The sequence below is a fragment of the Cinclus cinclus genome, chromosome 5, assembly GCF_963662255.1.
Source record: "Cinclus cinclus chromosome 5, bCinCin1.1, whole genome shotgun sequence".
Lineage (NCBI taxonomy): Eukaryota > Metazoa > Chordata > Aves > Passeriformes > Cinclidae > Cinclus > Cinclus cinclus.
The window spans coordinates 2,204,978-2,348,074 of NC_085050.1; the positions used below are offsets into that span (position 1 = coordinate 2,204,978).

General features: G+C 44.4%; 1 protein-coding gene across 1 annotated transcript; it reads left to right on the forward strand.

Annotated features, from left to right (window-relative positions):
• Positions 1-7,216: 7,216 nt before the first annotated feature.
• DNAAF9 (dynein axonemal assembly factor 9) lies at positions 7,217-68,335 on the forward strand. The gene is made up of 37 exons (XM_062493947.1): positions 7,217-7,299; positions 16,629-16,708; positions 21,917-22,036; positions 22,847-22,971; positions 26,258-26,354; positions 27,439-27,545; positions 29,969-30,046; positions 31,160-31,258; positions 32,818-32,873; positions 33,813-33,948; positions 35,440-35,521; positions 36,143-36,179; positions 38,837-38,924; positions 39,346-39,422; positions 39,689-39,733; positions 40,185-40,230; positions 40,553-40,664; positions 41,118-41,188; positions 41,865-41,915; positions 42,724-42,811; positions 44,841-44,944; positions 47,472-47,618; positions 50,266-50,354; positions 50,575-50,673; positions 50,930-51,047; positions 51,846-51,934; positions 52,937-53,095; positions 54,964-55,089; positions 57,034-57,071; positions 61,416-61,551; positions 61,893-61,979; positions 63,436-63,542; positions 64,258-64,332; positions 64,488-64,690; positions 66,310-66,375; positions 66,696-66,789; positions 68,223-68,335. Exons 1-37 carry the CDS (start codon positions 7,217-7,219, stop codon positions 68,333-68,335), a joined length of 3,528 nt encoding a protein of 1,175 aa, XP_062349931.1.
• The last annotated feature ends 74,762 nt before the right edge of the window (positions 68,336-143,097 follow it).

Here is a 143,097-nt window from a genome sequence, read left to right on the forward strand (position 1 = left end):
CATTTCCCTTTCCAGCTGTCCTAGACAGGGGAGAGAAGATTTTATTACTAAGCCCAGATTCATGGCTCGTCGTGCCTGTGTGCTTTCCCAAGCTGTGTATTTCACAAGAATAATTGGGAAGGGGGAAGCTCTCCACAGCTTTCCTTCCCAAGGCTTCATTAAACGAGCAGCTCTGTTTTTCTCGCCTGCAACTTCAGAAGAGGCAGCAAATTGACCAAATGCAATGATTTTCCTCGTGCATTCCCTCCCAAATCTCTTTAACTGCATATTTGATCTGCAGAGGATCCTTTTGTGGTGGCCTCCAGTCTGACCTGCTCGGAGCAAGCCATAAAATGAGCCGTGCTCCTCTAATTTGTCTTGGTAGAGGAGGGATGGGACGGCCCGCGAGCCCGGAATGCTGCCACGCAGAGAGGCCTTGCTCAGCACATCCCAGTCTGCCTCTGGTACAGCTCCAGGATCCATGCTGAGCATCAAATCCATGATTAAATGGCTCCAGGGGAACACAATGCGTTCGTCTCCATCCATCACCGAACAAAACCTGGGAGCTGAGACCGGCACGGTGCTCCGGCTGCTGGCTTTGTCCCATTTTTGTCCCTGCTGGTTCCCACAGCCCCTCCACCAAACTGTGAGCTCAGCCTTCCTCCCTCTGGAACGAGGCAGGATGGAAGAGGAGGATGGACTGCTGCTGGTTGTAATTATCATCGCCTTTGTTTTCATGGATGAGTGAAAATGAGTTTAATTTCAATTTCCGCAGAGGGTGAAGGGAATCTCTGCTCGCTGTTTGTTGATCACACTCCTGGATTTCCACTGGGCAAGCCAAATGTGAAGGAAAGAAAAAAAAACAAAACAACATCTTTCCAAGTGATCTCGTTGTTTCCTTCCCCTGGAGCCAACAAAGAGAGTGCACAGTGAAATGGTCAGCGAGGTATTGCTCCACGGATATCCAGGAAATGCTGCAGGAAAGCTGCTCAGGAGCTGCATTTTGGAGATTGGGAGGCAGTGGTGACTCTGCAGAATGGAAATCAGTGATGGAGCCTGAGGACACCAATGTTCTTCTTTGGAGAAAAAGGAGGGATTCAGAGGATTTAGGTCCCTGATCCCACTGCGGCGCTGGTGGTTCCCTCCCCTTGCAAAGGATGTGGGAAGCCCTGGAATGAAACATGGAGGTGGGTGGGAAGCTCTTGGAGATGAATCAGCAGCACGAAAATCCTACTTAAATGAAATGCTGACAAAAGGAGATGAAAAGCTTAGATGGATTTTCCCTTCCTGACATCCCTGGCATTCTCAGCTCACATTTCTGAGACAGAAACCACTGCAAGCTGAAAACGGGGAGTCTGGGAATGCAAAATTCCTGCTCAGGAGAAATTCTGGCTGATTTCTGGGAAAAACGGTGGGTGAAAGTTGAAGGGAAATGGTCTTAGAGAGAAAGAGCTTCTGTGGGACAGTTTGGAAGAGGAAAACCAGGAGAAATTTTCATGGCTTGTTCATTACAAGGGCCTCGAGTGTCAGGACAAGGGCAGTGGCTTCACACTGACAGAGGGGACTTTTAGATGGAATATTGGGAAAAATATTCTTTTCTGGGAGTGTGGTGAGGCCCTGGCACAGTGTTCCCAGAGAAGCTGTGGCTCTGCTCATAGCAGGGAGGTGGAACAAAATAATCTTTAAGGTGTCTTCCAACCCAAACCGTTCTGGAATTCTGTGATCCATATCTTCACAGAAACCCTAACAGTTTTGCAGTATGATGCAATGGAGTTACAGTGAACAGAAGCATCCTGGCCAATTTAATTTCTTAATCATCTCCTGTGGATGCCTTAGGAGGAGCCCAGAGCTCTCTCCAGGACCACCAGCTGAGGAGCTCTGCCCAGCATGGAGAAGCTTGGAGATGCTCTTCCCTTGCACCTCCAGCCTTTGAAGATGCTGCACTGCCTGAAATCACAGCCTCACCCCAGGCCAACAGGCAGAGACTTGAGAGTGAGCTGGGGAGCTGCAAAATCAGATGGGGCTGGCTTAAATCTGGTTTTAAGCAGTGTATCCTCAGGCAGTGGTGAGAGGAGGCTCCTGGAAGGGCGAAGCACAATGAAGGGAGGGATTTGAGCTCCAGAGGAAGCGGGATGGGAGAGGTGGGAAGTTGTTCCTGGAGATAACGAGATTCAGGAGAGGCCACACAGCAAACACTGTGGGGCTTCCTCTGTTCATCTGAGGCTCAGAAATTGGGGAAAAGAGAAGAGTGTGGGGCTGGTTGGTTCCAGGAGGTGGTGGCCAAACGCTTGGAATGCTGAGGGTGGGTAGGTAGGTGCAGGCTGTGGGAAAGGAGCAGATCCCAGGGATATCTTTGAGGTTTGGGGTACCAGGGAGGTTTCAGTGTCTCCACCCTTGGATGTGATGTTTTCAGGAGTAAACTGAAGGCAGCCCAGAACAACCTGGTCTGACCTCATGGGTGACCCTGCTTTGAGCAGGAGGTTGGACTAGAGATGTCCCAAGGTCCCTTCCAACCTAAATTTCCCTCGGATCCTAAGCCATACCCAGACTTCTGTTCCTTCTTTTGAAGAACCTTTCCAGAGCATCCAGGGAAGAGACATCAGCACGCCACTCCAGACAGCAATTTCCTGATTTTTTTTGCAGACCAATTCCCACGCTGGTAGATCTGATATGGCCAAACAAGAGAATCTTCAAGTCCCTTCCAACCCAAGTTATTCCATGATCCTATAGCACCTGGAGATGTCCCAAAACACGTTGAAATGAAGAAGCCATGACATTAAATTATTCTCAGGGACAGTGGTTCGTTCCCCCATCTGGCAGCAAACATCTCTCTGCTCCATCCACTGCTGGAAAAGCCAAAAGGAGCTTCAGCAGTGACCACCACCAGCACCAAATCCACTCCTTGCATGGAGCCAGTTTGAAAACAGAACATCTAAAAAATCCTTTTAATTTCCTGGTCACCCTCAGCCCCCTCTATTTCTTAGCCAAATTTTTCATTTACAAAGAGCAGTGGCTGTAACAAAACAAGTCTGGGTAACTCGGGGTCAGCACTGCTATTTTCTGACACGTTTCCTGTGCTTGCAGGATCTTGGTGTGTTGTGTCTCCATCACCTCCTGCATCTCCACCCTGTGTTTGATGGCTATGTGGTGCCAGGTTCAGGGTGGTATAAACAAGCAGATCACAGCTCGTTGAAGTAATTCACTCTTTTATTTGCTTTGACCTGGGGGCTGGTTTTTTTGCACTAAAAAGAAAACAGTAATTTCAGGGCAGAGGAAATTTTAATATCTCTCCTCCCAAAATAGCACTAGCAAAGAATGAAGATCTTCTAGCCTGAAGAACTTGGACAGATGGAGTAGGAGGCTTTTTATAGCCATCAGCATTTACTACTTAATTTTCTCTCCCCAGGTAAAAGTGGGAAACTTTTCAAACAGTCTCCTTTTATCCCTTTCTCATGCTATTCATAAATTTTTCAATAAAAGTTCTGTAGTCAGCAAGTTCATTCTCTGTATGAACATCCATTGCCTGGAGGGTGGACTCCTCTGAAATATTAATGGGATCCCAAAAATACAACAGGATCCCATAAATCTGAGCAAAAAGAAAGAAAAACAATTCTTATGAAACACAGCAAGGAACTACCTTGTTTGTTTACCATGCAAGCACAGCAGAACTCATATTTTCTCTCCAAGAAATCAGAATTATTTCTTTAAAAGTGCTGTTACAGTAGGAATATAGCTCCTTAGTGCCACAAAGGGATAAGGAAAAAGCAAACTGAAAGCCCTAAAGGACGGATCCTTGGCTCTTAGGATGCTCAAAGTGGGATTTGTGAGTCATAGAGCTTTTCTGTTTAGTTTTATTTAGAGCTGCTGACTCTGGGTTTATTTCTGGGGTTGCCTTTGCCCAGTTGAACATCAGGGATGGAGACAGGGATGGAGGTGCTCCTGGGGTTCCACCACCCTGGGAAGTCCTGCAGGATGGCTCATGGATGGTTCCTTGGTGCGCACCAGGATGTCAAAGTCATCCCACAGCCCACATTCCCAGCAGCCAACATTTTCCATGGGGAAGGGTTGTGCAGGTCCCAGTACCACGGGATATATCCATCAATTTTTAAATAAAATTCAGCCTCCAGCCTCACTGAGCAGCCATCAGCCCAGGGTGGGAAGTTAAGGCATTCCTCATGGATGGGGGAATACAGGACCTCTCCAGGTGCATATCTCAGGGTGAACAACTAATTTTGGCCTCTCTGTGTGTACAGCCTTGTTTTCTCCAGCAGGGATTTGCTAAAAATAAGCAGGTATCCAGGGAAGAGGGTGTGAAAGCAGCTGTTTCCACGGGCAGATGCCAATGCTGAGGCACCCAAGCTGAAAACACAGCGAGGAACAGCCCTACCAGGTCACACGAGCAGACTCAACCCAGGTCTGGTGTTTGCTTTTGGACAAGGTTTAGGTCAGGAGGACCCACCAAGGAACATCAGCAGCAGCTTTCCCCCCTCTTTCCAAACCACTCTGCTCCCCTCTTCCTTGCTTTGGGAGTTGTTGTGGATTTCATTCAGCTTTTGCAGCTCTCAAAACATGCAACAATAGTGGGATAGCGAAGCTCAGGAAGCTGGAGAGCAGGAACGAAAGCTGATGTCATGTTCTTTCCCCTTCCACATCACTCCTTCTCCAGGAAGCCTGACCTCTCTGTTGGGTGTTTTCCAGGCTGTTGACCTCAGTTTTCATCCCAAGGGAAATACAGGCTGCGGGTCACAGCTTGGTGCAATGCACCAGTGGGGTGAAATGTCTCCCCTTGTTGGCTGAAAGAGTCTTGGGGGCAAAATGTCCCTAAATCCCATCCTGGGAAGATCCATTTTTTTTCCTTCTCCTCTCCCACCATAGCCTTGCTGTGTTCCTGGGGCTTTGGAGTCCCTGGGCAGGCTCATGGAGATGAAGAGGAGATGGAAGAGAGGAGATGGAAGGAGCCAACGCATCACCCAGATGTTGAGGATGGCGCATTTTGCAGGGAAAGGATGCTCTGTCAGTGTGTCTCCATCCTTGTGTGAGTGTTGGATGTAGAGGGGGTTTGGGAAAGCCTTTTGGAAGCTGGTGATTCATGGACTGGGATGAGACAACCAGCAGGAGCTCTGCAGGAGACTGTCACACCCAGCAAATAACAAGAGAAGCAGGAGGGATGTGTTTCGGGAGCCTTCTACAGGGAAGCCAAAAGTTTTTTGCAATGGTATCCACTTTTCCTTCCAGGCCTTCAGCTCTCATTGCTGATGCTGCCTTAGCAAGCTCCAAGTGTGTCCAGGGGCTCAGAAAACAAGCAGAGTTTAGGACTGGGATGGGGCCAACTCCTTGTCAGCACAACCCATGCCATGGGGATGTGTCCATTCATGGAATCATCAGAACTTTACCAAGGCCAGCTAAAATGCTTCCCAGTGGCTGCAGGGCAGCATATTTATTTATCTTGTCTGCTCTTTGGCAGCGAGCAAAGTCCGATCTGGTTTTTGGGGAAAAAAGGAAAGAACACTTTGGAACGTGTTCTCACCTGTACCAGGTTTAAAGTGAGGTGGCAGTGAGAGCCCCTGAGGGTCCTTTGGGAAAGGAAAAGGAATTTGCTCCGAGTAGCCCCATGTCTCCAGCACACCCCAAAGCTGCAGGTTTTGGGCTTTACGCTGCTCTTGGCAAACACCAATATAATTAAAATAAGATGCAGACAAGGGGTCTTATCCCACTCTCCACCAGGGATGAGGAGCTGGGGTGATTAATGGGGATGGACACGATGCAGGGAGCTCGTCACAGATTAGCACTTGGGGATGGGGATTAATGTTCTGGAGGGGGCAGAATGAGAGCCTCCACAGCAAATTCAGTTTTCCTTAATGCTTGCTCAACCCTTTGTCATGCCATGGGGCAGGTCTTCCTTCCCCCGGGGTTGGATGATGAGGATGGTGAGGAGGATGCAGGAGGAGCAGGATGTGAGGGATGTTGAGGAGTTGAGGGATGTGTGATTAACAGGATTCCAGCCCCTCACGGTTCATTAAAGCCTGGCTCCAGATCCTTCCCTGCATTGTGATGAGCTCAGTCCTTCACAGGTCCTTGGAGGTTTTCTGTGTAGGACCCAAAATCCCTGCTCCCGCTCCCTGCAAGCTGGGGGTACTGGCTTAGGTTTTTTTGGCAATGGTGACACATCAGTAAAATGGGAAAAGACTGGGGAAAGGTTGTCAGAGGCCAGACAAGGCTGGAATCTCCCAGCTGAGCAGGAGAAGGCAGAGGAGGCAAAACTCCCTGAATTTCTGGTGTGAAGAGAATAAAAGGGTGCCTGTAAAGATGGTTGTGCTGGTTCTAGGACACAACAGCACAGCTGGTTGCAAAGAGAGGGGGTGTATTTTTGGGGGATAACAAGAAAAGGACCATATGGGGTGCTGGTGACATTCAGAGGGGTGCCTAGATGGGGCTGTGGTGGTTTTGGGGCAAGTGGGGTAGGGAATGACAACTGGGGACAGTTCCCATGGGGGTGCAATGCTGGGGGGAAATGGGGAGCCAGGACATGTCTGCATGCTGTAGGGTGTTGGGGGGGAACAATACTTTGGGGAGACCAGGGTACATCACTCCGTGGAGCTTCAGGACACATCACCCCTCGGGGTTCTGGAAGGGATACCGGGGGTCTCCGTGTCACCCCTCCCCGGAGGGATTTGTGTCACCCCTTCTCGTGGGGCTCCGTGTCACCCCTTCCGAGGGTATCAGGGGGTTCTAGGGGACTCCGTGCCACCCCTGCCCGGGAGTTCAAGGGGGTTCCAGGGTGTCCCAGGGTGTCCCTTGTCCCCCTCCCCGAGGACTCCCTGCCATCGGACGAGCCCACGCCCCGTCGTGGTGGGGGGGGAACATCAGCACTGGTGGGGGCCGGACGCGCCCACGGGCGAGTCGTGGGGGGGGGGGGGGTGTCGTGAGGGGTGTGTGAGCAGGGGGCTGGACTTGGACGAACCCATTCCTATCAGAGGGGTGACCATCCACCTCCCAGCTATGTTTACTCCGAACTAGGGCGGCCACCCAAGAATTCCCGACCTCACTTCTTGCGATACGCTAAAAAAATCGGGATAAATGCTGTGCGGACAGAAAGGCTGGGAGCAGAGGGAGCGATGCGGGTGTGCCGTATTTTTCTCCCCCTCCCCCTCCAGGCCGAGTGGTGCGCGCGGCGCGGGGCGGGGCTCAGGGCCGCAGTGGCGGAGCCGCCCCGTTCCTCCGGCGCATCGCGGTCGCCATGGCGCTGTGCGGCCGCTCCGCGCTCCTTCCGCCGCTCCCCCGGCACCGGCCCCGGCCCCGAGCCCCGGGGCCATTCGTCAGGTACCGGAGGGGGCAGCGGGGAAGGCGAGGAGGGGGGTGACAGCGAGCGGCAGGGCTGCGCTGAAGGGGCTGTGGTGGGGTATGCGGGGTGGGGGTCTGTTAGAGGGGCGCTGAGGGGAGGGTGTGGAGGGTTTTGATGAATTGAGAAGGGGTTTGGTGTGTAAGAAGCTGAGTTTTCACAGCTGTGGCGCTGCTCGTGGAGGAAATGGCGTTAAACTCCGGTTTGGAGGCGTTGGGGTGGGAGGGATGGAGGGCGCAGAGCTGTGGAGGTGCTCAAGTGCGCTGGAATAGAGGGCTTGGAGAGAGGGTTTAAGCGGTAGGATGGGGTATAAAGGGGTTTGATGTGGGGTGCGCACAGAGCTGACGGTGCTGATTTGGGATGAAATAGGGTTTGTGACACCTGATTGAAGGCGTTGGGGTGGGAAGGATGGGGGTTCACGGCTTTGGGGTGGAGCAGAAGGGATGGGGCGTTAGGGAGAGGTTTTCTTGGCACTGAGTTGTGGGGGGTGTTGCGGTCAGGTTTGGGGTCATTAAGGTGGTTTTGAGGGGCTGGGAACAGGAAGGAAAGGATTGATGGGGACATGCACATTTGGCCATGATGGAGACAGGTAGATTGGGCGGGTGGCTACTGGGAGGGAGGTGTTGGTGGCTCTGACAGGAGGGCAGACAGGGGCCTGGTGTGACCTTGTGGATGGAGGGATTGTCCAAGGCGGAATCCTGCTGAGGGAAGGTGTGTGGGAGGCTGCAGTGGATGAGGAGCAGCAGGACATCAAGGGGGGGCTTGGTGTGCACAGAATGGGTTTGGGGTTTGTTTCTATAGGGGATGAGCCTGGGACTGATTTGGGAGAGGGTAAGCGTGGGATATCTTGGCAATAAGGGGGGAAAAAAAAGTCTTGTGAAAGGCAGGAAAAGTGAATGAAAATAGGGCTAGCTGAGGTTTTGGAGGGGCTGAAGGATTATGGAAAGAAGATGCTATATTTATGTGGGCGCCTGCTGGGGGAGGCTTGTGGATACAAAGGTAATAAAATGTCCTGAGCTCTAGAAATATGTTGGGTAGGGCTTGACAGGAGCTGGGGCTTGGGGACATGTGAGATGGTAGCACTGGTTCTGTGGCAGCTCAGGTATCCTTAGGTTACCAGAGCTCTGTTTCCTCTTGGAGATTTAAAGCCTGATGTGTATGAGACTTCAGCCCATTACTTGAATGGTTTGAATAGAGAAAACGGCCTCAAGTTGTGCCAGGAGAGATTTAGGTTGGATATTAGCAAACATTTCTCTGCTGGAGGGATGGTGCAGCACTAGAACAGGCTGGCCAGGCCAGTGGTGGAGTCTCCAGATATTTAAAAGGCATTTAAAAACCATTTTTGTGGTGCTTAGGGACGAGGTTTAATGGTGGCCTTGGCAGTGCTTGGGTAACAGTAGGACTCGATGGTCTTAGAGAGCTTTTTCCAACCAAAATGATTCCATGATTTTGTTTTATGGTACTACAAAGGACAACCCAGGAACTGAAGTGCTTGATTCTTTCAATAGTTACAACACAATACATGGAAGTATTCACCAGTGGGAAGCCAGATAATCAGGGAATGGAGACCTTGCACGTGAATTGCAGACAAACACTTGGCCAAGTCTGTTTGGTGTAGATTTTCAATTAAAAACCAAACAAACACCAAAACCAAACAGCTTTTTATGTTAAGTACAAGGAGGGAACAAAAGCATTTTCACTTTTTGGACAATTTGCCAGTGAAATGAGAAATTCTGCAGTGTGAGAGAGAGAAATGGAGGTTGTTCTGCTTGTTGAAACATGTGAACATGGCTGTTCTGTGCTGGTTATGTTCCCTCTCTGCCTGCAGTTAGAAATTACATTGAAAATAAGACAGAAAGAGAAGTGACCTTTTAAAATATTATTTTTTTCAATGAATGAAGTAATTATTGAGAAAGAACTCAGTATTTCTTTAGAGCCGTAAAGTTCCTAAAAATTCATGGTGGGTAACGAAATGCCAAGATAGTAAAAAAAAAAAAAAATTAAAAAAAATGCTGGAAGAGAAAATGGTTTCCACTCAAGCCTTCCTCTTTCTGAGTGATTTTTGTAATTTGAGCCCCTGTTTTAGGGTTGTCATGAGAACATTCAGACTCTCTGAACATCTGCAAGCTTTTGAGCTCCACTGGGAGATGCAGCCAGCAACTGTAATTTGCTGGAGCCATTTGTAGGAGCCGTGTCATCTGTTACTTTTTTTTTTTTTTCCTCCTTAGCATTCATTCTTGTGCAGTTCTTTTTAAAAATATTTTATTGTCAGGCCAGATGGAGGCCAGCGTTTGCAATAAATTTCACAGGCAGTCAGCAGATAGCAGGCAGTTAATAAAAAGAACTTAAAACAATCAGTTACCATCCTCCCCCTGCCCCCAAGTTCCCAAACAGGAATGGAAAAATTCTTCAGACTATATAAAGACTAGAGAAAGGGCCAGAGAGAATTCTTGGAGTTCTTCCACATACTTGAGAGTTTTGGTCTGCCATGTGGCACTTGGGGAGCTGGCGACCCTCAGCATTGTAAGGAGTAAAGAATAGGTTTGTAAATAGAAAGAAAAAAAATCCCTTAAGTAAGAGAGGAGTGCTGCCCAAAAAAGGGGAAGTCTTTCTGGGAGGTGATGTCATGTTTCATGTGCTTGTGTTTAGTGGTGAATGAGTGTTTTCCTTGTGAATACAGGCATTTCTGAAAAAAAAAAAATCCTGTGAAGTGCTTGTTTTAAATATCTGCATCAGAAAATTTATGCAGATTTGTTCTATTTCAGCACTGCTCTGCACCCACCAAATCTGAATTACCTTTATGTAAAACAGAGGAAGCAAATCCTCATTATTCATTATCCATGGTGGTAACATAAATACAGATGAGTTCTCACCATGTGTCCATGTGGGGAAATGCAAAATGAGTCCTTGGGTTAATTTTTCTGTTGTCTCTTCCTCTCTGCTTAACATTCTCCTTCTCTAAACTGTTCTGTTGTTAATCACATCGTAGTTAAATATGTGGCTTTTTTTCCCTGAATGGGGTATTTGGGAGCACAAGACCAAAGAGTTGTTGTGGTTTCCCAACCAGGTTTTGTAGGGGACTTGACTGTGATGAAAGATTAACAGATTTTTCTGTGCCCCTGTGTTCCTTATGTAATTATGCTGAGGTTTAAGATTTTGTAAGAGCACAGTTTCATTGAGTTTTTTTTTTAGGGAGTGTGCTGTATTTTAGCAGTGCTGATTTCACTTGAAGTGCAGGAGGAAAAAAAGAGAAACAACCCCCATGCCATGAATATGGATGGTTTTCTGTCACCTTAGAGAAATAAGAATGCTTAGGGTCTACTACAGTGAAAATTGAGGGGTGTGGAACCATTTGATTGATGGGAATAAAGAGGCAGAAAGGAAATTTGCCAAGGAGAGGATCTAAGATATGGCATGGACCTTCAGCTGGAATTCTCCCTTTGTGATCATCACATCGTCTGATTTAGAGCTTTGTGGCCACTTGGCTGCAGAGGTGCTGGCCCAGGAATGAGCCCTGAAGGTAAATTCAGTTTTGAGGCACTAAAAATCAACTTCTGATTTCTGTCCAAGTGCCAGACGATGCCCTGTCCCTTTAATCATAGTGAGTGAAGGCAGAATAATCACCCTCCAGCTGCTGGCCTTTGTCACTTTTTCAATTATTGTCCTTTTCCCAGCTGATAATACTTTTGGAAGAGAATAGTTGATGCTCTCCATAATGTGCTGCAACACAAGAAAATGAAAATACAGACGTGTTTTTTTGGTAAATCAGCCTGTTAAGGTGAGAGAACTTCAAGGCTGAGGGTCTGACTGGTGTGTAGGTGATGGGCAATCCATGATTTGATAAATTTCCTCAAAAAGTTTGGTCAGAATGACATCAGACAGTTCCAGATGTTTTAGTAAGGCTTGTTCCTGTGTGCTTAGATGTCTCTGGATTGCAAAATTGAATATTCCTGTCTACTTAAAATTTGATCCTGAAAATGCACGCAGTTAAAATTAATTTATCTATGTCCAGTTCTTTCTCACTATTCCTAAAGAATTACTTGATCTCCTATTTATAATCAAGATCCCTATGTTTACTGTAGAGAAAAAAAATGACATATACTTTAAGGTGGGTGAATGTTGTCTTTTATGAGTGCCATGCAATGAAAAAGTTATTTTTAAAATCAATGAAATTCTGAGAGTTTTTAGCTCGGTCTGACTTCTGGTGTGTTTTCACAGCTACAGTGAGGTGGGGATAATGTCAGACTGTGGGAAATCCAGGAATATCCTGGACTTTTAACACAAGCAGACAACATTTCTGATAGAAATCGTGAGGTCATCAAAAAAACCCCAAGAAATAGAAAATTGATTTTTCGGGGACTTAATTGGAAACAGATATTCACAACAGCGAGTTAACAAGAAATGAGACTTGGGGAAAAAGAAACCCCTGTGATTTATCATTCTATTTAATTCATTTATTTAAGGTAAATATTTCAGGTTTTGGTAAAACCACTGACTTCGGTAGGCAGCAGGAACCTATTCAAATTATTCCCCGCTGATGTGAGGATTCTCCCTGGTTTTTCAAGGGATATCTGTTTGTTTTTTTTTTTTTTTTTCCCCCCCTCATTCTCTGCCATCCATCCGAGCTCAGCCACGTGCGGATTTTTTTAGGGCTGCCGAAGCCTTTTGTGGGGGAGGAGCGAAACATCTGCCAAGATGAGGGGAGAAACACACGGAAAACAGCGAAATCCCAGCCTTTTGTCAGCTAAATTTGGTGTCAGCTACATCTTCAAAGCCCTGCCGGGCTCTGGGACAATCCACCGGGAATTGAGAATCCAGCAGGGATCAGTGCTGATATCAACGCTGCCTCAATTCTGCATTACCACGTTAAGAAAAGGCAGCTTGCAAGCAGGTTAAATCCAACCAGCAATAAAAAAAAAGAAAAAAAAAACCCAAAAACCACCGCATTGTGGGGAAAGAAAGGAGACGGGGTGGAAATTCAAGCACCGCGTGGCTTTCTTGAGGAAATGGATTTGTTCTTTGTGATGGAGAGAGGCACAGTTGTTAATATTCTCTTTATTTGCCAACAGACGTGCCTTGCAGCGCCGTGTCTCTTACCAGGCTGTGACAGGCTGGCTGTTGTAAAGCGAGCTACTTTGCATAATTAGTGTGAAGACGTGAACAGATGAGCACTAATTCTTAGAAGTTAATGATTGTCAATTATCTCCCCCCCCCCCCACGCTTTATTTCTTTTTTTTTTTCTTCCTGGATCTAGTCCAAGATTAGCGGAATATCAAGTACCTCAAGGTACAGTTCCTTAATTGGCCCGAGCACTCTTTATTGCCAGATGTCACCCCAAAACGTGGCTTTGCCTTTTGACCTGCCTTCATCAGCAGTCAGGTCAGCTTGCTGCTGTTTGAAAGCTTTGTTTTCTTTTTAATTCCTGGGTTGGAGGTTGTTTGGATCCATAAAATAATCCGACCTGACACATGGCTTCAAGATCGTTAGTGCAAAGAGAAAGGCTGCAAGAAGGGCAAGACTGTCCCTTACAGCACCGGGAGATTTTATCCTGCCTTAAAACCCAGAGAAATCCCAGCTTCTCCTCAAAAGCGTTGCAAAAATTCCCCCTTTGCCCATTTCAATTTCTTAACCACGTCACAAATTTGTCTCCTATTTGGATAAGTAGCTTCCAGCTCTTGTCTTGCCCCCAGTTTTGTTGATATCCAGCATTTTGGAGCATCCTTAGGACCGTGTTTCCAAACACACCTAATTTTGTTTTTCTCAGCAGCAGGTTACTGTAGGTTTAGCTGTGCTTATGTAGATGGTGGATCCAGAGCCACAAATTCCAGGGAAGCATCTCAAGTCCCCCAGGTTCATGTGGATTTGTTGTTTCCGTTTGAATTTGTGCTGCTGGGGTAAAATGAAAAGGAGTAAAAAAGTCAATGCTTGTTTTGAAGATGGGAAAAGTCGTGGGTTTTTGTTCCCAGGACAGTCTCTTTGTTTTTGTCAGATGACTGTTTAATGTGAAATCTAAGAAAAATGCCTTTATTTCCCCCCCTCTGACTTTATACACAGTTTAGACTGTATTGTTTAAAAGCATGTTGTAAGAATTTTAATTATTCTCTTCCCTATTTCTGAATGGCATCTTTCTTCAGGCACACAAGTCTTCTGTGTTTAGTGTCAGCCTTTGAATGTAATGATTTATCCACACTTGAAATGACGTTGAAAATTTTTCTGTGAAGGAGCTTTTTCAGAGAATTCTCTCATAGAAACCACTTCTTAACTAAGGCAAGGAAAAATATGCTGCTGAAAGTCTGTTTAATATTAAGAATGAAATAAATATATTTGACATGACATCTTATTGTGAAATAATGAACATATAATTTGCTCTGTGCTGTCACGTTTTATATCAGGATACACAGCACTGACATTGAAATTTACCTGGCAGAAATGTTTTAGCAGCTTAATCTGAGATCTTTAGATACTTCTAAGGGCTGCACCAAATTTATAATTTATTTAAAAAATAATGAAAGTAATTCTAGGAGAGTAAAATTCCTAACCTGAAAATATAAAGAAGGAAATAAATAAATAAATAAATAAATACCCAACCTGTGAGGACTCTCCTCTCCCAATTCTTCTTCCCCTTTTCTACCCAGCACTTGAACTGATCAGAAAATACTTTCCAAGAACTCAAAAAGACAAAAACCCCATTTAATTTGCTTTTTTTATGCTCTGGTCTTCTTGCACAGGCTTACAACACTTCTTCTTTTAAATGATAAATGTGTTTTATTGGGTCACTCTTTTGTGGAAGCCTTTGAAATGAAAACTTAAAGATCTTAGGAATATCTTACCTTGTTTCATATGGTAATGTTTTATAATAAATGGAAAAAGTCTTTCCCCATGAATTTCCATACTTGTTCTTTGTCAAATTGAGTTTGAACCATTTTTCTATAAGTGATCAATACGGGAAGGGAAAAAAATGATAGGAAAATCAAGGTGTGTATTCCTGCTGTGTTTATAAGACACAAGAGCTTTAAAAAATGTTAGGCAGTCCTTAAAATCCTGGTTTTGGCTGGAGGATTAAATTTGCCTTCAGATTTGAGTACGAGTAGCAGAGGGATTATTGCATCTTGTTTCTGAGGAGCTGAAGGAAAATCTCCTTCATGTGCCCTCAGCATTTTTTCTGTTGACTGCTTCTTTCCTCACTTTGAGCAGGAGCAGGAACGTGCATCTTCTGATATGGAAAATGTTTAATTAAATGTCACTCTGGGAGCTGTTTGCTGTGTCAGTGCAGAAGTCCTTGGACAATGCTTTTTCTCCCAGTCCTTCCAATTTGTCCTTCAGATCCTCTCAGGAATCGTGGAAACAATTCCTTTGCATTGGGGTCAAGAAGCATTTTGAGAAGAATTTCACTTTTGGGCAGCTTTGTTCAAAAAGTTGCTTTCATGTTCTTGGTTTTTTGGTTTTTTTTGTTTTTTTGTTTTTTTTCCACAGAGGCTCCAACAATTCTGTAGCTGCTCCTCAAATAACTGTGGGCTTGTGCAACTTGTGTTGCTGTTTCCATACCAACGAATGAAATTAGTCCAGTTTGTGCCCACAGTGAAGAGTCTGGGGATTTTTTTCTGCTCTCTATCTTGTGATATGGGAAGTGTCAAAAAATGAGCTCTGAATAGCTTGTAGTGAATCATCTTTCTCCCAGCTGGTTTCGTCTCCTATTTAATGATGGGATGAAAATTTTTCAGAATAAGATACAAAACCTTAATTTTGTATAGCTGTGAGATTCAGGTTTAAGTGAGGTTTGAAAGAATGAATAATTAGTAGTTGTTTAAATGTGCAACATAAAGTTCAGTGTGTTCTTCATGATTTCCTGGCATCACCCACATGGGCAAACATCTGATAATACCTGATGAAGTCTTTGCTGTCATCAGTGACTGTAATTTCTGTTTTCATATCTAAGACTGGATCAAAATATCCTTCCATCCATCCATCATCCATCCATCATCCATCCATCCATCCATCCATCCATCCTTCCATCCATCCTTCCTTCCATCCATCCGTTCATCCATCCATCCTTCCATCCATCCATTCTTCCATCCATCCATCCATCATTGAAATGTACCACGTAAAATAATAATTGAGGGATTCAGAATTGAAACATATGACCTAAAAAGGGGAAAAAAAATTAATTCTGGAGACTGCAGTGACTTTGTGCTTCCCATGAAAGTGTCTCCAAATGAAGTGTTGTCTGTGCTTTATCACTGATGTTTGAATTTCACTGAGGTTCTCCGTAATGGAAACCTTTCATGTTCATTCTTCCTTTCAGAGAAAGTAGAGCACAATAATTGTAATATTGCTGAAAAGACCTATTTGCTTTTTTACTTGGCTAAAGTTATGCTGAAAATAGAAATATTTGACCTTACTTTATTGTTTGAACTGCTCATAAATTTAGCTTTGTTTGAATGTTTCTGTGAGTGACGTTTGTTTCCTGAAGCTGAACAGCTCATAGTTGTATAAACAAGTCTGTAAACTAGATATCCCATTCAGTAATACCAACAGTGAAATTTCATGTCTTTTATCTGTATTTAAACAAACTCACAGAATGTTGCCTGGAAGCACAAATTGTGTTGCTCTCTATGTGGCTGTGGTAGCTGAAAGATGCATATTGGGCAACTGAATTAAAATTTATGTAATAAACTATTCACTTTGATTATTAAAAAAAAAAAATCTGGCTGTTGCAGATGGAATTTTTGCCTGGTTTAAAGATAAATATTGGATAGCTGAATTAAAATTTATATAATAAACTAATCATTTTTATGGTAAAAAAATTCAACAAGACTTGGCATTGTTTAATTTCTCTTTAATGTTTGAATTGATGATTTGGAGGTATTTTCCAACTTTAATGATTCTCCTGGAGGTGCCAAAACTCTTTCCCAAACTCCAGCTGGGATGAAGGTGCTCCTGTGGTTTCTTCTGATGTTACTTTGCTTTTTGGTTCTCTGGTGGAAAAGGGAATTTCTGCTGGCATGGTGAGAGCAAACTTGAGCAGCAATTTTTGCCAGGTTGGAGATGGACAGAGCTCTTGGGAATAGTTGTAAATTCCTGTTTTCTCTCAGCGCTGTGGACTTCATCTTTTAGTGGGCAAAAATAATCAGGAACGGTGTGATTTAAAGTCCATGTCTTAGGAAAAAAATCCCCAAATTGAAGTGTTTCCATTTGCTTTCTGCAATGAAGAAAACAAAGCTGGGTCAGCTCTTCAGCCTCCCAGTTTGACATTTCACTACAGTGACCTTGAGGACAAATTCTCTCTTTTTTTTTTTTTTTTTTTTTTCAGCTGCAGTCGCCTCCGAAACATTCAGAGCATCCTGACACAGAGCAGCAAATCTCAGCCTGATGGAATCCTCTGCATTTTAGGTTAGTGTTACATTTTTTGTTCTCATTATACTGAAAAAGATACCACGAGTTTCAGAAAGAAGAAAATCATCTCCTTCCTGCTCCAAGCCCCAGCCTGGTTTCTCAGGGAATCAACAGTTCATTATTACACTCCCTACTCCTTGCACAGTTTTTCAACCCATTTATTAATATTGGGTAAAGAATTTTAAAGAGTGGCCTAAGAAATCTGGGAAGCAGTTAGGAGTTAAATGTTGGCACATAAACAGCATGAGGTTTCAGTGCTTTATTTCTTCTGGGATTGGGAGAAAAGGGCAGCAGGAAATAAAGGTGCATGTGCAAGTGTGCTGTGGGAAAATAACAGGGGTTTTGTACTGCTTTATTGCTATTTCATTGACTCTTGTTTCCTATTATATAATCAATGTCAAGATATTAAAGGAAAAATGCTGACATTACTATTGAAATCTTGAGTCCTTAGAGAAAAGGACTGGGGAGTGATTGTTTAAATGATGTATTGCAGTTAAAAAGAAGTCCTGTGTAGCCCTAAAGAAGCTCTGTGGAGGAAGTGATAGCACAGTCTGCTTTTTTAGGGTTTAATTCTATTTTTTAATGATGAAGCAGGAGAACTTAAATCTTGTTTACTCGACCACAGAATCAAGTATACCAATATTCAAGTATACCAATATTCAAATATACCAATATTCAAATATACCAATATTCAAATATACCAATATACCTCTAGTATGTATTTATATATAAAAGTAGATATATATATATATATGAAAATTTATAAATTTATATAAACTCACTCTCTTTTATTCAGTGCTAACTGTACAACATGACCCTTCCTCCCCTGCATTTTCTGGGGTAAGAGGTTAATTCTCTGGCTAAGTAGTAACTGTACAGCCAGAAGCTCTGTGAGGTCACTGTGTCAGTCTTCCAGTGAAACTTAATCATACAGGATAAACTCCTGAGGTTTTACCTTTGCTGCTAATTTAATTTCATAAAACATATTGACTGATGACACGGCACTATTTCTTAATTATTGTTAACTCTGAGACTGCAGAAAGTCCCAGGTAAAGAACAGTCCATAAAAATATGGCCCAGCTTTAAGGAAAGCAAAGGAATTGGTTTGTGTAATCCTCAGTGTCGTGTGGAGGATTTAGTTCTTTTCATAAGAACATACCTTTAAATAAATAAGCACTTGTGGTATGGAAATGCAGGAGTTGTGTTTTCTTGGGAGATTTGTGCTTTGCCCTGATCTCTTCAGCACCCACAATGGAGCTCTTGTGTGCTCTGCCCTGGCTCGTGTAGCCTGCAGAATTTCTGGCATAACTTCTATGAAACAGGTATGTCACTGTTAGAAATGCATTAAATCTGTCATCAGACACAAGCTTCAGGTGACAAAAACCATGTAGTTTTACATCCTGAGTCCTCTTGACTCATGTGGGAAGTGGATACTCACAACTATGGATTTTTACAGTCAGTGCATGTTCTGTTTCCCTTGGCTGCTTTTAATGGTCTGGAGTTAATGCAGTTCCCTCACCTCAACTTCACTTTCATACTTGGCTGTGAGATAAAACCAGTATAAACTTCCACAGCTTTCCTTCAAGTTCATTAATATTTGTACTGAAATCAAACTCAGCACTGTGAGATCCCAGAGAGAGAGACAAGAACTGGCCCACTGTTGATACAAGTATTTAAATGTAGTTACAGCTGATTTTTTTAAAAGAATCCTCTAATCTGATGTTGAAGTGGTTGCAGGGTAACATTCCTGCATTCTTCCTGGGAAGAAAAGGCCTCACAACTGATAGGAAAAAGGAATTTGGAGGATGGCATGTCTTTAAAAAGCTGTGGTGTCTCAGCCCAGTGTGTTGCTGTTCAACTGGTCTACTTAAACTATACTGTAAACTGTTTTTTATGGTAGTGGTGTTTCTTGGCATCCTAGCTTTCAGCAGATTTTCAGCTCGTGGTTCAGTTGCTCTGGTTTCTGAGGATGTGCACTCAGTGTGAGTAGGATGTGTCTGTAACTCACTGGAGTTGTAGCTGCTCTGATTGTGGATTAAACTGTTTCACCATTCAGCACACCTGAGCTGAGCTTTTGCAAATATTGATATTTACTTTTTATTCTCCTCGAAGAGTGTGGGGATACTTTCAAGGCTGTTCCAGTGAATCTCTATTTTACCTTGGTTCTGTTCACACATGGCTACTTTTTTAGATTATTTTTTTCTCTGTTATATCCATCCCACACAGAGCTCTCCCACGTTCTGAGAGCATTTCATACATTGCGCTGATTGTTCATCCCATTGCTTTTCCAAGCGGAGACTATTTTAAAGATTATTCTGCCAGCACTTCCAGGATTGTGTATTATTTTTGGGGATCTCTAAAGGTGATGTGTCCATTCCCTCCAGCCTCTCCCTGCTGCCCCCACGTGCATTTTGCATCGCTGCTGGCTCTGTTGAGTATCTTGCACCCACTTTATCTTAGCGAGCAGACAGATTTTTTTTTTTTTCCTTCCCCCCCCCCCCCCCGATTTGGCCAGAATATTTTCTGCCAATTTAGCAAACTGAATGGAGAGCAGGAGCGGCTCGTCGGGGCTCAGCCGGACTCAGTGTGTGCCCACACCCCGCTGAGGAGCTGGGAGCAGGCTGGGGAGAGTTACCAAACTCCCAGCTCAGCTGGAGACAGGCGTCGGGGTTTCCTCATTAATGGCTTTGCCCATTGTTCTGGGGAGGACTCCTGATATGCTCTCGGGGGTATCTTATCTTGGTCATTGTTTCATTTCCTGTTTGTTTTCTGCTAGCTATCTCTTCCTTTAACTCCATATGTTTCTGTTAGAATAGCACTAAAGCCTCGCTGTGAAAGCTCCTGTCTAGACGGGATACTTGAAAGACCCGAGTAAACGATAAATCCCAAATATTCTGCAGAATTCGTGGTTTTATGTTAAACACGTACCTTCCTTGCGTGTCTGTCTGTGCTTTGCAAGTAATAAATTCACCCTCTATTATAAAAGTTAATTTTGTCAGCTGTCTTCCCTTAGCATCCTTTTGTTTTCTCTTCCCTTCCTTCTGTCATTTGCTGTAAAAGCAGGGGTTTAGAGTTTGGCTTGGAAGATTTTCTCTGCTTGAAGCTGCTGTACCCAGATAAAATCTCAAACTCTTCAAGTGATGGTGACATCATAACTGCTTTTTTTTTTTTAAATGAGGGCAGTTTCTCTTTTTATTTTTTTCCTGATCTTTCAGAAATTAGAATCCCAGGATCATAGAAAGGTTTAGATTGGAAGGGACCTTAAAGATGCTGTAGTTCCAACTCTGTGCCACGGGCAGGGAACACCTTCCACTATCCCAGGTAGCTCCAAGCCCCATCCAGCCTGGCCTTGGACACTTCCAGGGATCCAGGGGCAACCACAGCTTCTCTGGGCACCCTGTGCCAGGGCCTCCCCACCCTCACAGGGAACAATTCCTTCCCAATATCCCATCCAGCCCTGTCCTCTGGTACTGGGAAGCCATTCTCCCTTGTCCTGTCACTCCATGCCCTTTCCCCAAATCCCTGTCCAGCTCTCCCAAAGCCCCTTTGGGCACTAGAAGGGGCTCTGAGATCTTTCTGGAGCCTTCTCTTCCCCAGGCTCAGCACCTCCATCTCTCTCAAGCTGTCTGTGCCAGATTACTGCTCCTCTGAGCCATCAGAAGGTGCTTTAGTTAGGCAGGTAATCAGTGAAACAGATTATCTTCAGGACATGTGTGTGCTCACTTTCCAAGGCTGCAGGTGATTCCAAGGAGACTGATTACATTTAAATGGTGTTCCCTTAAACGATGTGACAGTTTCTTCCTGAGAGAAGGGAGTTTCCACTTGTTTGTACCTAAAATCCCACCTAGACACCAGGCTTTGGCAGCAATATTTGTGTGTCGAGTCCCATTGAATTCCAGGTTACATTGGCGTGCCTGCTTTCATGGGGCTGAAAATGTAAAAAAAAATAGAGGGACATGTATGAATGAGAGGTCAGAAATAGCAGGAGAATGAGGATTCAAAGGTTATGGCAGGAAAAATTTTTGAGGGGTGAGAAAGCCTGGACAGATACGAGGCAGCTTTTCACCAAATATCAGATACCTTTGGGAGCTGCTCAAAGTTACTGAGCAAACAGAGTTTATTAAGATGTGGGATTCAGTAACTGGATGCAGACACATCATCTGATTACCTCTTTAAAGCTGAAGCTTAACATGAAAAGGAGCATAAATAGGAGAAGCTGAAGTTTGTTCCAATTTTTGCCAAGTTCAGGTGAGTCTTGACTGGTTTGGTTTCCAATTCAAGTCCTGAGACTGATGTTCAGGCCATGTTATTACATTATCAGTGTCCTGATCTCTCCTTTAGCAGTGGTAACAAACCCTAATTTGTTGGCAGCCATTCCACTGAATCCTAATATATCTTGATAGGAAAACTTGCCATTAGAGGAATTTTTTGGCAGTCAAGACTGGTGACCTCTGTGAAATGTGGATGGCAAAGATGCTGCTTTGTGTGCAGTTGCACTTGTTTCAGAAAACTGGATTATTTATTACAGTAGAATTATGACTGTGACTGTCATCCAGAGAGATGGAGGTTGATGAAAATAGTTTCTAAATCTAAATCTGTGGCCTCATTCCTTTCTTCTTGTATTTATCTTCTGTCTCTTCATGCTCCAGGTCTTCATTTGTTTTCATTTAAATTTCCCAAGGACCAGGAAAGGTTTCCTTGGAAGCTCTTTGTGCCCCACATGTTTTGTCAGAACATCTTTTCACAATTTGTCAGAAATCTGCAGTGGCTCTCTGGTGACTCAGGGATTGCTCTATAACACTGATAAGATAATGTTTAATCATGTATTCTAAAGCAGGAGATTTGGGTCACAGGATTAGTTTGTTAGGAAGCTTCAATCAAGAACATATTAATTAGAATGCATCCTGCATCCAGACAGATGTTTGAATTACTAGAAAAATGGAATTTTGGATGCAGAGCACTGCAGAAAACAAGACATTTAAATTTTTAAAGGAATATTTGTGGATTCAGGTTGAAAGGGGGATGTCAGCAGGGAACAGCGATCTTGCAAAAACTCCTTTTTCCCTACCCTGTTCTCTCAGTGTGTTCAGCTGGGGAGTTGAGGTCATACTCCTGCTTTAAGGTTTAATAAATTGGGGAAGAAAACACACTTTTCAGGTGTGCAGTGTTAGGACACACAACAGTTCTGTGGTTTTGCTTTTGCAGGGATAGACAGTCGATACAATGAGGGATGCAGGGAGCTGGCCAATTATCTGCTCTTTGGTTTGTACAACCAGAACAACAATGACATTGAAAGGACAGGCTTTCCTGAGGAAGTTCTGGATGGTGAGTAAAGTTCTCAACAATTTTACCTGTTCTGGAGAGAAGATGAGCAGAAAAAGGACATGTAAAAAAAAAAAAAAAAAAAAAAGAAAAAAAGGTCATTAAGTCACAAGTTGTCTATATATGCCTGAAAAGATCTTCTTAGAAACACTGCTGAACATAAAAAGATGTATTTTATATGTTTGATGCTCCACAATTTATCTCAAATGTCAGCTTACACAATTGCAGTCCATTAGTTCAGTCTATGTATGCGTGTACACGTTATTAATCATTGTGTGATCACACCTCTGCACTTCTAAAGCACTTGAGCTCTTTTTTATTTCACCACATCAACTCACCTTTGTCATACTTGGAATGGAGCCAGTCCCTTTGATCACATCTTATTATTCCCTTATTTGCATGGAACTTTTGGATATCTCCCCTGTAGGCTTTGGTGTGGATAGTGTTTAGTTGAAGCAGCTCTGATGTAATGTCAGGCAAGAGCAGCTGGAGTTGAGAGTTCTGTGAGTGCTCTGGGAAGACTCCTCCTGACCCTCTTGGCTGCACAAAGCACAGGCTGATGCAAGTCCTGTGCAAGACTTGGGAATGACCCCCCAGTTGTCTGGAACAGTAACAAGTGCTCTTGTACTTGGAACTGTCTGTGGCTGCCAGCTGTTTCTTCAGCTCCTTTAAAAGAAATCAGGAGTTGCACTGCTTTCAGATAGCTGAACAATTTCCTTTTTTAATGAGGTGCATGATAGAAAAAATGTTTTCTGTTCAGTTTCTCTCGTGTATGGAGTCCTGATGCTGGAATATTTGTTCTGCTTGTTGCAGATATAATCATTTTAATAAAACCTGACAGTGTTCATCTGTACTGCAACCCTGTGAATTACAATCATCTTTTGCCCTATGTGGCACACTGGAGGAACTTGCATTTCCACTGTCTGACTGAAAATGAGGTAAGTGAAAAATGAATGCAGACAAGATTTGTTAATGAATGTGTTAATGAACTGATCCTTCAAGTGAAACTTTTGAAAACATTCTTTCCAGAAGCTTTTTTCTCTTTCCTTCTCAGCAGGGGAGTGATATGTGTGTTTATCTGGGTATTAATCATTTGCTAAAGTGTGCAAGAAGAATATGTTGTCAGTAATTTTATTTGCTGGAGTGTGAAGACAAGTTGCTCCTCTCTCCCACTGATTGCTGTTGTTTGACCCGAGTCAGTGATCTTTTAATGAGGAAAAAATGTGAGTTGTGAAAAATGCAAAATGTTACTCAAGTATCACAGTCAACACTGAGATTTCCCACATCAGACTTGTTTGCTGCCAGAACAATGTTTGCATTGGTTGCCAGTAGTTTTAGAATATTAGAAAACATGGGCTTAGTAAGTCCTTAAAAAAAAAATAAATCATGATGTATATTCATTTTAACTATTAATTTTTTCTGTCGGGAGCTATTAACCTCACTTCCACTGCATCACATGACTGCTGTTTCATCTTGAACTTAAAAGTCAAAGTATTCTAGAAAATGTGCACTTACTGTTGTCAAGTATTTTTAGAGGAGTAAAAAATGAAAATACTCTTGATCTGAGTGTAGAATAAGGACTTCTTCATTCCAGTGGAGACTAGAAATGCTGCTTTTTACATTGAGTTCTGTGTAGTTCCTTTTTTAAGTTAGAATTACACTGAATTCTGCAGGGAGTGTGTTTGGAGCCTGTGATGGTGAATGACACCAGTGGAAAAATGAATGGGAAAATCAGGGAGAGAAACCTTTTGTTCTTCTGAATTTCCAGCTTGGAAGTGATGGGGCTTATAATAGACTGATTGTGTTTTTATGTGTCTGGTTGATACCTTAGATTACAGAATTAGGAAATAATTCAGATTACGGGGGACCTCTGGAGCTCATCTGGTCCAACCTCGTGCTTCACTGGTGAGATCAGATCAGGTTACTCAAGGTCTTTTTACAGCTGGGTGTTGAAAGCATCCAGGGATGATGACTGCAGAACCTGGCTGGCTGCTCCATTTCCCCTCTGTCCTTCTAGTGAAAAAACTGTTTCCTTTTGTCAAACCCAAACCTGTCTCGTTTGAAATCATGGCTTGTGTCACCACCAGTGTGGAGAACCTGATTTCACCATGTCAGTAATATTGTGGTGGGTTTGAGGTGCAGATATTGAGCAAGCCTGGATCTCTCCTTCTGGGACAAGTGCTGCATCCCACTGATTGTGGTGGCCTTTCACTAATCTTGCTCCAGTTTATAAATACCTTGTCCATGGATCCCAAAACTCGTTGTGGATACAATTCCAGGAGTGCAGCAGAGAGGGATAATTCTTGTTAGGATAGAACAGCTGAACTCCAGGTTAAAACATGCCACAGCAAAACCTAAAGCCTGGCTTCACAAGGCTTTTCTGCTGCCAGAATCCCTGCTGAAGGGCAAATCTGATGCTGGGAGAGCACGTGCACTTTGGAAACAGGAACAGAGAAGTTCTTAGCACACAGTTGCCAGTGCAACTGCAGTCTCAGCTGTTGAATTTTAAGCTTCATCTGCTTATGGGCTTTGATATGATTTATTGTGGTAAGCAGGAGCCTTAATCACACAGTGTTGCCTTGAAATAATGATGTAACTGGCAAGTTAAACCTTGCTTTTCATGGAAATGAGGGGAAAGGTTTGATTCTGGAGGCTGAAAATACGGTTGTACTTAATTTCTGTTTGGTGTGAGTGAGCTGAGCGCTTCCAGTCACATTCCCCATGTATAAGAATTGCCACTTTGCTAGATTACTGCTGAAAGACAAACAAAACCTTGCTGTGTCAGGCTTTAAATGCATCCTGTTTACAGGAGAATTGCCTGCAGTGGCTTTTAAGTGCTTACTTTAGCAATAGAAATAACTTCATAAAAATGAAACCAAAAAAGTGCAAGAATTTTCGAAATAAATAAAGCAGTGCTGGCAAAACATAGAGCTTCTCCTTCCATTTTTTCCTTCCCTATTTGTTTTAACTAGACCACAGGAATTTAAGAGAATATCCTAGTTACTGGGGAGAAAAATCCCATATTACTAAAAAAATGCCCACATTCAAAGTGGCCAAATAGGATAAAAAAAATGGAAATTTGCTGTAGTAAGTTTTGGGATGTCACAGTTGAACTGGCTATATTTATTCCTGCAATAGTAGATTATGAGCAAGCCTTTAGCACCCTGCCAAACCCAAGTTCTTATTCCAATGACATTTTTAAGTCCTGAGAAACTGGCAGTTATTTGGGGCTTGGCTTTCAACTGCAACTTTGATCTGGCTTCCTGGGATTGAAGAAGGAACACCCCACAGAGGAGCTGGGGCTGCATCTGAAATTCAGACTTGGCTTAAAAGGACTTGTTCTCAAAAGAAATGTGTTGGGTGTACCCTGAAGCTCACAAAAAGTTCAGAATCGTGTCATTTGCCTTGATAGGAAGCTCAGAACACTGCACATAAAGATAAAATAACATAGGTAAAACACCTCTGCCTTCTGATCTTGCTCCAGAAAACAAGTGGCTCTTGAAGAAGCAAGCAGGGCTAAGCCTGTTGGTTCCAGACTTGCTGCTAAACTGCTTTTCAGGTCAAAGTCAGTGTGTTCTCAGGTTTGTTATAAAAATGACTTTGGTGTGATTTGTCTCTTCAGTCTGGTTTTTATGCTTTTTTTGAGTTAGGATATTTGCTCTTCAGTCTACTGAAGTCTTTGGTTCAGACAGTATTGTATGAGGCTTCCTCCTCTTCTTGCCTCCTCCTTTTCCTGCAGTTCACCTCTCCCTTCGACCAGAACTGCTTCTCGTTGCCTAATCTGTGACCTGGGGCTTATTCTGTCATTGATTTTCCTTGCTCAGTGTTGTTTAGCTGGTAATACAATATCTTATTTTATTTTTTTTCCCCTTCAGTGGCACGTTTTTCATGGCACGTCAGTTGGTATCCTCAAAATGACTTTTATCTTTCAAATCCAGATGTCGAAAGGCTTCACTGGAAGTTGAAAACAAATTCTGTAATTATGCATTCATATGTCATGATAAAAAACCTTGCTTTGAAGTTTGATGATTTTTTTTTTTTTTCAATTTCCATTGGCTTGAGTAAATCCCTTCCATGATGGGATTTCCAAAATACAGAAAGAGGTGCTCAAACTTCTGGAGGCTGTAGGTGATATTTTAATGCTTTGCATGCTTCATCTTTTCTTTCCTACCAATCAAATTAGAGCATGCTTAACCCAGTTTGACTTTAAATGCCTTCTTTCAGTACGAAGATGAAGAAGCTGCAGAGGAATTCAAGATTTCCAGCTTTGTGGACATGGTCCGGGATTGCAGCCGCATCGGGATCCCCTACAGCTGCCAAGGTAGGGTGGGTTATGCTCAGAGTGGAAGTGTTTTGCACCCTGCAGCTTCAGGGAATGAAGATTTCCTTGCCTTAGGAGAGAAATAAGGATTAGTCAGTCATTAGTTTCTTTTTAACCTTTTTTTCCTTAAGAGTTGAATTTCTTTCTGAGAACTGGGAGCCCTCAGAGTTAATCTGGGGAGTGAATGCAGAGAAATGATTTGCATTCAGAGCAGTGTCTTGAGCTGCTACAGAAGTTCTCTGTTCCCATGGGAGCTCCAGATAAATCCTTCTTTATGGAAGGGAAGAATAAACATTTCTTTATGCAAGTTTCCTTTTTTAGAACTGGAAAAAAAGCCTGCCCTGCACGGCTTCCTGTTGGGATCTGGAGCCAGCCTTGAGCCTCAGCAATGTAATCCTGCATTCTTTTTTTATTCCTAATTCTTTATTGCTTCCCTTAGGGAAGGCTGATACGCTCTGACTGCCTGGAAAGTCATTAATGGAAGTGCCAGGAGGAAGAGTTTTCCTCTCCCCTAACTTAAAATTTTGATGAAATGGGGATGATGGGAGAAATTCTTCCCTGTGAGGGTGTTGATGCCCTGGCACAGGGTGCCCAGAGAAGCTGTGGCTTCCCCTGGATCCCTGGAAGTGTCCATGGCCAGGTTGGATATTGGGGCTTGGAGCAACCTGGGATAGTGGAAGGTGTCCCTGCCCGTGGCAGGAGTTGGAATGGGATGAACTTTAAGATCCTTTCTCGTCCAAACCCTTCTGGAATTCTCTGATGTTGACATGTTCAAGGCAAAGTATTTGAGCAAATGGTGTAACCAAAGCTTCCTGTTTATTATCTTGAATTTTAATTGCTAGTCAGCTTGTAGTGAAGTTTACAAGGAGATGTGGAATATCCTGAGAAATAAAACCACAAAAATTAGGGCGTAGAGGAGCTTCTAAAATTACCACCTGCACAAAAAAAAAAAAAAAAAATTCTCGCTTCAAGATTTTCAGTTGTACAAAGATGGGATAATTAAGACCCTTTGTGAATCCCAAGAGCTCAGGGAGAGCTGAAGTGCCAGGATTCCTGAGGGGAAGTTGCTGTGCTTGCTTTGCAGGCCACCTGCAGATATTTGACATGTTCATCGTGGAGAAGTGGCCGATCGTGCAGGCCTTCGCGCTCGAGGGCATCGGGGGCGACGGCTTCTTCACCATGAAATACGAAGTGAGTGCTTCCCTTTGTCCTCTCCTTTCTGAAGCAGAGGTTAACTCGTGCAGTGGTTTTGTTTGAAAAGCACTTTTTGAGATGATCTGACTCACTGTTCAAGTGAGAAGCTAAATTGGATGAATTTTGTTTTTTTTTTGGGATCTTGTAAAACTGCGGCAGGATGGAGACTCCGTGGTGTTGCTGAGATTCTGTTCTGGATTACACAGCACTTTTTCCTGGATAAACCATTATTTGAACATTCTCCCCAGGCCTCTGGTGTGATTTAGAACTTCTTTCCTTTCCTTCTAGAGCCACCTCTACCAATAACCAATTTTTTTATCCCTGGATGGATTTTTTTTTTTTTACCCCTAATTTTTTAGATGGGCTCTAGATGTTCAAGAGCAGAGCAGGAGGAGCTGATTAGTGACAAGCACCTTGAGATGAGCTCAGAAAATAAGAAAAGACTATTTCTTGGGTCGCTGGTTTTGGCTGAAGAGATGCATCTCCTTCTCTCACTGACATTGTATATTCATGGATCATCATACCCTGCTGAAAAGGGCAACAGTCAGGAGTTAATTGTTCCTATATTTTATAATGATTTGCTGTTTCACTCTGAGCAACTTGTGTCATTGATTTGCCCATTTATTAATTATGCTCTGAACAGCATTTTCAGATGACAGCTTTGCATTTTTGTGCTTGTTTAAAGCTTCTTTGATTTTATTTTTTGAATCTCTGCCACAGCAGTGCAGATGTCCCATTTTTTTTTAATTGCTCCTTCATTTTTACAGCCACAGTGAGCTTTTGTCTGACTCCTGATAGCTGGAAAACTTCCAGAGAATTAATAGTGCCATTGTTAAAGTCTCAGCATATCTAGAATTGTATATGCTTGCTCAGAAATATGCTTTGTGAGTTCTTATGCCTTTCTCTTTCCACTGGTTCCTTTCTTCAGGTTTTTTTTTTTATTCCAGCACCGGTTCTGTAACACCTTGTGGTGTGAACCTGCCCAAACCATTAAACACAGAGTGCAAACAGATGAGCATCTTTGGGGAAGGCTATAAATCACCCTTCTTGATGTCTGAAATGAGTCAATAAGAATTTGACTGGCAATTCAGGAGTTGTTTGTGTCTTTAATTGCCCTTTAATTACTCCAGTTCATTTCACAAATCCGTAGAGGCTCTGAAAAAAAATATTCAGCCCCGGTGGCACAGACAGAACCTCTCGTGTGATCCAGGGAGAGCTGATGCTGTCTCCAAGCACTCCTGAATGCTGAAAAAGGAGCAGGGAAAATTCTTGGACTCCTTTAAGAGCAATCATGTTGTCTCTGGCAGTCCAGCCAGCTCCAGGTGGAGTTCTTGTTTCCTTCCTCCTTGAAATCATGAGGGGATTTCAAATGGGAAGTGACATTCTTAACTTTTTACGTGTTTGTGTGGTTGTGTGTCAGGCAGCTGCTCTGTGTCACTGGTGGGGGAGGAATCCAGGCTGGAAGTGCATTTGGGATCCCTGTGAATGATCTATAAATTAATCCTTCTGCCATTATTTAAAAGGGGAAGTTTTTTGGTGCATTTTTAGCTTGGATTTTCCCTCTGAGATTTTCCCTCTGCTGCGTGTTCTCTTAGATTTGAATATAATTGAAGGATGGTAATTCAGGATTTTTTTCCCTGTTTTTTTAAAGGCAATTGCTCTTTTTCTGCATAAATCAGAGTTGCTCCAGATGCTGTAATTTAGAATATTTACTGTATTTATAGGAATGGAATGGAAATGAGGTCTGGAACATAATTATTAACATACCTAATTACATGTTTACCTGGAATAATTGTAAAGCAGTGGGTTAAGAAAATTCCAGCCAGTGTTGAATTTTTAACTGAGTGATGGGGAATTGTTCAGATTCAAGTATCCCTTAAGAATATATTTTAAAACATTATTCTCATATGCATCATCCTGCTACTTGGAAGAAAATATTGCAAAGTTAAACTGTCTTAGCCTAAATTTATATCAGCTTGGAGCAAGTATTGGCTGATGCTTAGGGTGAGTAACCCTGGAATTGGCTCTTGGCTGTCCTAACTCAAAAAACTCATCTTGTCCTTTTGTCTGCACCATCTCATGCAGTTTTTTTGCTATTAAATTGAGAAACATTGTGAAATTATTTTTTGGAGGATGCAAAGAAAGCTTTGCACAGAGTTCAGACCCTCACTGGTCAGGTCTTTTGTAACAGAGTAAAAATATTTGTGAAATCAGAGGAAAAAAATATTTGTGAAATCAGAGTAAAAAATATTTGTGAAATCAGAGTAAAAAAATATTTGTGAAATTAGAGTAAAAATATTTGTGAAATCAGAGTTAAGGAGCAGTGTTAGACAGGGCAGTGTTCCCCAATGCTGTCTCAGCTGAATCTGTGGCCTTTTCTGTGGTGCTTTTCACAGAAATGTGTTTAAAATCTCTTTCAGTTAATGGATGTCAGTGCTGACTTGTGGAAAACCTACAGCAAAATGGATCCTGTATCCTTGGAGGATTTGCTTTTTGAGGTAATGCAGGTGAAATGTTCTGCCTCAGCTCCTGCTTGATGCAAGCAGAGTAAAAGTGTTGTGATTTTGTTTGGTTTTAATTAAGTTTATGGGCTTAATCCACAGGCTCTGCCTGCTGTTGCTTGCAGGGTCTTCTCCCATTTCTTGAATCTACCACAAGTTCTGCAAAACACTAAAATAACTTGCCTTGGTTTCCTTGAATTTATTTTGTAGAAAATCTCCTAAAAAATCTTCCTTCATATCATTAAACCACGTGCAAAATACATGAAGTTGCTGTGGTTTTGTGTGTTAATCCTCCTTTTGCAGCAAGGAGGGTAAAAAAAAAAATCCCCTTTAACACACTACCATTCTTCCAGGATTAAAAAAAAAAAAAAAAGCATTTTTCAGATGTTTGGAGCTCCTTTAAGTGGGGAACAGTGACACTCAGTGGCTGCCCTGATGCTTTGGGAAATAAAAATAGTGGGAAGGGATTCTCACATGAATGCCATGCTCTGATCTCAGTGCTAGAGGAGAAAACATTGTATAAATATTAGTATTTATAATAACAATTTATAATTTATCAATATTTATAATTAATAGTATATATGTTTTATCATTATTGATATATATATAATTTTTTATCTGTTTCTAGCTGGACAACAATTTAATATGTACAAAATTTAGCAGTAATTATCCTTTATTAATAAAATATTAGTGGTTCACACCAATTTGGTTGTTCAATCAACTGCTGTAAAAAAAATTAAAATGTCCTTGAGTTTTTACAAGGCTCTCAGTCTAAGTAATCACTCTCTGATATTTCACTTCCTCTCTCTGTGTGGAAGTGAGATTAATGTCTGGGATTTGTCCTACACTCTGAGCAGGTCTATCTATCATAATTTGAAGTTTTCAACCTGAAAGTAGTTGTTAAATTGACTTAAATGTTCTGAAAAAAATAAACATCAACCACACACCCACAAAAAACCACCCTGAAACCCAGCAGAATGTCCTTACCTTCTAAAATATATTTATTTTCCTGAGCTTGTTGTTTTGTGGGAATTTTTTATTCCAGTGAAACGTCACCTTTGCCTTAATTTCTCTTGCCTTGGGAAGTAATGTCAAATATTTTCCTTCTAGGATTTAATGATTTTTGAGCACCAGTGGACCAACTTTTTTGCAAATTTTGACACTGAAATTCCCTTCATTCTGGAACTCTCAGAATCTCAGGCTGGGGAGGTAAGCCTGCTTCAGCAATCCTTGAGAATCCTGCTGGTATCCATGCAGAAGGAATAATTATTCAGCATTATATTGCTTTTTTTTTTTTTTTTTTTTTTTTTTTTTTTTTTTTGTTTTTTTGTTTTTTTGTTTTGTTTTGTTTTGTTTTTTGTTTTTTTTTTTGTTTTTTATTTTTATTTTTTTTTTCTTTCCCTTATTCCATCTCAGTTTTCCTGTTTGAGAAGTCAAAAATGTTTGGTTTGGGTTTTTAAAAGTCACCACCCACCTTAAAAATCCATGGTATGGTGGCTTAGGAGTGCTGGGGTAATTCAGTCCAGTGTTTGCTCACTGATAATTGAATTTCTATCTGCACAGGAGATATTTGTAGGTAGATTAACTTGCATTTGGATGGAATCTGGTATGTGCAGGGCTTAACAAATGGAATTTGCACATCTCAAAGCTCAGACATAACTGAGGGGGTAGCACAGAGCATGGGAGAAAACAGCACAGGATTTCTGGGGGTGGCTGTTGCTTTTGAAGCATTTTGATGCTTTTTTGATGCTTTTTGGTGCATTCTGAAACATTTTGTTGCTTTTTTGGATGCATTCTGAAACATTTTGTTGCTTTTTTGGATGCATTCTGAAACATTTTGTTGCTTTTTTGGATGCATTCTGAAACATTTTGTTGCTTTTTTGGATGCATTTTGAAACCTTTTGATGCTTTTTTGGATGCATTTTAAAGCATTTTGATGCTTTTTTTGGTGCATTTTGAAGTGTTGCTTTTTGGTGCATTTTGAAGCATTTTGATGCTTTTTTGCTGCATTTTGAAACATTTCATTGCTTTTTGCTGCATTTTAAAACATTTTGATGCTTTTTTGATGCATTTTGAAACCTTTTGATGCTTTTTTTGGTGCAATTTGAAACATTTTGTTGCTTTTTTGGTGCATTTTGAAACATTTTGATGCTTTTTGATGCATTTTGAAACATTTTGATGCTTTTTGGTGCATTTTAAAACATTTTGATGCTTTTTGGTGCATTTTGAAACATTTTGATGCTTTTTGGTGCATTTTAAAACATTTTGATGCTTTTTTTGGATGCATTTTAAAACTTTTTGATGCTTTTTTTGTGCATTTTGAAACCTTTTGATGCATTTTGAAACCTTTTGATGCTTTTTGATGCATTTTGAAACCTTTTGATGCTTTTTGATGCATTTTGAAACCTTTTGATGCTTTTTTGATGCATTTTGAAACCTTTTGATGCTCTTTTTGGTGCATTTTGAAACCTTTTGATGCTTTTTTTTAAGCTTTTTGTTGTTTGCTCTGGGGTAGTGGAAGGTGTCCCTACCCATGGCAGGGGTTTGGAGCTAAATGGGCTTTCAGGTCCCTCCCAGCCTAAACAATTCACTGATATAATATTATTAGAGATTTAGTGGTGCTTGTGTTTGTTTGTGGAGGTTGGAAGTATTTTTTGAGGGTTCAGGAATTTTCTCTGAGAAGGATAATTCAGGTTTAATTTAATTAAAGTTGTTTTACACTTCTGTTCATGTAGTTCTTATTAATTTTTGTTTTCAATTCTTCACAGCCCTTCAGAAGTTATTTCAGCCATGGCATGATCTCAAGCCATATAACAGATAACAGGTAACTGATTATTTCCTCTGGTGTCACTACTACCTCAATATTCTATTCCCATATCCCATAATGCTTAAAATTCTTTCTTGGTATCACCTCAGTATATAAAATCTCATACTGAAAATAAACCTGTGCAAAGTTTCTTCCTATCCTGGAAGGATAAGCTGAATTTTCACAGGGTTTGATGTTGTAGTTCTTGCATATACCATGAAATTTTGTGCATTATGATCAGTTCCTTCCTTCTTCAATCCCTGGAAAAGGTTGGATGAGGCTTGGAACAACCTGGGATAGTGGAAGGTGTTGGAATGAGGTAAACCAAACCATCCTGTGATTCTGTGAGAGAGTTTTAACCAAAAGTTGTTGTTTAGCTGAAGGTTCTGTTGCAAAATCCACATTTTGCTGTTTGGAGCTAATCAGGTTTTTTTTTAGCTACTTTAATCTCCACATGCTCCTCTATTTGGAATAAACCAGTGGTGTTCAATGCCTTTTATTGCTGGCAGAATTCTCTGGTGTTTTGCATTGCAATAAAAAAAATAAAATCCTTGACCTCTCCAGCTGGGTTTTGGGCCCAAAGCCAGAACTCAACCCAAAATAGTTCTGTTTGTTTCCAACATGGACATTTCAGGGTTTTTCAAGATGGTAAATTTTAAACTAAGCTGCTTTTTAAAGCAGTTTAAGATAAAAGAATCTCCTAAGAGCATTTGGGAACAGCCTTGAGATGAGTTTATAGTATCTGAAAGAAATTATCATCTTTTTAAAGGCAAGTAGATTTTTTTCTTTAGAAATTTAGCTCCTTTCACTGTGAAGCTTTGTGCAGTTTTAGTAATTTCTTTACTTACAGTGAGAAATTCAAGCAATTGGTCCATCACACTTGAAAGCTTGGATTTCATTTGTTGGTTATAAACTTCCTGCAAGTATTTTGGTGGTGATTCCCTCTCTCCTCCTCAGCCCGAGCCGGCAGCCCTTTGTCCTGTTTGGCAGCCACTCCACAAAGGACAACTTGAACTCTGGCAACTTCAATTTTCCATCTGAAGGACATCTGGTCCGAAACACTGGCCTTGGTGGAAGCACTGCTAAGCATATGGTAAGGGTTTGGAGAAGTTATCTGAGATTTTGAAGTGTTGTATATTGTCTTTTTCTTGGTTTTCTTTTTTTTTTTCATGAGTTAAATACTTAATTCTTCTTAACGTAAGGCACCATAGCAATCCATCAGTTTAAGGAACAAATTTGATTTTTTTCTTGCTCTTTGCAAGTTAAACCATAGTGGATTCTTAAACAGGAACTGCTGAAGGAGTTAAAATCATTTATTCTGTGGAAAAAGACAACTTTTGCTATAAGTGGGTGGGGGAGAAGGAAATGCTGTTTTTGAGGGTATGTATGTCCTGGCCACAAAGTGAGAAACTTCTGTGCCACACAAATTCTATTCTAATCACGTTTATTTAGCCATTTCTTAAAAAAGAAACAAAAATCCACTTTTTTTTGGGGTTTTTTTTTTGTTTGTTTTCTTTTGATAATACCATTGCGAATAAACTGGGCCGCTGCCACGCATCCAAATTCCAGCGTGTGCGCTTCAAAAACCATTGATGAAACTCTTGAAAAGCCTTTCCCAGTTCCAGGACTGTTGTGATGAAGTTGCAAAGATTTAACCTGTTTCCATTTCCAAGTACAAGCTGGGTTTTTAAACATTTGCTGAGCTCCGTGGCTCGGGGGCCGTGCCTGGGCAGGTGACCCCAGGGAGTTGGGATCCCCTGGCTGGAGGACCTGGGTGGCTCCAGAAGGCAACTGGCAGCGAAGGAGGAGAGAGGTAGAGTGTGGAGAGAGTTCCCTGCTGCCTCCAGGGGCTCTGGGAGTGGTGTGAGCCCTGAGCAGGTGGATGTGGCTGAGAGCAGGCAGTGCTTGAGTGAGGCCATGAGTTCATGAGCTTGTCCACGTTTCATGTGCAGCTGTCTCAGGGATGGATGGATGTGAGGCTTCTGGGCACAAATCACGTGTCCAGAGCTTGAGAAAAATTGTGGTTTTGCATCTGGGTGAAATCTCATCCTCCATTTGCTGCTCTAACGTTATTTCTGTAAAAACATTTTCAATTTTGTCTTTCTTTCCCTCGTTTACAATTAGTCCCTTTGAAAATGCAAGTACCGTGTTATTCTGATGTACTTGCTCCATCTGTTGTCCTCAGATTCTGATGCTGTTCTGAAAAAGGTGGTTTATTTACAGGTACAGGTGATACTGTTTTAATAGGGTGTCATGAAAATAGTAACTAAGACCAAGTGCCAGCATAGTTATGGGACCCTGACACACTTTCCTCTTCATGAAAAGAGCAGTTGACATAGGAAATTGAAAGCACAAGTCAGAGCTCATCTCCTTTCCAAAGTCTTTCAACCATTCAGGTCAAGTCAAAAGTGAAATAGACCTTTGAAAACGTAAGTTGCTTTTTCACAATCTGGTTCTGTCTGTGTTGTAAACTTCTGTAGTCTGGCAGTGCTTAGAAGACTTAAGGGGAACGTAGTTAATTGTTAATTAGTGCACCAATTTCTTTTACTGATGTCTTTTGTATCTCATTAATACTGACTGCTAGGTAGTGCAGTGTGTATCTCCAAAGGGACCTCTGGCTTGTTCAAGGACCTATTTTTTTGGAGCTACTCACGTTCCTTTCCTGGGTAAGTGCATTAAATACACCAAGGTTTATTACCTCTGATTCCATGAAAATTTGCAGCAATTAAAAGCTTTGCTTTCTTTGTAAGCATCAGGCCACAGAGTGATAAATTCTGTAGCCAGTGCATGAAATCACAGCAGATTTTGTGGGTAAAATCTGTCAGTTGTCAAGTGTACAGACCCTTTTTAAAGTATTGAACGAATATTTAAGTCCATGTTCCATATGGATTTATTAAAAAACAAACTCCAAAATACAGCAGTTAAAACTGGTAGTTGTCAGGTAACTGAGGATTTTTAGAAGGATGAAAAAAATTCTTTCACTTCTATGTTTTATCCTCTGTAATGAGTTACAGTAGCTGTATTCCCAAATAAAAAAAAAAACCACATAAAATTTTTAAAAACCATTTTCTTACGTATTTTAAATGTCTGGAAGAGTCCATGGATAAAGTCAGGTTTTAGAGTTGGAACTATATTGGGCTAAGAAAAGCTGAAGAGAGGATGGTTGGAGGATTGGAATCACAGCCTGTGGCATAAAATACTGGATAAATTCCATGTAAGATGTGCAGCAGGAATGTTCTCAGAGTGCTTCAACCAAACCCTTTTTTTTTTTTCTTTTTTTAATACAGGAAATGACAATGAGATGCACAAGCCAGCTGAGCAAGTGTAAGCTGCCAATTTTTTATCTTCTTTAACTCTTCTCTCTTTGTACCTTGTGGCAGTAGGTGAAACCTGCTTTTAGTGGCTGTTGGCATTTGCAGAGACATTTTTATTCAGAATAATGTGCATGGGACAGGGTTTCAAAGGCAAAATGCTTGTGGGGAGTTTCAGTGGGTACTTGGGGACTTGTTAAGTGTGACAGCAGCAGAGTAGGAAAGGAAATATTAATAAATTTTGCTCAAATTGTAGTAAAAAAATAATCTTAACAGTTACTTGAATAATTTAAGAAGATATTTCTTGTAAACCAAGGAGAAAACATCTCTCACACTGTAGCATCTTGCACAGATAGAAGAAAAAAGTAATTTTTTGACCAGTTTCATTTGTGTAAGATTTCTGATGCTTAGTGAAAATGCCAACGGGGAACACCCAAAACCTGTGAAGAAATTCACTGTGTTAAAGTTAGATCAAAGTTGTTTTTTTCCCAAAAGTTGGGAAGCTGCAAAGCTTCTGCACTTTTTAACCTTCTCAAAACCACACTTTGTTTATTCATGTTGATGTCCACTTCCTCTGCATGTTGTAGATCCCTGTCCAGCTTGGAGAACTCAGTAGATAATCTGCTTTGGTCCTGCTCTCTCTCTTGATAAACCAGACCTTTGCTTAGGGATTTTGTCCTCCTTGTTAGTTGGGATCATTTTAGGAGCCTGTTTTTGCTTCTGCAGAGCTGCATGACCTGGTAACAAGATATTACAGATATTAAAGATGGGTCAGTACTGTCACACTAAATACTGTTGACTCTTGGTAATTTTGAGACATAAAAATGGAGTTACTGCACTGAGCAGCAGATTTTCCTCTTTTTTTTTTTTTTTTTTTTTTTAGAGAAAACTGAACCCCAACAGGTATTTTTTCTTGCATCTACATTCTACTCAAACATTTTTGTCCTCCTTCAAAAATCCTTTGTACTAAATACATTTTAATCAAGATGAATAGAGCAGCTCTAAACAAAGCAGGGGTTGATAAAGGCAGTAATTAAAAAAACAATTCTTGAAAGCATCTCTGTATTGGTTCAAATAATCCAATTTCAACAATAATACCATAATTGGCTTTCTTAAAAAAATCCTGAACTCATTATTTTTGATTTGATTTGCAGTAAGGTCCTGTAACTGCTTCTTACAGTTGTCAATATTTTATGGAAAGTGAAGTAATAAATATCATATGAACCCTATTCATTCCAAGTTTGGCTGTACTGATTGCCTGGAGTGCATAAACCAACTGTGGAAATTGAAGGATAAACTGGGATAAGTTTTGTGGTTTTATTTTTATTTTAAGAAAATGCTTCAAAAGGAAGACAGCAGAAATCCTGTCTTGTTTTCTTTTTTTTTTTCCCCCACTGCTAGCTTTAAAATATTAAAATGGGAAGAAGAATAAGATAAAGGACACCTACTGAGGTGTTTTCTTGCAAATATATATGTGAATTTGAGGGAAAATAGGAATGGTTATCAAGTCTGGAAGAATTATGATATAAAGTAATTGCATTGCTTTGCTGGGTGCAGAGGAAACATGCTAGGTGCACATGAAAGCACAGGAAATTACAATCCAGAAATTTGAAAAAATAGTGAGAAAGCTGAATTTTATAATGATTTGCTGCTGTTGGGGATGATCAAGGACAAGCTTTGGTGCATTTTGGGGTTCCTCCATGTTTGGGACCTTTGGATGCTTTTTTCCCCATCCTTGAGGAGTGCTTTGCATTTGGCTTTAAATGCTGTATCCTTCTCTTTCCTTCCCCCTCTTCCCTCCCTCAATATTGGCAGTGGAATAATGAGAAAACTTAAAATGTAGGGACTAATTTATTTGATCTGCTCATCTTTTTGTTGTAATTTAGCAAGAAAACAGAGGCTGACGTTCCTTGGTTGAGCACACGTGGGTTTTTGCCAGTGGTTCTGGAGTTGTAAATGTGTCAATAACTGAAAGACACTCCTGGCTTCACCTGACTGTGCTTTATTTCTGTACAATTTTTTCAGTCCCCTTTTAAGAAGGGAATTGGACTAAGCTGGGATGGAGATTCCATGGAACTGTGGAATGGTTTGGGTTGGAAGAGATATTTCAAGATCATCTCATTCCAATCTCCTGCCAGGAGAGGGAGGGACAGCAGGGACACCTTCCACCATTCCAGGCTGCTCCAAGCCCCGTCCAGCCTGGCCCTGGACACTTCCAGGGATGGAGCAGCCACAGATTCTCTGGGAATTCCCTTCCAGGAACAATTCCCTCCCAAAATCCCATCTATCCCTCCCTCCCACCCCCGTCAATGTGAAGCCATTCCCTCTATCACTCCAGGCCCTGCATTTAGGCTGTGATTCTTAAACCTAAGTGCAGCAAAAGTCATCAGTAAAACACATTTTTTTTTTATTCCTGACTAACAAAAACCACCAGACACATTTATGTCAAGAGTTAACTTCCCCAGAATATCCTGTAATTTCAGCAATTTCCTTGCTCTAATTTAATTTTCTTAAAGAGAAAGCTTTACTATAAAAACACTTCTCCACTTCTTTCAATAAGGACTCCTTCCCTGCTGAGGGAGTTGTGCAATGAGAGGAAAAAATCCTTTAAAGAGAGGAGGAGGAAAACTCTACCTGTGCAGTAAATGTTGTGTTTGTATTTCTCTTCAGTACGCTGTTGTCGCAAATATATTCTGCTGTTGTAGAGGCTGTGCTTGCTGGCATTGAGTGCTATGCTAAAACTTCCACTGAATCCAAGGTAAATGAAGCCCCCTGTAATTGTTCTCTCTCTGTAATTGTTGATTTGGATTGCTTGCAGTATGAGATTTACGTGCAAACCAAAATGAAAAGCAAAATAATTCTAATTCTGATGTTTCGCTCTGTGGAGTAGCACAAGGTTCATATTCCTGGCCTCCAACCAAGCTCTGAATTCTGTTAAAAATAATAAATAAGAGAGATTTCAGACTGTGTCTGATTTTACCCATCCCCAGTTGGTTTTCCATCTTTTCATGAATTTTCCTGACGTCATAGTGAGGAAAATGAGATCTGTGAAAGAACAAATTTTAGCCTGGTGCATCAGTGTGTTGATGTTTAGTGTCTCTTGTTGATCTTATGGGTGTTCCTGGGATTTGAAAGGATGGGAAAGGATATTTTATTCTTTATTTCCTTTCTTTTTTCAGGCAAAGGAGGTGGCAGAGCAGGTGCTGCTGTCTGTGTTAGACAGCCTTGGTTTAGCCCAGCTGAAATCTGCTTTACGGTGTGTGTTTCCAGAGTTATTCATTGCTCTCACTGGATTGGCTTTTTTGGGGGAAAAAAAATAAATTATAAACTGAAAAATATTAATTTTAAACTCAACTTGCCTGACTACCAGATCTCAAGACTTTGTAATGCATTCAGCCTTTAATAATCAATATAATTATTCAATTTTCCAGTTTTCTTAATCACTTCTTTTGCTTCTGCTTCTTTTTTTCCATTTAAAAGTATAAACCACATGTTTCACCTGTACAATTTTCTGTTCTACAGCTCCAAAATTGCTTTTCACATTCAGGCTGTGAACAACCATGGCAGGTTTGTATCACTGTCTTACAGCTTCTTGTTATTAATCAGTGCTTTTCATGCATTAATAAATGAATTTTTCTCCTCTTGGAACTCCTGCAAAAAACGTTGTGTTTGATTATTTCATACAAGATGTGCTGAATGCTTTTGTGTATGAGGTAGTTCAGTGATTTCATATCTGTGGAATCTTAAAAACATTAAAGGGAATAGAAAGCAGTTGGGCAGACTAATTTTATTAACTGTTAATGAGTAGAAGCAGCATGAGCTCATTGAGTTTCCTTTAAAAAATGCTTTTAACTTAGTTGATATCACAAACTTGTGCTTATTTAATCTCTACACTAATTGACTGAAATGACCTGTACAAATAAGAGTTTATTTTAAAATAAAACGGCTTTTTTGGCTGATGTGGAGTCACAGAAAGATGATCTAATATTTAAATATTTAATTCTGATTGTTGTTGTAGAATTACTCCATTAGATAACGAGGACAGCCTGAGTTTGATCAAAACGGTAAGAAAGAATAATATTTATTTATTTAATCAGAAAATAGAGCTCAAGTGTCTGTTTTTTCTGGGGCATGCTAAGATTTTTATGTGCATACAAGTGTGAGGGCAGAGATGAGAGGGATTTCTGATGCTGGAACGGGTTTAACAAGAAATCAAAATTCAGAATAAAACATTAACACAGATTTATGATCTCAGGCTTTAACCACAATATAGAAATAGTGGTTTAGGATTTTTGACAAATACAGATTTTTGCAGTTTCAATTAAAGTATTTTAAAGTTCTGCTTTCTCTTCCTTTCCCTTCCCTCCAACTGCTGGATTGCTGCAGGCATCCATGACAGTGTTTGACATTCCAGACCTGCTCACAGGAAGAGGATGCTTGGGATCTGTTGTGTTTTCAGAGTCCTTCCTGACATCACAGATCCAGGTCAAAGAAAAAGGTGAGTGGTTTAAATTCTAACACCACTCTTGTCCTTCTGTTGGCTTTGCTGTGATGGGAAAGCCACAGGAATTCCAGTGGATGTTTTTGCTCTTACCCTGATGGGTTTGGAACGCTGAGAGAGAAGGAAGAAACCATGGAAAGATCAGAAATAAATCAGGATTTTTTTTGTAACTCTGTAGCAGCTCTGTGTATGTGAGAACACAGGAGGACTGGGAGTTAATCTGCTGTGAAAGCTTCCTTTGAACACTCAGAAATCCTTCAGATAATAAAATTTTCTTATTTACTAAAGAAATTTCAATTCTTCAAAGGGCATTCTGGAGTCGATGGGTGGTATTAGTTCGGTGGCCATGGTGATACCAGGTCAGAGGTTTGATTTGGTGACCTAGGAGGTCTTTTCCAACCTTAACAATTCCCTGCTTGCCCTGCTTTATTTGCCGTGGTTTCCCTGCAGATGGCAGCATCCATCCAGATTCCAGGCACGTTATCCTGACCGCAGCCATCCCCAGATTTGCTTCCTGGCTGGTGAGTGAGAGCACCCAACCTCAGCTCAGCTCATCCACAGAGCAGAACTTGGTCTGGGAGTGTGGATGTCTGAGAGAAAAATGGAACTTGAGCATTGAAACAGAGTGCTGTAATGTTAATGTACCCTGAATTTTTTTTTTTTAGACTTGGACAGTTAGCACTGAGTTTGAATTTGTTTCGTTTTCACCTCGTCAGGTTTTTAGCTTAAAGGTTTTTGAAGTGCACCGTTTTACTTTTAGAAATTCTGTTTATTGTGAGGCATTTTAGATCACCCCAAAAGAAAGCATAGTCTTGATTCAAGACCTTTAATGCACTACACTGTGTTAGAGAGAGAATTCCAAAAAATATGACAAAGCTGGGCTTTGCCCTTGAGCAATGTATGCTTGAACAGTAATAAAAAATAAACCTGCATGATTTCTATTTATATAGTATTATTTTAGTCTGTAAAACAATTTAATGGGGGAGAATGTGGTGCAAGAAATTATTTTGGTCCCATGGTAACACAGTGTTAAGAGCACAAAATTGTTTTTGAAACACTCTGGGCTCAGGGCTTTTTCTCTCTGTGGTACCCGAGGTTCTCATTGGCCTCAGAGCTTCTTTAATGCTTATTATTTAATGTTAGATTTGTTTTATTTATATAAATCACAATTCAAATGGAAGCTGTTTCTGGCTGCAGGTTGAAGACAGTGATGTGAAACTGTCTGAAAAGGCACAGCAAGTACTGAAGGTAAAATTAAATATTTTTGTTAAACTAAAGAAGTTAGACTTTGATGAACAGTATTTGAAAAACTTGAGCTACTACCAAACTCTGTTTTTATTATGTGTGCTACTTCTCTTCAAGACTTGCCTGTTCTGCCCTTTTTCAAACTTTGACATGCCAAATAATGAATTTTGTGTAAAAGTTTGAGGGTTTCTTTATTTCAAAGAATCACACAACCCAAGACCAAAAAGAGTCCTAATAAAACTGTGATTTCATGGAAGTCTCACTAAACGTTACTCATGGAGCTCATGTGTTTCCAAAAGTTCCTAAGACCTGATGCAACTTTCTTTTAACTTAATTAGCATGCTAATGCCTAAAGGAAAACCCTCTAAGCACTAGGAAATAAAAAAGAGTTTGGAATCTGGAAACATCTTAAATCACATGAGTTTCACATTTGTGGTGTAATTTGTGGTTCCCAGGAATGTTCATTATAAATAGATTTATTTTCATGTAATATACTTTTAGCTCTGTAGCTTGACAAACTAAAAACAAAAAGCTCAGTCTTGTGGTTGTGACAATAACTTGTAACTTCATAGCTGCTGGCAAAACCAAAATGGGGGGAAGGCTTTTAAAAATTATTTAAAAATTATTCTTGCCTTGCTCTCTTTCTCTGATCATTCTGTATCTATGCAGGATAAAACTCTTCTAAAGTTCTTGACAGATGCTGTTTGAAATGAAAATAGTTGTTCTTGGAGCAAAAGCAGGAGAAAATGTTCCTGCCTGGATTGGTCCTTGATGCAGTCTGTGATGTTGCTGTTTGTTTTTTCCTGTTCAGGAAGACAAATCTTTCTTGGGCACTTTACTCACTGGGGATGATGGAGTTTATATCTGTTCCAGCAATCCACAGGCCATGCCTACAGAAGGTGAGATGTAGTTGTTTTTTGTTTTTTTTTTTGTTTGTTTGTTTTTTCCTTGTTTTGATGGTTTTTGTTTTGTTTTTAAACATGAGAGTGAAGTTCTGGGATTCACACTCTGGTGAGCCAAACTGTGCCATCACCTTAAGCTTTCAATTTGCCTTTACAAGTTCTCTTGAATTGAATTCCATGTGTGGTTCTTTTGTCCTCAATGTCTACCTGCAAGTCCTGCTCCTGGAAGGAGAATTCCTGCTGAGCTTTGGACACTGAAGCTTTGCAGACCTGGGAGGTGGCAGGTGCCTTTTCCCTGTAATTCACATTCACAACATGCACACACACTGGCTCTTCCTGTCCTTACCAGATGAGGTGCCAGATGTTTTCTGCCTTTTTCTGTCTCTTATAAACATGAGGTTGGAGAGATTGGCCATTGCAGCAGTGCTGTGGGCTCCCAGCTCAGGGGGAGAAGGCAAATATTCCTCTCAAAGCCTCTTCCTGGAGCTGTGTTCCAGTTTTCTGCCATTGGTATTTTCTCTCAGGAATTCAGAGTTTGGCAGCACAGGTGCTCAGTGTGATACAGAAAAATGCCTGATTTTTCTCCTTCTCAGATCCCTGACACAAGATCCTTGGCAGCAGTCTTGGATTATTCCTCCTCTTTTGGTGTCTTTTCCTTCAGGAATTTAAATAATGTGAATATTCCAGGAATAAGACAGAAGACAGTTTGATAGAACTGTTAAGATTTCCCTCCCTCCTCATGCCTTGAATTAATAGATGCTTTTAAAGGCATAATGTTTTATATTCTGTGTATCTATTTTATGCAGAGGAGGTGTTGCTATCACAGTGCTGATGTGCAGAAGGTGGTGAATATGACATTAAGTGCTTGGTGCTGACAGTCTTTAGGGGAGAACCTCCAGCTTTCTTGTCTTTGCCCTGGAGTGTCAAGGATAAATAATAATTTGCAAGGCAATTAAACAGCAAGCCTCACATAAGGGAAGCTGCTTTTTGTTCTAATTGATCAGATTTCAAAGGGAAGAGGTTAATGCAGAGTGTGATATTTTGCTATTTTGCAATGCAGTGCTGTAGGCACTTGTTCGCTCAGTAAATAATTGGAGAATGCTGGATTTTTTTTTTTATTTTTTGGGGGCTTTGTTAAAACTGGCTCTTTGTGCCCCAAAGGAGCAATTTACTTTTTCTTTTTTTCTTTTTTTTTTTTTTGGAGGTCTGTGAACTTCAGTATTTTACTAACTCTTGAGCTGGAGAGTTACAAGTAGGTGCTATAAAGACCATTATGAAACACTGCAAGGAGTGTGAGATTTTTTTTTTTTTTAGGTGTCAAGTGACAATGAAGCTGATTTTGTTCCCCATTTTGTTGTGCTCAAATCTGGGTTCTGCTGAGGTTGCAGCCCTGTAATCTGGCATTATGAGATGCAAAAGGTGCATAAAATTCATGGAATAGTTTGGATTGGAAAAGACCTTAAGGAACATTTAGTTCCAACCCCTTGCCATGAGCAGGGGCACCTTCCACTAGCTCAGGCTGCTCCAAAAATTTAATTAATTCAGTTATATTTTAATTGGAAAGGTGCATTTTAAGATAACTTTTTCAAGTTTAAAATAAGCTTAGTGTTTAGATTTTTCCACTTAAACATTTTAACACTGTTTAAATGTTTAAATTTTCAGTTGTTTGAACTTTACTTGCATTGTCAATTTTGTATTTCTGGAAGTTTAAAATTGGACAGGATGGACTTATTTTGCTTTTAATTTTTAAAAAGTGCCTCAGAATATTTATGATAAGTGATTCTGTGGGGTCAGATGAACTCAGATGCAGTTGTATTCAGGGTTCCTGCCCTTGGTAACAAGATCCAGTAAAGACTGAATGGCTGTGCTCACCAAATATTATCCCAAATCAAAATTTACTTCTTGTTAAATACACCAAAATCCTGCAGGAACAGAGATTTCTTCCTCAGGAAGAAGAGACTTGTCATCATGAGAAGCCAGAATGTTGATTTATACCTCATACAATTCTTTTTCCTTCAAATTCTAGGCAAATTGTATTTCTTTTCTGATGGAATTCTGTTCTGTGATCCCCACCACGGCAGCATTTCCATTTCCAAGAACCACATGAGTTCCATTTCTCTCTATGATGGGGTGAGTATTTTGCCTCCTCTTATTGTTGTGAAGTTTACATCAGCTTTTAACAATGATCCTGTTGGGTCCTGGTACAAAGCTTAGATTTCAGCTTCAGTTTTAAGTGTCTGTACAGCTGTAATAACTGAAGCAAATCTCTGCAGTTTTGGTGCTGATTAGCTGAAATGAGTGAGTAAGGAGGAGAACATTTTGTATTGGTGTTAGCAGTGTGGTGTTAATAGTGTGAAAACTGCTTTTTATTAAAAGAAGAATTACAGAGCATGACATTCATCGAACATGTCACAGTTTGAATGGATAGATAGAGTTTGAGGTGTGGTGAAGTCATAGGGTTTTTAGGAGGGTGAAATGCTGCCTTTTATTAAAAATATCTTTGAATCTCTGACCTGCTCACCAGAGCAGTGTTCAAGCTCAGTGGGAATTGAGAGGTTAATGATGGCAATTCAGCTCTGTCCACCTCAAGGCAGAGACACTGGGTTAACCATCACTTCTTCAGGGTGGAAAGGAGATTATTTGTGTTGGTTACTGTTTCCTAAACACTGGAAAAAAAAAATCAGTTTCCTTTAGTTTCCCTTTTGTTCAGGTACAGTATTCCCCATTTGTTCAGTGGCCTCCTGCAGCATTGTGCTGGGTGATTTCATCACACAATACAGGAAACCAGTAAAATACAATAAAAGTATGTGATTCAATTGAGATGAAAACACAGCAGCCCAGAGAGTCTTACCTTAGCTGCCTTTTCTTGGACATCATATTGATATTTATGAAGCTATTTTAACACTGACCTTCCTTTGATTGTTTGTGTCAAGACGCTCACTTTCATAAAAGTTGCTATTTCTGGGACCTGGCCATCATTCTTGAAATGGTGCCAGATTTTTGTGTGAAGCTAAGCCTTGACAGGGAGTGTATTATTGTTCTACTGACTTGGCAGAATATGAGGGTGGAGGGTTTTTAAACTCTTAAGAAGTGACAGGGGAAGCAGGCGAATCGTTGGTTGCTCTTTCCAAAAGTTACTGCAGCAATATGGATGGAAAAGAAAAAGGAGAATTTAATGTTCTGATTAAAATAAAAGATACCAAGCCTTGAAGTGATGCATAATGAAGTTTTTTAGCAGCTTTAGCATGGTGCCTGCGAGATACTCTTCTTTTTAACCTGAAAATATCTGTAATTCTGCTCCAGCACGTGCTGTGAAGAGTTGGGCACTGAGCTGCCCCTGAGCTCCTAAAATCCCTGGAGCTTGTGGACATGGAGTACATGGAGGGCAGGGGAGATTCTGGCCAACAAATACTACCAAGCAATATTTAGATTTCACAATGACATTAACATCTTGTAAAACTTGGAGCTGGCTCCTTTCAGCCTCGTGTCCGTGGGGATTATTGCTGCTGCTGCTGCTTTTCAGCTTTTTTCAATTTGTGGAGCCCAAAATGTTTTCCAGGAGCAGAATTGTTGGGACATTTCTCCTGCTGACAGCAGCGTGGATGAATTGGCCTTGGAGTCACTTCTCTGGAAATCTCCAAGCCATCCTGCAGCATCCAGGATCTGTGGATTCTGTTCCAGAAGCCATTTTCTCTTAAAAGAAATTATTCTCTCTGAGGAGAATATTTTTGTATGTTCTTCAATAACCTCAGTGACTCTGAGAGGATTATTTTTATAATTAATCCCTCAGTCAGCAAAGCAGAGAGATTCTGTTTGCAAATGTCTCTGAGTTGATACCAATTCTTATGTAACAATTCCCCAACTTCAGCTTTTTCTTAACAATGAGTACAGTGAGTTTTTTGCCCATTTCTGTTGAAACTGAAGTGGATGACACTTAAATTCTGATTTGAGCCCGACATACTTGAATTCCCAGAAATGTTTTCATGCTTCTGGATTGTTCTAATTTTCTAAAACTTCCATGTGAAAAGGGTAAGAAGTGTGATCTTGAATATAAAACACTTCAGTATCCTGCAGATTTGTATATAAAATCCTGTCCTGGATTCTAGATCGTGGAATGGTTTGGGTTGGGAGGGACCTTAAAAGCCATCTTGTTCCACCCCTGCCATTTGGTTTCCACACCTTCAACTATCCCAGGTTGCTCCAATCCCCATGTCCAACCTGGCTTTCCAGGCATGGGGAATCTCCCACCACTCTGGGAAAAAAAAACCCAAAAACAAATGAAAAAACAATCTGAGAAAAACAAGTCTGTGTTTTCTTGGAACAAAAATGAAACCTTTTTAGCTGGCATTTAATTCATTTTTCATCTGGTGTCTGTGTTGGAGACGTGGGTATAGGCAAAGAGTTTGTTGTTTGAAGCAGTAGCTGAGGAGGGGTCTAGATTTTGGTGTGGACAAGATAAGATATTAAAATTCAAGCTTTGTTTTTGGGACAAGAGTTTAGTGCTTTGATCAAACTCAGATCCTTTATTTTAAACTTGTGATATCACCAGTAGCTGCAGAGTAGAAACTGAGGTGTGCTCCAGCCCTCCTGCTCCATCCCTGTGCTATGCAAAGTAGAAAATGTTAATTTTACCTTGTCCTGTTTCTTCCTTTTCCAGGATTCCAACAGCATTGTTGCTGCCCTCTTTATAGACTTCAAAAGTTCCCTGCTTCCTCATCTCCCCGTTGAATTCCACACCCAGAACAACTTTCTGATGATTGCACTTTTCCCCAAAAGAAAGATTTATAAAGCTTTTTATTCACAGGTAAAAAAAAAAATCGGTTGGGGTGGGGGAGAAACCACACAACTGTTCTGTGTGTTGAAGATGTGTGAGAAACTTGAATTTCTGTATGAATTTCCAGTGATGGTGCTGCTTGTTGAGTTTAATGCTCCCCATGTGCTTTCACTTTGCCTTCTGAAGGCAGCGAGGGCTCTAAAAACTCCTTTCCTGAGCTGCATTTCCATGTAGCTCTGGTGTCTTAATTTGCTGCAGGGACTGTATGGAGTGGCAGAGGTTCCATTGTGTGTTTTTGTGGTCAGACACATTTGGATCGTGATCCGTGGGGAAGTGGAGTTAAAAGTTTTTAAGTTTCCCATATGGCATTGTATTATTCCCTAAGTAGATTGGCTTCTTGCATTGTGCTGCAGAGGCTTTTAATAAACCCAGCTTTACAACAATAGTGCTTTTGAGGAAATGAGCCTGGAGATTTTAGGACTTTGCACAAGGGTTTTAGGATGTGCTCATCACACTGGGTTGGAAAAGACCACCTAGATCAGTGAGTAGTCCCCACTGGTCATATTAATGGTACCATAAAATGTCTCCTCCTTTTATTTTAAGTGTTTAAATTCCTCCCACTGTTCCACTCTGTGAATGGTTGGCAATCTCTTGTTTGTTTGTATTTGAATTTTCAGCCTATTTTATTAATTCTACTTTTTATATCTGTTTTCTTTTTCTTTTCTCTAGCAGAACACATCCTCAAGATACTCACAAATCTCAGACCTATTCTTTCTGCTTTATTTGGCCTAATAAAACAAAACCAGATTCTTTTTAATCTATGCCTATAAAAAGTTCTTTTTTTTTTTTTATTCTGATATTTGTAATGCTTTCCTTTGGATCTGGCTTTTGGCTGTAGATATCCAAACTGTGTGTAGTATCTGAGATGAGGGTGTTTGTTTCCCCTGGTGCTTTTTCTCAGGGCTATTTAATCCTCTCCTCCTTTTGAGTTAATTTTTATTTATTTATTTTTTTTTTTGCTTAACAGTTCCACACTGAGGTTCAGTTTGGGCAGTTTAAGTTTCTCATCTGGCACCACACCAGTTGCTTTGCTCATGCAGATAAAACAAATCTTTTGTCTTCAGGATATTCTCTCATGAACAAAACTCTTCATCAAATTTACTGTACCTGAGTGTGTAAACCATGGAAATATATTTTTGTGCTTTGTTGGTATTTACCTTCAGGTGTGTATTGATTTCCTCCAAAATTCTTCCTGAAAGTCTCTATGCCTCACAGGTTATAAAAATTCACTACAATTTAGGTGCTTCTTCTGCTCTTCTGTGTTATCTGGCTTGACACCTCACTCACTGCACCTACACTTTGATTATTCCAAGCCTGCTGGAAATAGGGAATTGCAGCTGCCCTGTTACCCAAATGTGGGTTTGTTAAAAACTGAGATGTTGAGCCCACAGAGCTGAAGTGTGCCAGGAGGAGGATGAGGTGATGCCTTTCCCATCCTCACTCTGAAGGGTACAGGAGGAGAATTTGTTCAGGCTTTGGGATGTGTTGATTTCTGTAGTTTTCTTTTTTTTTCTTTGATGCCATAGCAGCTCTTTTTAAAACTTTCCTTGATTTATACAAAAGGGCCTGATATATTTCTGCTTTTTTTTTTTTAATTTCCACTGACCTATGTTTTCACTTTATCCCCAACCCTTTGACTCTTACAGAACACAATTTTCTTCTTGACCATTCCTTTTTTCCATCTCTCCTGGGCATTTCTCTAAGTTCTTTCTGTGTGTTTTGAAGTGGTTGTTTCTTTAGCTGTATGGATCCTTCTGCATGAGCAATATTGCCTTTATTAATATCAAAAGTATATTTTATTTTGATGGTTTTTATCTCCTACCCTTGTGTTTGGGATGCTGAGTTTTTAATGGAAAGCAGTCGTGTCCCCCCCCCCCCCAGTTGTTTTGTTTTGCAGACAGTTATTGTGAAAAATGACAATAGCTCTTGCCTTTACTTATGAAAAGAAGGGAAATTCCAAACACTGACAGGACTTTGTGATTCATCTGAATCTGATTTCTAGGTTCCCAGTGCCATTCAGATTAATATGTCTTGGCTGGAGCAATTGGACCTGAGCCAAAACATTCCCTAGAGAAATGAAGAGTTTCCTTTTCTTTTGGGAGGGAGTGGAGTTTTTTCTTAAATTTCGAGTAGTGATTGCTGCAATCTCACCACATGAAAGTTACAGCAGTGCTTCAAAGAGCAAAATATGAATTCAATTCCTGCTGTACTTGGGCTATGACACCTACATTTTTATCAGGGAAAATGAGGCCATTTCAGTTAATTCCTAAAGCACTTCCAGTCTAGCCAAAGAAAAGGTTGAAAAAGATTGGTGGATTTGAATTCTTGAATATTTTGAGTTGGAAGGGACCTCAAGGCAAATCTCATTCCAACCCCCTGCCATGGGCAGGGAACCTTCCACTCTCCCAGGTTTTTCCAAGCCTCATTCAACACTTGGACACTTCCAGGGGTGGGGCAGCCACAAGTTCTCTTGCAGCAAAACCTTTATTGTTCAATATTTAATGGCTTGTGAAAACGTGTCTTATTTTTTTTCAGGTGAGCAAAACCAATTCCTGAACAAATTCAAGGCAAATTTGGGAAAATAACGACACTCATTCATAGATCTGGTTTATTCCAGGTTTTCTCTTCATGGCAAAACCAGACAAACTCAGGATTATCTTTAAGGGTTGTCCAGGAAGAATTCCTGTCTGAGGAACAAAAGAAAATGTAAGTTCCTACCAGTGCAGTGCAGTTGCCCAGAAGCTGCAATCAGAAAAATGCTGTTATTTATTGATTTTGATAATAATTTAAAAAAGAATTGTTGGCATTCTTAGTGCAACACTCACTTTATTTCTTTTTGGTACCATTTAGTGTGGAGCCATGTGGCTTAAAGAAGAGAAATTTTTAGGTTTCTCCTTTAACTGATTAATTAATTTCCTTGTTTTAGGCATTCCAGTGTTCAGAAGCTCTTCAATGCCTTGTCTTTTTCTTCTGGGGAAAGATGCAGGGAGCTGAAACTGTCTGCTGCCATTCCAGAATTGGAGAGGTGAGAAAATACTTTTGTGTTCAAGGGATTAATTCTGTCAGGAGTGATACAAAAATGTTTTGGTAGATGTGATAGCCATCTAGAAATGTTTCTTAAATATTTCTGTCTTTACACTAGGATGTTTTTATTCTGAGTTGAATTATTTCCTCTCCAGCTTGACCTTTTAATACTTTTGTTTTAGTAATTTCCCAGCTATTTAAATGGATGCAATCTTTTGCTGTCAATTGTAAGGAAGTAAACCTTTTATTTTTGGAAGGTTTGTGCAGCACTTCACAGTCAGCAGTGTCAGTACCAAACCAGTGATGAGAGCACATCTTCCTGTCCTTCTCAAACAGTCAGACACCATTTCTGACAGCAAAGCAGAAGGTGCTAAGGTAAGGAAAAACCCCACAAGAATTCCTAGCCCTCGTGTAGAATATTTGGAATATTTTGTCAGTAGTTCTCTTGTAGTGTCATAAAATACTAATCATGTTCAGCCATGCTCTGCCTTCTCCTCCACTACCACCAGTTTTTGCCTTGTTTTCCTGGTTATTTACTAATTTTTCTTTTTCCATTTAAACAATCTTTTTTGGAAGTGCAAATGTCCTTTCAACCTGATGAAACAGAGGCTGAAAATGAGGTGCAGATCTTTTAAGTCAAGCGTTTTCTCTAATGTCCAGAGAGACTTTGCCCTAAAGCAGCAGCTTGTTTTTATGAATTGCTGAATAATTTAACTGAATTGTTCTCTGGAACATAAAAGTCCTTTAAATAGCATAGAGGTAGCACATGATATTTAACATTTGCTGATACTATCTGTACAACACTCCTTTCTGTATAGGAGCAATAACAATTGTCCAACTTAATGCATGCTTTAAATAACATTTTCAGAGAAAATATTTCCTTGGAGCTTCCCAGCTTTTGAAATCTGCTGAAAGCAAAGCCAAAACAGCAGGAATATAATCTTTCCTTTGCATATTGCTGGAGTCTGGTTCAGAGACCATTCTGACAATTAAAATAAACCCTTAGGAAAGTTTCAAAATCAGATTTTAAGGTTGGTTTAACTGTGAATTTTTTTTAAAAAAGAAAGAAAAATCTATATGAATCGTGGAAAACAGCCTTTTTGGTTTCTGCACCAGTGTTTCTGTGGTTATTTTGTGCTGACACTTCCCTTGTCCCCTGTTCCTGTGTTGCAGGTGATCATCACCATCATCACTGGGCTGCCAGGATGCCGTTCCAGTGACTTGTGTTCTTTCCTTGTCACTTTTACCAAGGAGCACGGGAGGTTAGTGCAGCTCTGCTTGCACTGATCACCAAAAAAACAGCTTGGCATGAAGGGAAAAAAATTATCACTATTTCATTTGGTGGTTTTTAAAACCTGATTTCAGACTGCCAGGTAGATTTGCCCTTAAATTTATACATTTAGACAGAAAATAGCACAGGAGATTTCTTTGTTGCCTAATCCATGTGGTGAAGAGCTTTTCATTTATTGATTTGTAATGGTTGTAAAATGTCTTTTTAGAAAAGACTTGCCCCAGCTTTGTTTTTAATTTAGCCTGATGTGAGGTACATTCCGAGCATCTGTTGTATGGCAGTAAGATAAATCTGCTGTGGGAATTTGCCACTCTGTGTGTTGATAGAGCTTCAGTAAAATAATTAAAAAAAAAAAAAATCTTATCCTTTTAATTCTTACGGCCAAACACCTTAGCATTTAATCTTAGCCATGTTCTGCACTGTTTTTTTTTTACTCTTAACTCAACGTCTTGATTTTATCAAGTTGAATCAGAACAGTTTTGTGGTTCTGTCATAGGGCAAACACGTAAGGTGACTTTTGAAGGTTGTGTAATAACACATCTCCTCGTGTTTTGCTGCAAATGTCATTGTTGCTTTCCATTTTTGCAGTGAAGTATTTTCATGCCCAGAATCTTGAATTGGATTTGTCTAATTTTTGTTTACTGCATCGCTGCCGGCGATCAGAATTGCTCATATGATGTACAGCTTTCAAAAAGCTGGTGAACATTGTTTTGTTGAAAACCAACATAAAATACCCACCAACACCTTTTGGCAGTCATATTAAAAATCTGCTTATGCTGGAAATGATAGAAAGCCAAAGTAAATTGCCCTTTGCCACGTGGCCGAGTGGAACGAGATCACGATGAGATGATGAGAGAAGTGGAATGTTTGGGCTTCTCAAACTTCAGTTTGGTCTGTTGGTTTGAAATAGGAAGGAAACAGAGCTGTTGTGTCACAGCACGTGATGAACTCCTCTCCTTGTTGTGTGGTTCAGGTGGATTGTTTATAGACAGACCATGGACAGTCCTGAGTGTTTCAGTGCCTCCCACTTCCAGCGTTTCCTGGCCGGGCTCCTGGAGGCTCAGCAGAACCTTGGGGTCCGTCAGGCCCCCCACAATGGGAAGAGCAGGAGGCTCCTGGTGGTGCTGCAAGGGTAAGGCTTGAAACTTTTGGAATTGTTGTGTAGAATAAGGGAATTCCGCTTTACATATGGACCAAACTCAGGTGTTTTTTTTTTGGTTTTTTTTTTTTTTTTTTTTTTGTCCCTGTTGATTTTGTTGCTTCTGGAGAAAAGGTGTCCTTAGTCTTCATTCCATGTTCTGGAAGCAATCACAGCCCAGAACCCCCCTGTGCTGGGCTCATCCCCCAGTGTGGGCAGCAGGGGAGGGGGATTCTGCCCCTGTGCCCTGCTCAGGTGAGACCACACCTGCAGAGCTGCCTCCAGCCCTGGGGACAGCAGCAGAGGGATGTGGAGCTGCTGGACAGAGAGCAGAGGAAGCCAAGTGATTGTCCAGGATCTGGAGCCCCTCTGCTCTTGAGCCAGGCTGGGAGAGCTGGGGGTGCTCACCTGGAGAGGAGAAGGCTCCAGGAAGAGCTCAGAGCCCCTTCCAGAGCCTAAAGGGGCTCCAGGAGAGCTGGAGAGGGACTGGGATGGAGGGACAGGACACAGGAATGGCTTAAAATTGAAGAAAGGGGGATTTGGTTGGGATATTGGGAAGCAGTCCCTGGCTGTGAGGGTGGTGAGGCCCTGGCACAGGTTGTCCAGAGAAGCTGGGGCTGCCCCTGCATCCCTGGAAGTGTCCAAGGCCAGGCTGGAGCAGCCTGGGATAGTGGAAGATGTCCCTGGTTGTTGCAGAGGGTTGAACTAAGATGACCTTTAGAGGTCCCTTCCAACCCAAACCACTCTGTGGTTCTGTGATTCTGACTCCAGAATTGCCAGCAGAAATCAGACTGTCAGAAATCTCCTATTGCCTGATAGAGCAGGTGGTACCAGAGTAAGGCTTAGTAACATGTTTTGGATAAATGCTGTTTTCCTTGTGGGAGAAAGGTGAAGACTGAGCCACCTTTGTTTGACATTTCCATGTCCAGTGTAGCATTTGGGAACCAGGATCATCTGCAGGATGTTTTCCCCCTCTGGTTCTGAGTCATTAGAAGGTGACATAAACCAGAGTGAATGAGGCTCTACCCTGACCTGGCTGGAACAATTTCCAGTTTATCCTTTTCACTGAGGATATACAAATGGAGCTTAGCATTTTCTTTGTTGTGGTCCATTCTGATAGTGATGAAAACCATCATTTTTTTCCATGTTGGAGCCAGATTGATATTTTTTTTTTTTTTAATTAGTAGGGATGGTGTAAAGTCCAGTGATGAGCAAAATAGCTGATACTCTGGTAGCAGCAGTGACTTCAGGAGCAGATAATTGGAGGTTTTTTGTTCTTTCTGGATAGTTGGATGTTGATATGGACAGCTTTAGAGTAGCTGGACTTCTCTAAATTTCCCATTCATTTGATAACTGACAGTAAAAGAAAGTTTGTAACTGGCTGAGGAATAAATACCTGAAATTAAAACTCAAGTTCACCGAAGCCTTGATGTCACACAGGGATAAAATACAAAAGTGGTTGAAGTCCTGATAAAAAAATGGATGCATTAATGATAGAAACATGTTTAAATTGGTAAGTGAGAGATGCTGTTATTTTATTCCCTTTTAAACTCAAACTGTGCTTAATTTGCTTGGCATTAGGATAAAATGTTTGTGTTATAGAGTGCTTTTTGTGCTTCCTGCAGGCTGGACTTTCCAGTTGTTCAGTGCAAAGTTGACACTGTTTTTCTCTGGAGTTGTTAATAATTTATTTTTTAATGTAACTTCCAATCAGCTTGATTTGTCTGCATTTGCTTAATTTGTCTGGATTTGCCAAGTTCTGAGTTGCTTTCCATCTCTTTTGGTCTCTCTTTTAGAAATCCAGATTTCCTTCTGTGTCCTTCTGGTTCTCTGAACCCATTTTTCATTTTGGTTTCTTGCAGGTACACTGATGTCATTGATGTCGTGCAAGCTCTGCAGACTCACCCTGACCCAGATGTGAAATCTTCTTTCATCATTGGAGCAGTCAACACCTGTGTGGAACCTCTGAGCTGCTACATGGAACACAGGTGTGCTTGGAAATATTTTTACAAGCTGAAGAACAGATGTGTTTATTTTTGGTATCACTTTCATAATAGTCAGTGGTTTGTGGTGGTTAAAAGCCACTGAACTGACTTAAATCCCAAAAAAACTGCTTAATAATCCATCTTGGAGGATTCTGGAAGTACTGTTTGGTTTATCCAGGATGGCGCTTGGTTTCCACTGAATATATAATTATATAGACTGTCAATAAAAGTTTAGCTCCTAGAAGAATAAACAAAAATTGTTTAAATACAAATCCTCTGCTTAAGGGCTCTGTACCATTTGGACAGTCAGTTGTCCTCTGAATAATTCTGTTTTTTTTTCAATCTTTTTGTAAGTCAGACTAAAAATGGAGACGTGCATCTCAGTTTGGGTTATCGATTCTGCCTCTACTTTTGGATGCTTAAAAAGATACTGCAGGTTTAAAATATGGAATTTAAGGGAAACAACCCCTTAAATGGGGAAGAGAATGACAAAGCACGGAAGCCAAAGCATTGCAAGTGTTAAAATCTGATATCCTGGGTTACTGCAGAGCCAGGGTGGGGAGGAAATGGTCGCAGAGCCAAGTCACTGACCTTTTGCAGTAGTTGGGTTTCATAGTAGATGTGTGTGCTCCAGACTTCAACAAACGTGGAAATCATTTCTCAGACCTATTCTGTAAAATTGTAACACTCCAATTTTTTAATTATGCCTTGCAGCTGATTTGATAAAAGTAAGTTCCAGCAGTTAGAGTTTTCGGAGTTGGTAGCACTGCTTCTGTTTGTGATCCAACTGTGCATCACAGCTTAGAGATGAACTGCCCAAGCAGTTTCTTAAAGTGCATTCCTGACATTTTCTGGCTGTTCTTAAACACTAACCAACGTGCTGCTTGTGCTTTGCAGTAGTCAATAAATAGACCTTACCTTGCTGCTGCTTCTTGTCTCCGTGACAAAGACACAAAATAAATATTAAAGAATACATAAAATATTGGTGAATTGATGCTGGAGTGCTGTTTAAACTTGTTCTTTCCATATTTGTGGGAAAGACAAGTTCCATTTCTGTTGTATTTTTAACTTACTAACGTGTTACTAGTCATGGTACTGCGTAGTGTTATAGCAGCAGCCTGCAGTCCTTTAACACTGTTTGTCTCCTGAAGTGCAGAAGCAATTGAAGGAAGAGGCTCAGCCTGTGCTGTAGATTATTTTTGTTTTGCTTTGGAGTTTGTTCTGATAAGAATTTACCAAGTAGCTACACAGTGCCAATGGCAAACCTTGCAGTTGGGAAGCTTTGGTAATTTCACTGTGAGAATGCAACAGAGTGGATTTCATGTGTGGCTTGGAATTTGCACTCAAGATAATCAAACCCCTTTCCTGCCTCAGAGTTCATGACTGTAGAGATCCAGCTCTTCCCATGAGCAGGGGATGAAACTTTTCCCCATTCTGAATTAGCAGACCAGGGCAGGGAAAAGGGAGTTGAAGGGAACAGGTACAATACTCTTTTGGGGTTTTGTGTCCATGACAAAGCTCATGAAAATAATTGTCACTTGTCTGACACAGCAGCAGAAATTGGCATTCTGTACATCCAGTCTTTCTGTGGGAAGCTCCCACTCTTTGAAAGACACAATTCTTTAGGGCAAACTTTAAATTCCTATTGTTAAAATAAGAATTCAAGTAACATTGAAGCATTTCTGACTCCTTAGAATACAGAATAAGTTTCATGGTGGGAATTAGCCCTTAAATCTGCTGGAGAATTAAAACCATCTACAAAACTGACTTCTGGGGGAAAAGTCCTAAAAGACATAACCTGTGAGGATATTGCAGTTATATGGATTGAGGAAAAGAAGCATGAAAATGGTTTGGTTCGTGAGACCCTATCAGCATCCAAGTGAATGTAAATGTTTTGCTTAAATAATAATATCCATTCCTGATATGTGAACTTTCTGGTTTTTTTAGACTTCTTTTTCCCAAGTTCTTGGACCAGTGTTCACAAGGTATGTGTCACTTTTCCTGACTTGGAGCTCTACAGAACAATAACTGAGCCATGTGGACAAATAAATACCTGTATTTATTGTTCTGTGCTATGAAAACACACAGGCAAAGGGTCATGATAAACTCTTGGAGGTAAGAACAGACAATCTCTGCCTACACTGTCAAACATCATGGGCAGGAAATGAAGAAATTCTGGAGCATGATCCACTTGCAAGTCCTTATTTGCAGGATGGGTTTCCTAAACCCATGAATTAAACTGCTCTCCTTGCACTGTTGTTTCACTGGGAGTGAAATGGATTGGATTTGATTTCCACCCTCCTTTGGGGATGTGTGAGGAAATGGAGCTTTCCTTTCATTTCTGCTCTATTAGAAAGGGAGTAATGAGGGGTGACCTTGTTCCCCAAATCCTCCTCTTGGTGTGGCCTGGACGATCCTTGCAGGGCTCATCTCACACTGCAGCTTATGTTTAGTTTTTTATCCTGAGATGAATCACTTGGCTGCATGGTCTTCCTTGTCAGGCTTGGGAATTAGAGCAGGTGTTGGCATAAATGGGACATCATCTTTCCTCACCTGCCCTCAAATCCCTGCCCCATCCCTGCAAGTGTTCAAGGCTAGGTTGCATTTATTTTATTTGTTTTCATATTTAAATGCAGCTGTAGGAAAATCAGAGTGGCTTCTTGTGGCTGCCTAAACTCTTGATTGCTCTGCTTGGCTGCCAGAGTGGTGCCATCTCTTTTTCATGTGTGAAGAGAACCCTAAATGAAGTTGTGAACAAGCTGGACAGAAAGTAGGTGCTGTTACATAATCAGTATTTTATTTGGAGAAGAATGCTGGTGCTCCAAAGTGGGAAACTATCATGTACAGCCACTGGTAAATTTGAAGAGAACAGGAGAATGTTAAGAATATAGAGAATTATTAATAACTACAGAGAAGTTAAAAGTGCAAAAATGCCTTTTTGTTTTGTGGAAGAATAAATAAAATAAATACTCACAGCTTTTGCTTTCTTAAAATGAATTTTTGCAGACTAGATTGGGTGAAAATTTGTCATTGTTGGAGAACTGCAGGATAAGAGTAGCTAATTTTCTTACAGTGAAAATACTGCAGGAATCACAAATTATGGAAGTTAGAGGAATGTTCTTGTGGCAGGGAATAATTTCTGCATGTTGCAAAGTGTTGTCACCAGTTCTCTGATACAGAATGTCACATCAGATGGCCGAGGGGTGCCTTCCTATAAAGAAATTGTTTCACAAAAATGGGGGCAATTTTTGTGCAGAAGTTTCAGGAGGAAGAGTGTGCTGTGAAGTGAGATGTGGCACACTTAAACTTCCCAGACAGATGCAGAATTGTGTCACGTGTGTAGTAGAGAATTCACATCTGCATAGTTCATAGGATCACAGATTGGTTTGGGGTGGAAAGAACCTCAAAGATCAGCTTGTTCCACCCCCTGCCATGGGCAAGGACACCTTCCACTATCCCAGGGTGCCCCAAGCCCTGTCCAGCCTGGCCCTGGACACTTCCAAGGGCTGTGTTCTCCTGGGCATTGTACAGATCTGAAAACAGAACACTGGGTGTGAGAAAAGCCAATTGCAGCCACAGGCAAGTAGGAGTTAATTACACTTTGGATTTGTACCTTCTCCTCAGCACTATCTTCCAAGTGTGAGGAGGGAGTTGGGTTTGCCTTTTGCTGCCTTTCTCTGTGACAGAGGGGGCCCCGAGCATGGTATCAGTGTGACAGTTTCCAAAATTTCTGTTTGCAAAGTCCCAAGACTCACAGAGGCAGAGACTGGGGAGAGCTGACAAACCCTCACCAGAATGACCAAAATAATTATCCCAAGCATACTTGCCTAAAGTTCTCCAAAAAATCCTGCCGCCATCTGTATGCTGCAATTCCCTTTTTTTTTTTCTTTTTTTTTTTTTTTTTTTTGTGTCTCTCCTTTCTTTCTTTCTTTCTTGCACAGAAGCTGTAAGATGATACCTTCCTAGTCTAAGGGCACCCTGGCATTCCTTGTGAAACAATTTCATATAGAACACAAATTAAGACATCACCATTGTTAAATATTCCCATTGTAAGTTTGGGAGCAAAGAGGAGCCATTATTTTCATACAGCATATGTATTTTTAATCCATCCCTCCTGTTCCTTTCCTGCTTCCATTGAACAAGCTATTCCCCAGGCTGCAAGGGTTCTTTTCTTTAGAGGAATGTATAAATAAAGATTTAAACAAAACTGGGTGGTCTTCAAAATGCATCTCTTAGAAACAGAGATGGCAATGGCAGTTTAAATAGAAAAGGTTAAATTTGTTCATTACTGAAGATGTGGAGGCACCTTCCAGTTCTCAGGAAGTTGTTTTGCTGTTGGATTACACTCCCTGTCCATCAATCCAGGGTCATGAACTGGTGCCTGTGATTCCAACACCTCCAGGATTTATAGCTGGGTGTGAGCAGAGCCAGAGCTCGCAGCTTCCTGGGCTCTGAGCAGACTTCTCCTGCTTCCAGGGTTGTGTGGGAGTTCCCAGTCAGGAGTGGCAGGGAGTGCCCTGGGCCAGGCACACCTGGAGCAGAGATTGATGGAGAAAAGGAGCAGGGGTGGCAAGGAGGAGATGAGGTGCAGAGTTGTGTGATTTGCTAGATTTAATTTCCCTGATTTTTTTTTTTTTTTGTTAATTTAGAGCTTTTCCAGCTTAATCCTTGACAATTCTGGATCCTCTCCAAGGCACGGTGCTGCCACTTGTCACATGGACTGGGTGGCATCTCTGTAGCACAACCACAGGCTGGTGGTGGGGGGTGATTCAGGAATCCCAGAATGGTTTGGGTTGGTAGGGACCTCAAAGCTCATCTCATTCCAACCCCCTGCCCTGGGCAGGGACACCTTCCACTCTCCCATGCTGCTCCAAGCCCCATCCAACCTGGCCTGGAATATTCCAGGGGTGGAGTTATTATCTTATTCATGGCATGATTATCTTATTCATATTTTTATCCTAAATTCATGATTAATATCCCCAAACTTGATATCATTGCAAGCCTGCACGTGGCTTAAATTTCAAAGGGTGCTTGCTGTTTTCCTTTCCTTTTCTCCCTCTTCCAAGAGCAAGTGTGTATTGGAGAAGACATGGCTGTTCCTGCAATTGGAGTGGAAACCTCTGTGCAAGGTTAAAAGAAAAGAGAAATACAGTGATGGAGACGTGTGGTGTTAATAAAAAATTCTGGCTTGGAAGGGTCAGTGATACAAAGAGCAGTGAATGGGAGTGTGTGGTGTAATGGAAGTGCTCCAGGTGCAGGAATTTGTGTGCTAAGCAGCCTTTGCATGGATTAATGTGATTTAAGACTTGTGTGAAGACCAGGACTTACTTCAGGCAGCAGATCAGGTGGGATCAGTTGTTACATCTTTGCTTTCAGTCGTTGGAGGCAGGGGAAATGCATCCTGGCTCAGTTGTTCATGGATCTTGGAGATTGTCTGTTTTTCCTTCCACTCCACTTGTAGTCCCAGGAAGGCGTCAGAGCAGGGCTGCACATTTTGAGCAAAGAAATCACATTTTTTGTAAAATGACAGAGTTGTTTAGGTTGGAAAAGACATCTAAGATCATCAAATCCAATCATCAACCCAGCACCACTGCCCAGTTCCCCACTACCATGTGTCAAGAGCCACATCCACGTGTTCTTCGAACACTTCCAGGGATGGGGACTCCACATTTACAACCCTTTCCACAAAGAAATATTTCCTAAAATCTCATCAAAACCTCCCCTGGCACAACTTGAGGCCGTTTCCTTTCCATTTCCTCTCCATCCCTCACGCATCCTAAGGAGTCACCAAGTGTTACCACCTTGGTTTCTTTGAGGAACTGAGCTGAAACTCAAATCTTGTCTAGTTGGAAAGCAGGAATCCTGTAACTGAAATTAACTGGATGGTTATCTGTTATCTTTTTGATGCCTCGTGGGTTCAGTCTTGTTGAACTTTAATAACCCTAAACCCTTCTCTTGTTTTTGGAAATAAGTGTCCCAAAGATTGATTTTTAGCTTTTTAATCTCTTGCTGCATGTTGAATTCACCAAGAGACTTTACACCTTAGTGTTCTGATTGTTTTTTTTTAATTAGTCCTGCTCAAATAGATTCTTGTATGGATTTATTGTTTTCATTAATTGATTCTATGGATTGAGTCTAAATTGATTCTGTTAGATTCTCTGCTTGTATTTTTTTTTTTTTTTTTAATTGTAGATTGTCTTTTTGTCTTTAATGAAAGAATGCATTGAGAGGGAATGAAAATAAGATTGGCTGGAGTATCACTGAATGGTTTATTAGTCACTGTTTACATGCCTGAGCTGTGTGAATTATCCCTTGATTTCCTTGCACAGGACTGGTGAGTAACGTGGTTTTCACAAGTCATGCCACAGAGCAGAGGCACCCACTCCTTGTGCAGCTGCAGAGCCTGATCCGAGCAGCAAATCCTGGAGTTTCCTTCGTGCTGGCAGAAAATGGAATTGTAACGAGGTAACCTTAATGAGGATTTATTGCCTTTGGCACTCGAGCACTCACAAAGTTCTCCTCTCTTGTTTTTACTCGGGTGATTTATGGGAAGGAAATGCAGATTTTTCTTAATTGCTTCTCGTGCAAAAGGGATTTTCCCTTTACATTTATGGGCATAGAAATACAGGGAGGAGGGAAATGTGTTTTGTTTGCAGAGCGTGATTTATGGTACTGTTACTGCCATGCTAAAGGAATAGTGCTCTTAATTTTACTGTCACTAGCACATTATGTTTTATGTAAGTAGATAGTGGCCACTTTATTTAACTTAGAAAATTAAAAATCTTCATTTTTTTCTCTCTTTGCAGGAATGAGGATATTGAATTAATTCTCTCAGAAAGCAGTTTTTCAAATCCTCAGATGATGAGAGCTCGATATTTAATGTACCCTGGCTGGCAAGTATCTGGACTGAGAAGTATTAAAACTATTTTTCTAATTAACTTGAAGATTAAAATGTTTCACTGACTTCATTTATAATTTTTTTTCTAAGACTACTCATTTGGAACAGGCAGCAGCTTTGTAAATCATTTTTAAGAGAGCTGATGATTATTCTTAGTGGATACAAGATTGCTGCCCTTTTATGGGGGAAAAAGCTCCTTTCTGGCCACCATTTAAATCAATGGCAAGATTACTGTTGCTTTCCAAAAGAATAGGCAAGAACCCTGTGGGAATAAACTGGGAAGGATTGGGATGGGTGAGGTCAATAATGACTGAAGTAATTTCATCCTGACAGCTATTCAGCATTACTGGAATGAACTTGCTCTGTCAGTCTGGCCATTAGCAGAACAATTATTCACAAAAGCCAGGACCTCAGTGACAGCCTTGGCACAGCTGATGCACAAACCCACGTGGCACCAAACTTTCCACTGAACACCGAGGGAGATTTCTCCTGGCTCAGGGCTCTTCTCACATCTTGTTCCAGTTATCTGTGCTGCACCTTTTTGGCAGAAATCTGCAGCTGTCAGCCATCATAACTCCTGGCTGACTGGGCTCTGTGCTGGAAACATCATTTATTTGTCATACCTTGCAGTCCTCTATATCTCTTTATTAATCAATTTGGTTCTGAATTGGATGCAAGTAGCCAAGTAAAGCTACTGGAGTGAACCAGCCCAAGGCTTGGGATGAGGATATTGAATTAATACCATCAGAGCTGCTTGTGGATTGCATGGAGCCAAAGACAGAGAGAGCAGGAAAAGAAAGTATTTCAAACTTTTGGACAGCTGTTAATCTATTTGATGACTTATGCAAGAACTGGGTCTGGGTAGTGTGGAAGAGAAAGAAAGAGCATCGGGAAGAGCATTAAAAGCATCCAGGGATATCTGACTGCAGCCTTGCAGTAACTAAAGAGGGCTCATATAAAAGGAATAGAAGAAGTTTTTACATGGGTAGATGGTGACAGGACAAAAAGAGAAGGGTTTTAAACTGAAAGAAGAGTGATTTAGATTTGATGTTAAGGAAAGTTCTTCCCTGTGAGGGTGGTGAGGCCCTGGCACAGGGTGCCCAGAGAAGCTGGGGCTGCCCCTGGATCCCTGGAAGTGTCCAAGGCCAGGCTGGATGGGGCTTGGAGCAACCTGGGCTAGTGGAAGGTGTCCCTGCCAATGGCAGGGATGGGAATGAGATGAATTTTAAGGTCCATTCCAACTCAAGCCACTTAATGACTATGAAAAGGAGTCCCGAGTGCACTGACCAACCTAATGCTGTTGGCAGCACATTTTCATGGAGGAGAAAGCTCTGTATTTTCCTTGCTCTGAGCAAGGCTCATGTGTGGTGAAAGCACAGTTGTTCTTTGTTGGATGAGAAGCAGAAATCCTGTGATTTGTGTCTGTTGAAGGTGTTTGTTTTTGTCTCCAGGTACGAGGGTAAATACGGGGCTGGGCCTGTGTTCCCTCCCATGGTTCAGATCTGTGTGTGGTTCAGTCGCCCTCTGGAGAAAACACGATTTGTGACCAAATGCAAAGGTACCAATGAACTTTGCCTGACTTGATTGAAATCCAAGTTTGGGATGCTGAGGGATAGAGGGGAAGGAAGGCACTGACGTAAGGCAGTTCTTTAATCACTGCTGAAGTTCACTTTTAATTGAAAACTCAGCTTCCCTTCCTAAAAGTACAGTAAATTCTGTTCCTTAGTGTCTGCTCTGGAAAATTGTCCCATGATTTTTGTTCAGATGGAAATCTAATTGAATTTTTGGTTTCTAGGACTGAGACAACTTCCTATGTTTGCTTTTTATTTTATGTTTCATTGTATTTATTTTATGTTTCATTGTGTTTCAACACAACATTGCAGTGTTGAAATACAGTTTTGTAAGGGACCATCAACTTCTATTTTTTATGCCAAGTAATTCTTTGTAGCTACTAGAAAACAGGCTCAGCTTTAGTATAGATGCATTATCAAGCCTCTCCTTCTCTCCTTATCCAAGTAGTGTTAAAGAGGAAGATTTTACCTCCCACACACATTGTGAGAGTTCCTTATGCCAAACACATATTATTTCCCAAACTCCATGGCAAAGACTGAGAGAATAAACGTTCCACAGTGGGACTCCAAGGGACATGGCAGCTTTTCCTTTGGAAGCACTGGCATGTGGATTAGAGATCAGTTGCACAGGTTTTACCAGAAGCTCCACCAAAGAGAAGAAAAATAAGTTGAGATAATCTGTTTGTCTTCTGTTTCAAACAGCAATTAAGTCGTTGCTCAAGCCAAGTCCTTTTTCTGGAAACATTTATCACATCATGGGCAAAGTGAAGTTTTCAGGTAAGGGCAAATTACTCCTGAGATGTTGTGATCACACTGCATGTCATAGATATTTTAAAAAAAAATATTTTTGTCCTGGATTCTGTCTGCACCAGTGTTGATGTTAGATTAGATTAGCAATTATCAGGCTCTTCCTTCTGTCTTCTCCTTGTTAGATGCTGATAAAATCATTGAAGTCTGTCACAACACAGCAGCAAATTCCCTAAGCCTGGTGCCTGTTCCGGAGGGGCCAACTCCTCCTGATTCCAGAAATGATCCCAGAGATGGCAGCAGTCAGCAGGAATATTTCCTTGTGTTCATTGGCTGCTCCCTGAAGGAAGAGGATATCAAAGATTGGCTCAGAGAAACTGCAAAGCAGGTTTGTGGGCAGGTTTCCTTTTGTTCAGTGCTTGGCATTTCTTAACAACCAAAGGAAAAATCCAAGTGTCTCCATGAAAACATTTGGGTTTCTTAGTTAATGTCTTTTTTTCTTCTACCAAGGTATTGACATTCCAGAGTGCAAATGGATTTCAGGAAGGGGACTAAGAGTTTACAAATGTATGTTGTAATCTCTGCATTGTTTTAGTGCTTGCTACAGCTTATTCATGGATTGATCTGCTCTTGAATGCTTGAGCAAATGGATTATGTCCAGGATAAACACAGGATGATTTAGCTGAGCTGTGATTGCCAAGGGCTGAAGTGTGCTATGAAATAAATCTTCTCCAAATACCTGAATGCTGGCAAAGCTGAAAATTTGTTTTGATTCACTAAATTAAACCTCCTTGGAAGTAATCCACTGAAATGGAGGGGTAGAGTCCTGTTCATCTTGTCGTGCTTAATTAGTCAAGTGTATTTCTGCATGGCTGATGAATCCATGCAATAAGGAGTAGGGAGCAGGGAATGTGGTTCTCTTGGAGGAAGCTCAGAAGGCACAGTTTGCACAGAGGCACTGCCACAGCTGACTGATAGAATCACAGATCCATAAAGTCCTGGAATGGTTTGGGTTGGAAGGGACTTTAAATCCCATCCCCTCTGCCATGGGCACCTTCCACTATCCCAGATTGTTCCAAACCCTGTCCAGCCTGGCCTTGGACACTTCAGGGACGGGGCAGCCACAGCTTCTCTGGCCAAGCTAGAACTTTCTGTGAACATTTGGAATTGAACATGGTGAGCAAGCCAGTGGAATTTTTTGGAACATCTGTAAGTTAAAAATTCTCCATGTTACTTCTGTATGGATTAGGATTTGCACAGTGTCTTCCTCCAAAAAAATTTGTGTAGGAAGGGAATAGTGTTTCCTGCAGAATGTGGCTGGAGCAGTTGCTAAGGTTCTAAGATTTCTGTGGTTTCTGAGTTTTTGAGATGCTCAGGTTCTCGTCTCCTGTTCCCCTGTGTTAATTCAGGGAATTAGTCCATTTTCTGTGCTGATTATCTCATGCTCTCTATAACAGGAGCTGTACATGGAGACAAATGCTTTGCCATGTCAGAAAAAGCTCTTTGTGGAATGCTACTTAAATTTTATGAAAACTTGGAACTTAAATGCTTATCTCAAGTGTGAAGTGTTTCCTCTTTGAGCAATTCAAGACTATAAACACTTTTTGTACAGTCATGGCTAATTGAGGGTTTCAGATAGCTCTAAGAGTTACCACATGCTGCAGGAAAGAAAAGGATTACAGAATTTCTCAGGCTCAAAACTAACTTGTTTTTCAGTTCCTGTGCCAGCTTTCTTACAGTAAAACTGTATTTAAATTGTCTTGTTTAAAATACTTACAGAATTTTTAATTTGAGTGTTTTCTGTAAGATCAGTGAATTTTTACTTTTGTTTTCAGAAGATAGCTGTGAGTGCCTTCATAGAGCTGAATAATTTTAGAAATGAATTTTTGAAATACATGCTTCTGTTTGCTGTTTTTTTTTTTGGTTTGTTTTTTTTTTTTTTAATTAAGCTGTGCTATTACATTGCCACTCTGTAGTCACATAACTGGAATCTCCTTCTTCATACAGAAACCTCAGAGGAAAGCCCTGAAAACCAGAGGAATGTTAACCCTTCAGGAAATCAAAAACATTCATGTGAGTAAAAGCAATAATTTACAAACCCTTCTTCTGGCTGATTTCCCTTAAATATCCATCTGGATGACAGAGCACCTGCCACAACAAGTGTGCTGAGCACTAAATCATTGCAGCACTTTTAGAGGTACTTGGAGCACAACTAGAGCTGTCCAGGAGGGATTTGAGATATAAATCTGATCTCAGAGCTCCAAATTCACTCTGGAAAGTAGGAGAAGGTGTAAAATTTGGTTGCTGTCATGTCCCTTCCATTTTCTTTTATCTATTTGAGTTTGTAAGGACTGTCCCTACAGGTGTTTAATTTAACTTCTTTCCTACTGCAGGTGAAACGCCACTTGGATCCACTTCCAGCTGGTTATTTTTACAATGGGACTCAATTTGTGAATTTTTTTGGTGACAAAATGGATTATCATCCATGTATCCTTTCAAATGGGGAGGTTTTGAGAGAGATTTTAGGTAGGCAATGAACTGTACAGCTCTGAAATGTAAAGTGCCAAAGCAGGTATGGTAAAGAACCAGTTCCATGCCAGGTAAAGCTTAGTGTTCAAGCATTTTCTGAGAGATAAAATCTCAGAAACAGAATAGAACCAACAAAACAAACCTCGAACTGCCCATGAGCTCACACAGGGAATAATTTGTGGACCACAGCTTGTCAAAGAAATACTTTACAAACCAAATAGTGCTGTAATAGCACTGAATGCTTGGGCACGACTGATAAAACTTCCAAACGAATACAATTTCATGTGTGCACACACTCAAGTGAAAACAGTCATATTTTTGTCCTTAGTATTGCCCTGGCATTCATTTGCCAGGTTTCCAGTGTATTCCTGTTGTCCTTGGTCACCACCTGGGGACATGGATCAGTGGTGGCCGTGGCAGTGGCTGGGTTAACAGCTGGACTTGGTCTCAGAGGGTTTTTCCAGCTTTAATGATTCTGTAATTCTCTCATTTTCATAACTCCTTGTTGCTTTTGTCCTTAGTCACTAACTTCCAAATTGGTTTTGTATTCCCAGTTTACTTTAAACTGTAACTTCACCAAACTTGGTAAAAATCCAGGTGGGTTCTTCTGTGATTCTGCTTTGGAATAAGAACAGAGTTATTTTCTCTGCCCTGTGGGACAACTTGAAATTTTTAAACCAGCAGATTTCTGTCTGCAGGGCACAAAAGCCAACAGCAAACTTGGACTTCACTGGAAAATTATTGATGGTCCATCCCTGGAAGTGTCCAAGGCCAGGTTGGATGGGGCTTGGAGCACCCTGGGACAGTGGAAGGTGTCCCTGCCCGTGGCAGGGGGTGGAATGAGATGGACTTTTAGCTCCTTCCAACCCAAACCATTCTGGAATTCTTCACCTCCCCCTTGGTGTCTGACAGTGAAAGCTGCAGGCCTGATTATCCCTTTCTGGGGGATTTGGATTTTGGGCAGTTTCAGAGTTCTGCTTCAGCAGAGCAGCTGTAAATGTGTTCACAGAGTCACAGAATGGTTTGGGTTGGAAGGGACCTTAAAGCTGATCTTGTTCCAGCACCTTCCAGGCATGGAGATTCCAAAACCTTTTTGGGCAACCTGTGCCAGGGCCTCACCACCTTCCCAGGGAAGAATTTCTTCCTAACATCCCATCTACCCCTGCTATGGTTCTGCTTTTCTTAAATACTTCCTCCTGGTTGGGAAATATCCCTTGTGCATCTCCATTATTCCCTGGGAACACTTAGTTGGGGTAGCTCTGACTGTAGGCTTCCAGAAAGTTAATATATTGAATTTCTGCTTTCACTGAATGTTGTTCCTTCAAACCTGGATGTTCTTTTTTACTAAATTCCATTTGCACAAATGTTCTTCCTTCACCTTTCCCAACCAGTAATGGACCAGTTCATGAACGATTACTTGGAGGAAGCCAACAGGGAAATTGAGAAGTACAACAGGGAGCTGGAGGAGCAGGAGTACCACGATCTCTTTGAGCAGAAGACTTAAGCACGTGGGTCCTGGGTTTTTCTGACCTCGTGTCAGGAGCCAAAAATGCTGTTTTGTCCTTCTGGCTCATGAGAAATCGAGTGAAATGTCTGTTTTCAGCACTCCTTCCCAAACTAGGGGATCATTTCCCTGACGTTGGCATTTAACACAGTAACTGCTTAGCTGTTTGTACTGTCAGGTTTGCTTCCACTTCACCTTAATTCCAGACTGTACAAAGTATCACCTGGAATCTCTGGCTTGTGGTGGAAACGGGGGAAAAAAAGAGGAAGAAGAAGGAGGAGAAAAGAAGCAAAACTGGATTTATTTCCTAAAAGGTCAGAATGTAATTGTGGAATTGGGCCGTGGTGCAGATATCAAACGATCCCTGGGCGTCCCTTGGAAATCACAGGAGCCTTGATGAGCAGTGGGGGAATTCAGGATGTGGGATTGGGGTGTTCCCAAAGCGAGAAATGGGGGAACTGACTCAGAATTCTGAGTCCCCAATCCCAGAACCGTTTGGGTGTTCCCAAAGCAAAAAATGGGGGAATAATAAAAAAAAAAATTAGAAGAATCCCTGATCCTACAACTGCTGGGATGTTCCCAGATTGAAAAATGGGGGAACAATGGGAAAAACTCAGAACTGAGTCCCTAATCAACAGTTGTTGGGATGTTCCCAAAGTGACAAGTGGGGGAACAGTGGGAAAAACTCAGAATTGAGTCCCTAATTCCAGAGCTGTTGGTGTGTTCTCAAAATGAGAAATGGGAGAATGATTAAAAACTTAGAATTCCTTACTCTGCAGCTGTTAGGACGTTCCCAAAGTGAGAAATGTGGCAACAGTGGGAAAAACTCTGAAGAATCCCTAATCCCAGAGCTGTTGGGATGTTCCCAAAGCGAGAAATGGGGGAACAGTGGGGAAGAACTCAGAATTGAGTCCCTGATCCCACAGCTCTTGGTGTTTTCCCAAAGCAAGAAATGGGGGAACACTTTCTCAGAGTCCCTGGTCCCGTGGTTGTTATGTATTGCCAAAGTGAAAAATGAGGGAACAGAGGGAAAAACCCAGATGAGCATCTAATCCCACAGCTGCTGGGATGTTCCTAAAGCGAGAAATGGGGGAACAGTGGGAAAAACTCAGAATTGAGTCCCTAATTCCAGAGCTGTTGGGGTGTTCCCAAAGCAAGAAATGGAAGAATGATTGAACACTTAGAATCCCTTACTCTGCAGCTGTTAGGACGTTCCCAAAGTGAGAAATGTGGCAACAGTGGGAAAAACTCTGAAGAATCCCTAATCCCAGAGCTGTTGGGATGTTCCCAAAGCGAGAAATGGGGGAACAGTGGGGAAGAACTCAGAACTGAGTCCCTGATCCCACAGCTGCTGGGATGTTCCTAAAGCGAGAGATGGGGGAACAGTGGGGAAGAATTCGGAATCGAGTCCCTAATTCCAGAGCTGTTGGGGTGTTCCCAGAATGAGAAATGGGGGAACATCTTCTCAGAGTCCCTAATCCCACAGCATTTGGGCTGTTCCCAAAGTGAGAAGTGGGGGAACAGAGTCCCTATTCCCACAGCTCTTGGTGTGTTCCCAAAGCAAGAAATGGGGGAACACTTTCTCAGAGTCCCTGATCCCACAGCATCTGGGTGATGCTCCCAAAACGAGAAATGGGGGAGCAGTGGGGGAAGAGCTCAGAACTGAGTCCCTAATCCCAGAGCTGCTGGGGCATTCCCAAAGTGAAAAACATGGAAATAGTGGGAGCAACTCAGAGAGTCCCTAATCCCAGAGCTGCTAGGATGTTCCCAAAGCGAGAAATGGGGGAACAGTGGGAAAAAACTCAGAATTGAGTCCCTGATCCCACAGCTGCTGCAGTGTTCCCAAAGTGAGAAATAAGGGAACACTTTATCAAAGTCCTTAATGCCACAGCTGCTAGGGCATTCCTAAAGTGAAAATAGTGGGAACAACTGAGAAAAATCCCTAATCCCAGAGTTGTCAGGATGTTCCCAAAGCAAGGAATGAGGGAACACTCCCACCCCCACCTTTGCCAGGCTACAGCCCATCTCAAAAGCTCAGCACAGTTTGAGTCTGCACTCAAAATTCTGACTTTAAAGAAAAGCTATTTATACATTTCAGGGTGAAATCATTGGAGAAATCTTAATTTCTTCCCAGTCCCCTCATTGGGATTCTGGAATATATTTCCTGGCACCTTGCTGTTGCTTAGATAGATTATCCCTGGAGGATTCCTGTTTCAGTCCTGAAAACTAAACAAGGCAAGGCAAGGGGGAGATTCTTCATGAAGAATTCCTTCCTTTTCACAAAGATGAGTGCTTTCCAAAGGTAAAAAATAGCAAAGGGTGTTTCTGAAAGAGGCAGGAACTTGTTTGTGGAGCTTCCAGAAGAGTTTGCACACTGTAACATTTCACTGTGCTGGTGAGAAAGCAGCTTTTAAGTACTTGCAACAGAATTTTTATTGTTCCTGAATGAAAGAACAGGAATGCTGGCAGCCTGTCCTGACTTAATTCAGTATCATTTTAAAGGAGGCTTTATAAATCTCAGACTGAAGGATTATAAAGTACCTTAGCAGCTACTTACAGGTAATTATTGGAGTTATTTTGAATAAGCTGATTATTGTAGCTTGCATGTGTTGAGAATTTAGGTGAGAACAGCCCAGCAGGAATTTTTTTATTTTCGTATTCCTTTGCCTTAGGGACAGCTCAATCTTTTACTGCAACTGCAGCTTTTCTTTATGACCAGATGTTTGTGATACAGCAACAAATGGAATGAAAAATCTCTTGCAGGACACTTAAAATACTTTAAATGTATTTGTACAGCCTCATCCCATGGCAGGAAAATGAGATTTAAGCCCTGCCATCAAACCAGAGGCTAAATTAGAGTTTATGCTTTACTAAAGAGATGTATTTTTTACCTTTGGAATATGAAATGAGTGAAATTTCAGTGATTTGAAGCACATTTTAGGTGGCTTTGGTCTTCATTGCTGGGTGCCTGTCCTGTGAGTGTTCCACAGTGCAGAGGTGGAATTCCAGGTGCTGCAGGCTGGGATAGAAATATTGGTAAGGTTTCCATTACTTGCTTTCCTCCTAGATTTAAAAAGCTGTCTGAATTGAAGACTTTAATATTTTGTTTTATTTTTTATTTGCACACCACGAGACTTTATATAAAAACTACTTGTATCCTGTTAGAGGCCAGTAAAAGCCAGCAATTAGTTTGTGTTTTTAGGCTTTCCTGGGGTATTCCCTGGATCACAAGTGTGGAGCATCCTGATAAAGCTCGTGAGTTTTATCTATGCATGGCTAAATTTTAGTCTTAATATCCTGTAGTGCCTGTAGAGCAAAGGTAGCTAGCAGTGAGTTTGGGGGGGCTGCCAGGGGTTTACAACTAAATCCAGTTGGTTGCATGAAATTATTTCACAGCCCAGAATTTTTAGGAATCCCAGAATTCTGGTGATAGCGCTGCAATAAAAAGGGGCATTAGGAAATTGAAAATCCAATTGGAATTATTTTGCCAATTAACTCAGTGTAAACCCAGCTGTTCCAGTCCCAGTTCTCTCATCTGCAAAGCCATATTTTTAGAGTAGTGGGATGTGATGTGGGAAGAAATTCCAGTGGCTGGGACAGCAGGCACGTGGTGGAGGCTTTGTCTCAACTCGTGAGTGGATACAGAGTAGAATTAAGTGCAATTGATTGAAAATAGATGAAGATGCTGTAGCTGATTTTTGCTCTGCTGAACTCTTTTTAAGAACTCCAATTTGTGCAGCTCTCAAATCAATATGGATGGGGCTGATCCAGCTGGAATTCTAAGCCCTGTGAACAAAAAAAAATAAAAAAAATAAAAATGGAGGTGTAACTGTGCAAATTGAGCTGTTCCTTAAAAACTGGAGCAGAAGAGCTTGGAACAAAGGCCTAGAACCCTCCTGTCCTGTGCTGCATGTGCTCTATGGTCATAGCTGTGTATTACAAAGACCTTTCACCAGACTGGTACTGGCTCAATTCATGTATTTTGGTATTGAAAGAAATTGATTACCTCAATTTTTATCGTTTATTTTTGAACTGTGACTTACAACCAGAACGAAAAAAAAAAAAAAGAAGAAAAAAAAAAAAACCAACCGAAACAGTGAAACTGTGACAATGGTATCCTTTAAAAGTATTAGTGCCTTGCAGATGACACCATTTATTCCCCAAATAAATGGATGTCAGGGGTTGCACCCCCCCTTTTTGTTTTTAAAGGAAAATAACGGTTTTGGTGAAAGGACTTAAAAATTTAACCTAGTGACAAATATTAGCACAAATGGTTAAACTGTTCAAAAGAAAACTCTTTGAGGACTGAAATATGTAAATGCCTGATGCTGCTGCTGTTGAAGAGCAGTTGCTGATTTTTTGGGAGTCGATTCTAACGATCAGCAGCGCTTTTTGAAAAAAATTTTTTTTTCTTTATTTTTTTTTTTTTAGAAGAGTGTAACTTTTGTACTCTGGTCAGAGCTGTTTTTGTACTGTGTGGAATCCCCAGCCCAGGGGATTTGGTGTCCTCACTCTTTGGAAGTCAAGGTGAGGATGGAGCTACTCCGAAGGATTGAGGTTTGAACTTTTTTTGCTACTGTATAATTAAAATAAATAAATAAATAAAAACAACAAAAGCACCATTTCTAACCCACTGATGTTTGGATACAGCAAAAGTGCCATTACACTGTTCCTTTTCTCTTTTACTCTACTTGGAAAAATTTGTGTCCAGGCATTCCTGATCTTGGGAAGTGCTGAAGAGTCCTCAAGGGGTTTCCACGCTTTGCTGACCTTTGTTAGCAGCTTGTGGTGGTGTTTTTTTCTTTCTCCTCACCGAGAATGAGTGTGATCAGAAGTTACTGAAGTTATAGGGATTCAAATGTGACAAACTTAGCAGGGGAACCTTTGCAACTGGAGCTGCTCTGCAGTCTGGGAGTATTTGAATTTTAAGCTGTGCAATTTGGGATTAATCCAGTTTTACACTTTGCAATTAACACACCAGAATGCAGGGAGGAGTTAAGTTGCATGTGAGGGTTCTTCCCTAATAAGTTTATTTTTTTTTTAATTATTGTTATTTTTTAATTGAAACTTGTCTGAATTTGCACAGATTTAAGCTCTGGAATACTTTGGTATTCTTGAAAAGGGAAAAAAAAAATTGTGACTAGTATAGTGAATTGTGAACTGTGAGTTGGTAGAATCACAAGGTTGATCTAATCTTAGGTTGTTAAAAATGTACCTCAGAAATCTCGTGAGAAATTGCTTGATTTTTACACAACAGCCAGATCCTGACGTAACACTTCTCACTTTACAATGTGCCAAAATTCACTTTTATACTAGTTCTCAATGCTTTAATATTTGCAAGTCTAAGTTAAAAATGTGTTATTTACAAACACTACTGTAACTTCAGTTCAGCTGAATGGTGTGATTGAAGCTTTTTGCCTCTCGTATTTATTACACAACTTGGTTCAGTAAATATGAAATTACCTTTCCATTTATTTTTGTATTGTTTTACATGTTTATACCTGCAGTTTGTGTGACTTTTACACCTGTAACTCAGATGTGATGGAAAGAACCAATAAACAGTATCCATCCACTGCCTGGCTTTGACTCCTTTAATAAACTCATGGGTTCCTAAAGTGGAATTTTTAATCTTTGAGTGGTTTTCATTAAAATTTTTAAGCTGGCAGAAAGGTGAGTTGTTTATATTTAAATTAAAATACAGAAATAAAAGGTTTTGTGGGTTTTTTTTAGCTGCTCACAGAAATGAGGATGCAGCTTCAAGATCTGTGGATCTGAAATGTGGCTGCCATGGAGAGGGCAATCCCACCTTACCCTTCTTTCCCTGAGGGGCTGAGCATGAATCAGATTTTTGTTGGTTAAACTGTGCCTGCAGCTGATTTTCTGTCTCTGTTTTACATCACTTTTGCGTTTGTTGGGGGGAGGTTTTGTGCTCAGTTTGGTTTTTATGAATGGTTTATGTGAAACTGGCCTGTTAAATCCAACCTGCTTTGCATATTCCAGGTGTGCACCTAAAACAGCACCTTCTGAGCCACGGACTGAAATCCAGGAGTTTTCTCTTGCTGGGTTTTGGAAAGCAGCTCCCACCTGTAAATCAGGAATTTCTGTGGCGGCACTGGGGTGACAGCAGTGCCAGGGCAGTGCCTGTCCCCTGTGCTGGCACTGCTGGGACACCTCCAGTCCTGGGAGTGGTTTTGGGGTCTCCAGGTACAGGACGGATATTGAGGGGCTGGGGGAAGGGTCTGGAGCAGGTGAGGGAGCTGGGAAAGGGGCTCAGCCTGGAGAAAAGGGGGATCGGGGGGGACCTTGTGGCTCTGCACAACTCCCTGACAGGAGGGGACAGCCAGGGGGGATTTGGGATCTGCTCCCAGGGAACAGGGACAGGAGGAGAGGGAACGGCCTCAGGCTGGGCCAGGGGAGGTTTAGATTGGATATTTGGGAAAATTCCTTCATGGAAAGGAGTTATTGCACATGGCTCAGAAGCTCTCCAAGATTACCAAGTCCAACCATTCCCCCAGCACTGCCAAGGCCATCCCATGTCCCCAGGTGCCACATCCACATGGCTTTTCAACCCCTCCAGGGACGGGGACTCCAGCAGTGTCCTGGGTAGCTGTGCCAGGGCTGGACATCCTTTCCACAAGAAAAAAAAAAAAAGGAAAGTTAAAAATGCTTTGAGAGGGTTTAGATGATGGGGAACTGTCTGAGTTTCATTTCCTAAGAGAGGTGAGGTAGATTTTCCTGAGCATACCTAAAATCAGGGTTTTTAGTCCTGATTCTTGCTCTTAATGATCTCATTTTGGTCACTCTGGTTGTATCTGGAGAGGTTTCCAGCTCTCCTTAGCTTTTCACGAGCTCCTCTTCCTTCCATGTGAACTCATCTGGAATTTCTTTGCCTACGTGTCAAATGGTGCCTCTTTAGCTTCATAAATTAGCAGCCCAATTAAAGTAATGAACTCCCAACAGGAATTGCATGGAAATGGGAGCACTTGTTAATTGAATAACCCTGGGTTAGGCTCCCATTGTACACGTTCCACAAGGTGCTTGTGTGATCCCTCCTATTGAATTGGCTTAAAATAAACCTTCAGGGCAGTTTGATGTCTTGGTAGGAAAGAAAACACCCAATGGGCAAGGCCTGGAGGATTTCAATAGCTTTATTGCTCCAGGAGAGACCAAAAAAACAACAGAAAAAAGCAGGGAAAGTAAAATGTGGGTGACCCATTCATGGCTAGGAAATCAGCAGGCACACAATGCATTGTATAGATGACTGCAAAACCTCCCCACACGAGTGAAACAGGAAATTTCTAATGGTCCAAGTTGAGCCTTCGCTCAACCCCACCAAAAATCTTCCATTTTTCTGTGTTATCAAAGTTAGTTCAATATTTGCTTTATATACATCCTGTTCCGGACTTTGATTCCTCTATACAGCACCTTCCTGCCTTCTAATATCTGATTTATTACAGAGCCCTTTTTCTTCCAGAGGTTTGGCTTTGCCTGCTTTAACTCTTTATCTTGTCAGCCTTGGAGCTGGGTCTGGCCATGGTCTTTCCTTGGGCCTCTGCTTGCTTTGGGAAGCTCTGGAGGGAGGAGAACAGAGAAGCTGGAAAAGAGGGGCTGTGGGGATGAGTCACAGGGTTTTTGGGACCAGGAATGTGGAATATCCAAGGTGCTTGAGTGAATCAAACCAGAAGTTGGGACTTAAGAGCCAAACCAGTTCCACCCCCTGTCTTGGGCAGGGGCACCTTCCATCATCCCACGTGGATCCAGCCTGGCCTTGGACACTTCAGGGATCCAGAGGCAGCCACAGCTGCTCTGGGAAATCCATTCCAGGGCCTCCCTATCCTCACAGGGAACAATTCCTTCCCAATATCCCATCCAGCCCTGCCCTCTGGCAGTGGGAAGCCATTCCCTGTGTCCTGTCCCTCCATCCCTTGTCCCCAGTTCCTCTCCAGCTCTCCTGGGGCTCCTTTAGGCACTGGGAGATGTTTGAAGGTGTCTCCAGAGGCTTCCCACACCGTCCTGGTTGTGGTGCTGGATTGGGATCACTGCCCTCCCTATGCTCTGGGGTTCTTTGCAGCCCTTGCCCATCCCAAGGAACTGAGGAGGAAATTCTCTGCTCTGGGTCAGGAGGGATGTCACCAGCTCTCAGGGAAGGTCCCAGAGGCAGGCTGGATGCTGAAGACTGCTGAGAGATGTGTTTGCTGTGCAACAACAGGGAATTTTGTTGCATTTCCCTGAGGAACCTCTTGAGGTAGGCACTGACGTTCCTCCTGTACCAGCAGACTCATCCCCTCTCCCTTTGCTGACACAAAGAAGAGAACAAAGACAGAATTGCAAATTGTGCTGCCTCCTAAATGCCTTGAGCTGTCAGAGCTGACCTGCCCCGTTCACTGTATTCCATCCTGAAGGGACCGTCGGGATTATGGGGGAAGGGGGAATGGCTTCCCACTGCCAGAGGGGAGGGATTGATGGGATATTGGGCAGGAATCATTCCCTGTGAAGGTGGTGAGGCCCTGGCACAGGGTGCCCAGAGAAGCTGTGGCTGCCCCTGAATCCCTGGAAGTGTCCAAGGCCAGGTTGGACCAGCCTGGGATAATGGGAGCTGTCCCTGCTCTAGGGGTGGAACTGGGAGACCTTTAACAACCTTTCCAACCCATTCCATGATTCCCTGCATTCCTTGCAACTTGCTTGCTGCTGAAGATGGAGTAAAAAAATGTTCTTGAATTATGCAACTTTCCCCCTAAAATCTGAAAGGCCCTGCTGTCCCCTGCCCTATCCCTGGCAGCGAGATGTGGCCATGACAGAGCAGGGCTGATAAGAGATTTCTGAGAGGCAAAGCCTGGGCTCGCTTGGTGTGTGCTGCAGATTGAGATCACTGCTGCAAAGCAAATGAAACACAAATGTTTTGGGCTTGGCTGGGTTTGGGAAGGGTGTCCCTTCCGCTGGCCGCTCTTTGTTTGCTTAGGTGAGGTGGGTGCAAGTTCTAACAATAAACTTTCCTGGCAACGTGATGGCTCTTGGAGAGGTCAGGGAAAAAGGACGAAGCAGCAGCAGGCATGGGATGGGATCCTGGGGGGAATGTGGGAGGATGGAGTGGGCGCAGAGAGAGTTGGGATGTGCTCCTTCCTGTGTGAGACTCATCCACCTCACAGGGAGAGAGGGTCATCACTTTGGGCCTTGTGTCCTTTCAGCCCCTCCGACCAAGGTAAGTCATTCAAGGGATTAAATCAACGTGGAGTGAGAGAAGAAGGGATCCAGGGTGGTTATGGATGCCCATGGATCCCTGGAAGTGTCCAAGGCCAGGTTGGACAGGGCTTGGAGCAGCCTGGGACAGTGGAAGGTGTCTCTGCCCGTGGCAGGGGTGGAACTGGGTGATCTTTGAGGTCCCTTCCAACCATTCCATGATTCCATCATTATAATTTAAGGAAGGAAACTTGCAGTTTGGACCTGGTAGAAACAAGGATAGAAAAATCCCATGGTCAGGTCAGACCAGAGTGCTCCAAGCCCTGTCCCCACCAGGGTGTCACTGCCTTTAGAGCAAAGAGTTTCTTCCTAACACCAGTTCTAGAAGCCAACCCCTCTACCTGGTGCTGAGGGACACGAGGAGGGACAGCTCAGCATCACCCAGGATCTGCTAAACTCCACCCTGCACTCCCTGCTCCCTCTGGGATACAGAATTCAGTTCCTGGGAAGCTCCTGCTGCTGCTGGCTCCCAGACAGTGCTGAGCTCACCCATCTGCTCTGTCTTGGCAGCAGGGGAGGGGAGGAACAACAATCATTTTCAATCCAAGCCTAATGTGTGCACAAAGAGCCCCGAGGATTCCTCTGGCACAGCCTGTGGCAGGGAAGATGGCTGCTGGAGTGGGCCAGGGAGGCATTTTCCCCATCCTGGCTCAGCCTTTTGTTGGAAGTGAATGTTTCTGAGTGTCTGCAGCCAGTCTGCCGTGACCGAGCGTCTCCTCTCTCCGTGGAGGTGTTCTCATCCCTTTTGTGCCTTTGGGAGTCTTGCCCTTCCAACATTTCCAGCACAATTCCTGCACTGTTGCAGAGAGCCTTGAAAGGCTGAGCCATGAAGACCCTGGTTTGGGACTCATGATCTTCTGCCTGCAGTTTTCCCTTTGCTGTCCAGGCCAGCAATCCACATTCCCATCCTACTAACAGGACAGCGAGGAGCAAATCAACATTTTCTTTGTGATCTGGACATTGGAGGGGTTTTGTGATAATTTAAATCCCTGTTTTTGTCCTCTGGGTGTGCAGTTGTCTGTGCAACCTCATCCAGACCTGTTTTCCTTCCTGTTTCCCCCCCAAGTGTGGGCACAGGGTGCCCAGAGAAGCTGTGGCTGCCCCTGGATCCCTGGAAGTGTCCAAAGCCAGGCTTTAGAAGGCTTGGAGCAACCTGGGCTATTGGAAGATGTCCCTGCCCATGGATGGGGTGGGATGAGATGATCCTTAAGGTCTCTCCCAGCCCAACCCATTCAGGTAATTCTATAATTCTAAAGCAGAAGGTGAAGGATGCTCTCAGCTTTTCTTGAGGAACGTGTTGCTTAATGGGTCAGAAATACCCTCAAGGCTGTCAGCCAGCCCTTGAGGAGTTCACTGACACCTGCACAAGGCTGGAGTTTAGGGAAAACCTGTCTCAACCAGGGCATCACACCAGATAAATTATTGTGACTTAATTGAATTGCCTTTTCTTCCTCCTCTTTTTTCCATTTCTTTTGTCTCTAAGTCAGAGGCTTTCAGTATTTGCGTATCATATGAAGCCAGATTTCCTCTCATTTCCAGTGGAAGAGAAGGGAGCAGCTGAGCACTGTCCAGGAAGAAAAGCTGTTGGAGTTTGGGGGAAATGGTGGTTTCTGGTTCAAAGCCCAGCCCTGGTGCTGAGTTGTTTGTGCCTTTGTTTCACCAGCAGCTTTTTGCTGCTGTATCACACCTGGTTTGCATGGAGTGAGCCCTCTGGATTCCTCCTTCCTTGCAGTCTCACCTTTCTTTCCTTGAAGGGGTCATTTGATCCACAGGTGTGGTTTTGGACTTCTCTGTTGTGTTAAAAAATCCATTCTCAGCCTCAGTGCTGTTACAGAGCGGCCTCTTGTAGGAGAAAAGCAAAATAATGGGAAAAAGATGCAGAGTGAATCCACTCTCATGCTTGGGAGGAAAAGCTCAGCTAAAGACTCTGAACATCAAAATCCTCCCATCTGCTCCTGCTTTTTAGTTGACCCTACAGATGAAGTAAAGGAAGGGGAAAGCTTTGATTCAGCTGGTTAAATCCAGGTCAAAATGCTTAAAAGGCTCCAATGTGAAGTTCCTGTGGGGTTGCAGACCCCTGCATGGAGCCCTCGCCCCAAATCAGCAGAGCAAGGAGCAGAAATTCCTCTGTTTTCCCTCCCAAGTGAAGATAAAAAGAGGGTAGGAGAAAGAAAAGCAAGAGCAGAGCTGTTTCCCTGCTCCTGTGTTGCCTCTGCTGATGGTTATTTTGGGATCTGTGTTTTGTTCCCTTTTTGAGATACCTGAAAAGTTCAGTTTGGAATGTCTCAGGGGAAGACTTAGGGAAAAAGAACAGATACAGCACATTTCTAGTAAAGATACTGAAGTAAAACCTGAATTTCAGTGTTAATAACATGACCTGGAAACAGACCCCCAGCCTGGCTGTCCCATCTTGTGGTTCCACCTCAACCACAAGCAACCAAGTTCTCCAAGGAAAGGAGAATTTCTGGAGACAAAACCCCTTAAAACAGCTTAAAAAAAAATCCATTCTGTTGTGTCTATAAAGCACAAGTGAACAAAATTCTGGGTACAGCAGCTGGATGACCCCTCAAGTCCTCTCTCAGCTCTTGGAAAGGGGAAACCAGACACATCTTTGGAGTTTGAGGCTAGAAAGGGTAAAATGAGGAAATCTGTTGGTCTCTGGTTCCCTTGTTGCTGCTCCAGATCTGCAGCCTCTTCTCAGGAGGTTCAGGGGTGCTTGATCCCCACTTGGCTCGTGGTCATTCCCAGACAAAAAGAGTACAACAGCCTCTCCTCCAGCTGGATAATCAGGAATGCCATCAATCCATCATTGCATGTGATGGCTGGCTCAGTTCTTACCCATTCCTTGCAGCAGGATGAAAAACCTACATCAACTACCTCAGTATTTCCCAGCAGGGCTGGACTGAGATCCCTTGGGGCTCTTTTGGGAGCAACCTGTAGTCCACCCCAGGAATTCTTTCTGTGTTGGAAAAGAATTGGAGAACTCCTTCAGGAAGCAGTAAGAGAAGTGGAAAGGTTAATTTGGTGTGTGCCAGGGTGGGGATGCAGGATGCTGGAAACTGGAAGGGTAAGGAGAGGTGAAGCTCTGGTGGTGGAGAGCAGGATTTGGGGAGATCTTCCAGTACCTAAAGGGGGCTTACAGGAAAACTGGAGAGGGACTTTGGGCAAAGAGTGGAATCACAAGACAAGGGTGAATGGGCTTCAGCTGAGGGAGGGCAGGGTTAGGTGGGATTTTGGGAAGGAATTCCTCCCTGTGAGGGTGGGCAGGCCCTGGCACAGGGTGCCCAGAGAAGCTGTGGCTGTCCCTGGATCCCTCGAAGTGTCCAAGGCCAGGCTGGATGGGGCTTGGAGCAGCCTCGGATAGTGGGAGGTGTCCCTGCCCGTGGGGATGGAAGATGCTCTTTAAACCCCTTCCAACCTGAACCATTCCAGGATTCTGTGATTTACTGCCTGCTCTGTTTAGAGGGTGGGACCTGTTCCTGTGCTCAGGGTTTGGCACAGCAGAGCCCTGTTCCATCCCATCAGTGCACCACCAAAAAGAGGGAGGGGGAATTTTGCTTTCCCTGAACCCCAGTAACCTTGGTTACGACATCTCCCTTGTGGTGAGCAGACAGGCTGAGAGGAGAAATGCTGGAACCCAGAAACCTGGGAGTTTTGGGCTTTCTGTGCTTTCTGACGCCCTGGGAGAACTCTGCTTTTGACCTCAGGCCTTGGAGAAGGTTTCCAAATTTGAGTGATGGAGTTAAAGTCACGCGTGTGTGGTTGGAATAGAAATGTGTGAATTCACATGGTGAAGGGTTTGGAATTTGTGGTTTTAGAATATAGTAATAGGTATGGGACAAGTTGGAGGATTTGGGGTGGTGTCTCTGTCTTCTTCACGATTTCATGTAGTAGTTTCTGGTTGGACAGTGCTGCACTGAGGGTCACAGGAGTTTAGTTATTGTGTAAAAAGTGTAAATAATATAGGTGTTAATAGTCTATTGGACTGTTTAGCTTTAAAAGACCTTGTAACTAGCTAGGTTCACCTCCGTCTTGCTCACTTTTAGCTGGTAAGCTAAATCTTTAGATAAGATTTAATAAACAACCAAGCCTGAACACGAGAAATTAATCTCCTTCGTGTTTTTAATCCTGACTCTGAGTGAAGACAGGCACTGAGAATGAAGACAAGCCACTGATTAGGTGGTGCAGTTACCCCTTTTACAGAGAAGTCCTTTCCTTACGGATGCACCGAGCACTCCGTGTACCCACGGAGGGGAAACAGCACAGCAAGGAGGCAAAGGAGGATTTTGGTGAGGCAAGAAAAAGTGTTGTCAGTGTGGTGTCACGGGGTTCTCATCACCCCAGTGCTCTTGGCAAGTCCCTCCTGAGGAATTCCACTCTTTGATACACTGAGAAGTTGTTCCTTCTCCCCTTTGTTCTTGCCCAACTTACGTCCCGTGGAGATTTGTTTTTGTAGCTCCTGGAGATGAAACAATCCCTGATTGAAAATGCTAACGAGGTGTCCACAGTTGGATGGCTTTGTAAAAAAGGGGCTCGTGGTTTAAATCCTTAATCATGGTGGATTTGGGAGCCTCAGCCTACCCAGGACAATACCTGGATTCTGTTATTTGTGTGGCTTTCCCCCCATCCTTTGGCTCTGGAAGGTCTCTCCTGCCTTGTGCAGAAATTCCTGCTCATAATTTCCTCCCTTTTCCCGTTGGAAGAGCTGTGACTTGGGCCGTGTCGCCGTTCTCTTCCTCAGGGAATTTCCAGATTCCTCTTTTCCCATGTTACCAATATTGTGTCTGGTGAGGAGGATGGCACCTCCAGATGTCTGTTTACCTCCAATCCCTCCTGTGCTCCAGGCCCTCTGGAGACACATCCCCAGCCAAGCTTTCTCCTAAAAATATTTTTAACCCTTCCTCCCTCCCACTCGTCTTCCCAAACCAGATCCCCTGGGAACTTGCTGAACAAGATCATTCTCACTCACACGGTCTCTGGTGACTGCACAAAACAGCTCAGCTCTGCTTTCAGAAATAAACTTCTTACACGTATTTTTCTTGTCTGCACCCAGTTTTTTTTCCTTGCATTTTCACACAAAATCCCAGTTGTCAGGCCAACAAGGGGAAGTTTGAAGCCTGTTTGAATTTTAGCTTGAAGTGGGTGATTTTTTTTAATTTTTTTTTTTTTTCATCTTTCTGTATTTTGAAGTCCTTTGGGCAATGTTAGGCTTGTTTTTCCTGGTGCATTCTCTGACCTGATTGACCAAAGTTTTTGTGCTGTTCTCATACTAATTTTGGAACTTTTTTGATGATGTGCAGGCTTTTATTTAGTCTGGTCTCTTAAGGCTGTGGGTCCTACCCCAGTGCAGATATTGTTGCTGTTGTATCCTACACCTGATGATTGGACTGGACGACCTTGGAGCTCTTTTCCAACCTTAAGGGTTCTCTGATTCCATCACCCCCAAGCTGTGGGAGCAGCACAGGGGAGTCTCTCATCCAAGATGGACCACAGAGTGGGGTGAAACCTCCTTATACTGGGTTTGTGAGGCCAGGTTTTGGTAGCCAGAGGCTACAGGATTGGCTTCTGGGAGGCTGCTGGAATAAATTAAATTAAATTAATTCCCCCAGCTGAGTCTGTTTTACCCATGGCAGTAACCGGTGAGTGATTCCTGTTCAGTTCTTGGCCATGCACAGCTCTGTGCCTGCCTGGAGGCCTCCTCCTGACTTTTTGAACTGAGTTTGTTCAGAACAAGGTGTGTTTTACAGCTGCAGGTATGTGCTGTAAACTCTTTCTCCCTGATTTAATCCTGCTGGCCAGAAGGGGCAAGAGAAGCAGAGATGTGTGGGTTTGTTCTCATTGTTGTTTCACGAGTGACGCTCAGCCCAGGGCTGTTATTTTTGGAGAGTTTGGTGCTCATGTTTATTGCAGAGGCTCCTCGAGCTCTGGGGCTTTGAGGTGCGTAAATCTAAATAAGGATGACATTTAAAATAGGTTACATGCTCTCCCCGAGTGTGCAGAGAGGAAATATGAGTAGACTGACTTCAGATCCTTCAAGTAAAAAATCCCCCATGGGAGTGCCATTGAAGTTCTCAGCACCTCCAGGTAATTATATTCTGACATAAGTTGTTTGGACCACAATTCAAGGTAACTCTAATCTGGACCTCATTATGACGGATAAGAATTAATCACTGAGCTGGACGTGGGATTGTTCCCTGGAGGCACGTGGTCGTGACCTGCCTGCAGAAATTTGGGCAAAGATGGGACAGTTTTAGCTAAAATCACGTGTGTAAACACAGATACAGGGAGAGGTTCAAGAGGGTTGGGCAGCAGAGCTTACAAAAGTTAAGGGTAAAGGAAGGATTGGGAAGGAAAAGGACATGGAGAAGGAGATGGAAGTGGGAACTGAGAGTCCTGGATTTGGGTTGGAAGAGACCTCAAAGACCCACGGCAGTTCCACCCCCTGCCATGGGCAGGGACATCTCCCACTGTCCCAGGCTGCTCCAAGCCCCAGTGTCCAACCTGGCCTTGGACACTTCCAGGGATCCAGGGGCAGCCACAGCTGCTCTGGGCACCCTGTGCCAGTCATTTTTCTTCTCCCAGAAAAAAAACTCTTCCACAAAACACAAGAGAAATAAGTTTTTGGGAGCCTGCTGGGTCTGCAGGTACAATTTCCCTTCCAGAGCTGCCTTTGGACAGTGAAGAGCTGGGAAAGGACCCAGGAGCTCTGGACAGTGGAGGAGCAGCATTCCATTTCTCCTTGGAAAGGAAGGCTCGTGCACAGGTATTCAGCTGATGGGGACAGTTCGGAGGACAACAGCCACTTCCAGCAGTTTTCCAGGCTCTTTTAGGGCTGGGGTCTGGATTGTCTGCTCAGCCTTGCAGGGAGCTGAGGTTTTTTTGGTCTAGGTTTATTCCCAGTCCAGGCACAGCTGCCCAGGGCAGTGATGGAGTCCCCATCTCTGGAGGGATTTCAAAGCCATGTGGATGTGGCACTTGGGGACAGGGGTCAGCGGTGGCCTCGGCAGTGCTGGGGGAATGGTTGGACTGGATGATCTGAGTGGGATGATGGAATAAATGATTCTGTGAGTCTGATTCTGAAAGACACACAAGGGATCTCAATTCTCGTGGTAATTCTCTTTCCCTTAATCCCGGGTGGATGGCCTGATATGGAATATCAAGAACATGGCTGAGAAGAGAAAGATCTGGGGATCTTTTCTTCTTTAATTGTTCTCCAGCACCACAGGTGGGAGTTCAGCTGATCCTGACTGATCCAAGCTCTTCCCCTGGTTGAAAGTGATCCTTGTACTTTGCTCTTCAGGGGAATCCTCCAACACACCAGCGTGGCCCTGGCAGATTTCATGTCCAATGTGGATCCTGATATTTTACCTGGCCCAGAAAAGGTTCAAACCTACTTGAGCTTTTGCTACAACTCAAATTTAAACTGCCAGACCTGAAGAAAGCAAACCATGTTCCCCCACTGCCTTTGGTGTAGCATCCAAAAAATAACCCAGTGCTTTTTTCCTTCATGATTGAAACCAGAATCCCTCTTCAAAGCATCAATCCAGGGCAGGTATGGAGCAGTATTTCCTCTGTGCATCTTTTAACCCACAGAAGTAGGAACATGGGGTTGTATTTCTGGAATCTGGGGGTTGTCAGAATTTAAGGGCAGAGTTGCCTGTGCTTGCTATCCAGTGATGAGATGTTCTGTTTCCTTGCTTGTTCCCTCTCTTTGTTTCAATCCTTTTTATATCAGTCCTCAAGATTTACACACCATCCTTGATAACAAAGGCCTGTAAGATATTTTAAAGATAAAAATGATACAATACTGCATCTCTATATTCTTTCCCCTTTCCTCTGCCCAAGCAAGGAGGCTTTACTTGCTTTACTATATATTTACATTTTTAAAATCTTGCTGCCATCTGAAGCTGCTGGCTCCAGTTTGGGGCTTTCTTGGGCGTATTTTTTTTAAAATTAATTTTTTGTTGTTGTTACCCTCTCGAGAGAAAGAAACCACGCGGGTTTCCAAGTTCCTTGAATAAACGTCAAATAAAACATTCCAAACAGTTATTCAGGCTGCTAATAAACAGTGAGACATCCTTCCTGTAGAGAAGCTGAACAATGGTTTCCTCTGACAGAAGCACAACATTAGGAGCCTTCCATATGTTGGTGCTGATTTAAACAGCGGCAGCATCTCCGAGAGGGACTGGAGCCCCCAGTGAGTATCTGGATATCCTGTGGGGAGAAAAACTCTGTGGGTAACTCCCCCCACCATGACAAAATTCTGGGAGTTTTGTCCCTGTCTCCTCAACATCATCCAGTTTTGAGAGCATCTGCCTCCTTCCCTGAGATTTTTAATCTTCCTGGCACATCCAGGCTTGCCCTGAGTGCCTCAGGGAGGCAGGTGAGCCATCCCTCACCTCCAGCTCCAGGATGGCCTCCAGGGAGGAGCATTGCTGGCTCCCAGTTTGACCAGTTTGATGTGTGTCCCTGCAGCCCTGGTGAGCACATCACCTTCCCGTTTTTGCTCCAGCAACACCCCCTCTCCTCCATGGGCTGTATTCCCTGGGGAAGGGACCCCACCCGGGGTGGGAGAAACAGCAGATAACAGATATGGACAAACCCCTTATTTTCCTTTGCTTCTCCTAATTTTTAGATGCCCAAATGTGGGAGCACAGTGCTCACACTGATTTCACTCCTCAGGTGGTGACCAGGATGGGCCTCTCCAGGTGAACCTGGCACTGATGGCTTTGTCCTTGCTCGAGCTGGTGTCCACCTCCACACTGGGGACGTGTGGAAGGTGACAGTGGGGACAGAGTGGCTGAGGTTGGAAAGGCTCTGGCTCCTGGAGCTGCTCCCACTCCTGCAGTCCAGGCTCAGCCTCCAAGGGAAGAGCCCATTCTGGTTGATGTGTCCCGGACAAGGAGTGAGGAAATTGGATGTGGTGCTTCCTAAATCCTGCACAAACACGGAGAGCTGGGAGTAACCCTGGAGAGGGCAGAGCTCCTTGGGTAGTTCTTGCTCAGAGCAGCATCTAAATCTTTATTAACCAGTTCAGACACAGCCAGAACAGGTCGGGATGTCTGGAGAGTCCAGGAGCAAAGCTCCCCTTTGGGCTGCTCTCCTTGTTGCCAAGATCTGTCACCTTTTGGTGAAAACCTTGGAAATTAAAAGGGTTATTGGGCATTTTTTCTCTGCTGTGCGGCCCCAAGCAATGGATCTGGTAGAAGCACACCCAGCTGTTGTCCTGGGAGTCAGTGTGGTCAAACAGGCTGTTTGACCTTGGCTGGGGGGGGTCACCTTGATGGTCACTTGTTCTTGGACACCGTCACCATCCCATGAATATCCTCTCCATTTGTGGCGTCCTGGAGTTTGGAGGGCTGGAGGTGAACCCTGTTCCTTGCTTGCAGGAGATCCAAAATCACTGCCATGTTTTAGGAATTAATTTAATTTCCCCATTATTATCATTAGTAGTGTTATTAAAATAATTTTTTTTTTTTCTAAATTTTGACCTCCCCAACATACAGAAATCCACAAGCTTCTGACTCGGGGTGTGTGCTGACCAGGGAAGAGAACATGAGGTCCAAAGGAGAGGTGCTGGTGCTACAGCAGTGCTGGGGCTCTTTCCCAGAGATTTTTTCTCCTTGGGTGGACCTAACCAACCTCCTGTTCAGGACCACCACTCACCACCACCCAGTGGTCAGGCTTTAAAACCAACCTGGAGCCACCTTCCCAGCAGAAATGAAGCCCCTGTGGGGAGGTCACCATGGAGGAGAAGTGTTGTGGTGGCCTTGGTTTCACCCCAACCCTCCGTGTGCCGTGTCCTGCTCCTCACAAACCCACTCTGCAGTACAAAGGGCCAGGTTTTGGTGCAGAGAGCCTTCTCAAGGGATTTTCCTCAGCTCCTGGGCAGAAGGGATATCTGGCTGATTTTGCAACGGGTGGACAGGGAAAGGTTTCCCAACCCCTGAAGAAGTTGAGGCTGTCTGACCTCAGCACCTCACGAGCTCCATGGGGCAGCCCGGCTAGAAAACCCTCTTTAAATGATATTTTCCACCTTTTTTTTTTTTTTTTCCCCCTCCAGGTATAACCAAAAAAAAACCAAAAAAAACACGAGGAAAAGAGCCACGGAGAGTTCTTTTAGCTCTGCAGAGCCTGGCACTGGCACCCAGATGAGCTGCTTGCCTCAACCCTGCACCCTCAAGGGCTGTGCAGACGAAGCCTGTCCTGCCTCCCCCAGTGCCCAGGGATGGATTGTCCCACATCCAGCGTGTGGCTGCTCTGCATCCTCCCATCCTCACCACGATTTTGCTGGAGAGAGAGGAGGAGGGAGCCCTGGCACAGCGGGAGCCCCCCGCCGGTCCCGGCACCCGCGTTCTGCACAATGTCCATTTGTTCTGGGTGCTAACACGAAATGACAAAAGACTCCAGATTCATGCTGGACAAAATTGTCCCCTTGCTAATTATTAGATTATGAAATGTGTTTCGTAATGTAATGAATAATGGGGGGGGGGGGGAAAACGACACACTGGATTCTTTTTTTTTTTTTCCCTGCTTAAATCTGGATTTTTTCATTGTTTGCCCCGGAGTTTTTGTTGGTAGGTTGAAACAGAGATGCGAAAAGAATGGGAAAGGCTGGGTTTTATTTGTGCCTTGCCTGTTAAAGCTGTGACTTGGCTCACACAGTAAGTGCAAACAATTCTCTCCTGGCAAGTGTTCAGTGGAGACATTACTGATGACAGACTTTATTAAGTGCAGGTTTGCTTGTTATTAAATTCGCTCTGTGCTTGTTTCCGAAGCTGCTGGCCTGGCCGGCTGCGTCCTATTAGGATCTTTAGGAAGAAAGAAAGGAACAGAACATTGTATGCAGCACAGCCAGCGATGAGGTGATAGGGAAGCCAGCACTGGGGAAGGAGACCCAAGGAGATAATTAATTGCTACGTTTAAAACAAACATTTGTTTGGTTTATTGAGTTAATTCAAGCCATCCCTTGATGATTCCTGGTTTCCAGGTGAAGCTGGGCATGTGTTCCCGTGTCAGCACGCTCAGGGCTGTGGGAGGTCAATGTATGTTACATTAATTGTTTGGGGGGGAAAAAAAAGCCACCATAAAAGTAGAGGCATGTTTCTAATTTCTCAAAGCCTTGTTTAAACTCTTCCCTTTTCTCATCCCAGCTATTGTATGGACAGCCACCAATGACAGCCCTTCTATACAAAATAAATATCTTATAAAGTCTTCATCTCATGGCTGAATGCCTCCATTGCTGCAGTTCCAAACATTAATGGCCCCAGGCCATGTTAAAAATTAAAAGGTTCCAGGGTCCAGCAGGTGGGTGCCAGTTACTTCCTGAAAATCAGGTCCCTTTTCAAGGTGTCCCAGCTCCAGATCCCATCAGAGGGTGATTTGTGTGAGGAATCTTGGCTGATTGTTTGGAAGCACTTGAAACAAATGGGAGCTGCTCAAATTTAATAGAGCAGGAATTGATCCACAGTAGTCAAAGAGGAAAAATAGGCTGATTTTACATTGAAGATTTCAAGTGGTTTTGGACTGAGATTTTTCAAGTGTACCCTGTGAGGTGGCACCTTGCTCCCATCGGCCTAGATCAATCAAACAATAATTTGGGATCAACAACTGTTTTGGTGTAAAGATCTGGGGGTTTTTTTTGTTTTGTTTTGTTTTTTTTTTTTTTTTAATTTATTTTTTTTATTTCCCACTCTGAGTTTGCAATTTGCTCTTTAAAGAATATTTGTGATATGGGGCTGTTGGGGCTGCTTGTAGTGGTGAAAGAGCTCAGGTTAAGTCCAGGAATTACTGTTCTTTCCCTCCACAGGGTGAGAAATTCACAAAGAAAAACAAACAACAAAAAATTTTGATTTATTTTTTTCCTGCTTCTAATGGAATAATCTCCCTTCACTTCAGTTTTGGGGTGAAGAAGCAAACTGTGCCTGCCACCCAGTGAATTTTGTAGTTGAGGGACAAAACTCCTCCAGCCAAAGGGGTTCCAAGGAATGACAAGGCTGGGATGTGCCAGGCAGGTTTGCTCCCCTGCAGCCAGCAAGGACCCAAAACCCCAAGCTGCCTCTGGGCTCCATCTCTGTATCCTTTGACTATCAAAAACCACGGGAGGGAGGGGACAGAATAACAAAATACTTCTCTTCCCTCGTTCTTCCCTTCAGGTTTTTGAGGCACCACTAATGACAGCGGGTGAGAGTCTGTGTTTTGCAATTTATCACTTTGCCACCCAGATGAAGGGACTGGCTGCGCTCCTGATCTCCTCTTTTCCCTCTGAGGTCACAGACATGGTGTTATAAATATTTTTTTTTTTTTCCTTTAACCTGGGATCCTCCCTGGAGACCTGAGCAGTTTCTCCAGGTCTGCTTTTGCCACAGAGGTGACCTTGGGTGAGAGGTAAAGTCCCTTCCCTGGGATGCTCTGAGGTGGAGAAGAGCCACCAGAGTTTTACACAAAAGGCAGAATTGACTTCTCAGCTATTCCCAGTTTCATTTGATTTGCACAGGCCACTCTCTGCTCAAAGCTCTGTCAAAGCCCATTTTGGCATCCTGGAAATACTGGAGCAGTTTGATTTCTGGGTAAGTAATAACCTCCTTCAGTCAAAAGCTTTCCAGGGTGCTTTGTCTGCTGTCCATTTATTTTCCATAAGGAAGATGACTCCCCTCAACCTGAGATTGCTTTATCTCCCACTTTGCTCTCTCGCTGAAATGAATTGCAGGAAAAATCCATATACTCCTAGGAGAATCCAGGGGAATGGATGCACAAAGGGTGCCTGGGTAAAATGAATATTGTGCTGATTCCATCTGAAAAATCATTATAAAGCTGCAGTCGCAGAAAACCAACTCCACCCCCCTCCGTTCATTTTAAAAAACTGGAGCATGAATGTTTCAGGTCATGTTTTATCTGGGAGTCTCCCTGCCCAGCTTGGGAACACAATGAGGATTGTGTCCCAGGTATGTCGGAGTTATTTTGCTACTGTTGGTGAATTTAGATGGAAAAAGTCAGGCACAAAAGGGCTTAAGTGATTTGGTTCAATTAACTATAAATTATGAACCCTAATTCCCAGTTTACTAATCAGAGTATCACACAATGGCCCTGATTTCAGAAATTGCTTAAATATGTGCCTCTGCTCTGCTCAATGTTAAACATGTGCCTAAAAATAGGCAGATGGGCCATTTTGGGTGGAGAAATGTTTTCCCAACGAGCTTTTATATCTCTAAAATTTAGCCCTTGTGTTTCATTTGCTTGCTTTGAGGAGGGGAGGGTTTGGAGAAAAGAGGGAGAGCTGAAAACTGATGGACTCTGATGTTTTAAAAACTCTCTGCTCAAAGTCTTCTATGGCATGAGGTGCTGGAGGAGCTGCCAGTGAGGGCTCTCAGGGACACTCAATGAAGTGCTCAGGGTCAGAAAGGAAGAAAAAAAAAATCATCATTCCTGCAGGGTGAGAGGAGAAGACATCATGGAAGGAGCAGGAAAACCCTCAGCATCCCAAGTGGCCATGATGGGATGGATGGAAAGGGAAAGGAGCCTCCTCCACACCATCAGAGCTTCACCAGCTTCAGCAAAGGAGGACTGAGCTCGCCTTTATTTCATTGTTCCCTGCCCTTATTTTTCTTTTTGTTTTTCTCACAGAGATGCCCAGACACTGCAGTTCCCAGCTGTCTCCAGCAGCCTGTTGGGATGACATGCAGAGGAGATAATTTTATGGAGTGGTTCCCCTACCCTGGCCTGTTACTTGAGGACATATTCCAGTATTCCATCTGATCCCAGTTTAAAGCTCTTCCAAGAATTTCTGTGTGATTTAACAACCAAAAGGCCTCTTGGCTCCAATTTGTGCCTACCCTGACTTTTCAAACCTTGTGGCTCTGCACAACTCCCCGACAGGAGGGGACAAGTGGGGGGGTCGGGCTCTGCTCCAGGTAACAGGGACAGGAGGAGAGGAAATGGCCCCAAGTTGTGTCGGGGGAGGCTCAGGTTGGATATCAGGAAGAATTTCCTCATGGAAAGCATGATCAGACATTGGAAGTGGCTGCCCAGGGAGGTTTGGAGTTCCCATCCCTGGAGGTGTCCAAGGAACACCTGGACATGGCACTCAGTGCTCTGGGATGGTGACAAAGTGGGGATTGGCCACAGGTTGGACTTGGTGATCTTGGAGGTCTCTTCCAACCCCAGTGATTCTGGGATTCATCTGGTGCAGTCCTGTTGACCTGAAGTTTTGAGGACACTGTTGGATCCACGAAAAGCTGTTATCTCTGCCCCTTGCTCTAGGTGAGGTTTCATTCTCCTTCTCTTTTCCCCATGCTCAGCTAAAAACAACCCACACTCACTGGTGTTTTAAACTGTTCCCAGCAAGATAATTACCTATTAGAAATTCCACAATTATTTCATTATGTATTATTACAGAAAAAATAAATTAAAAACTCAGTCCCATAATGCAGTTAATGGCAATTATTAAGTTCTACAAATAACTTCCATGAGAGTCATTATTTGCCTAACATGGGCTGAGGAATCCCAGGCAATTACATATGGAGCCACATCAGAGCAGAGTTGCTGTGAAAATGAGGATTTGTCACTTTGTAAGTGACACTCACCACAGATTAAAATCAAGCTGCTGAGGGAAGGTCATCATCTCCAAAATTCCTGCCCCAGGAATGGAGATGTTTCCATGGAGATGATCCATGTTTCCAAAAGTCTCCATCCTAGCTGAGGATGAGCAGAATAACTCCACGGATCTTTTGCAAGGAGCTCTTGGGGTTGTCCCTGAAAACTTCAGGTGAGTCCAGACTTTTAGGAGTGTGTTGGAAGAGTTGGGATGGCCATTCTGGGATATATCCAAAGCCAGGATGAGCCTTGCCCATGTGTGTTGGGGATGCTGCAGGGGTCTCACCTGGGCATGACCAACCTATCCCAGCCAGAGTCCAGGAGGCACTGCTGTCCTTCCATCACTGTGGCATTCCAGATGTTCCAGCCCTCCTGCTGCTGGCACCACCTGCCTTCACCAGGGCTCTGGCCAAACCCTGGGATCTCCACACAGCTCCATCACAGTCAGCAGGGCTGATAAATGCAGCCCAAACCCTGGGATCTCCACACAGCTCCATCACAGTCAGCAGGGCTGATAAATGCAGCCCAAACCCTGGGATCTCCACACAGCTCCATCACAGTCAGCAGGGCTGATAAATGCAGCCCAAACCCTGCTCTGTTCCTGCTTTCTTGGAGAGCAACCCAATATTTGTGGTGAGAGCAGCTCCTTCTTCTCACAGCCAAGATCCCACTTGTGGTGTTGGACAAGTTCAGCTTTGTTGCAGCTCCCTTCTGTCCCCACAGTGACTCCCAACCTTCATCCCTCATGTTCCTGGTTAATCTGTCAAAGCCAGATGTGCTCCTTCATCCAGGAGAAGGAGGAGGAGGAGAAGGAGGAGGGATGCCGCTGCTTTGCCCAAGGAAATGCTGGGTACAAGAAATCACAGACTGGTTTGGGCTGGAAAGGACCTTAAAAATCACCCAGAGCCACCCCCTGCCATGAGCAGGAACACCTTCCACTATTCCAGGCTGCTCCAAGCCCCATCCACCCTGGCTGTGGAGACTTCAAGGAGTCCGGGAGCAGCCACAGCTTCTCTGGGTACCCTGTGCCAGGGCCTGCCCACCTCACAAGGAACGATTTATTCCAAATATCTACCCCCAAACCTGCTCTCTGCCAGTTGAAATGATTCTGGCTGTGTGGAAAATCCCAGGTCAGACGTGTGTCCCCTCCTCAGACCTTCTAGAAAGAGAAGAAAGCCCAAGGTAAGTTTTACCTGCACATCTCCTGGCAAAAAATGGACATAACCAGAACACAGAGGTTTGCAGGACATGCTCGGGTGTGTAGATCTCCTGCGAGAGAGAGACCTGAAATTCCACCCACATCATATTATAGGAGAGGGAAAACTATGCAATTTCAGGCCAACAGAACAGCCTATTATTCCCAAAACGATCCCATTCCTCCTGCCCAACCCTATTTCTGTGCCTACCCACCCTGGAAGCCTTGAGAGCTCTTCTATCCATCATAACTCAGGGAGCAAAGAGCTGCCAAGGCCCTGGGGCTGCTGAGCTCCCATGTAAACAAGCCCTGCCCCATTCAGGGGAGCACAGGACACTGGCATTGTCTGCCACACATGGATGTCATAGGGTGAAGGACACAAAGCCACGGATTGTGCTGGCATTCTGTGTCCCCAAATGACTGCTGCCAGCCCTGCTGCGTTCCCATTATCAGTGGAACAGCCCCCAGTGCATTGAGGGGGGCAGCAGGGGGGCTTTACTGGTGTCTTTGGGGATCTGGGCTCACCTGAGTGCTGGGATCATTTTCCATGGTGGGAATCAATCCCTGCTCCAGGAATTTCCTGGGTTCAAGAGGGGGACATTTCAGTTCACATGTGCAGCAGGAATACTGTGGGGTCTGTTCTGCTCTCCCTGTTTGGATTTGATCCTAAAAGTCTGTTCCAACCTTAATGATTCCATGCAGGACACAAAGAGACTGAATCCAGAAGGTGGGTTATGATAAAAGGGGTCTTTCCTGTCTACAAAACCATGGAACCAGACTTAGGACCATGCTGCCCACACCATCTCCAGTTCTCCCTGAGACTTGGGATCAGTGGGATGATGATGGCCTGGATGGACAACCTGGAACACCCAGATTTCACCTGAAGTTGGAAGGGTGGGTGAATCAAGGGGAACTGTGTGGGTGGGTCACCGTTCCACGTGTTGGATTTGCTGGAAAAACAACGCACACCACAAAACCCCCCAAACCTGCTTTTCCTCCCCCCCTCCACACTTCAGATTTAAAATGCAATAATACAATTTGGGGTGTTTGGCCCATTTTTCTAGGCCTGGTTTTATAAAAGCCTGAGGGCTGGAGTTGCAGGCTGGAGGAAATGAAGGTGGCATTTCCCATTCCTTTGAATCAGCTGGTTGGGATGGGCAGTGCCATTGTCCTCTCTGTCCCTTCATTGTGTCCTCTGGCCCAGAATATCTTGTCCTGGAGATGGTTCTCTCCAGTGGAGCTACTTTTCAACACTCAAGCAGTGCCAGAAAGTTTCCAGCCCTTTCCCAATTACCATCTCCTTGTATTTATGCAGAAGAGAACCTGGCTGGTGGCTCAGCTGTGTTTTTTTGAGGCTGTGAAACCCCACTCAAACCCATGCACCAAACTGAGTGGAAAGGGATTTTTTTTTTTTTTTTGCCCTACCACTAAAATTTCACTTTTCAAATCACCCACCTGACCCCAAAGAAAACCTTCCTGCCCCTTCCTCCCATTCAAACATTCCCATTTCTGGGCTCTTCCCTCCTTTGTGATTGCATGAGCATTTTTAGCAACAGGCCTTTCTTTCCCTGGGTTAAATTTAGTCCAGGTCATTCCTCCAACGTCCTGCCCCTGCTATTTCATTCCTCAAAGGTTTTCCTGTCTCAACCATCTGTAAGATAGTTTCACATAGATGGAAATTCCTTTCTTTTTCGCTTCTGGGAAAGGTTGGTGTTGTAATGGCTGAAGATTTTCTTTGGGATGTGGGTTTTGAAGTGAATTAATGCAGCCAGGAGAGCACCTATGTCTAAATGATGCTGCTCCTGCTGCTCCTTCACGTTTCTGGCATGAGGCTCTTGTGAATCTGCAGCTGCAAGGCAAACAAATAATAATAGTTATTCCCAAGGAAAAAAAAGATATTACTCAGCCATCCAATATCTATGTCCTTGCCCATCTGAACATCTGAAATTGATGCCACGTCTGGGCTATTCTTTGTTTCAGACCCTGAGGGTAAGGAGAAGGTCCTAGGAAAGAGCTGCAATGTTCCCAAGTAATCCCAGCCTTGATTATCATGGAATTGTAGAAGGGTTTAGGTTGGAAGGGACCTTAAAGATCAGAATGCTCTGCTTAAACACAGAATGCTCTGACCCATTTCTTCAGGGTCATCCAGATCCATCCCCTTGCCATGGGCAGGGACATCTTCCACTGTGAGGTGGACTTGGAGGATCCTGAAGAAATGGGTCAGAGCATTCTGTGTTGTTGTAGCTGCTGCTCCAAGCATCTGGAGTCAAAGGATGGAGCTGTTTCCTCCAAAACTACCCAGGAAATGATCCTGCCATGACCCTTCCACATGGTCAGGATGAATGGATGGGTGTAAACAGTCTGGAAACTACTCCTAAACGGCCAAGAAACAGGTTCAGCTTTGCACCTGCACTGCCTGGGGCTCTCCCCTCAAGCACCCTGGGGACTGGCAGCAGGGCTTGGTGGGGACAGGGGACAATCCTGTGCCTCACATCACCAGAGCCAGGCAGCAGAGGTGCAATACCCCACTCGTGGGTGGCCACTAAACTCCTCCACTGCTCCTCTTGGCTCCAGTAATTCCTGGCTCGGAGGAAGAGATGAAGTGCACCAGGTTTTAGTGCAGCTGGAGCTTTGAATAAACAGGGAAACAACTTGTTCCCATGACTCCCCACTGCCTTGGAGGTATTTTTGGTTGTTTATGACCCTCTTGTTCCTATCTTCCAAATCCCTCCTCCTCTCTCTTCTCTTCTTAATAGACTAGGTAGACTCTGAAATCCTCAAGCATCCTTCCTCCCGAGGGATATCTGGCCTGGGGCGAGGCACAAATTACAGGTTTAACAACAAGGGAGAGCACAATTATCCCTTGTGCCTCCCGGCTGTCGCTAACGAGCTGGCACGGGAGCTGAGAAAGCTGCAAAGGTTCAGCATTTTCTGCTCAGGAGATTGTGCTGACCCTGGGGCAGAGATGACTCGGACAGTGCCCGGGTCAGGGAACAGGCAGGAATTACAGGATTCAGCTCCCTCCCTCCAGACTCCTGAGCATCCAGAAAGAGGCATCATATAGGGACAGAGAGCCTGAAAGGACAAAACCAACAATTCCTCCACGAGGAAAAGCAGGAGCTGGGCTGCAAGAGAGGTGAAGGTGTTGGTGGACACCACAGGCTGTGTAAGTGTTCCTGGATCCATGGGGTTTTTATGGATGAAGGACACTGGGAAAACATAGCCTGTGCTGCCTCTCTCTGTGCCTCTGCCTCTATCTGTGTCTCTGCCTCTATCTGTGTCTCTTCCTTTCCTCTCTTTCTTGCATCTTTTCTAGAAGGTTTTCCAGGATCCCTATCCTGTCTGGGACCCTGAAAAATTCCTCTCGCATGATGAAACCAGCTCTCCCTCTGAACTGGGGGCACTCAGCCTGGAGAAAAGGGGGATCAGGGGGGACCTTGTGGCTCTGCACAACTCCCTGACAGGAGGGGACAGCCAGGGGGGATTTGGGATCTTATCCCGGGGAACAGGGACAGGAGGAGAGGGAAGGGCCTCAAGTTGTGCCAGGGGAGGTTTAGATTGGATATTAGGGAAAAATTTCCTCATGGAGAAGGTCCATGGATGGCGTCCCCATCCCTGGAGGGATTCAAGAGCTGTGTGGATGTGGCACTTGGGGACAGGGGTCAGTGGTGGCCTTGGCAGTGCTGGGGGAATGGTTGGACTGGATAATCTTTGGGGATTTTTCCACCTTTAATGATTCAGTGAATGGATCTGCTGGTGGCACCATCTCTGCTCCTGCTGACTGACACCAGGACCTCCCTGCTGGCCCCTGTGTCTACACAGCATAAAAACTTCCAGTCAGAGAAGAAATCCCTCCTTCCTTTGGAATTTTTTAGCCTGTTTCTCTTCTTTCAAGCTGCCATTCTTCATCATGGAGGGCTGGAGAGCAACTTCCCAGAGTGATGGGCAACATCTTCCTGGGGAGGTTTGGAGTCCCCATCCCTGGAGGTGTCCAAGGAAGTCCTGGATGTGGCACTCAGTGCTCCAGGCTGGGTGACAAAGTGGGGATTGGTCACAGGTTGGTCTCTATGATATTGGAGGCCTTTTCCAACCTCAGGGATTCTGGGATTCTGTGAAAATATTTCCCTCAGGAGAAAGCCCACCTCCTCCTCCTCCTCTGTACGTTTCTGTTTTGCTCTGATCCACTTCAGCCATTCAGGCAGAAAAAAACCCATCATTTTTGGCATTATTTCTTTGCCCTTGAAACGTGGGCGTGCTGGGCAAGAAGCTTGCAGGAGAAAACATGTGAAAAAGTGGAAAGGAAGGTTCAATCCAGGATCAGTGAGGTTTAGGGGTTAAAGCTGTGGGTAGAGCCAGCCCTTGCACCCCCTCAACCTCTGCACGGCGCTCGCCAGTTTTATCTCGGTTTCGCTTCTATTTGCTGTTGTTGTTTTTAATCATAAAATGACTATTTGTGCAATGCAAATAGCAGAGCCTGCTGTGAGCCACTTAGCAGAGCCCAGAAATGTCACTCTCTGCATTCATCCAGCCTCTCCCATGCTGGGTTTTCAACGGCTGCACTGGGGCGCCGGCCACGCTCTTCCAGGAAAGCGCGATGTCGCTCATCCCTCTCTCCAGCACCCTGCTTGTCCCCTCCTTGCTTGGCCTTGAGGCTTCCAGAGTTGGGACAGCCTTGTCCAGGAGGGAAAAGAGATTGTGGCTGCTCCAGGCTTGCCCATTTTGTTTTTTTTTTGGTTTTTTTTTTTTTATTTGTAATTAACGCACACTCAAACATTCGAACGTGGAGAGGGTTCCAACAGCTCCTCCATACTGGATGCTCATTTCCTGACATGGTGGCGTCCAGTCAAAAGTTGGATTTTGGACTTTTGGAGGTGTTTTCCAAGCTTTGTAGTTCCATGATTTTAGACCCAGAGGGTGTCCCAATGGCGGGATGTCCTCTGGATCCATCCTGAGTGTATGGGATGGTTTTCTTTGCAGGACAATCACAAAGTGTTGCCTTTGTTTGAGGAATTGGGGGGTTTCATGCCCTTTTTTTTTTCCCCACAGCTGTGCTTTATGAGCATAAGATTCTGTCCTGCCTTCCCTCATGGCAATTGGGATAAATAGTTTGGGACCAGGGTGGAAAATGCCCCCAGAGCACTTAGCTCATCTCAGAAATACTGGAAAACTTGTGTTCTCTCAGCTGACTGAAAATCCTCACTTTTTTTGCCCGGTTTTATTCTTTAATCTGAGCACTTTTCCTTGGGTTTGACCTAATATTTTAATTCAGTTCCACTTTGCTCCTGCAGCTGTGGCTCCAAAAGGAATTTAGGCAAAAGCACCACTTTGATATCAGCCTAAAGACTTTTCCCTCATGCCTCAAACACGACGCTTCACATACAACCTCTGACTGAGAAATCCCTAAATCACTGCTTGCCAACAGCCAGAGCAGAGGATAACAGGGCACTGCTGCTTCCTTACTTTCCCCACAAATTTAATCTGTGGCTGGAGAGGAGAGGTGCCATCCCAGGGACACTTGTGCTATCAGCAGGCCCTTGACTCACAATCCCAGACAGGCATTCCAGTCTGCTCAGAGCAGATAAATGCAATTTTAAAACACCCTGGACAGCATGAATTCTGTCAGCCCTGTGCAGTGGCAGTGTCAGGAGCACAGGAATTGTTTTGCTTTGTTGGGCTGTAATGGCAGCAGCTCAGAGGTAAAATGGATCAAGTGGAAAATAAAGATGAAGAGGCCATCTGACATCCCTGCAGCATCTCTGCTGTGGCAACCAACCTGGAAGGAGGTGGAGAGGGAAAGGGGGAAGGCTTGGGAAGGGCTGAGCTGCCAAAAAAAAATCTGCTGGAGTGCAGAGAATTTGGGGCAAGGAAGGTGGAGGAGGTCAGGAGTCAGGGGATTGGAAAGGAGATGATCTTTATGGACACAAACCATTCTGTGATCCTGTGATAAAGAGGGGAGAGCCAGGCTGGATCCCGCTGCACATGGGGATGTGACATTTTCCCTGCTGTGGTACAGGGAATGAAGTGGATGGAGCCAAGGGAATAACTGCAGAGGGGTAACAAACACCAGGGAGATGATCCCCAGTGGGTCTGTGGGGTGGCAGGAGACCCTGGAGAGACCCAGAGTGGCAGACACGGGGCTGAGGCAGAGCCAGCAAAGCCTTTGGAAAAGGGGATGCTCCCACTCACCCTGCTCCTGCCACAGCCCTGGCTCCCTGGCTGTAGCACAAGGCAGGAGACTCTTGCCAGCCCCTGTCCCTTTTATACAGCCACCCAACCAAGCCTGTCTTCCTTTTCGTGCCTCATTTATGTCAGGAGGGCTGAAAATGCTGTAAAGCATCGAGGAATGTGCCAACAGAGCTGCTGCCAGGCAGAGCCTCTGCAGCCCTGGCACTTCTGCTGAGCGCATGGTTGTATTTGCAGGGGGCCTGGGGGGAGATAAGAGGTTTTCCCTTATCAGTGGTCAGGTTTTGGCAGGGCAGCCTGGCTGGCTCATGTCCATGCCCCCTGCCTGAGGAGGGAGATGCCTAAGCAGCCAGTTTGGGTATTTCTGCAGGGTTCCTCCTGCCTTGGTTTCATTTCTGGGCATCTTTCACTCTGTTCTTGCAGTGATTTGAGTTTCATCATCCTGGATTTGCCCTCGTAGGGATTTGGGGAAAGCCATGAGCTGGTGTGTTTGCCCTTTCTCCCTCTCATTAGGACTGCTTGGAAAGATCTTAGTGTCTTGTGAGATGCTCATGAAGAAATTCATCACTGCAATCCCTGAATGTATTGCATCCCTGATTTCCCCACTCTTCTCCAAAATTCCCAGTGCCATTGGGCTGCATCTGCAGGATTGGAAGGGAGACTCTTTTTTTTTTTCTGATTTTTGACAGCTCAGGCTGCTTTGAAAGCCCTGTACTCTGGGAAATCCCCACTGCTCATCAGGACTAAGAGCACGGTCTCATAGAGGTGACCAAAAATTTGCACCATGGATGTTGGAGTATCGTTCTTTATTATTATCCATGTTCCACTAAGTGGCATCATATCCCTTGTTTCTGTTCCTTCATCTCAACTCTGTCTCCAAATATTGAGAATTTTCTTTATCAACCAGACAGGAAATAATAAGGGAGGAAAAACATTTGCCAACTGAAGGGAAATGTGTTTTTGGAAGAATTTTCTCCCAGTTTCTGGCTGAAGAAAAGGAGAAACAATTGTTTTGGAAAAAAAAAAAAAGAATCATTTAAATTAAACTATCCCCTCGTCTCTCTCCCTTTGGAATACACAGGCTCCTGATCATTCAGGTTCTCCCCAACCCCCCCAGTGCAGGGTTGGCTCTGTTCTGGGTTCAGCAGCCACTGTGTCATTCAGATCCCTGCACTGAGACCTTTCTAATTTGCAGAAAATGTTTTCAAAATGAAATTTTCACAGTGAGTGGGTTTTGGCAGCGGGAGGCTGGCAGAGGGAGAGCCCTGGGCCTTTGGGGAGAGGGAATGAGATTCCATAGCTCCAAGATGTGCTCCAGTTATGTGTGGCCAATGATGGGTCTGGTTTGAAATTAGTGACCCTGTGCTGGTCTCTGCCCAGTCCAGAGAGCCAGGGAAACACTGCAGGAGGTTCTGTCAGGCATCACCCCCATGGTTCTGGAGCAAAGGGCAAGAGGAAAAGAAAAGAGGAAACAGCTTCAAATTGCACCACGGGAGGGTTAGGTTAGATATAAGGAAAAATTTCTTCATGGAAAGGGTTGTCCAGTCCTGGCACAGCTGCCCAGGGCAACGGTGGAGGGATTTTAAATCCCTGGGGGGATTCCAAAGCTGTGTGGATGTGGCACTTGGGGACATGATCAGTGGTGGCCTTGGCAGTGCTGGGGGAATGGCTGGACTGGGTGATTTTAGAGGGTTTTTCCAGCTTAAACAACTCTGTGATTCCATGATTTTCCTTATCCATGCTCACCAAAGAACCAAGTGAGGTGGGGATGAACTCTGATACACAGGAAGTTGTCTCTGTCCTTGCTGAGCAGCTCTTTTACCAGACGAGTAAAAGAAGAGACTGAGATTAGAAATGAGGAAGAAATTCCTCTCTGAGAGGGTGCTGAGGCCCTGGCACAGGGTGCCCAGATTTTCTGTGGCTGCCCCTGGATCCCTGGAAGTGTCCAAGGCCAGGCTGGATGGGGCTTGGAGCAGCCTGGGATGGTGGAACCCCCTGTTCATAGCAGGGGATGGAATGGGATGATCAATAAAGTTTTTTCCAACCCAAACCGTTCCATGATTCCACGGTGCCTGAAGGGTGATTTAAAGCTTTTGTAATTGAAATTGATGGAAAAGCCCCACCAGACTGACCAAGGGCTTCACCAAAAAGTGATGAGTCAACACAAGCTGCCAGGGCTGGGCAGCTCTATTGACCATCCAGGAAAGGCAAAGGGTGTTTGCAGGTGTTCCAGGAAAAGCTGAATTTCCAAGGAGGGTTTAAAACAGAGGGAGAAGGTGCTGCTGTGATTGTATTTGGAGGCTTTTCTCAGCATGCAGCCAGACAGGGAAGTAGCACAAAATTCCTTGCTTGGAGATCCAGCAGCTCGTAGAGGATGAGCCAGGAGCCTGGAGATGGAGGTGGGACCTGAGGTGAGACAGGAGGGGGCACAGAGACTTTAGAGAACAGGAGCCAGTCCCTGTGAAGTTGGCTGGTGCCAGATCTGAGATAAAGACATGGCACTCTATGACCAATGTGACAAAAGTGTTTTTATTCTTTTGAATTCTCCTTAAATAGAGAATTTGGAGCTCCCAGGCAAACACATATGAGCTTGGACTGCTCATATCTCTGACCAATGGGTATCTGCATCTTAGGATGGAACTCACTGGGTGAAATCCCTATTTGGGTTTGAATATATCCTATTATTGATCACCTAGGGGCCTGTTTATCAAACCAGGCTACTTAAACTCTATCTCTTATTTATGGCTGAATTAGTTGCCCAGCTACAAGCCAGCTTGTGCTGTGAGAAGTCCCTTCTTCCCTCCTCTCACAGGGGAAAACAGTGCAGAGGGTCAGGATACAGAAAGATTGACCTGACCACTTTGAGGAGCTAAAAATCCCCTTTGCAGAGACGTGTTCTGCAAGTGCAGTGAAGGGAAAATTTTCATCAGAGGAGCCCAGAGCAGAAGCTGTGGCAGCAACCCCATGCAGAACAAGAGCCCTGATGAGCTGTTGGGAGGGCAGTGTCCTTGAAATTCCAGGGGAAAGGATGAAGGCTCCAGGGATGGAAGAAATCCTGGCCACACCAGCTGAGGCTGCTGTGGATTTGATCTGTGTTAACCACAGGAGAAGGAATTTCTCTGTTCAGGTAGAGCTGTAGGTGTCTGAAGATCAGGCTGGGATAAACAGAGCTGTGCTGAGCCCACCTCAGTTCCAGGACATGGAACAAGGATGGAACCCTAAAACCTGGGAGTTTGGAACTTGCTGTGCTTTCTGACACTGACCCTCAGAAGAACACTGCTTTTGGCTTGAGACCTTGGAGAAGATTTCCAGATTTGAGATAGAATTGGAGTCACTGGTGTGTTGTTTGAATAGAATTGTGTAACTTCACATGGTGAAGGGTTTTGAATTTGGAATTTTAGAATGTAATAATAGGTATGGGACAAGATGAAGGTTCTTAGGCATTGTCTCTTCTTCCTTCTGTTCCTTCCTCTTCATGAATTCAAGTAGTAGTTTTTGGTTGGATAGAAAGCACTGCAGTGCAGGTCACAGGTGTTTGGTTCTTGGGTCAAAAGTATAAATAATATAGATGTTAGTTTTCAATTGGATAATTAACCTTTAAAAGACCATGTAACTAGCTGGATTCACCTCCATTTTCTTGCTTTTAGCTTGTTAGCTAGAGGTGCTAAGTAGCTCTTTAGATAAAATTTAGATAATACTTTAGATAAAATTTAATAAACAACCGAATCTGAACAAGAAATCCATCTCTCGAGCGTTCAACCCTGACTCTGAGTGAAGGCAGAAGAAAAAAAAGCTAACCACTACCAGAACAAGATAAAAATGCCCTGTTGGGGTGGACATCCCCATCCCTGAGCCAAGGCTTTGCTCATCCTGCAGAGCAAGGAGGAATTCCTGACAGACAAACTCTGCAGAAACTCCATGAGAAACTTGGGATTCCAGAGCTCTTTGAGAGGTGTCAGCTGTGGGCTCCCAACCCAGGCTGGGGATCGTGGTCCTGCAGCTTCCACATGCACAGTAATTTTCATTGTAATATTTTCTTTTACTTTTGCAGCCTTCCAGACTCAGGGAATCTCTTGGCTTAAAAGCTGGGAGCTGGTTTTTATATAAAGAGCTCAGCAGGAATCTAGAATTTAAGAGAAGAGAGAGAATTGCTCACCCTTCAGATATTGGCAGCAAGCCACTGTTCCAGTGTATTTCCCTGGAAAGAGGGGAGGAATACATGGAAATAGATCAAAACCAGGGTTTTAAAACCCTCCAGATAAGCACCTTCACACCTCAAGTAGGTGTGGGATGGCTTTTCAAGCCAGCAGTTTTCCTCACCTGGTAGATCCAAGTAGGGAAATCCAGAGCTGGAAAACCAGCACTGGGCTATGCTTGAATGGCTGTTTCTGTGAACATGTTCTATATGTGTCCTGGGGCTGTGTTTGAAAGCCGAACCCCCCCTACCCCCCCCAAAAAAAAAAACCCATGACAAAAACAACAACAACAACAACAACAACAACAACAAAAACAAATAAAAAACAAAACAAACAAAAAAACAACAACAACCAAAAAATAAAAAAAGGGAGATGAGTAAGTGATGCTTCACAATGTGTTAATTTGGAAGGCAGTGTCACGCTGTATTTTGAAGGGTTTTTTAATGGCATCCATGAAAAAAAAATTGAAACTTGGGATTTCTGCTTTCCCACCTGAGGCTGTAAGGTCATATTGGATCACAGAGTCATGAAATGGTTTGGGTTGGAAGGGACCTTAAAGACATCTAATTCCAGCCCCTGCCATGGGCAGGGACACCTCCCACTGTCCCACAGGGATCCAAACCAAATCCAGTGTCCAACCTGGCCTTGGACTCTTCCAGGGATCCAGGGGCAGCCCCAGCAAATCTGGGAATTCCAGCCCAGGCAGGAATTCCTTCCCAAGATCCCAGCCTGATGTCCCCTTTCCCAGTGGAAGCCATTCCCTGTGTCCTGTCCCTCCATCCCTTGGCCCCAGTCCCTCTCCAGCTCTCCTGGAGCCTCTTCAGGCCCTGGAAGGCCACAGTAAAATCTCCCCAGAGACAAATCACAGAGGTTTGGCCATTCCCAACCCAGTGTAGGCTGTGGTGGGTCCAGCACATCCCTCTTCACCAGGAGCTGCTTTGGTGCCAAGGAACTTAAAAAACAGCAGAGGAAATAACACCTCAGACCCCTCTGTCACCAGGTTGCCTCATCTTATGCATCACTGTCTTTGATGACCTTTCTCAAGAGCTTTCTCTTAATGAACAGTTATTTTTCGCTGACGAGGAGGGACACGGCACTTCTGACGCTTCCCTTCAGCCATCGTTTCCTTCGTTTGTCTTTGCTTTGTTTTGTCCTTTCTTTCAGGTGAATTCTTGAACCAGAAATGAATCAACTCCTCTTTATTCTTTTTTTTTTGATCAAAAGCACGGAATGTCCTGCAGAGACTGGGCACATTCTGCTTTCTGAACTCAGTGTTGGCACCACACGATGATGACGAGGATGTGTTTGACGAGCTCCTAATGACACTTGCAAAGAGCTGTCCCCTGCTCCTGGCTCCAGTGTGACTCTGGAGGCTTTGAAGCCTGGACAAGTATTTAATTGACATCACTGAGTTGGCCTGGTGTCACCGTGCAGGAGCTGTCAGAACAAAATGAAGGAACAATGGAAGTGACCTTTTTGTTTAGAGGATGTTGGAGTAGTGGGAAGAACAGCCAAGAATTAGAGAAAATTGCACTTCTAGGGCTTATCCATGATTTTCTAGCCTGTGGCATGAGGCACAGAAGGGACTCTAAAGATCATCCTGTGGGCAGGGACACCTTCCACTCTCCCAGGCTGCTCCAAGCCCTGTCCAAGCTGGCTTTGGACATTTCCAGGAATGTGGCAGCCACAGCTTCTCTGGGAAACCTCTGCCAAGGCCTCCCCACTCTCACTGGGAGGAATTCCTTCCTAATTTATAATCTAAACATCTAATATCTAATTTAATTTAAAGCCATTCATGTCTTTATATTCTGCATCCCAGACGAAATGAGATGTGCTGGATATCCAGGAAAGCTCTTAGCTCTGGGAAAACTTCCAAATGCAATTTTTGGAGTGGAGGTGGGAAAAAAAATTGTTGACCAAACCTTCCTCAAGTTCCTTGAGGTCTGTTTGCCAAAGGCAGAGAGTCCAGAGGATCCATGTGGATCCCACATCAAATTCCCAGACATGGAACTAAGATGTGACCACCGCCAGCAGGAGTGTGATGACAAAGGTACCTCCCAGCTTGCACTGGCCTTGTCACCATGTGCTCTCTGCTGGTTTTGTGCTGGTTCCTGTCTCCTTTTCATCCTCCCTGACTCAGAACAGCCAGGACAGGCTGTTAGCACAGAAATGTGCTGCTTTTACTTTTTGCACATCCCTACTTCACAAGGATGGAGCGTGTGGGAAGAACAAATGCTCTGTCCTTGCAGATTGGAAGGGAGGGAAGAAGTAAATAGGATTTTGAGGCAAGATCGGGTTTGAGGACCACCAAGCCTGGATTTTAAACCATGATTTGGCTCAGAGGTGACTTTACAAGGAAAATGTGTGGCTTTCATCCCTGGCACAAGCAGGAGAAGAGAAAGCCGGGCAGGAGAGGGCTCTGAGAGAAGTAGCAAGGTCAAGAGGAAGGAAGGATCCTCTTCCACAGGAGCTTGGCCATCAGCACAGCGGGCACTGGCTGTGCTTGGACTGTAACCACGGAATCATCATAGAATCATCATGGAATCATCATGGAATCATCACGGAATCATGGAATGGTTTGGATTGGAAGGGACCTTAAAGCTGCCATGGGCAGGGACACCTCCCACTGTCCCAGGCTGCTCCAAGCCCCGTCCAGCCTGGCCTTGGGCACTGCCAGGGATCCAGGGGCAGCCACAGCAAATCTGGGAAATACATTCCAGGCTCTCACCACCCACACAGGAAAGAATTCCTTCCCAATATCCAATCTAGCCCTGCTCTCTGGCACACTGGGAAGCCATTCCCTGTGTCCTGTCACTCCAGGCCCTTGTGCAAAGAAGAATTTCTTCCTAATACCTAATATTGGATGATGCAGGATTTGTGGGCACGCATGGATGCTGTTTTCCAAGGGTTTTGCCCCTTTTAGAAGGACTGGGTCAGTACTGGGTGCTTCAAAGGAAAGGTCTGATCCTGGCTGGCATCAGCTGTGAATCCAATGTTCTCAGCCCAGGACTATTTTATTGGATTTATTATCCTTGCTGGTGTAACCAGCAGCTCTGTAATCATAACTCTTATTCTTCATGGGTCTCCACAGACCCATTAAACCCCATTGTAATCTGTAGGATCCCTGGAGGAAAAGAAAATTAATAGCAGTGCCTGTGCATCACAATTACCACCAGGCAAAGCTCAGACATTCCTTTTTACTGGAAAGTTCAATTCTCTGGAAAACAGTGATTCAGAATTACCAAATCTTAAGAAAACAGGAATACTGAAATAAAACACCAGAACTCCTTTTCTCAGCTATTTCAAAACCTGCACCTTGAACTGCTCTAAGGGAGACTAGACTATTTTTCTTTTAATTTATTCTTAGTGTTGTATTAAAAAAATCCACCACAACCAGCTGCTATTCTAATTAACATCGAGTGAAACAGCTTCTTTAACCATCTAATTCAAAATGTCAAACAACTCCCAGCAGTGAGACACACCTCAAACAAGCAGATAAGATGTTTCATTAGAGCAAGAGCTGCTTGCAATATTGTGGAAAATTGATAGAAGGAGAAAAGAAAAGCAGAAAAATGAGGAGCTGGAGTGGGAGGCAGGCAGGAGAAATCCTAGGTGAAGTTGGCACCCAGCTGTTGTCCCAGGCAGATTGTTACTTGAATTTTTTTTTTCTCTTTTTATGATATTTTTTTTTTCTGGGAAATTGATTTTTAAGAGAAATTTTCAGTCTTGCCAAAACATAATTTTTCTGAGAAACTGCAGTTGTGGTAAACCTGCAGCACCCACGGAACCTCTGCTGTGAGGTTCATGCACACCCCCAGCAGTTCAGACAATCCATTTCCTGCCCATTTTCCAGCCAAAGAAACAGCCCAGGAGTGACTGAGTCCCTTCTTCAGGAGGCTGGAACTACAGGTTGGTCTCTAAGGTCCCTTCTAAGCCAAACCATTCCATGATTCTGTGATTAATCCGTGTTTAATCACTGGCTTGTAGGAGCTGCAGCTTCTCCTGTGGAGCAGGAGCTTTGTAAATATTCAGAGAACACCCTCTACTTTGAAAAAAAAAAATCTCAGCTTAAGTTCATATAATCATAGGGATGAAAACAAGAATAACTAATGTAGGAAAATTGAAGAAATAGGAATAAATTCCTGAGTGTGAGGATGGTGAGGCACAGGGTGCCCAGAGAAGCTGGGGTTGCCTCTGGATCCCTGGAAGTGTCCAAGGCTGAGCTGGACAGGGCTTGGAACGACCTGGGCTAGTGGAAGGTGTCCCTGCCCGTAGCAGGGATGGAACGAGGTGATCTTTAATGTCCCTTCCAACCCAAGCCATTCCAGAATTCTGGAAATGTATAAAGCAGCATTATTCTGCGTGGAAAAGAAGAGGAGTGGAGGCTCCAAAGGTATTCCTGAATTTGGCACATGACTGCATCTCCAAGTCTTGCAGACAGCACCTGAGGTGAGAACCATGACCTCAACCTTATAACAACACTTACACCTGTGGAACGTATGGAATCATAGTTTTTTTTTCAGGCTGGAAAAGCCCTCTAAGATCATCCACCCCAACCATTCCCCCAGAACTTCCAAGGCCACCACCACTGACCCATGTCCCCCAGGTGTCACATCCACATGGCTTTGAAATCCATCCAGGGATGTTTTGCTAAGCTGGACCTGAACCTGTGCTCTGTTTTTGACCCTTGGTGTCCAGTGAGGGCTCCAGCCACCAGGTGTGGCCGTGGGTTGGGTTGGGAGAGTGAGTGTGGACCTTTGGTAGGGGTCAGAAGCTCTCCCATAGCCTGACCCGCTTTCTATTATTATTTTTTTTTCCTGGAGGTTTTCTGACAGAGAATTTTTACAGGGATTCGTGCTCTGCTCGAGCCTGTGACCATTTGTAGCTGCCTGTGCAGGGTGTGTGGGCAGCAAAGGTCAGAGAGGGGTTGGCACCACAGATGGGATGAAAAAAAGAAAAAGGTAGGAGAAAGTTGCACAGACTTTGACTTGGCTGGAAATTGTGAGAGAAGCTGGGAATGCAGCTGGAGAGCTCTCCCTGTGAGAAGGGAAGAGTTTTCCTCCCTCAGGTGGTGTTTTTAGAGCTCCCCGGGTCCGACACAGACAGGTTTCATGGGATCACATTATCCACAAGGATCACCCAGTCCAGCTCCTGTCCCTGCACACACACCCCAAAATTCCCACCCTGAGCATCCCTGGCAGCATTGTCCAAACCCTCCTGGAGCTCTGGCAGCCTCGGGGCTGTGCCCATTCCTGGGGAGCCTGGGCAGTGCCCAGCACCCTCTGGATGAGGAACCTTCCCCTGATATCCAAACTAAACCTTCCCTCACCCAAATCCAGCCATTCCCTGGGTGCTGTCCCTGTCCCAGAGCGCAGGGATTGGAGTTTGTTGTGGGATTGTTGTGTCCCTCTGCTGAGCCAGCAGTGGTCACAAGCCATCCTGAAGCCCCCACAGTCCATCTCCATCCTCACCTCCGCTCCCCGCTGTCCCTTGGGACAGTCAGGGACACGGGGACAGCAGGGAGCACACTGCACATGAGGAGAGGGCAGCTGTGCTGCTGCTCTGAGAGAGACTGAGTCTCCTCACATTGTTTGAGTAACAAACAGAGGAAATATCTGTAATCTCTCTTCCCTGCCACTCCTAGGGAGCTATCTCGTGGCCTTTCCTGTGGAGTCCTCTGCTCTGCTTCTGCCTGTGGGAACTGCTTCCCAAATGGATTATTCAAGCTCGGAGCAGCTCTTCTCAGGGATATTTATTTTTCCCCACAGAGTTCCCCTTTTGCACATCTGTCTTTCCTGGCAGGAGGAGTAGAAGCAACGAAGGGATCTCCAGCTTCTCTCTGAGTTGGGATGCTCTGGCAGCTCCTCTCCTGCCAAAGCTCACTTCTGGATGCTCTGTGGCTCTTCTGAGCCACAAGGTCCCCCCTGATCCTCCTTTTCTCCAGGCTGAACTCCTTGCCCAGCTCCCCCAGCTGCTCCTGGTGCTCCAGACCCTTCCCCAGCTCTGTTCCTCTGCTCTCGGGTCGTGTCACGGTCACTGAGCTTTGGAGGGCAGCTGAGGATCCTCACTCCTCTCAATGCAAGCTCCTAATTAAATCCCTGCCAATTAAATCCCTGTCTATATTCTCCCCTTGAGCAGATTCCCATCCTGCTGTGCCTGTGCTCCCTCCTGCTCCCTGATGAACAAGGCCTCACCCCAGCTGGCACAGAACTGTTTCTCTGTATGGTTTTTTTTTTTTTTGGGGGGGGGAAATGGTCTTTCTAAGCTTTGGAGGTTTAGGATGACCCCTGGCCATCCACGCTGGGAGCCTGGATGCCTTTCCCAGCCAGTGAACTTCTCTCCCAGCAGCAGACAACCTGGATGTCAAGCATCCTGGAAGAAGGGCAGGACTTGTTTCAGCTCCCCCAAGTCCCCCAGTTTGGCTGAAAACTTCATTTTTCCATTCCCACTCACCCTCGCACCACTCTAGCATCTCTTTTCTCCAAGCATGTCAGTTTGGGTTTTCAGCCTCTTAGCAAAATAAATCTTATCAGAGCTACCTAGGATGTTCCAGGTGTGATCTCACAGTGGCATCAAAGTTTCCTGACCAGCCCTGGAGCATCCCACATTCCAGGATGACAATTTTTGCCTCAGTTTCTCAAAGATATATATCCCCCATCTCCATATTTTCTCCCCTTCCACCATTCCCAAACTGTAGTTTTTCCCCTTTTAATCCAAGTTTTTGTTTGATCCCCTCAGCACACGCTCTCATGCCTTATTAATTTCCACATTTTTAGCTCTCAGGCTTTTTGTCTTTTATGATAATTTCCAATTCTTCCCTCCTCAGAATCTTTATCTCTCTCCCCACATCAATCATCAGCTTCCTGCTCTTCCTTCAGTCCTAGTGATTAGTGGAAAAAAAAAAAATAAAGAAAGGTGCCCAAAGTCTCACATTTCAACTGCATCAGGAACTTAATTCTCATCCATTTCTTCGCCTCCCATCAAAACCTGGTGTCCACTTCCTGGTGCTCCCTCATCTTTAAATTCCAAACAAATCCTCATTTCTTGGGCATTACTGGATAAATAAGGTGCCAGGCACAGTGCCAGCAAATAGATCAGCGAGGCTCTCGGACAGGAGACCTCTCATAATTCATTTTTCTAGGAAAACTCTGGTTTGTGGCAGCAAATCAGGGATGGAGGCAGCTCCTGCTGTCAGGAGCGATTGTCTTGAGCTGCAAGTGATTTCCTACCATGACACCTGGGGTTCATCCCACCTGGATTTTGATGTCCCAGGTGCAAGATCCACTTTGAATCCCTCTTGCCTGGGAGGAGAAACAAGTCCAGGTCTTTCCCTCACTGATTTTATTGATATGATGGCACAGGTTTGTCTACTCCCTGCAGATTAAACAAAAAAGCTGCAGCTGCTGGAAGGGCTGCTCCAGACTGAGCTCTGGATGGTTCCTTGGCATGGGAACATTTTAAACGTGGCTTAATAATGGGGAAAAAACTCAATCCCCAAAGTGTGTGGGCAGGACACCAAGTGGGAGATGGGCAGCACAAGGAGTGAGGTGGGGATGAACCCACAGGGCTGAATCCCACAGGAGCCCCTCTGCTCTGGAGCCAGGCTGGGAGAGCTGGGAGTGCTCACCTGGAGAAAAGAAGGATCCAGGGAGAGCTCAGAGCCCCTTCCAGAGCCTAAAGGGGCTCCAGGAGAGCTGGAGGTGGATTTGGGATCAGGGATGGAGGGACAGGACACAGGGAATGGCTTCCCACTGCCAGAGGGCAGGGATGGGTGGGATATTGGGAAGGAATTCCAAATAGAATGATAGAATCATGGAATGGTTTGGGTTGGAAGGGACCCTAAAGACCATCCAGTTCCATCCCCCTTGCTGTGGGCAGGGACACCTCCCATCATCCCAGGCTGCTCCAAGCCCCAATGTCCAACCTGGCCTTGGACACTTCCAGGGATCCAGGGGCAGCCACAGCTTCTCTGGGCACCCTGTGCCAGGGCCTGCCCACCCTCACTGGGAACAATTCCTTCCCAATATCTCACCTAAATCTCTCCTCTTTTATTTACATCTCAGTGTTACAAACCCAAATGTTGCTCCTGTCTCTCTTGACCAACTCCAGACTTACACTAAGACCACCCCTAAAAGCTGAATTTTCCCACAAGGCACCCAAGAAAGAGAAGAAAATATAAAACATGCATGTGTCAGGTGCAAGTAAAATATTCAGTGGAGAAAGAACCCATTTATAGGGTCAGAAACCCTTTGTTGAAGGTGAAATGAGAGGTAGGAAAGACTTGTTGATTTTTTCAGAGCACCAAATTTTCTTAATTGGCATTTTCTTCACATGGACCTGTTGGTGACAGTCCCCAGGACAGAAGAACTTTGCTCCATCTCTGTGTTTTTTTTTTTTTTTTTTTTAACAATAAAATCTTTCAGGCACAGGCTGAGGTTTATTTTGTCGCCCCAGGTGGAAAGGATGGAGACACGACCATGAATTTATATTTTCTATTTCCTTGGATCCTTTCCTCCCGGAACCGGGCATTAATGAAGCCCACTCCCAGGCAGAATTGTCTCACCAGCCTCATTTGTGTGCTGAGAGATAAGAGAATGAATTTGGCTAGCTGTCAGTTCATTAGCAGGCCACTGATGAATTTGTGCCACTCTCTGCAGGGTGTTCTCACCCTCCTGGGCACCTGCTGAACACTGGGGGTGGAGGACAGAGAGTTCTGTGACATCTCTGATGCAGAGCCTGGGGCCCCTGGGGTCTGTGCCCCCCTCTAAAGCTGAGCACTCTTGCTACTCCCAGATACCCCCAAGCAATGGATGTCTCTAAATTAAAATAAGAAAATCCAGGGCAGGGTACTCCCACGGCCTCCATGTTGTGCCCACCCCCAAATTTTAATTATTCAGGCTGAACACTTGCAAGAAAATAGCACTTTTTTTTGTTTGTTTGTTTTGTTTTGTTTTGTTTTGTTTTTTTCCTCTGAACAAATTATAAAACTCCCAGGGTTTGGCAGTGCAAGGCTGCTGTCAGCAGGAGATGCAGGACAAATGTGGCTTTGGGGAAAATCCCTTTCCCTTTGGGGAAAATCCCTTTCTGCTGCACGTTTTGGGGACTGAAAACCCTTTCTTGAGCAGGGGTGCATCTGCTGAGAGATGAGTGAAGAGAAAACACGTAGCAGGGGAAGGAAATGTGACCACATTTTCTGGAGGTGCAGAGAATCATCTGAGCTCAGGTATGAAAACAAACAAATAATAATTTTGGGTTTTAACCAACTTTACTTCTTCAATTTTTTCCACTCTGTCTTGTTCTCCTTTCTTTGCTTCTAGCCTAGAAGGAAAGAACCAGAAAAAAAATCTATATAATAATCATGAGACATTTTGGATTTTGGCAGCATTCAGTTGCTCAGAAAGGTTGTGGACTCCTCTTTTCCAACCCAAACCATTCAATGATTCTGTGACTTCCATAACATCTGTAGAGTGTTCCAGCTATTCATGAGAAGTTCCAGTGGCAGCCTGAGAATGTTCCTGTGAAGGTTTTACAAAGAGAATGGGACGAATTTCTTCAATTTTGGTGTTCTACAGAGCATCCCGTGATGTCATGCAGAAGATTGGCCTCAGGTATCTCAGAAAAGCCCCTGAAACACAAACTCATGTCCTAAATGTGTTTATTTCCACACCATCAGTCCAGAAGAACATCAGGTAAGCCATGCTGAGATTGCATTCCTAATGGAATAATCCATAATAATGGAACAATGGGATAAGCCATTATCCATAGTGCAGAATGCTGCCTGGGAAGCAGGGACTGGAAGGATCTAGGGACTGGCCTGCTGAATCCTGGCTCCCAGTTTGATGCTGTGACCAAAAAATCTGTCAGGGCTCTTTCTGTGGGGCATGAGGCAGCTCAGGTAGGGAGGTGGGGTCAGCTTGGTGACCTCAGGTAACTCAGCTTTGCTTCAAGAAATGGTGTCTGAAAAATAAAATTTTGGATGCATCTTCATTAAAAAAAAAAAGTTTCTACCTGATTCATTACAGAGATGGCCTTCAAACCCATTTTTTTTCACCCTGTGATCCAGCCAAGATCTCCCTGGAGCTAGTTGTGTTGTATTAACTGGGAATTACAAATTCCAAGAAAATGCAGGGTCTATACTTTCGTTGTTGATGCAATATTGACATTGTGTTGCCAAACAGGGCTTTAAAGGAGTCCCAAGGGGACTGAGACAACCAAACCCTTGGGGTTTCAGCACGGGGTGACTCTGGGCCTTACTCTCATGGAAAATAGGTGGCTCCCCTTTAATCTGCTTCGCCCTCTAAGCCAGAGCAAAGAAAACATCTTTGTAGATAATAATCTTCAGCCATTTCTGTTTTGTTGTTTACTTTTCTTTCTTCTTTAATTGAAGCCCCGTTGTAAAGGATTAAAAGCAAACTATTTTGTAAAAGGGCTGCACATGGTCCCAAGTAAATCTGTATGAGCTATCCCCACTGCTCAGAGCTCTGGGATTTGCTGATCTTTGTGCCTTTCTGTACCCTTTGGCTTCAATTAAAATTTGGTCTTTGCTCCTTTGCCTGCATCTGCATCCTTCCATTTCCCAGTGCTCCCTGCCAGGTTTGGAAATGCACCAGCTCTGATGGAGAACCTGCAGAAGGAGCAGCAGCATCCCTTGAGGTGCTCCATGCTGGTGGCCTCCCTTCAGCTGAACACCTCCCTGTCAGCAGCTTTGCCTCTCTGCTCCCATTCCATGGCTGTCAGCACCTCCTGAAGCACGGGGCCAAGCGGAAATCAGGGAATGAAGCAGCAAGACTCGCAGGGAAGGAGAGGTGAAGGGCACGGACGATGTTTCCACACTTGGGCGGGAAGATCTGGGGTTTAAAGATGGGGACCAAGCCAACAAAATGGGGGTTAACGTGAGCTGGTCAGCAGCTCCCTGTAGTCCAGGGTCATCCTCAGCTGTGGCACGTAGAGGTGAATCCTGGTTGTGGAATCCCCTCCTGCCCTCGTGGACAGACCTTGGGAAGCCCATCTGTCCTGTACAGCCAAGGGCAAGGATAAATAAAGCTGCAGTGCTGGGATTTCAGTCAGGAGACACCTGGAAGTGCTTGCAAGGTGTGCATTTGTCTCCAAATCCAGTGTGGAAGCGCTCATCCCGCTCCGACAAGGGGCAGAACCTCCCTGATGGATAACAGGTGCTTTCTCTCCATTCAGATTCACTCTACATCTAATAAGAGCTTGCAAAAAATTTTTAACTGCTCTGAAGAAGCCAACCCAGGCACCAGAGAGAGCAGAAAAAGGCAATTTCTGCCGATGGCAGGGAAGGGAAGAGCGGCCTTTACCAGACAAGGATGTGCAGGGACAGAGCAATTTGGCAGTGATCCCCCCCTGGTTCTGATTATTGGGGTATCAATAACAGGGCTAATGGCCCTCTGGTTCCAGATACAATGTGCAAGGCTGTTTACAGCCTCTGCTGAGAGCCTCTTACTTTTACTCTCGTTGGCAAATCATTGTTTACGTCTCGCGTTTCGAAATGCAGCTGGGTTCCAGCCTTTCCTCACCCACCGGCGGAGCCGAGCGGATCCCTGCCCCATGTGCTGCTCTTTAGCAACACAAACAGCACAGCCAGATCCCACTTAGCGGGGTTTGCTCACTCCCCAAACACGCAGGGCTTGGCTCCGAGAGCGCCGGCTCCTTCCCGCCGGCTCCCCGAGCGCCGCGGGAGAGGCACGGGAGGGATAAAGAGCATCTCTGGGATATCCTGGAACAAAGGTGGGCTCGGTTCTCGTGTCAAGGCCAGGGCTGTGCTGTGACTCATCTTCTTGGCGTGGCCAGATCCCTTTTCTTCCCACCTTTTCTTGAGGGGTGGGTTGACAGCTTGGCTTGATGAGCTTGGAGGTCTTTTCCGACCGAAACGATTCTACGGAACCGTCGAGTGATTGAGGTTGGAAAAGACCTCCAAGCTCATCGAATCCAACCTTTGGCCTTCCCAACCTGGTCAACCAGCCCAGAGCACAGAGTGCCACGTGCAGTCATTCCCTGGACACCTCCAGGGATGGGGATGTCACTACCCCCTTGGGCAGCTCCAGTGTCTGACCACCCTTTCCATGAAGAAATTCCTCCTGATGTCCAACCTGAGCCTCCCCTGGCACAGCTTGAGGCTGTTTCCTCTAGTCCTGTGCAAGCACTCTCATCCCTCTTTGTGGGTTTGTTTTCAGCCATGGGAAGAAGGGACACAGTATCCAAAAAGCTGAAAAAATGTAGAAGAAGCAGCTGAGTGATGGGTAAATGCTGAATTTCAGCCAAGTGAACAATAAGACATTGCTCAGTGAGAAGGTTTGAGAAAGAGTGGCTGAACCTGTATTTTGAGCAGAAGGAAAGAAGAAAAAGAAGAAATTTAGAAGAAGGAAGGGCAGAGCACTATGTCAGCCCAAAGCTTGTCAGTTCATCCTGTAGAGGTGGGAAATTTGAGGTCACAGATTCACAGGGTGGTTTTGGTTGGAAAGACCTTAAAGACCATCTCATTCCAAGCTCCTGCCATGCACCTTCCACTATCCCAGGCTGTCTGGTGTTCAAATAGACAAAAAAATTCAAGAGAACTGGACATATTTTGTGGACACTCTGCCACTTTAAGCCCTTAAATCTCCAGAGAGGAAAGATCAGGTCCCTATCTCCAGTAACCCCCTCAATGCTCAGGGGAAACCTCATTCACTGACTTTGCTCAAAGGGATTTCCCCTTGTGTCTTAAACCATCTCAGGACCTGCTTTCATGTGTGCCAGTGATACTTCACAGGACAGGTTAATAATCTCCCTTTTTCAGAGCAGACAGCACTTATAAACAGATTTATTCTGCATTTTTTTCATGTTTGAGCAAACAAAACACATCATCAACACATTGGGATCCTATGGAGCTGTGTTTGTGGGGCTGGGGCTGCCCTGTGCTCTGTTCCTCCTTGCTGGGAAGAGGGCAGGGCTCAGAATACCTGGGAGAAATCACTAATTTTTGTCTCCCACTCTGGTCCCATGTCCAGGTCGCTGATGTAGCAGGGAGAAGTGGCTGATTTGTGTTTCCCAGGAGCCCCACAGAGCTCCTGACCCCCTCTGGTTCCATGTTACATAAAGGAGACACCCCCGTGCCAGATGTGCTGCATCACATTCCCCTTCAGCTGAATCCGTGGGCTCTCCAAACCATGCCATGTTTATGTAGACTCCCAAGCACCAATTTTGCAATCTTTCCCATTCTCTCCAGCCAACACACATCCAATTAAACTGTCCAGTTACCATGGTTTCCTCCTCACCAACCTGGGGATTTTGGATGTGGAGATTGTGGCAAAGAAAAATGTTTTAATGTTAGGAAATGTGCTCATTGGGCTGATGGGCTTAAAATTTTGTGTTCAGCCCACTTTGCGTCTGGGGGTTTGATGTTGCTGTTGTGGGGGGGCTCTTTGGGTACCAAAATCCATGGACAGGGAAGAGCTTGTGAATGGTTTACCATGACAAATGCATTGTTTTAAGAGTCAATTTAAGCAGCCAGAGAGGAGGACTGGAACTGGGGAATGTTTGCTGGAGTATCTGAACGTGCTGTTGGAAATAGTTTGTTGTTGGTAAAAGCTGGGTTTAATTGTAGTCTCTTAAAACCCCTGAACGTCATATAAAGAAAAAAAAAAGCTTAACAACAAAACATGCCTTTCAGGGCAGAGCTGGAAATGAATGTAGAGCCTAGAAACAGACTGGGGCTGCCTGGACTGGATTAGTAAACTCTGACTGTTGTCATGCAGCACATTCACCATCCTGCTTTTCAGGATCCTTCCACAGCAGAGGAAGCTGGACTAAAACCCCTGTTCATGTTCAAACCCCTGTTGCCATTAAATACTTTCAGAGTCAAACAAGGAAAAAAGATTAAGACTCAAAGAATGATCTGCAGAGAGTTGGAATTCATCATATGTAATGATCATCAAGTAAGTGATAAAGGTGGCTGACCTGGCCAAGCCAGATCCTGGAGGAATTTCATCCTGATGCCTTTGGCTTCCTCTTTTCTTCCTCCTCTCCATGGTCAAGGGAGATGGACTGAAATTCAAAGAGGATGGACAGAGAGGAAGTAATAGGATGATATCAAAGACTACTTATTCCACAAATAACCAACCAAATAACCAACAACAAACAAACCAACCCAATCCCCACCAAAAAAAACCCAAAAAACCCAACAACAACAACAAAGAAAACCAACCAACCAACCAAACAAACAAACAAAAAAAACCCCACACCAAATCAAGACTTTGCTGGCCAACAGAAATCCGGATTCCACTAAACATACATGATGCCATAAAAAAACCAGGATGGAAAATGGGTTAAAAAACTGTCAGATGATCATCCAAATGGTTTGATCTCCTCAATACACTTTGAGCAGGTCTGTGCCACACCCCGCTCTCCCTAACAAAGTCTGGAAACTTTGCAAGGGACAGCAAGAGTCAGGGGCTGTCACCTGTGGGGAAGATGGAAAAAAAAGTCTTATTTTGCAGTAAAGGGCAGACTGTGATCACAGGCTTTGCTGCTCCATGTGTCTCCAGGGCCAGAGGGGAGGTCTTGGCCCTGTGAAATTTGCTACTCAATGCTTGGCCGTGCCTAATGTGCTGTTTTTATAAAAACAGCTGGTTGAACTGAGAGGGAGTGTTTGGTGTGAATAACGGGGAAGGAGGAGAGTCATGGAAGATAACAGACTCTCTGCAGCACCACTTGTGGTGTGAACTGTGGAGGAATGAATTCTGGGTGAGGTTTGGAAGGTGGCTGTTTAACACCACAGCTGAGAGGGGGTGAACAGGCTGCTGATCTGAAGGGTGGGTGGGCAGCTGGAGACAAGAGCTGGGTGCTGAGAAGGGACCTGTTCTTCAATGGAGACATCCTCTGATGGAACACAGTGCTGAGATGCTCAGGGGACTTATGGGATGTTCTGGGAATGTACACAGGGTCGAGGTGATATCATGCAATATGATATCTGCTGGGGAACTGCAGCCATCCCCTGGTTCTATCCCTGCGCAGAGGGGAAGTCGACTTCCATGACTCCCCAGCTTAAGGAAAAATTAAAATTACAGCCAGAAGTCTGCACCTCAGCACATAAACCCAGGAATATGAGGGATGCTCTAGAGGTTAAAAACAAAGAATCATGGAATGGTTTGGGTTTGAAGGGAGCTTAAAGATGTTCCACTATCCCAGATTGTTCCAAGCCCCATCCAACCTGGCCTTGGACATTTCCAGGGATCCAGGGGCAGCCTCAGCTTCTGTGGGCAACCTGAGGGTCTCCCCACCCTCAGAGCACATCAGGGGCTGCCTTCCTCTAGTCAATGGATGAGGATGGGAGCTAGGAGCTCTCCCGTTTCCATCAGCTCCCTGGTAAACTTGGCCCGGGCAGTCTGAGCTCATGAGATCATCTGCTTCCCCGAGGTCAGCATGGAACAACATTTCAGCACTGGTGCAAACCTCAAAGCAAAGCCAAGCCGCTGAAGCCATAATTATGTCTTTATTGTGCAGGGCCGGGCTGTGTGCGGGCTGGCAGGGAGCCTTTCATTCTGCAGGGCTCGGGGCATTCATCCTGCATTACACATTGTGGGCTGGGGCTGGGGGTGCTGCTGGAACCCCATTCACAGCACTCCCTTGGCCGTGCTCTCAGAGCCACGAGGATGGAGAGCCCAAAAAGAAGGGTTTTGTTGCCTGTCTCCCAAGCAAGTCGCTCCTGGCCACCACCACAGGGAGTGATGTAAAAGGGCTTTGTGTGGCTTGTCAGCAGGAAGGCTCCAGCTGGGACTGGGAATGGCACGCACGAGGTGGGAGCACGGTAGGGATGAGGCAGGAGAGGAGGAGTGGGGCAAAGGTGGGTGGAGGAGGGTGGGAATGGGGTGTGACTTGTGATAAAGAGGTTTTGGAAGTGCAGTGGTCTGCTGAGGAAGGTGGAAGAGTGGGAAGAAGGAGGTGGGATTGGCAGGATTAAAGCCGCATGGGGGGATTGATGGCAGTTGAAGAGAGAACATGGAATCCCATTCTAATTAAGATTGGAAAATCCCTCCAAGGTCATTGAGTCCAACCTGTGCCTCAACCCCACCTCGTCACCAGAGCAGAGCACTGGGTGCCACATCCAGGCATTCCTTGGACACCTCCAAGGAAAGGGACTCCACCACCTCCCTGGGCATGGGAACTTTCCTTTCCAATGCCTGACAGTCCTCTCCATGGAGAAATTCTTCCTGAATTGGATATGGGGTGTGAGTCAGGGCCCATCGAGCAGATGGTTGCGGTGCTTGAGGATGGCAAAGCAGCCAAGGGCTCAGGAGTATGGTGGGAGATGTCATTGATGTGCCAGGGATGACCAAGAGGGACAAATGTGGTGGAGATGGCAGGAGAGAGAGAGGGGATGAGCTCTTGAGGACTGGTGAAAGGCAGAGCAGAAGGAAGTTTAATTATTAAATGACAAGAACTGAGAGAGGAGTTGAGTCAAGATCTGGAGGGGATGAGAGGAGGGGTGAGAGGAGAAGGGTTTGAGAGAGGCTGTTGAGGTGGAAAAGTGACAGATTGCAGGAATGGCAGCACCTTTCAGTCAGGGATGTGTGATTGCCCCTGACTGAAAGGGAAAATCCAGGATCTGATGAAGATGATGTGATTTCACAACTCCTGCCTGTCTTTCTTCTGATCAGGAGGCTTCAAGATGATTGTGGTGCTTGGACCACGAGGTGCTGGGCTGGACCAGCAAGGGAGGGATGAGAAATGGGCACAGGGATATGCACAGTTTGAACTGTTGGGCTGTGGATACGTCTCCCTGTGCTTTGGAAATCCAAGGGGAATGTTAAAGTAAGGCTAAGAATAGCCTGTCAGCCTAATCCTCAGACACCAAAGGCCATGGGAAGAGGAACACCACACAAACCACAGCAAAAATTCAGAGTGAGCGAGGTCCCTGCTAATAATCAGACATTATCATGCCATTGCTGCAAAATGTGTTTCTTTCCCACAGAACAGCCCATCCTGGACTCCTTCCTTGGGAAGAGAAACTGAACTGACTCTGGGGCAGCAGCCATCCATGAAAATCCCCAGGCTCCTCCATCCACCTTGGACATGCTTTGACTTCGTGTCACGAGCCAGGGCCTTGTCCAGGTGAGTTCCTAAGGGAAATCTGGCTGTGCAGGAATGGGATGAGGTGCAGTGCACTGCAGTTCATCCTCCAGAGGGGTTTATTAGGGGAAACACTTAGGATGTGCTCCAAAGGACACTCGGGACATGTCTATACCGTATACAGAATGAGCAGGGAAAAACTCACCATGGGAAGATACTGGAGATACCAAGACTGCTTAAGATGAAGAAGTAATGGGAAGTTTGTTGGGTCCAAAACAATGGTAGATTATATTTAGGTACTACCAGAGCAGTTCACCCCCCAGGCTGGGACTCAGAGGCTCTGCCAAACGTGAATAAATTGGTGCACCTCGTGTCACCTCAGCAGAACGGGGACGTTGTAGGCTCCTTCAGCAGGACTGTCAGCATTTCTGTGTGTCTGGAAAGCTGCAAAGCCCTGGATGCAGCTGAAAGGTGTCACAGCTAAATCAAATGAAAGCACATTCAGGCATTTATTATATTATATATTTCAGGCCATACCTGAGCTGAGGAGCATTCATGGACAAATCGTGAGGATGAAAACCCCCACTGTGAAGTACTCAAAAAGACCAATTTTGAAGCAAAAACCAGGGAGAAATTCCCTCCCCTGGAGAAGGGACCCATGCTGCTCTGCAGAAGATATCCAGATCCTCCTGCCTCTCCTAGAGGGAGGATAATGGATGCTACATCCTGATTCCTCCAGGCAATCCCATGTCATCCAATCAGCAGAAAAACACCTTCCCCTCCCCAGCTCTTCCTGTCCTGGTGTGACAGGGAGGCTTCTCTGGTGAAGGAAATGTTTTGTGCAACACAAATGCATTTTGTCACATCAGGGACAGAGCATTTCCAAATGTCTTGGCTCTTCCACGTTCAGGAAGAAGAGAAGTGAGCAACCTGAGTTGCCATGGTAAATAATACAGCAGCACCCTTGCATAATGCCACTCTGAAACTACTTTAATATTGAGTGATTGTAATTTTTTGCTTTAGAGTCTGGAAAATAGATTTTGAGACTAACTGAACAGTAGCTGATGAAAGTAATTTTGCAGTGGTCTCTTAACACAGCCAAGCAGACAGAGGCCAGAAAAATAAGAAACCTTAGAGTCAGAGTTTTTTAAAGGATCTCGAAACAGCAAGTGGATGGTAGATGTGCTATCAATGCACTTCATGGAGATGTGGGTTTGGTCATGCTGAATGGCAGGAATGCCTTCAGTGTACATCCCTGTTATTTATTGAGTAGTGACAGTGGCTTTAGAGCAGCACATGGCAGAGGAGAAGTCCCAGTTCTCCAGTACAGGGCTTTAAATAGCTCATGGGAGCAATGCAGCTTCAGGGGAAGTGCTGAATGTGGTGGGGAGCTTTGGAAAAACAAACCAATCCAGGACCCTCTTCCCTTCCCTGATGCTTTCTCCCCGGTTTCTCCTCCATTCCCCTCTCTCAGCAGCTGTGGTGACTGGAGAGCATAAATTATATTCTCTGTGGCAGGACAGAACACAACTTCACACCCCTATAACTTGATCCTTGGCTGGTGAGCCATCAGTCCATGCTTGCCCAGGCTTCTTCCCAGGGGAGATGCTCCATGATCCAACTGCCGTGGAGAAGAGGAAGAGCTCAGCAGCCTTTGCTGAACAAAGACTCAGCAGGGCTGGACTCTGCCACTGCTGTTCTGTTTCTCCTTGGCCAGGGGATACCTCTCTGTGTTGTCTTGTTTTGGGTGAGGAACCAATCCCAAATCCAGGGATGATGGTCCTCACTGGTTTGCCACCTCCCACATAGTACATGGGGTTGGAACAGGCTGAGGTGACCTTGCAGCTGCCCCTCAGAGGTTGTCCCAGACTTCTCAGCAGCAGTTTTTTATCATGGGCTGAAGTCTGATCCTGTCACCCTCTATGCTGTGGGTGACTCCAGCATCAGTCAGATCCTCAGGCTCTAATCCTGGAGTAAGAGGGGGGACCATAAATGCCCTGAAAGGAATGTCCTTAGCCTTTATTCAAGATACTGATCTTGATACTTGGTCTTTTTCCAAGATATTGATCAGCCAAAAGGCTTCCTGAAGTGGTGGATTGGGGATTTTTCATCTTCACTGAGGAAAGGGCAATACAAACACTCAGTAAGACTTCTCAGAGTTTTTAATTTGGGGCACTGAAGAAGTACAAACCCCAAAGCCCATTTGGAATATATTCAGTGTCTTGCCCTGTTGATGACATCAGCAGCACACAAGATGAGAAAGGATTAGCAGGTGTTGGATTTTCGTCTCCTGAGGGTCTGAGAAGTGTGGAAGACTGTGGTGAGCAAGGTGTGGAAGTATATTTGATTTCATTTTTCCTTCTTTAAAAAAAAATCCAAACCAACAAAACAGAAGCGACTGAGTGTTTTGTTCAAAAACTAATAGAAAAGTTGTGCACAAATATATTAAAAAAAAAGAGTGAAAAAAATAGGGAAAAAAAAATCTTCTCCAGAAACAAGCTGTATCCTCTCCCGGATCCCGGTGCAGAGGGAAGATGACAGATCCCTTGTCCTGACAAAACACCAGTGGTAGGTCTCAGAACAGCATGTGAGACACCAGTTCCTCCAGGAGGTTTCTCATTCATTCACAGGCCTGGAATACATGGTGTGCTTCAACCACTGGGCAGGCTTGTGCTGTCAAGTTTTCATTCCTCCCTGTGGTTTTGGTGGCGGAGGAAGCTGGAAATTTGGATTACTTGATACTCCTCTGCCCAGCTCCATCCACATCATCCTGCTCTTTTCGCACACAAATATTTCCTTTGAGCACCACCACCAGTCAGAGACATCAACCTTTCTTCAGGGCTTCAGAGCTGCTTGGACACAAGCCACAGGTGGGCAAGACAAACCTTGGTGGCGGCTGGAGCACTTGGACCTTGTTTTTAAAATTTAGGTGATGGCTTGGACAGAAATAAGAGAAGGAACTTTAATTTTTTCAGGGAGTTTTGCTGAATTTCTCTCTAACACAGCCTGGTACTATGAAGGTTTCAGCACTGGCCTTGCTTGGCTCATCATGGGATTGGTCTTTCAGTGAGTCAAGCCTCTGTCTCCCGAGATGGCTGGGATGGATTCTCCACGTTCCAGGATGGTTTTCTGTGATGTGAGTGCCTGTGAGCTGGTCTGTGGTACCCTGCCCTTGGGGGAGCTGCCCCAAGCAGGGCGTTGAGGTAGAGCTGAGCATTTGGGACAGGAAGGGTAAGGAATAGGGAGCAAAGAAAAAATTTCCACTCATTCATTGGACTTGATGACCTTCAAGATCTTTTCCAACCCAAGCTGTTCCATGATTCTATGATCCCTTCTCAAGGACATTTCCCACCTGTGCCCTGCTGAGGTGAGGGCTGCTGCAAGCTCAGGACAGACCCCAGAAATGTTGCTTCCACCCCTTTCCTCCCAACCCTCGGCTCCCATGACTCCATATCCTTGACAAATCCAGATTTACAGAGGAGAGAGGTTTCACATGGATTTGGAGAGCTGGAGTTTCACCCTTCCTTGTTTCTCCTCTCTCAGGCTCTGTCATCACTGACCATGTGTGTGATTTGCCTCCATGATGTTCATGTCCTACAGAGGGACCTCCCTTCCTCCCTTCATTAAAGGTGCTGTAGAAAAAAGGATGAAGACAGACCTTTTAGTGCTGTTGTGATAGGACAAGGAGTTGTTGGCTGTCCCTGGATCCCTGGAAGTATCCAAGGCCAGGCTGGACAGGGCTTGGAGCACTCTGGGACAGTGGAAGGGGCAGGGAGGTTGGATTCCATGACTTTTAATATCCCTTCCAACCCAAACCGTTCCATGATTCCTCCTCTCTGAGACAGCAGAAACTGCTCTGACTTGTGGGCTGCACACAAAACATCTCCAAGAAGATTTCTCAAGTTGCCAAGACCTTCTCTCCTTCTCCTGGAGCCTTTGTCACCCTTATCCTGATTGCTTCAAATCCATCCCCTCAAGGCCAGATCTGTCAGCAAGAGAAGGCTGTCAGGGCTGCTGATAAGAGCCCAGCACCCCAGTTCCAGGGGACATTTGCTGTGGGGATGGTTTTTAGGGCAGGTTTTCATTATGTGGGAAGCGTGTATCCAAGCTGTCCTGCAGGGTGGCGTGGTGCCTGTATTTACAGTACTGGCAGCTTTCAATAGCAATCTATTTTTAATGAATCCAAGCTGGAATGTGGTGCCTAAAGCCCTGATTTAAGGCAGATTTCTAAAGGGAAGATTTACGCAAATTTGCTTGATTGGAAATTAATTACTGCAACAGTCAAGTTCAGCTCAAATAATCTCGCAGAGACGGCTGCAGGAGTCAGATAATTCATGTGGAGAGAAGACACAAATTTACATTCCTTACATTTCCATCTGAAAGGTTTCCTAATTCTAGAGCAAGCCAGAGGCATCACAGACAAAGCAAAGGGTGAGGGGGACTGGTGGCAAACTGGATCTGCTGAGGGGGACTCAGTGATCTTGGAGCTCTTTTCCAGCTTAAAAATTCTGTGATTCTGGGTCATTCCCCAAAATGCTCCTGGGAGAGCCATTGTGCCACTGATTTATGGCCAGCTGGGTTTCAAAAGGGGTGAAATATTCCAGACCCTGTTGGTTCTCCAGATCTGCTGGATGCTCCTGTGAAAAGGATCTTTGAGGTTCCAGGTGTGAGAGGGAAAACATTTGTTGGTCTCGGTGAGGGAAAGGTTTTGATTTGCAAGTATGTTTTTTTTTTTTTTTTAATATTCACCTTATTATGCTGTGAGGAACTCTTATCGGATTTGGGAAAGCTCTGTTGGGCTCTGGTCCTGCTTGTATTTCACAGATCCTCTCTCATTTCCTAATCCAACAGCTAAATTTGGGTAATGGGAGAGGAATTGAGCCAACACTGGGGTTCAGCAGTTGATGGGGACACGAAAATTTGAAGTCACCCCGCATTGCAGCAGTGCCCTTAGCCATATAAGTTGATTATTTCCTATTTAATTGTACTCCAGTCCTTAAAGTATAATAGGAAAGCAGATGTTTGATGTGCTCACAGAGACAGGAGTCCCTCACCCTTCCAGTCAGGGATTGCAGATTTGGTATTTCATTTATTTATGGCTGGACTGAGAAATGGGGCTCTCTCTTCTCCCCCTGTGCTTTGCACGATGAGCTTAATGAATCACAGAATTATAGATTGAATCACAGAATGGTTTGGGTTGGAAAGGACCCTAAAGATTATCTCATTCTATCCCCTGCCATGGGCAGGGACACCTTCCACTGTCCCAGGTTGCTCCAAGCCCCAGTGTCCATCCTGGCCCTGGACACTTCCAGGGATCCAGGGACAGCCACAGCTTCTCTGGACAACCTCAGCACCCTTAGGGTCTCCCCACCCTCACAGGGAACAATTCCTTCCCAATATCCCATCTAACCCTGCTCTCCTAATGGGAAGCTATTTCCCCTTGTCCCATCCCTCCATGCCTTGTCCCCAGTCCCTCTCCAGCTCTCCTGGAGCCCCTTCAGGCTCTGGAAGGGGCTCTGAGCTCTCCCTGGACCCTTCTCCAGGTGAGCACCCCCAGCTCTCCCATCCTGGCTCCAGAGCACAGGGGCTCCAGGCTCCCAATCCACTTGGTGACCCTCTGGCCTTGCTCCCATCTCCTCACCATGGCCAGCAGCCCCCAGCACTTCACGGATGGCTCACATCTAACATGAGCTCTGGGACAGCTTTGGTTGCCAGTGAGCATCTTCAGAAATCCTGTGGGACATTTTAGCTCCATTCTTGACCTGGAAAAACCCCAGCTTGGGTTTTTCCAAGGGTGCAGATCTGGCCTTACTCACTTGGGCATTGTTGAGGTTGATCCTGAGGCAGAAGGGAGCTGCCAGGGAGTGAAGAGCAGGGACAGGATCAAGTTGGACAAGCTGGCAGTGCCTTGGTGGGGTTCCTGCCCTCGGGAATCCAGTTGGGAATGATTCACCAGGCTCAGTTCTCCTCCTACCTCGGGGTTTCTCTGGTTCTCCCAGCTCCAACACAGCTCCTGTGATGCACAGGTGTTGCCTGGAAAGGCTGAGCTGGAACAGAGACTAGACAGAGCAAAAGGGATAAAATAGGAATTTATTGAAAGGATCCACCTCAGGCAGTGCAAGAGCCTGGCTGGGGCTACACCCAAATCAAATCCAAGATCAATCCCAGTCACGAGTTTTTACACTTTTACAAGTTTTGGTTCATCTACATATTGGGATCAATTATCCAACCACAGCCCCAGGCTATGAAGTCTCAACCCCCTGGCTCTCCCCCTTCCCTTTGCTGTTGTTTCTGTGTTTTGGGTACCAGTTGTCCTTGATTCTCCATCTGGGAAGGGATTGTTTTGTCCAACCACCCTGTGAAGAGAACTTTCTAACACCTAACATGCAGTTTCAGAGTTACATACTGAGCAGCAGAGATTCTGAAGAATATAAAAACTAAAACCCAAGGCACCACAGGGAGTCTCTGGCTCCATCCCTTGAGCTGTTTCTTCAGCCTCTCCACTGCCTCACACATTCCAAGTCCCTTTCCCCTCCTTTCTCCCTGCTTTGCACTTCAGGAAGCAGATCCTGGATAGGAAGGATACTCCAAATCTCTGCAGTGCTGAAGGCTGTGTTTCCCTTTGAAGCTGGATTATTTTTCCAGCCTTTTCCAGTTTGTTGTTCATCTGTGTGACATCTCTTCTACCCCAAACGCACTTCAGGAATTTCTCTGATCCCTTCCTTAGCCAGAAGGGAGAGCAGAACAAATCATCCCTTCTCTTCTCAAAACTCAGTCAAGAAAATGCTCCTGACTGGCCTGTTGTACTCTGGAACTTGGAATGACACCTCATGGGTGGTTAGTGAGGTTCCCCCTGTTTGTCCACAGTTACCAAGAGCTTCATGGCCATTGTTGCTGCAGCCTGGGAGCTGCTGGAACACCTGGTAGCTCCTTGAGGGATTTCTCTGAGGAAAAGATGTTGGGTTTGATCCCAGAAATTCATCTTGCTAAGATGCTTGTCATCCCACTGAGGTCCAGCTCTAGCCCAGTGCAGTGTGATTAATGCATGAAAAAAGTTACTGCTTGCAAATAAGGACATTAAAATAGTAATTAATCCGGGACAGAAATGTTGTCTTGCCCATTCCCTGCCATGGGACAATAGGGAAAATACAGGAATGTTGTTTTAATGCTTTCCTAAAAACAGGCTGAGAGAGCTGGGACTGTTCAGCCTGAAGAAGAGGGGGCTCTGGGGAGACCTTCCAGCACCTTCCAGTGTCTAAAGGGGGCTTAAAGAAGTTTGGAGGGGGACTTTGGACAAGGGATGGAGAGACAGGACAATGGGGAATGGCCTTAAGCTGCCAGAGGGCAGGGTTAGATGGGATATTGGGAAGGAATTGTTCCCTGTGAGGTGGTGAAGTACTGGCACAGGGTGCCCAGAGAAGCTGGGGCTGCCCCTGGATCCCTGGAAGTGTCCAAGGCCAGGCTGGATGGGGCTTGGACCAACCTGGGACAGTGGGAGGTGTCCCTGCCCATGGCACGGGTGCATTGAGATGTATAAGGTCCCTTCAACCCAAACAATTTGATGTTTCTATGATACTCTCCCAACCTCTAACCACTGGTTTAAGATCTTCCCAAACCAGAGTAGCCTGCATGTTTAATATCCTCAGTTGCGTTTTTCTTCCCTGAACTCTCCTGTCACAACTGGAACACATGCAAGGCACAGATGTTTATCTGGAGACCCAAATTCTGCCCCACACCTCACCCCAGGTTACCTCAGTGATGCTTCCAAGTCACTGGGCAAGATTCCTGCCCTCTAGCTTGGAATGCTGAGGTCTGACCCACCACAGTGCTGAGCAGTCAGAAGGATCCAGACTTTTCTGGAAGAGAACGTGGGATTCAGTCCGTGGCAGCTCCCCTCCAGTTTCTTGGAACTGCCAAGTGGCTTTGAAACACCTTGGGGGGCAAACAGATGGAGAACACCATGGAGCACAAACTGCATTTCCTAAGGAGACTTGGATAGGAGTAAATAATGGTGATTTTAGCAAGGAGGAGTAGACAAGCATTTTGTTTTCCTACCACAGGATGCCATGGGTACAACGAGTAACACAAAACATTACATTTCCTTCCAGAAAGTGGCTGACAGCATCCCTTTCTGCTAATTAAGGTAATTCTGGGTAGCTTTTTCTTGCTTGAAATTAGGCAGGGTAATTTAATCATATTTAGGTCACTCTCAGTGCACACACTGCATTTAGCAGTGCAGGCTTTTTTTTTTTTTTTTTCTGATGTGGTTGTCTCTGCCTGCACTCATGAATACCTACAGATTTTTCTTTGTAGATATTCATGTATCCCAGAATGAGAGATGAAAGATGAAATCTTGAGAATTGCTGATGGTTGTTCTCATCAAGGAACAGACACTCCCCTTTGAGCTCAAGGAAGGGAAGGGTGGCCTATATTTTGTGTGGGAGATCGTGAATAGTTCTGCACAGACACAAAGATGGTGTTTTCTCTCTGGTTGTTCACCGTGCTCTAATTAGTCCAGCATTAATGGGAATTAAGTGTCCTATTTTGCTGGAGTAAATGCCCATGCTAATGTTATTAGTGCAGCCAGCTGCAGTTGATATTCCTGAGCACCTCGGAGGGATTCTCTCCTTGTTGAGGAATCCAGAATTCTGTGCAGGCACCACAGGATTTCATGTGGCTTTACATTCTCACTCAAGGAGTGCTGCCTCTGGGAAGCTGAAAGGGACCAGAAGAGGATCAAGATTTCAGCAGATTTCTGACACTTGGATTCTTATCAAAGTTTCACAAAGGAAATTGAAGGAATCATACAATGCCTGGGGGACAAGGATCAAAAGAAAGCAGACCCTGGTGTGAAAAAAAAACATTTCCTGCACCTCAGAAATTCTTGGCCAGCACCAAACAGAGAGTCCATCCAGAAAGTTGTCAAAATGTTGTTGTCCCAAGGTCCACTGAGCACATTGCCCTGTCCCCAAGAGGAAAGGAGGGGATGATTAGGTAAACAGAGAAAAAAAGAGATGATGAGCACAGTGGTCCATCCCCTGCAGCAATCAGCAGGTTAGAGCTCCAGGGCCAGACAAGACAGCTGGAACATCAAATTTATTGCCAATGGAAGAGTTATCCTCCAGAAATTTCATCATCACCCCAAAAGCCTGTGGATAGGGCTCCCTGAGAGGGTGGGGAGTCCCTGGCACAGGTTTTCCGGAGAAGCTGTGGCTGCTCCTGGACCCCTGGAAGTGCCCAAGGTCAGGTTGGATGGGGCTTGGAGCAGCCTGGTCCTGGCAAGGGGTTGGAACAAGATGGAACAAGGTCCCTTCCAACCCAAAACCATTCCAGGATTTTATGATCATTGTGTCCTCTTGACACCCAAGACACTGAGTTCCAGCAGATCCCAGTTCAGGTGAGAGCAGCACTCACCTGGGTCTGTCTGCTGGGTGCTGCACCTTTTGTATCTGGGAGTTAAATTAAATTAATTGCTGTGGACTCACATCTTGGCTGGGTGGCTCAGGTAACAACCTGACATTTAAGGAATTTACTGCTGTTATGTAAAACAGAACAGGGTGACACTAAATTTTGAAAATATCACTAAAAATTGTTCCTTTCTGAGCCTTCTGCCCCATTCAAGAGCAAGGGTTTGTGGTTTTTCCCATCCCCTGACAGGTCCCCTCAGGGTGCACGATGATTTTCTGGGGCTGTGGTACCTCATGGAACCTTTTGCCCAGCTAAAAACCTTTCAGAGAGAAGTAAAACATTTTTTTTTCAAGAAATGGGGAAAAAAAAAAATAAAAGACCTGTCAATGTCTTTAATCTGTTTTTGTTCTCTGTATTATTGCAGAAACTCCAAAGTACCAGTGGAGGACCCAGACAGATCTGTGCTAATTTATGGGATGGAAGGACTGTCCCTGTCCCAAATTGCCCTACAATTGATGTGCCAGTCAAGAGACTCTCAAATGGTTTTCCAGGAAGGTTCCTGACTGCTTCCACTGATAACCAGACACCTTCGCCGGTGGATGTCACAGGTCTTTCATCCAATTTTTATGGCTGGAAAACACAAAGACCGTGGCAGTGCCTCATATTTCTGGCCGAGAGCAGCCTCTCTCTCCTGCTGGCAGATTGATCCCATGGGTTAAAACCCTCTGGAGCTGCAATCGCCACATCCACATCCCTGTGTTGCCAAGGCAACCTCAGCATTCACTCCCGGGGATCTGGACACACACATGGCTTTGTCTTCTGGCTCTCGAAAACTTCCTAAAGCTGCCTCCAATCTGCTTTTCCAAGTCTTTGCAAAAGGCAAATTTATGCCCTCAGATGGGAAGTGCTTAATTTATAGAATGGTTTAACTCTTATCCCAGCCTGCTGGATTTTTCTGAGCTTTAATTCCTCAGTGACACGGGAAGGGCCAGAGAGTGCCAGAACCAGTGGCCAGCCTTACTCCCAACCCTGCTTTTGACATTAATCATTCCCAGCTGCTTCAAGGAAAGATGGAAGAAATGCTCCACTTGATAAATTATGCAATTTTCCCACAGGAGAAGTTTCATCCTAATGGGCTGTTGGTAGCTTGTTTGTGCTCTGCAGCATGAGAATTGATATCCCTTTTCTGAGCAGTCTAGCAGAGCTGTAGATGCTCCAAAACAGAGATAAATGCCATTTTCTTTCTCTTTTTTATTTTAAAAAAATATATATTTTTTGCAATCTTTCTAACCTCTGAGCTTGCACAATTGCTCTTGGTGATGAGTTCCACAGCTTAATTAGGCATTGTAATCACACAGTTTAAATTGATGAGGTGCTCTGCTTGCCTTTGAACTGAGCTGGATGGGTTTGGGTTTTTTCTAGACATGATGAAAGCAGTGGAGAACGGGATTCCCAGCCTGCTCATTCATCATTTTGTGTCTTCTTCATGTCACCTCTTCTCCCTCTCTGCTCTGTGCATCCCCCAAGGCTGGGAAAAGCCTTTCTCTATGTCCTGATCTAAAATCCTTTTGAAACATGGGAAGAAAAATCCACCTTTCTCCATGCATGAAAACAAACCATTTTCTTTCAGCTTTTTCCTTTGAAGGGGGGAGAAGAGAGAGGGAAATGACATTCAGACTTCATTATCCCATTTTATTTTGACTTCTGGGCTAAACTGAGTCAAAACAAGATGAAGCAAGATGCTGTGAAGTTAAAATAATGATTTCTTTAAAAAAAATCCCAATAGTTGATGAGATAAAAAAGGAGACATATTTCAAATGTCCACCTTAAAATTAATTTTATTTTTATAGAGATTTTAAACGTTTGGAGGAACAAATATCCTGTTGCTCAGGAAGCCCAGACTAAAAACACCAAATATTCCTATCAGGAGATAGGATGAATTATATTGTGGTTAAGAAAACTTATTGGGGCTCAGGGAACGTGGATTTATTTCCTGTCAGGCTTACAAATACCCTCAGTAGCTCTGGACAAGCCTCTGGGAAATAAATCTTAGCAAGGATTCAAACACCCCAGTCCTGAGCGCTTCATTACCCATTTTTGAGGTGTTTACTGCCTGCAGTGGGACTGAATTCCCAGAGAGAAGGGAATGTGGGCCAGGGAAAACATCCATATGGGAGCAGCAGATTTTGAGTCTAGCAGATTTCCTCATTCAACGTGCCTCCTTCAACCCTTTCCTGAAAAAACCTCATCCTTCCAGTCTCCTCTCAACATGCAGGGCAGGGAAAAACTGAGAGATTTGAGAGGCTGGGAGAGATTTTTTAGGTGGGGAAGGGTTGTGATACAAGAAATCTTGGGAGTCCGTTTGCTTTATATTATTTTATTTTTAGTTTATTTGGTTTTTGTTGATTTTTTTCTGTGATTCCTGCAGGTAAAATCATGCAATACTCGTGGTTGGGGTTGGAGGGGACCTTAAAGATCATCCCAGCCACAGGCAGGGACCCCTTCCACTATCCCAGGCTGCTCCAAGCCCCATCCAACCTGGCCTTGGGCATTTCCAGAGATGGGGCAGCCACACATTCCAGCTGAAAAAATGACAAATTGTTCTTTCCTCTGCAACTGTGGGATTTTCCCTGCCCTGATGCAGCTGGAACATGGGTCTCAGCTCTCCTGAGATGCTTTGCAGACCAGAGGGGAGGTTGTGCTCAGCCACAGGATGGACAAAACATCAGCCCTGCAGCTCATGATGCAGAAATTTCAGGTGGGCTCTAAATACTGCCACGGTTTTTGATGGATTTTTTTTTTTTTTTGTGCTGATGGATTTTTCATACTGGAAAAACATCCTTGGGCTCAAATGTGACCTGTAAAGGCAGCGAAGGAAAAATCAAAGTGTCTCTTTCCTGCTCCCATGGAGGTTTGGCATGGCCAGGAGCAGCTGCCACATCTGAGAGAGTGTCCCAGCCCTTATCCCACCTGCCAAGAGCAAACCAATGTTCAGTTTTCAGGCAGCAGATCTCATCTGGAGGTTGGAGATTGAGACCTGACTTGATGGTTGAGGCAGAACGTTGGAATCAGGGAATATTTCTTCCAAAAGAGGGCTGTGTCCCGGAATGCTGGATCCTGCTCTGGGATCCCCAACAGCAGGAGGATGTCGAGATGCTGGAGCAAATCCAGAGGAGCCCAGGAGATGTTCCAAGGGCTGGAACCAAGCTGGGAGAGCTGGGGGTTCTCACCTGGAGAAGAGAAGGCTCCAGGGAGAGCTCAGAGCCCCTTCCAGAGCCTGAAGGGGCTCCAGGAGAGCTGGAGAGGGACTGGGGACAAGGCATGGAGGGACAGGACACAGGGAATGGCTTCACACTGCCAGAGGGCAGGGTTAGATGGGATATTGGGAAGGAATTGTTCCCTGTGAGGGTGGGCAGGCCCTGGCACAGGGTGCCCACAGAAGCTGTGGCTGCCCCTGGATCCCTGGAAGTGTCCAAGGTCAGGATGGACACTGGGGCTTGGAGCAACCTGGGACAGTGGGAGGTGTCCCTGCCCATGGCAGGGGGTGGAATGAGATGATCTTTGAGAGTCCTTTCCAACCCAAACCATTTTGTGATTCAATCTATAATTCTGTGATTCATTAAGCTCATCGTGCAAAGCACAGGGGGAGATGAGAGAGCCCCGTTTCTCAGTCCAGCCATAAATACATGAAATATCAAGTTTGCAGTCCCTGACTGGAAGAGATTCCCATCTCTGTGAGCACATCAAACATCTGTGTGGCTGCCTCTGGATCCCTGGAAGTGTCCAAAGCCAGGATGGACAGGGCTTGGAGCCACCTGGGCTAATGGAAGGTGTCTCTGCCTGTGGCAGGGGATGGATTGAAATGATCTTTCAGGTCCTTTCCCACCCAGGCCACTGTGCCATTCCAGGATTCTCTGCCTGCAGATGTGTAATGCAAAGCAGAGCTGTGGGACAGGCTCTGTGCTGAGCGATGGCTCTTGCCAGCAGACGAGAGCTGGGGCTGTTCCCTCTCACTCGAGGGTCATTTAATTTGAAACTTGCTGCTCTGTCAGGGCCCAGAGCCACCGACCCCCTGGCGATGGTGAGACCCATCTGTTTCCTGAGCTCTGCACGTCCAGGCCATGCCAAGGAACCCGGCTGGGCCGGGCTCAGGAGGCTGTTTTGAATCTTGTCCTTTTTCTTGTGGGATTGCGTCGGGGCAGAAGCGAATCCAGAGATGCTCTTTGATGCTGCTCTTGGATCCTGCTCTGCCAATGTGCTGAGGGCATGGGCAGCGGGCACAGTGACACCAAAATAAATCAAATATTTCTCAGGAATGGGGTGGGGACATCAGCAAAACCTCTGCCTTATGCAATTGCTGCCAGCATTACAGCAGATTTAAAGCAGCTGCTGCTGGCTTTCCCTCTTCCCTTTCATAAACTGGTTGTTTGTTGGAGCTGGAGGAGAGGGGAGAAGGGAGATGTGGGGAACTGAGATGGTTGAGTGAGGGGATGGTGCCCAAGTCTTCCAAATAGATCAGAGAATGGATGGGCAGGGTGAAGCTTGGCCAACCTGACATGGACAGGGGTGGCTTTGTCATCCCAGACAAGGAGGGGGAGCTTGGGATGTGCATGGAGGGCCATAAACTGGGATTGGTAGGGTTGAGCCAAAAGGGATGTTCCTGGAAACCCCAGCTGGAGAGGAAAAAGGTTGAAAGGGTTGAAAAAAAAGGCCTTTGCTTCCTCAAGCAAAAGGAAAGAGGGGTCCGATTATTTTTTATTTTTAGGTTTTGTTTTTAAGTAGCAAAAAAGTGGAGTGATTTGGACAGAGCCTGGGTGGGGGGTTCAGGGGATAGGACTGGCCCTAGGGTGGTGATGGGGTGGTGACCAGGGGTGGCAGAGGGGACTGACCCCACTGAGGTTGGGGTTGGCTTTGCTGGGCCTGGCCTGGGGAGGTGGAAAGCTCCTTTAGAATCAAGGTGAAGGATGGGATGGTGCAAGAACCATGGGCTCCTCACAACAAGACTGGAGGGGCTGGAGAGAGTCCAGGGAAGGGAATGGAGCTGGGGAAGGGTCTGGAGCCCCGGGAGCAGCTGAGGGAGCTGGGAAAGGGGCTCAGCCTGGAGAAAAGGGGGATCAGGGGGGACCTTGTGGCTCTGCACAACTCCCTGACAGGAGGGGACAGCCAGGGGGGATTTGGGATCTGCTCCCAGGGAACAGGGACAGGAGGAGAGGGAATGGCATTGGGTTGGGCCAGGGGAGATTTAGATTGGGTATTTGGGAGAATTTCTTCATGGAAAGGGTTGTCCAGCCCTGGCACAGCTGCCCGGGGTGAGTCCCCATCCCTGAAGGGATTCAAAAGCTGTGTGGATGTGGCACTTGGGGATGTGGGTCAGCGGTGGCCTTGGCAGTGCTGGGGGAATGGTTGGACTGGATGATCTTGGAGAGCTTCTCCACCTGAAATAATTCTGTGATTCCATGAGGCTCCTGCAGCAGGGAGGGAGGATGTGATGCACTTGTGTATGAGGAGGAGAGGGGCAAGAGAGGGGGTGAGGGAAGGAGGGAAGATAATGGAAAGGAGGCAGGTGGCACAGGAAAATCTCCAATGAGCACTTGAGCCTCCTCTCATCCCTGCAAGCAGGAAAATCCCCCCAATTTCAGACACAGCAAGGTTTTATTTTTAGTGCTTTGAGCAGCCTGCTGGAAACTCTGCAGGATGAGAGAAATCCCCATTCCCAAAGCACAGCGTGCAGAGCACCTGCCTGTGGGTTTGTCCTGTGGGAAAACTGGGATGCATTTTCCATCTCACCCCCAGAAAAAAAAATATCTCTAGCACACAGGAACAGCCCAGGCTGGAGCTTCAAAACTCAGCCATTTAGAGGAAGGATTGGATATCTCTGACCCAGACCCTTTCCCAATCCAATATAGTCCCTTCAGCCACATATTGCTGCCTCTACTGAGCCCAAATGCTCATCAGCTTCTTTCTATTTAAATAATACCAAAAATCACTCTCATCCAAGGGTCAGCCTGGCTTAATATATAACCAGGATTTCAGCAAACCCCAGGAGCAATCAAGTCATCACTCTAGTAGAAACAGTCCAGCCAGATATCCACAAAGCAGCCTTTTCCATCATTCCAGGAAACAGTCCCTCAGCTGTCTCCAGCAATCCTATTGTGAATAGATGTCTTTTGCCACTTTCCCAGAACATCCATAAATGCAGGGGGTTTCAAATCTGGAGAGGACAGCCCTGTTAAACCAAGATTTAGAGTCTCAGTGGAGGCAAAAGAATTCCCTTCACATCCCTCTCCCTTCAGCTGGGCTGGAATGAGCTCCAGCCCTGCCAGTGATCCTCATGGTATGAGACAATTGAGGTCTTTTGAGTTTTTTTTTTTTTTTTCCCCCATAGAATCGTAGAATCCTTTGGGTTAGAAAAGACCTGTAGGGTCATGGAGTGCAGCCATTCCCCCAGAATTGCCAAGGTCACCTCTAACCCATGTCCCCAAGTGCCACATCCACACCTCTTCTAAATCCCTCCAGGGATTGTGACTCAATGACTTCCCTCAATGGCCACTTCCAGGGCTGGACAACCTCTTCCATGAAGAAATGTCCCCAAATATCCAATCTAAACATCCTCTGGCACAACCTGAGGCCATTTCCTCCCATCCTGTCCCTTGCTCCCTGGGAACAGAGCCTGGCCCACCCCCCTGGCTGCCCCCTCCTGTCAGGGACTTGTGGACACATAATTGGTGCAGTTTAAGAATTGCTTGTCTTGAGTTCTCAGAATCCAATCCATGATGAAGTTTGGGTGGTGGCAGTGAAAGACTTCAAAGGTTTTGACCATTATTTCCTTTCCACTCCTTTCATGCCCAGCTGTCCCTTTGCAGGGATATAACTATGGAAAACACCTCCCAGCACATCAGCTCTCCATTTTCTGAGGCTGTATTTTATCTGCATCTCTATTTTATCTGGGTTTTCCCATCTCTTTGGGCTGGTAACCCCATGTATGTGACGTCTCTGGGTTTGCAGATTGTTCCAAGCAACCACCTGATTTCTGTGTTTCCAACCTCACCATTCTCCTTCTCTTTGGATGCTAAAAAAGCAATAAACACCTGCAGAGCTGGCATTTTGTTCCACTCTGAGCATCTCCAGTGGGAAGGGGAAAAGGAGGAGGAGATTGCTCTGCACACTGGGTTTCTCACCAGCCTGGGATTTATTTTCACAGGACAAGAGCTTTGTGGACAGAACCTGTGCCCTTTGAGTGCTGACTTTTCACCCATGTGCCTGAAACATCCTTTTTCTCACAACCACTGGACTAGGTTTCCTTTTGTCCACTAAAGCAATGCTCTGGTGTCAGCTCACAGCTTGGCCTCAACGATCCCAGAGGTCTTTTCCACCCTAAATGATTCTGTGACCCATCTCCTTGCCAGGAAAACAAGCACAGGGGAAATCTTCTCACCTTCCCATTGTCCTCCTGAGCCTGCGAGGCATCCTCACGCTGTGCAAGCAGATGGAGACTCCCACACAACTCTCAGCTTGAATCCCTGATGATTCCCTGACCTTGGACAGGAGCTGCTGTGGCTGCTCTTGTGTCCAGGACTTTCTCCAAGTACTTTAAAAGTAGCTTAAAAATACCCAGAGAGCTGTGAGCTGAGCCCTTCCCTCCCCGTCCACATTTCCCCTGTTATTTTTTTAGTCAAAGACCAACACTTTTCATTTTCTGTTGTTTTGTATTTCTGCTGTATTGGTGCTGTGCTTGATGTTCTCTACCAGGTTTGTGTCATACAGCTCTTTTCCCTTTGTTTGTTGATTAGGATTAGGAACAGGAGCAGGTACATTTCCAATCCCATTATCTGCCTTTCACCTGAACTAAAAGTTTTCCAGCTTCTAAGGTGAAAGAGAGATGTCATATTCCTAAAAACCTCTTCTTTCTCCTAAAGGAGACTCTCAACCAAACAAAGAATTAGCTGAAGCAAAAGTTTATAAATATTCATAATAATAATTGTTTCTCATTTATTTTTATCATGACTTCACTCCTGCTTTAGTCCTGATTTTACAGCTGTCATTATTGTAGGAATGCATGGCAAAGAAAATGAGGCTGAGAACCCTTTACTGCAGATCAGTAACAACAAGAGCAGCAAGTGTCACAAAAATGACAAAAGGTAGAAAATCTTATAAAAGCGTACAATAAATTATATACATCTGAGTTAATTAGAAAAGGAATTAAAGGAATTCAAACATGCCTCTACTTCTTTTTTTTCTCCTCCCCCCAAGTGTGTAGGGTTGTTTTCTCACCCAGGTGATGTTTTACATCCAGGGATGTAGAGAATATTTTGGCAGAAGCAAGTGACCTCTCCAGAGCCCTTAGTGGAATGCTTGACTTTGGCCATTGTTTTGTTCTCCTTTTATTCAGCATTTCTTTCCTTTATGTCAGTGAAAGCTTTGGGTGAGGGAAGCTGAAAAAGGAGGCTTTAATTCAAGCTAGAGAGGGAAGTAGCAGGCTGAGGGTTGTGCAAGAGGTGAGGCAGCTCCACCTGAGCATTAAAAGGCTCAGAAAAACCCACAAAGATGAAGCAGGATTTGAAACCAGATCCTGGAGTGCTTTTTTTTTTTTTTTGCCTTGCAATAACACCGTGAGAATTTTAAGGCATTCTGATATAGGTGAAGAATTGGACTTTCCACATTTTACTTGAACTGTTTAATTATTGAAAATAAAAAGCGATGCATTAAAAGAACACAGTTATTTATTCAGCATGGATTTTCAGCAGTTTTTCTTTAAAGACAGTGTCCACATCTAGAAAATATTTTTATTTTAAGGACTTTCCATATCCTTGAGGTAAATTTCTGGCTTGGTCAAATGTTATTGAACGCATATAAACTCCTCCTCTGATTTTTTTGTTTACTTGTAGCACACCTAAGGGTGGAACTGAGTGTGAGTGAGAACCAAATCCAGGGTGCAGGGGTGGAAGGCTCAGCTTTTGAGTGACATTCTCTGTCACAGAGCCCAGCACAGCCCTGGGGGACACCTGGTGCCACTTGCACATCGTTCTTGTGGTTGAAAAATTCAAATTAAGCTGAGGAAGCCCTGTGGCCACAGAGGAAAGGATTTGAGGAGAGCTTGACATCCAGGAGGGCTGAGGACAATGGGGAGACGCCAAATGTCATTGAAAGCACAAGAATTTTATTCACAGTGGTATTGAGCCATTAGGAGACTGAAATGGGGGGGGGGGGGAAACAGTGTGTTGATAATGATGAAGACAGAAAAATTCCCTAAATATTTCTGCTCTGGCATTGGGAACAGCCAGATGATGGTGAAGGGGGGGCTGGGGCAGCAACCATTAATTCTTGACTCACACAGCTCTAACTGCACCCAAGAGTTTTCAAAGAGCATCCTGAGGAGGTCTCTGGAACAGAAATGTTTTCTTTTCCCTTGATTTGGGTGGTTCTGAATGATGAGAGCTGGGCTAAAGTCGTAACTGTGTTTCCCAAAAGGTAAATGGGATATCCTAGGAAAGTGTATGTCCCTTGGTTTGGCATTAATCCCAGGCTAAAAAATACATAAACTCACACAGGACGCAATAAATTAAGGGAAAATAATTAATAGAGGAAGGAAATCAAAGGAGGGTAACAAAAGTAAGACAAAGTAGTAATGCTGTCAAGTGAATTTGGTACCTTATAAAAATAAGATTATGAAGTTTTTCAGAACTGTAATGGGCTTTATCTTAAAAAAGTTACAGAGAGTGGTGCTTTAAGTTAGTCCTGGGTTCAGTTTGAGTAACAATGGTGAGCAAAGCATGAGGAAGGCATTAAATAGCCCTCAAAGCAGCTAATTAATGGGATTCAAAATGTAATTGCAAAGGCAGTAATTAAAGTAGTGACCATGTTCCCACTGGGGTAGGGCTGAAAGCATTTCCATGCTCTTTAACTTTTGAATTAATGACCTGAAGACAAGGCACACTGGCTGCTGATAAAACCTTCCAGGTGACCCAGTGATCAGGGAAGTCATAAACGATCGAGGAAGGGATTGTGCAATGCAGAAAAATGTTGATTCATTCACTGACATGCCATGAGGATGGAGCTGAACACGGCCAAGTATGAGGGAAAACAGCAAAAACCCACGGGCAAGGGCTTTGGGAATTTGGGGGTGTGGTGGGAACCATCTGGATCTGTGCTCCCACTGCTGTTTGAGGGGACCAAAGGATGGATGTGAACATGGAATGGAAACAGAAAGTAGGGATGGAAGGACCAGGTTCAGTCCTGCAACCAGCACTGGAGGGTGGTTTGAAGGGAGACAGAGCTTGTGGGAAGTGCTGGCAGCTGGAAAGGGCTGGAAGAGCCCTGGGATGATTTGTGGAAGGGACAAATGCCTTGCAGACAGGTTGGTTTCCTGCGCCCTGAGCTCACTGCTCCAAGCTCAAAGGCAGGACCACTCTGGGAATTCCCCATGGAATTTTAGAAGTCCTAGGTGCAAAGCACAGTCAAATCCTACAGTGGTGAGCAGTGGAGTGATGAGCTCTGCCTGGCAGTGCCTGCTGGCCCCAGGACCAAGGACATGGGCACAGGGCTGCCACACACCCTCCAGAGATGAATTCCCAGGGGTGTTGAGGCTCCTGAGTTAGCTGCTTGCAGACCCAGACCCAGCGTGGCCGCGTGAGGGAGCTGAGCCCATTATTGGAGCTCCTGGTGGGATCTTTGGGATGGCAAACTGGGCCACTCCGAGTCCAGGCTGCAATCTCTGTGACTGCAGAATCACAGAATAATTTGGGTTGGAAGAGACCTCCAGGATCATCAACCCATGCCCTAACACCTCAACTAAACCATGGCACCAAGTGCCACATCCAATCTGTTTTTAAACACATCCAGGGATGGTGACTCCACCATCTCCCCAGGCAAAGCATTCCAACACTTTATTATTCTTCCAGTGAAAAACTTATTCCTAATATCCAACCTATACCTCCCTTGGCACAGCTTGAGACTGTGTCTTCTGGTTCTGTCAGTTCCTGCCTGTAATTGCAGAACCACAGAGTAATTTAGGTTGGAAAAGACCTCCGAGATCATTGAATCCAACCTTTGATCCATCATCACCTTGTCACCAGCCCAGAGCACTGAGTGCCATGTCCAGTCCTTCCTTGGACACCTCCAGGGATGGGGACATCAACACCTCCCTGGGCAGCCCCTTCCAAGAGGAAAACTCCTCCTGATGTCCCACCTGAAGCTGGAGGATGTTTCCTCTTGTCCTGTCACTGAGTCCCCCCAGGTCCTGTCAGGGAGTTGTGGAGAGGAAATCCACACTGCACTTTACTGAGTGATGCAGACCCAACTTTATGTGTCCTTCTGGCAGCCACAGCTCATGTTCACCAGTGTCTCCCTCACACACACCCTAAACTTTGTCCTTTTTTACCAGTCCTACCCTGCTGACCTTTGCAGGTCACTCTGTTCCTCTGTGATGGAGGAAATCATCAAACAACTTAGGAAAAAACCTCCTTTTTAAACTCTGAGGGCAGCTTTTGTCATCCTTTCACTTTCTCCCAGCTGATGTTTATCCTGGGAGGAATTGTAGCTCCAACATCTTTGTGGGCAATTCCTTTGGGATTGGGAAAGGTCAGGAACCTCTTGACAGAACTTTGGTGCATTACCTTGTTTTCCAGAACCTTGTGCCTACAGCCTTGGCCCTGAGCTCTGTGGTCACCATGTAACCTGGTCTAAATCTTTACAAATAAGGTCTGAAAGGTAGCAAGAGTCCAACAAGAGTTTTAATGAAAAAAAAAAAAGGAGCCTTTCCTGCTTTTATCCTGTCCCTGATTTTCTTTTCCTTTTTAAAAGAATTTTACTTCAGTTTAAAGATGCTATTTTTCCTGAATGAACATTATGAAAATTAACCTTTTGCCTGTTTTGTGAGACAGTATCGGGACACACACAAGCTGTCCACATGTTCTTTGCTCCTTCCCTTAAATCAATAAGATGGTAATTGTTAAGGCTGGACAAGAGTACCAAAATAAGAAGACCTGAACTCCTGTATGGAAGAGACCTTTCCCTTTCACCCTGTTAGCCTTTATAAGGAGACTCAGAGCTTGTGTTTGTCCAGGGCACCTCTTGCAGAAAGACATTTATCTTTGAACTCCAAAAGTGAAGCAAGAGAGAACTCCACTGCCCTTGGAGGATTTTACTTGCGCTGTGAAAAAAATGAGACTTAACTTCCCATTCCACTTTACCTGGCTTTAATTACTGTGGAGAGAACACCAAAGTGTCCCAGAAAATCCCCCTTGCTCAAGTGAGGATGCCCTGTGCTGATGTCTCTGCCGTGCTGGCTCTTGCCAGCTCAGTGGAGATGAGTGGAAAAATCAGAATCATGGAATGGTTTGGGCTGGATGGAACTTTAAAGACATTCCTGCTCCTGCCATGGGCAGGGACACCTTCCTGGCATTCCAGGTTGTTCCAAGCCCCATCCAACCTGGCATTAAACACTTCTAGGGATGGGGCAGCCACAGTTTCCCTGGGCAGCCTGTGTCAGGGCACTGCCACCCTCACAGGGAGAATTTCTTCCATATTTCCAATCTAAATCTCCTCTCTTTCAGTTTGAACCCATTCCCCTTGTCCTGTCACTCGAGCCCCTGATGAAGAGTCACTCTCTGGGTTCCCTGTAGTCCTTTCAGATCCTGGAATGTGCTGTGAGGTCTCCCCATGACCTTCTCCTCTCCAGGCTGAACAGTCTTGGCTCTCTCAGCCCATCTCCACAGGAGAGGAGCCTCAGTCCCTTTATCAACTTGATCTCAGGTAGCTGTGGTAGGAAACACCCAGGAGACAAGAGGTGATTCCCTGCCCTCCCAGTAACTGGGCTGGAGGGGAGCAGAGGCAATTTAAATTGAAAAGAAACTGCTTTACTTTGCTGTCCCTTCTAATTGGGGCTC

Excerpts from the sequence above, each read along its gene's own strand:
- DNAAF9 (XM_062493947.1), top strand. The coding sequence starts at position 7,217 with ATGGCGCTGTGCGGCCGCTCCGCGCTCCTTCCGCCGCTCCCCCGGCAC. Across the intron at positions 32,874-33,812 it reads AGCCATATAACAGATAACAG|CCCGAGCCGGCAGCCCTTTG; the intron begins GTAACTGATTAT and ends TCTCCTCCTCAG. Across the intron at positions 53,096-54,963 it reads CTCCTGGTGGTGCTGCAAGG|GTACACTGATGTCATTGATG; the intron begins GTAAGGCTTGAA and ends GGTTTCTTGCAG.